General features: G+C 44.1%; 1 protein-coding gene across 1 annotated transcript; it reads right to left on the bottom strand.

Annotated features, from left to right (window-relative positions):
• Window positions 1–12,592: 12,592 nt before the first annotated feature.
• Window positions 12,593–109,438, bottom strand: rxfp1 (relaxin family peptide receptor 1). The gene is made up of 16 exons (XM_080186472.1): window positions 109,376–109,438; window positions 106,969–107,074; window positions 106,116–106,187; window positions 99,898–99,969; window positions 93,032–93,103; window positions 83,832–83,903; window positions 83,660–83,734; window positions 80,622–80,693; window positions 79,320–79,391; window positions 73,521–73,592; window positions 54,899–54,970; window positions 52,191–52,262; window positions 51,860–52,089; window positions 49,464–49,874; window positions 37,450–37,668; window positions 12,593–12,873 (listed from the first exon to the last, which is right to left on the bottom strand). Coding segments are annotated over exons 1-16 (1,971 nt in total). The 5' UTR covers window positions 109,377–109,438.
• Between the last annotated feature and the right edge of the window lie 16,115 nt (window positions 109,439–125,553).

Genomic DNA, 125,553 nt, shown 5'->3' with positions numbered 1-125,553 from the left:
TTGGCCAACACCCCCACCACCTCAACTCATTTGCAAGCTTTATCCACGTTATCTTGGCTACATCCAAGTCTTGATTTTCGCCCCTGAGCTCAGCTAAATTGGTTGCCCGTATCCTGAAACGCGCCAAGTACTGTTCACCCCTGGGAAGTGGGGGATGTTACGTAGAAGCTCTGGGTAGGCTGCAGATATGCTTATCCCAATCTAACGCCGGCATCTCTACATCATTTAAACTGCAGATCCCAGAATGCAATATAGGGAATGGTGCCTTTATACAGCCAGTCCGACTTCATAGCCGCGAATTCGTTTTTGCTCATCTCATCCCAGTTTAAAAACCAACGGCGTGTAAATGCAACAAGAGTTCAATTTTTTTTTGAATATATGAGATCCTGTTCGTGAGTGACAACAATTAAATCAAGTGCCAGGAGTACGAGATTTGCTGAGTGGGTGCTCAGTAATTACTTCAACCTAAATTACACATGTTTTAATGAACATCAAAAACGGAGACAATAGTAATCGGGCAGTATGTAAATGAGTTGTACTGGGTGCAGGCGCGGGTTGGGTCAGGCCGAGCGCGCGGTGTGACGGTTGGTTTGGGCGCGCGGTTTGACAGTTGGATTCGTGGCGAAGATGGAACGGGACGCGAGCGATCAGCAACTGGAGGAACTCGAGCTGCAGATCGACCAGGTCAGTGAGTGAATAGACTCCGATTCCAGTACCAGCGCACAAGGACCGCACATCCGCTCCCCAACTGCGGAGCCCTTACACCAAATCCCTCCGCACGATAGAGCCCTTGCTGCGACCCATTTTGAAGGCCCTTCCCGTGAAGCGCAGACCCTTTTCACTGTTACCCCGCTGCGAAGTCCTGACCCCCCCACCCCCGCTGAAGTCCTGACCCCCCTCCCCTCCCCCCCGCGACGTCCTGACCCCCCTCCCCTCCCCCCCGCGACGTCCTGACCCCCCTCCCCTCCCCCCCGCGACGTCCTGACTCCCCTTCCCCCCGCCGCGATGTCCTGACCCCCCCCCCCTCCCCCCCGCCGCGATGTCCTGACCCCCCCCCTTTCTCCACCCCCGCTGCGAGACCCGTCGAGCCCGACACTCCGTCCCCCGCCCCCCGGCGAGAAGCCCCTGAGCTCCACACTCCCCCGCATGACGACTTTTTTTGATGTTGATTCGTTATTGTCTCATGTATTAATATAATGAAAAGTATGTTTCTTGTGCGCTATACAGACAAAGCATACTGATCACAGAGAAGGAAACAAGAGAGTGCAGTGTGTGGTGTTACAGTCATAGTTAGTGTGTAGGGAAAGATCAAGTTGATGCAAGGGTAGTCCATTCAGAAGTCTCACAGCAGCAGGTTCTTCAGTCTGTTAGTATGTGACCTCAAGGCAAGGGCATGTGGGAGGCAGGGTAGCAGGGTGGTTAGCACTGCTGCTTCACAGCTCCAGGGACCTGGGTTCGATTCCAGGCTCAGGTTACTGTCTGTGTGGAGTTTGCACATTCTCCTCGAGTCTGTGTGGGTTTCCTCCGGGTCCTCCGGTTTCCTCCCACAGTCCAAAGATGTGCGGGTTAGGTTGATTGGCCATGCTAAAATTGCCCCTTGGTGTCCTGGGATGTGTAGGTTAGAGGGATTGGTGGGTATATGTGTAGGGATATGGGGATAGGGCCTGGGTGGGATTGTGGTCGGTGCAGACTCGAAGGGCCTGTTTCTGCACTGTAGGATTCTGTGTTCAAACTTTGTCCCCATGGAAGAAGGTGAAAGAGAGAATGTCTGGGGTGCGTGGAATCCATAATTATGCTGGCTGCTTTTCTGAGTCAGAGTTAATGGATGGGAGGCTGGCTTGCATGGTGGTTTGGGCAACATGCACAACCTTTTTAGTTTCCTGTGTCTTGGGCAGAGCAGGAGCCATACCAAGCTGTGATACAACCAGAAGGAATGCTTTCTATGGTGCATCTGTAAAAGGTGTTGAGAGTTGTTGCTGACAAGTCAATTTTCCTTATTCTTCTGAGAAAATAGAGGCATTGGTGGGCTTTCTTAACTACAGTGTTGGCATGGGGGGAACAGGACAGGTTGTTGCTGATCTGGACACCTAAAAATTTGAAGCTCTTGATCATTTCTACTTCGTCCCCGTTGATGTAGACAGGGGCATGTTCTGCTTTTCACTTCTTGAAGTTGATGACCAGCACCATCATTTTGTTGACGTAGAGAAAGATTATTGTCGTTGCATCAGTTCACCAGATTCACTATCTCATTCCTGTACTCTAGCTCGTCATTGTTTGAGATCTGATCCACTACAGTGCAAAATTGAAAATTGAGTTGGAGGGGAATTTTGCCAGTCATAGGTGTATAAGGAGTATACCAAGGGACTGAGAACACAGCCTTGTGGGGCACTGGTGTTGAGGATGATCGTGGTGGAGGTTTTGTTGCCTATCCTTACTGATTGTGGTTTGTGAGTTAGGAATTTCAGGATCCAGTCACAGAGGGAGGTGCCGAGGCCCAATCCACAGAGTTTGGAGATGAGTTTCATGGGAATAATGGTGTTAATGAATGCGATTACTGTCACTAGAGAGGTAGTCCTTGATAGACTAATGGGACTAATGGTGGACAAGCCCCCGGGACTGGATGGAATGCATCCGAGGGTTCTGAAGGAAATGGCAGAGGTGATAGTAGATGCCTTAGTGATTATTTACCAAACTTCGCTGGATTCCGGGCAAGTGCCGGAAGATTGGAAAACGGCTAATGTTACGCCGCTGTTTAAAAAAGGTAGCAGGCAAAAGGCAGGGAATTATAGGCCGGTTAGTTTAACATCCGTAGTTGGAAAAATACTTGAATCCGTCATCAAAGAAGAAATAGCGAGGCACCTAGAAAAGAATGGTTTGATAGAGCAGATGCAGCACAGATTCGTTAAGGGGAAGTCGTGTTTGATGAATTTATTGGATTTCTATGAGGATGTGACTAGTGTGGTAGATAGAGGGGAACCGGTGGATGTGGTGTTTCTCTATTTTCAAAAGGCGTTTGATAAGGTGCCGCACAAAAGGTTGCTTCAGAAGGTTAGGAGGCATGGAGTTGGGGATAAGGTGTTAGCATGGATAGAGGATTGGTTGCCTAATAGGAGGCCGAGAGTTGGTATTAATGGGTGCTATTCTGATTGGCGGTTGGTGACTAGTGGAGTGCCGCAGGGATCGGTGCTGGGGCCTCAGCTATTTACCATTTATATAGATGATCTAGAGGAGGGGGCTGAGTGTAGGGTAACGAAATTTGCTGATGACACAAAGACGAGTGGAAAAGCAAATTGTGTGGAGGGTGTGGAAAGTCTGCAGAGGGATCTGGATAGGCTGAGCGAGTGGGCGAGGACCTGGCAGATGGAATACAATGTTAGCAAGTGTGAGGTTATCCACTTTGGCAGAAATAATAGCAGGAGGGATTACTATTTAAAGGGCGAAAAGCTGCAGCATGCTATGGTGCAGAGGGACCTGGGGGTCCTTGTGCATGAGTCACAAAAACCCAGTCTGCAGGTGCAGCAGGTGATCAAGAAGGCGAATGGAATGCTGGCCTTTATAGCGAGAGGGATAGAATATAAAAGCAGGGAGGTCTTGCTGCAACTGTATAGGGCACTGGTGAGGCTGCAGCCGGAGTACTATATGCAGTTTTGGTTGTCGCACTTGCGCAAGAATATTTTGGCCTTGGAGGGAGTGCAGAGGAGGTTCACTACGCTGATACCGGAGATGAGGGGGTTGGCCTATGAGGAGAGACTAAATAGACTGGGTCTGCACTTGTTGGAGTTTAGAAGGATGAGGGGGGATCTTATAGAGACATATAAGATAACGAAAGGGATGGATGGGGTAGAGGTAGAGAGATTCTTCCCGCTCAGAAAGGACAGCAGGACTAGAGGGCACAGCCTCAAGATAAGTTGGGCGGCAGTTTAGAATGGAGTTAAGGAGGAACTTCTTCACTCAAAGGGTGATGAATCTCTGGAATTCTCTGCCCGTTGAAGTGGTGGAGGCTACCTCGCTAAATATATTTAAGTCACAGGTAGATAGGTTTTTGACAGACAAGGGAATTAAGGTTTATGGGGAGAAAGTGGGAAAATGGGTCCACTTCAGATCAGCCATGATCTTATTGAATGGCAGGGCAGGCTCGAAGGGCTAGATGGCCTACTCCTGCTCCTAGTTCTTATGTTAAAGACTGAACTGTAGTCAATAAATAGGAGTCTGACATAGGTGTCCTTGTTATCTAGATGTTCCAGGTTGAGTGTAGGGCCAGGGGGGTGGCATTTGCTGGGGACCTGTTGCGGCGATAGGGAAACTAGTGCATCCAGGTAATCTGCGAGCTGGAATTGATTTGTGCCTTGACTAGCCTGGTGGCATTTGCTGGGGACCTGTTGCGGCGATAGGGAAACTAGTGGATCCAGGTAATCTGCGAGCTGGAATTGATTTATGCCATGACTAGCCTTTCAAAACACTTCATAATGATGTCAGAGTCACTACCCGATTGTCATTAAGGCACACTGCTTGGTTTTTCTTAGCTACCGGCGTGATGGATAGCTACGAGGACCCCTGGCCCTGCTGTGAGGCCTTCAGCCCTGACACCCCCCCCTTCCACCCCACCCCTCTGTTTGCTGCGAGGCCCTGGCCCCAACACCCTTCTCCGCGTGAGGCCCCTGACCTCAGTAATCCCCCGCTGCGAGGCCTCCAGCCCTGACATTCCCCCAGCCCTGGATCCCAATTGCTCTCTGTCCACACTGTGAGGCCCCGCTTTCCAGTTCACATTAGCTAGATTTCCTTTCATATCCATATTCAGGTTTATTCAACCTTTATTCAGATTTAAGTTTAAAGTTTATTTTACTAATGTCACAAGTAGGCTTACTCTAGCAATGAAGTTACTGTAAAAATCCCCTCGTCGCCATACTCTGGCACCTGTCCGGGTACACTGAGGGAGAATTTAGCATGTATCTAACCAACACATCTTTCAGACTGGGAGGAAACTGGAGCATCGGGGAAACCCACACAGACACTGTGGAAACCCCACACGGACAATATCACAAAGCTGGGAATCGAACCTGGGTCCCTGGTGCTGTGAGGCAGCAGTGCTAACCACCGTGCCACCATGATGCCCAAAGCACTTGCCTTTGCCTCATTTCTTTCCCCTTCAAACCGAACATGAAATTCTGTTATGTTGTAATTGCATTGCCTATAGGTTCCTTTGCTATGAAGTTATTGATTCATCCTGTTTCATTACTAGATCCAGAATAGCCTGATCTCTGGTTGGCTCTAGAATGTACTGCTCTTAGCAATTGTCTCAACCTATTTTCCAGGCTGCCTTCGCTATTCTGATTCACCCAATCTTCATGTAGATTAAAGTCACCCATGGTTATTGTGATACCTTTAATACAGCCCCCATTTATTACTTCCTGTATACTTTGTCCTACTGTGTAACTACTGTTAGGAAATTTATCAACTACTCCCACAAGTGGTCTCTTACCTTTTCTATTTATTATCTTTACCCAAACTGATTCTACCTTTGAGCTATGAGTTTTCACTATGGTACAAATGACATCCATAATTAACAGAGCTATTCACAATCTTTTCCTACCATCCTATCTTTTTGCAAATGTTAAATACCTTCATTGTTCAGATCCCCCGGTCTTGGCCACCTTTTAACCATGTCTCTATGATGGCTAAAATAAAAACAAAACGCTATTGATGGTCTGAAGAAGACTTATATGGACTAAAAACATTAACTCTGACCCCTTGTGTTCGTCATTTTGTGGAGGAAGAAACACAGGTTCAAGGTGGAGGGGGACAAGGTTTAACACAGATGTCAGAGGGACGTATTTTACACAGAGGGTGGTGGGGGCCTGGAATACACTGCCAAGCAAGGTGGTAGAGGTGGACACGCTGGGATCGTTTAAGACTTATTTGAATAGTCACATGAACAGACTGGGAATGAAGGAGTACAAACGAATAGTCTAGTTGGAAGCATGAGCAGCACAGGGCTGAAGGGCCTGTTTCCTGTGCCGTATTGTTCTTTGTGTTTTTTCCAGCATTTCCTGTTTTTAACGTACATATTAGTCATACATATTTATTTCTATCTGCGCTAATAATTCATCTATTTTCATCAAATGCTATGTGGATTCAGGTTCAAAATGTTTAACTCTGTCTTTTTACCATTTTTGAAATCTCTGGTCTTACCTGCTGGTGCACTCTTAAGTTTGTACCCCTTGTACCTTACTATCATACTCTGGTTACCATTACTCAAATCACTTCCCTTCTCTATTACGTCGTTGTTTCCTTTTGATTAACTCAATTTCTGCTCGCATAATTAATCTCTTTCTCCCTCGGTTTGCTCCAGTGATTAGTTTAAGTCCCTTTGCCTAGTACGTTCAGCTTTTTAAGCTAACAGCGGAATTTTATTTTTGCCTACCAATCTTTGTCTTGTTTTGCTAATCTCTCTTTGTACTCCTATATCTTTTTATACACTGCTTGATTTTTTATTCTATTATTAGCCCTGGATTTCTCCTATTCCAAAAATCTTGTTTTGCAGCACCAGCTTTTCCTTGTTTAAATTTACCTAATTCCTACTACATCCAGTTATGGTTACTTTGAAGGAGGTGGTGTAGAGCAGAGATTGATAAAATAAATGAAGGGAATATAGATTGAGATTTTTAAAAAACTTTTGAAAAATATTTCTACTTTCCAGAACATTTGGCTTTGGAGCACGTGTAGTAACACTGCTTGATATGGCTGAACTAGATCTGGCTGTGGAAAAATGGGAGGAAATTGAGGGTACCTGACATCAGTCACAGTTGGGAAAGCTCTCCAATTGCAATCCTGTTTGTCCTAGACTGAAAAGGAAGAATTTAATAACTCCTCAGGGGCCTATTCCAAGATGGAGGAGGGGTGGGTTTGCCTGTGGCTTTCGATAGGATCTTCCATTCATAGGCACTCAGAGTCTGATTAAGGGACCTGGTATTGTGAAGAGGAGTCTGCAGAGAGCCACCCTGCTTCTCTGACGAACCCTGTTCTGTGACCCCCACCCACACTTACTGTTCTCCATCGATCTCACAATCCCTGGTACAGACCCAAGTAAGTAATGGGCAGCAGCCACTGCTCTCCAGTGGCAGTGCTGATAATGGACAACTGTTGGCTTCTGGCAAGATGTTTATGAAACAGATTGGAATATTGACATTTTCTAAATTTTAAGTTAAAGGGGCAGCTGGAGGCAATAAAGCACATTTTGATAATGTTGATATGAAGGGTGCAATTGAAAATGTAGTATATTGTTTTTCTTGGTTATTTGCTGGTTTTCATTGATCAAAATGTAGACCGTATTTTCAGAATGTTTGTGTTGTGCTGTTCAGATTGAAATAGAACAAAGACTAGAATATACTTAATAATATCTGCCATAGGTGTCATTGGATTTGCAACAGGGTTTACTGTGGGATTCATGTGAAAGTTGTTGACTTCTGTGGTAATGCAGTGAGCTTTCATTGTCGGTTTGGTTTCCTGAGATCCACAGTATCACGGATGCCAGTCTTTGGCAGTTCGATTCACTTTCCATGGCATCAAGGAATGCCTGAAGGCACTGGATATTGCAAAGGCAGTGTGTTCCTAGCCAAGCTACTGCACTTCAGCTACAACACTGGCAACTTCCCGACAATGTGGAAGATTGCTTGTCCACAGAAAGTATGAAAAATCCAACCCTGTTAATTACTTGGTTGTCTTGATTGTCAGCAATTGGTTGGGTGTTGTTGAGAATGCTATCAAACAGCAATCACACAGCAATGACCGCCTCACAACAGTTCAGTTTGTGTTCCACTGGGACCGCTCAGCTCCAGACTTCATGATAGCCTTGATCCATACATGGACTAAAGAGCTGAACCCAAGGGTGAAGTGAGAGTGACTGCCCTTGACATTAAGATAGCATTTGACCAAGTGTGACATGAAGGAGCCCTGACAAAATTGAGGTCAATGGGAATCAGGCCGTCCAGTGTTTGGAGTCATACCTACCACAAAGGAAGATTGTTGAAAGCTAATCATCTCAGTCCCAGGTCATTGATGTAGGAGTTCTTCAGGTTAGTGTCGTAGGCCCAAACATCTTCAGCTGCTTCAGTAGTGACCTTCCATCTTAAGGTCAGAAGTGGGATGTTTTGTTCAGTCTGTGTCCATGACCTGGTCAATATTCAGGCTTGGACTGATGAGTGGCAAGTGACATTCATGCCACACAAGGGCCAAGTAATGAGAATTTAACCCCTTTCCTCTTGACATTCAATAGCATTACTATTGCTGAATCCTCCAATTATCAGTATTGAACAAAAATTTAACTGCACCGCTATATAAATGCTTGAGCTGCAAGAGCAGGTCAGAAGCTGGCAATTCTGCTGTGAGTAATTCCCCTCCTGACTACCCAAAGCCTGTCCTTCATCTACAAGGCATAAATCAGGAGTTGGATGGAATGCTGTCCATTTGTCTGGATGAGTGTGGTTCCAACAACACTCAGGCTCAGCATCATTCAAGGCAAGGCAGTCTGTTCCATCCACCATCCTAAACATTCATTCCATTGACCACTAACATACAGTGGCAGCGATGTGTACTATATGCAAGAAGCACTGCAGCAAATCTCCTTTGACAGCACCTTCAAACCCCATAACCTCTACCACCTAGAATGATGAGGACAGCAGACACATGGTAACACCATCATCTACAAGTTCTCCTTCACTGTAACACTACATTCTGCACTCTCTCGTTTCCTTTTCTATGAATGGTGTGCTTTCTTTGTATAGCACACAAGAAATAATACTTTTCATGTATGCTAATAATAAAATCAAATCAGGCTGAAATAACATCCTGATTTTGAACTATGTATTTCCATTCCTTGACTGTTGTTGGATCAAGATCTTGGAAATCACTTCATATCAGTATTGTATCTACACCACATAGAATCATAGAATTCCTACAGTGCAGAAGGAGGCTGTTCGGCCCATTGAGTCTGCACGAATCACAGTTCCATTCAGGTCCTATTCCCGTCACCCCACATATTTACCCAACTAATCCCCCTGACTCTAGGGCCAATTTAGCATGGCCAATCAACCCAAGCTAACCTAACATGGACTGCAGTGTTTTATGAAGGTCACCACCTTCTTGAGATTAATTGGGATGTTCAGGATATTGTTGGCCACCATCCCATGAAAGCATTAAAAAAAAAGTAATATAAATGTGTCTATGGTGTGCACCACCTTTATTTCATAGTGGTCTATCAGATTTTACTGCCTTCAATTGATCCTGTACCACAGACCAATTTTATAAGTTGTTTGCAAAGAAGATATATCGCTTCCTATAACCATTCTAAATTCCTTTTACACAATTAATAAATTGGTGAAGTTGAAACTTGGTATGGTGTTGTGGAGAAAAAAAGTGGTTGAGTTGATCCTGTATCACAAATACATTGGTTTGGTGGCCTTTTATTACACCTGCCTTTTATATATGCTGCTTCGTTTTATTTCAGACTGCCATATACTTAACAAAAGTCTGGGAATTCACATCAGCTCTTTCAGCTCAAGTGGAAGACCTAACTGCAAAATGCTCAGAAAATGCTCAGTTCTTGAAAGCATGGAGAGATCTACTGCAAGAGGGATATGAATCCCTGAAGCCAAATAACTAATTGAAAAGACAGAAGGGAAGTTATTCCATGTTTTATGGAGGAAGAACTTAAACGCATACTGTTTAATTTGGAGCATTAAAAATCTGCTTTTAAGATCAAGGAAACAATGATAAGAATGGGAATCCAAAGAAGGAATGCATATTTATCAATCTAAAGACATATGTGTTAAGAAGAGTGTTGATGATGTATTTTTGAGCAGTGGGGGTACAAGATGCTTTATACTTCTGATCCTGGCTGGAAATCATAGAATCCTACAGAAGGAGGCCATTTGGCCCATTGGGTCTGCATCAACCACATTCCCACGCAGGTCCTATTCCCATAACTCCATGCTAACCCTAGCTAGTTCCCCTGACTTTACGGGGCAATTTAGCATAGCCAATCCACCTAATCCACATATCTTTCGACTGTGGGAGGAAACCAGAGCACCCCAAAGGAAACCCACGTAGATGGGGGAGAATATGAAGGCTCCACACAGACAATGACCCAAGCCAGCCTCCCCATTCAGTATGTTCAGTACATCTCCTGCCAAGTATTGGAGGAGACTTGAAGACTAGCTAAACTGCATACCAAAGTTTCTTTATATTTTGAATCAAAAATACAAAGGAAACATAAGCAAATAAAAGCTGACATTTGAACCAGGATAATTCTTTCAAACCTAATTAGTTATGGGCTTGAAATGATCTGCACTGCTTAATATTATGGTATGTTGACTCAAGAGTATGAAAAGTATGGGTAATTCTCCCAGCCTGCTGCGCTGCTTTAAGATGCTCTCTGGGCTGAAATGCTTGCTGAAAGATCATTCCTGCTACAGTTTTATTTGGGGCTTTTTAGTAAAGAAAGCCAGATGTTAGTTTTGTTTTAGGATTGCCAATAAAAATGAAATATTTCAAGCACACTACTATGCATATATATTTTTTATTTTTGATATTCAGGGTAAAATTGGTACAGGATATTTTTACATCAAATTGTTCTTGTATAATTGTGGATGTTATTTCTGTAACTTTTTATTTCCTTCATGTATAGCGATTGTGACTTGAATTAGATTTCATTGATACTGCATTTTGTGCAAGAAGACTTCTGTAAATTTTTTCCTCCAATTCTGTTTATCTAATTTTATCCTTAGTTGGCAATTGTGTTCAGTTTTCATGTTTGGAGGCTGTCTTGTCTGTTTTGATCTGTCATTCAACATTTTGAAAATAAAGTTATTTGATATATTTATATTCTACTAGCATCACCATGCAGTAAATTAATAAAATATAACTTTACCACAGTGTCTGTTTCAGTTTTGAGATATGAAAAATTATCGCTTTAACCTTTTCACATTCTTGGGAAAGATATTTCTCAGGATTCAAACATTTTGAAATATTTAACATTTTAAAATTTAAATGTGATCTTTTATGCAGTTTTTTGGCTACAAAGACTTATATATTTATTTACCTTGGTCCTTTTAATATTTTGGGATGTTTCTACTGGATTTCTTGGTGTTGAGGAGCTGCAGGGCTTCCTGTGCTTCTCCCTTTGCATTTGTTGACTTATTAGCATGTTATTTTTCGTGATGCACGCTGAAAAGGCACTGTTTTCCACCAACTGCAAGGTGCTCTAAAGACTAAAGCGGAGATCCGTGGACTGTTACAGTTTTTGGTAGGTCCCTCACACTAAATCGATACACACAATCACTTTTGTGTCTTCTACATTTTTCTTCCAATTTTCTGCCATCTTCTGTAGTTTGCAAGGTTTAGAATCAAATTGAGTGGGTACACCGCAACCTATTGCTCAGTACCTCTGTGATCAGTTTTCAAGTGAACTTAAGCTGACAGTGATAAGGTTACAGTAACTAAGCTTGATTATGCACACAACTGTACTTTTGAGGTGGAAAGAAGCAGGAGTCAAATATTTATCTCCTTGTTCCATGTGTTGAGGTAAAGTTCATACATGCCACAGCATTTGGGATTTGCTAACTCTGGATAGATGCTCAGGATGGAAACAATGCCACTGAATGCAGAAGCACTTTATTTTGTTTGAGCAGCTCACTGTAATTGTGTGCTAACACAACATCCAAAATGTTATGATTATATGTGTAATGCGCAGTGCTTTTTGCTAGTCTGAGCCCTGGAATCAAACAATATAACTAAACAGCCTAATATTGTTGAAAACTAAGGTAAAACAACTTAATTATGTACAATGGGTAAAGAACTATAACGGTTCAACTAAAAAACATGAGTGTTTATATGGTCTTGCCATGCTTACTATAAACTGACATTGAAAGCTAGATTTTTCCTCAATTAGTGCACGATCAAGAGGTCCAGAAAGACATTGTCTTTATGCTGCAACAGATGATAACTGAATTTCAAAAACATATAACCTTTACATATTGAAATATGCCAACTGAGCAACATCCAGAAAATGAATTGTAGAAAAGTGACCCAAACTGATTAATGAAGGACCTGTGGTGTCACTGGTCTTTTCTATGACCAAAACTAAGACACACTAAATATAAAGTTGTACTTCATAAAAATGGAGAGTTTATTTAAATAGTAAATGATCTATACATATGCATTAAAGAACTGTGCAAAGCCACTGAAAGTTTATTAAAACATGGTTCAAGTCATTTGTTAGGATTTCTGAGGTAAAAATTTGGTAAATGTGATGTATGGCAGGACACCAAAGGAGCTGTGTTTATTTTTACATTCAATATAAGATACACCGAATGCATGGTAAGGGTAAGTCAAAAATACCAAAAAGCAAAACATATCAAAATTTAAGCTTGCTCCAAAATAAATAAGTTGAAACTTTATTTTTGCTTCAATCTTGGCAATGCTTTCAGCCCCAGGTTTTCAGTTAAATGTGATCACTTTGTGATATGACAGTACCCACCTTGGGCTAAATTTTTGATACAAAATTGTATAAGAGCAGTTTCTATGCAAGTGTTCAGCTTCATGGTGATTCACGAGTCAGTGAAACTTCTGAAGGATGTTGTAAAAGTTCACTTTTTCCTACCGTTGGTATAGTCTCTTGCAATGGCCACATTTCCAAATGGATGAATGACGGTGTATAATTTTTCTGGTACAGCTTATTTACGAATCCTCTATTTTTATAGTTGTACCAATACTGTAGTATCATTTCCTTAAAAGGTCGAGTTGTTAGAGTGTAGAGGATTGGGTTTAATGCACTATTTATTGGTAATATGAATATGACCACCCATGAACTTATGGTACCTGTTTGGAAAATGCAAACAAATATGAGAATTCCAAGTGAAAACACATAAAATTACATTCAAATATGCTATGCCCACTGTTTCTTTTGTGGGCCTGATAGCATAAATCCATGTCTTCATCTTCATTTTGCATAACAATGTGGAACCTCTCACTTCCATCACACATAGCAAATTATTAGCAATTTTAAAAAAAAGTCCTTTAATCTTGTTATTGTTACAAGAATGATTCTAAACAGGATCAACTAATATTTTGAATATTTTTGTAAAGAGAGACGTTGCCGAAATATTTTTCTTACACTCGTCAGGGATGATCTTACCAAAAATTCTAAGTCCAGGAAGGGTGGGGAAATGGAAGAGTTTTTCATCCATTTTTTTGAACAAGTTCAAATCCAGAATTTTATGCACTTAGTGCATGAAAAAAATGGGCTAAACCATTCCTCCTCGCCTGTTAGGGAAGGGGTGGGGCTTAAATCGTTAGCCAGTTTGCTAACAGAGGACATAAGAAATAGGAGCAGGAGAAATAGGAGTAGGCCATCTAGCCCTTTGAGCCTGTGGCTGCACGTGCAATTGCAACCAGCAGGGGCTTGCCAAGTCTGAGAGGTCTGTCAGGCCTCTGTTGTGAACCCCCCCAACTATCATGGGGCCCTGCAGCTGATCACAGGCCCCACACCGTCCGGAAATATCATACCCCCTCCCACCCAGACTGATTATGCCTCCTCCCCCCTCCACTGATCTCCTGCAGAATGATAGCGAGGACCCCCCCCCCACCCTCTCATGATCTGAAGAAAGTCAGCAGGGTCCTCTCTCCCCCCCATTGCTCTCCTACAAAGTAGCAGTGAGGTTCCTCCTCCTCCTTACCTGATCAGCCAGCCTTAGCCTGGCCCCGTACCCATAACCCCCACCTTTTCAGGTCCCACCCCCTTGAGCTCTGCCCATTTAGTCCCTGCCCCCATAGGCTCTGCCCCTTCAGGTCTCACTGCCCAGTGGACTGTGTCAAGGTGCTCCTTGCACAATGCCAGAGCACCCTTGCCCTTGTCCTTCTCAGAGGGTCTTCAATGGCCTTTGATTCTACTGGCGAGGCCATCACGACTGGTGCCTGTTCACAGGGACCATATGTAATCCTCGCCAGAGAGAACCTCTCCCACTGAGGCCACAATGCCAGGTGAGCCGGGATGATTGTGTCCTGGGTTTGCTAATCACATGGAAATGAACCTTTACATATATATAAAAGCTTATTCAACTTCTCACTGGAAATAGGCAGGAGGCTGAATGCACCGGAGATCCGGTGCTATAAGATCACGAGAGGCGAGAAATTGAGCATGAACCTGATTTCTCAGCTCTCAAGCTATTTTATTGGCTTGCTCTGCCCATCGTGTCAATTGCAAGAATGCCAAATTTCAAAACATCACAACAATTTATATTACAGGAATAAAGGGCAAGTTAATTCTGACTGGCTGATGAAGCTCCTAGATAATGAGACCAATGGGATGAACGAGTACACTATCAAGGGCAGGAGTCTTAGCAGTGTTGAAGAGCAGAAGGATCTTGGGGTCCGGGTCCACAGGACTCTTAAATCAGCCTCGCAGGTGGAGGATGTGGTCAAGAAGGCATACGGTGTACTGGCCTTCATTAATCGAGGGATTGAGTTTAGGGGTCGGGAGGTAATGCTGCAACTTTATAAGTCCCTTGTCAGGCCCCACTTGGAGTACTGTGCGCAGTTCTGGTCGCCTCACTATAGGAAGGACGTAAAAGCTATTGAAAGGGTACAGAGGAGATTTACAAAGATGTTGCCTGGATTGGGAGGCATGCCTTCGTCCCTGGAGAGACGAAGGTCGAGAGGCGACCTGATAGAGGTTTATAAAATGTTGAGAGGAATAGATAGGGTGGATTCTCAGAGGCTATTTCCCCGGGTTGAAATGGTCGCTACGAGAGGACACAGATTTAAGGTGCAGGGAAGCAAGTACAGAGGTGATGTTAGGGGTAAGTTTTTCACTCAGAGGGTGGTGAGTGAATGGAATCGGCTGCCGTCAGTGGTGGTGGAGGCGAACTCGCTGGGGTCTTTTAAAAGACTTCTGGATGAGTATATGGGATTTAATGGGATTGGGGGTTATAGATAGGTCTATGGATTGGTAGGTATTGATGTGATCGGCGCAACTTGTGGGCCGAAGGGCCTGTTTGTGCTGTAGTGTTCTATGTTCTATAATTCAAAACATATGTTCATATTAGTTCCATTTTTATTAATTTCTTAGTTAATAGGTTTCCTTTTCAATGGTATAGTGGGTGCAATGTAGCAACTTGATAACCATGTTCCATTTATTTGTGAGAGACCATTAGAAACGAATTAATTTACATTGAAAGCGTGCGTGTGAAAAATCTGAATCTAATATCCTCCAACAAATAAGCCATTTAAAATGCATCTTATTCCCCCTCTATGGAACAATTATAAAGCAGGTACTAGTGCACAAACCTTTGAAGATGAGACGACAGGCCAACAAAGCAGCAAAGTTCATTCCTGGGATGGGCAAGACCAGCACTTATTCTACATCCTTAATTAACCTTGAAGAGATGTTGGTGAGCTGCCTTCTTGAACTGCAGCAGTCCTTGTGGTGTAGGTATACCCATAGTGCAAGCAAGTTCCAATATTTTGACTCATTAATTGTGAAGAATTGGTAATATGGTTCCAAGTCAGGATGGTGTGTGTTTCGGAGATTAACTTGCAGGTGGTGGTGTTCCCATGTGCCTGCTGCCCTTGTTCCAGACGAATGAGCTTGTGGTTTGAAAGAGTTGTCGGTGGAGCCTTTGTGAGTTGCTGTAATATGACTTGTGGGTGGTAAACACTGCTGGCACTGTGTGCTGGTGGTGAAGGGAGTGAATGATTAAGGCAGTAGATAGGATCAGATTAAATGGGCTGCTTTGTTGTGAATGGGATTGAGATTGAGTGTGATTGGAGGTGCATCCATCCAGACGAAGAGTCAGGTGATGAGTTATTGTAGGATTTCCAGTCTCTACCTGTTTTTGTAGACACTTAAATGCCTGTTTCAGTTTGAGTTTATGGTCAACAGATATTGATGGTGGGGAACCCGGAAGTGAAAATGCCATTGTATATCAAGCGGAGAGGCATAGATTCTCTTTTGTCGAAAATGTTCACACACAATAAACACAACTCTTTTGATGCACTGAATGTGACTTGCTGCTTATCAGCTCAAACCTGAATATTATCCAGGTCTTGCTGCATGGGGGCATGGATTGCCTCAGTATCTGAGGAGTTATGAATGGTATTGAACACTGCAATCATCAACATACCTCCCCACTGCTGACCTTACGTTGGAAGGAAGGTCCTTGATGAAGCAGCTTAGATGGTTGCACTTAGGACATTACCCTGAGGTGATATCATGGGACTGAACTGATTGGCCTCCAATTCCCACAATCATCTTTCTTTGTGCAAAGTATGATTCAACCAGTGAAAATTTTTCCTTCAATTACCATTGATGTCAATTTATGTAAGGTCTTCTTGATGCCACATTAAGTCAAATGTTGACTTGATGTCAAGGGCAGTCACTCTCACCTCAAGTCTGAATTCAGCTCTTTTGTCCATGTTTGAGCCGAATGACGTTTGGAATGGCATGGTCATAGCAGAACCCAAACTGAGCATGGATGAACAGGTCAATGCTAAGTAAGCACCACTTTGATAGCACTGTTAACAACAGCTTCTGTCATTTTGTGGTTGACTAGGATTAGGCTGGTGAGTGGTTATTGGCTGAATTTGGTTCATTCTGCTTTTTGTGGACAGGACATAGACAGGACAGGATGGGCAATACAACGGGATATAGATGGGCTGGTATATTGGGCAGATATATGGCAAATGGAGTTTAATCCTGATAAATGTGAGATGATGCATTTTGGCCAGAATAATGTAGGGGGGAGTTATATGATAAAGGGTAAACCTATAAAGAGTATAGAAACACAGTGGGACCTGGGGGTGCAAGTGCACAAGTCTTTGAAGGTGGCAGTACAAGTGGAGAAGGTTGTGAAGAAAGCTTATGGTATGTTAGCCTTTATAGGAAGGGGTATAGAGTATAAGAGCTGGAGTCTAATGTTGCAGTTGTATAGAACGTTGGTTAGGCCGCATTTGGAGTACTGGTCGCCTTACTACTGGAAGGACGCGGAGACCCTGGAGAGAGTGCAGAGGAGGTTTACCAGGATGTTGCCTGGTAATGGAAGGACTGAGTTATGAGGAAAGATTGAGCAAATAGGGGCTGTTTTCCCTTGAAAGACGGCGACTGAGGGGGGATCTAATAGAGGTATATAAGATTATGAAGGGTATAGATGGAGTAAACAGAGGTAAACTATTTCCTATGTTAGAAATGCACAGTACGAAGGGCCATGGGCTTAGGGTGAGGGGGGAGAGGTATGACATGGATATTAGAGGGAGGTTTTTCACACAGAGGGTAGTGGGGGTATGGAATGCTCTGCCAAGCAAGGTGATGGAGGCAGGCACGCTGGAGTTGTTTAAGAGTTACTTAGACAGGCACATGAGTGGGTTGGAGATGGAAGGATATAGGAGATTGTTTTAAATAAGGTTCAGTAGCATTGGGACGTCCCTGGTAATGTATAAGGATGTGGAATGATACTAATGTTTTTCTCTTTTAATTCACAGGTTTTAAGTCGGTCCGCCCTGTTGTCCAACGAGGGGCATACACGTGATGGGTCGTACAAGGGCTGCTCTTGGATGTTCGACAGTAGCCTAGTACTTCATGTCGTTAGTGTACACTTAAACTGGACCAGATGCTGGGCAACACGACAGCTCAGTGACTATCACTGTTTGCTGTGCAGACACATGGATTTGGGCCAACGTCTGTGGGAGTTTGCGCATTGTCCCCGTGCTTGTGTGGGTCTTCTCCGGGTGCTGCGGTTTCCTCCCATACCCCAAAGTTGTGCTATTAGGCTGTTTGGAGGTAATAAATTGTCCCTAAATTAGTTTTCCCTCTATGTGGAATGCCATAAGCATAGATAAGGGTCATGGGTGGAGTGGGGACTAGTAATGTTAAAATGGCGGCGTGGGCTCATTGGGCTGAAGGGCCTGTTTCCCAGGCTGTTTTTGTTCTTTGTTCTTTGACATGCCTGAACAATGTTCCACTTTCATGGGTAGTTGCACTGAAACAGCTTGGCTAGGGACATGGTTAGCTCAGGAGCACAAGTCTTTAGTACAGATGTTGTCAGGGTACATCACCTTTGCTTTATCTTGTGCCATCTTAAATCATGTGGAGCAATCAAATTGGCTGAAACCTGGCATCTGTGATGATGGGAACTTCAGGAAGAGGCTGATATAGATCATTTACTTGGTATTTCTAACTGAAAGTGGTTGTGAATGTTTCACCTTGTCTGACACGCTAGCCCTTGTCCTCATTGAGGATGGGGATGTTTGTGGCTTACTTGTCTGTTTAGTTGTTTAATTGTTCACTACCATTCACAACTAGATATGGCAGAATTCTGACCTAATCAGTTGGTGTGGGATCAGTTAGTTCTGCATATAGCATGCTGCTTCTGCTGTTTAACTTGTATGTATTCTGATGTTGTAGTGGTGTTGTAGCTTTTCTAGACTTGCACCTCATTAGGTATGGCAGCTGGTGATTTAGGCATGCTATATTATCTCCTTACTGAAACAGGATTGATCCCCTGCCTTGGTAGTAATGATAGAATGAGGGATCTGTATGACCATTAAGTTCGTTTGTGGTTGAATACAGTTCTGCTGCTGCTGATGTCTCACATGGCCTCATGGGTTCTCAGTTTTGAGCTGCAACCCCATTTATCCAATCCACTTAGTAGTAATCTCATGCAACACAATAGATTGTGTCTGCAGTGTTAAGATGGGACTTTGTTTCTACAAGTATTAAAGGTGGTCATTCTTGCTTTTACTGACATGGACCAATGTATCTGCAACATGTAGATTGTAAGGATAAAGTCAGGTAGGTTTTTCCCTCGTTGGTTCCTTCACCACTTCAGCAGGCTCTGTCTGGCAGTCAGGTCCTTCAGGATGTGGCCAATTCAGTCAATAGTGGTCCTTCTGAGCCATCCTTGGCTGAAATCCTCCACCCAGAGTATATTCTGTGTCCTTGGCACACTTGATGTTTCTTCCAATTGGTCTTCAATATGGAACAGCAATGACTCTTTTAGAACATAGAACCCTACGTTGCAGAAACAGGCCCTTCGGCCCATTGAGTCTGCACCAACCACAATCCCACCCAGGCCCTATCCCCCCATATCCCTACACATTTACTCGCTAATCCCTCTAACCTACACAACCCAGGACACTAGGGGGCAATTTTGGCATGGCCAATCAACCTAACCTGCACATCTTTGGACTTGATGTCCATAATTGTTGATCTTGTTTTACTTTTGAGCTTCTGGGGATTCTCTTGAATGTTTGCATAACAATGTGCATGTTATTGATGTTTTTCTCTTTTAATCCACAGGTGCTTCGGTCCGCCTTGTTGTCCAACAAGGGGCATACACGCGATGGGTCATATGAGGGCTGCTCTTGGATGTTTCGAGAGTAGCCTAGTGCTTCACATCGTTAGTGTACGCTTGAACTGGACCAGATGCTGGGCAACACGACAGCTCAGTGACTATCACTGTTTGCTGTGCAGATACATGGATTTGGGCCAGTGTCTGTGGGAGTTTGCACATTCTCCCTGTGCTTGCGTGGGTTTCCTCTGGGTGCTCCGGTTTCCTCTCACACCCCAAAGATGTACTCTTCGGCTGACTGGTGTAACAAATTGTCCCTAAATTAGTCTCCCCTCAGTTTGATTTCCAATGTGGAGTGCCATAAGCGCAAACAAGGGTCACGGGTGGAAGAAGGGACTCACAAAGTTGAAATGGCGGCACGGGCTCGTTGGACCGAAGGGCCTGTTTCCCGTGCTGTGTGTTGTGCTGTGTTGTGTTGACTCATCAGCTGAGAGAGGGCAGTAGGTGGTCATGAGCAGGAGGTTTCCTTGCCATGTTTGACCTGATGCCATTGAATGTTATAGGATCTGGAGTCAATGTTGAACATTCCAAGGCCCACGCTTCCCAACTATATATGACTTTATGGCCACTTCTAGCATGTACGTCCTGCCCAGGGGACAGAACTTACCCAACAATAATGTTGGAAGAGTCTGGGTCATTGGCTATAAGATCTGATTCGCTAAGTATCATCATGTTGGGTGTTAGAACATAGAACATTACAGCGCAGTACAGGCCCTTCGGCCCTCGATGTTGCGCCGACCAGTGGAACCAATGTAATGACCCTCTAACCTAAACTATTCCAATGTTATCCATATGCCTATCCGCTGACCATTTGAACGCCCTTAAAGTTGGCGAGTCCACAACTGCTGCAGGCAGGGCATTCCACGACCTTACTACCCTCTGAGTAAAGAACCTATCTCTGACATCCGTCCTATAATTACCACTTAATTTAAAGCTATGTCCCCTTGTGTTAGCCATCACCATCCGAGGTAAAAGGGTCTCACTGTCCACCTTATCCAATCCTTTGACCATCTTGTATGCCTCAATCAGGTCACCTCGTAACCTTCTTCTCTCCAATGAAAATAACCTCGAGTCCCTCAGCCTTTCCTCATAAGACCATCCCACCATACCAGGCAACATTCTGGTAAACCTCCTCTGCACCCTTTCCAATGCCTCCACATCTTTGTTATAATGCAGCAACCAGAACTGTACGCAATACTCCAAGTGCGGCCGCACCAGAGTTTTGTACAGTTGTAACATGACCTCACGGCTGCGAAATTCAACCCCTCTACCAATAAAAGCTAACACACCGTACACCTTCTTAACAACCTTATCAACCTGGGTGCCAACTTTCAGGGAGCTATGCACATGTACCCCGAGATCTCTCTGCTCGTCAACACTACTAAGAGTCCTTCCATTAGCCCTATATTCTGTACTCCTGTTATTCTTACCAAAGTGAATCACCTCACACTTTTCCGTATTAAACTCCATTTGCCACCTCTCGGCCCAGCTCTGCAGCTTATCTATGTCCCTCTGCAAACTGTAACATCTATCCTCACTGTCTACAACTCCTCCAACTTTGGTGTCGTCAGCAAATTTACTAATCCATCCTTCTACATCCTCATCTAGGTCATTTATAAAAATGACAAACAGCGGTGGCCCCAAAACAGATCCTTGAGGATCACTTGTAACTGAACTCCAGGTTGAATATTTCCCATCAACCACCACCCTCTGTCTTCTATCAGCTAGCCAATTCCTGATCCAAACTGCTAAATCACCCTCAGTCCCATGCATCTGCATTTTCTGCAATAGCCTACCATGGAGAACCTTATCAAACGCTTTGCTAAAATCCACATACACCACATCAACTGCCTTACCCTTATCCACCTCTTTGGTCACCTTTTCAAAAAACTTGATAAGGTTTGTGAGGCACAACCTACCCTTCACAAAACCGTGTTGACTATCCCTAATCAATTTATTTCCCTCTAGATGATTATAATTCCTATCCCTTATAATTCTTTCCAAAACTTTGCCCACAACAGAAGTAAGGCTCACTGGTTTATAATTCCCAGGATGGTCTCTACTCCCCTTCTTGAACAAGGGGACAACATTTGCTATCCTCCAGTCTTCCGGCACTATACCTGAAGCCAATGACGACATGAAGATCAAAGCCAAAGGCTCTGCAATCTCCTCCGTAGCCTCCCAGGGAATCCTAGGGTAAATCCCATCCAGCCCATGGGACTTATCTATTTTCACACTCTTAAGAATTGCCAACACCTCCTCCTTATGTACCACAATCCCGTCTAGTCTACTACCTGGTATTCTCCTTGACTACACTGACTTTTTCCTGAATACTGATGAAAAATACTCATTCAGTGCCTCTCCTATCTCTTCAGGTTCCACGCACAACTTCCCACTGCTGTCTCTGACTGGCCCTAATCTTGCCCTAACCAATCTTTTATTCTTGACATACCTGTAGAAAGCTTTAGGATTTTCCTTGATCCTATCCGCCAAAGTCTTCTCATGTCCTCTTCTAGCTCTTCTTAACTCTCTCTGTAGCTCCTTCCTGACTAATTTATAACTCTCCAGTGCCCTAACTGAGCCTTCATGTTTCATCTTTACATAAGCCTCCTTCTTCCTCTTCACCAGAGATTCAACTTCCTTAGTACACCACAGTTCCCTCGCTCGACCACTTCCTCCCTGCCTGACAGGTACATATTTATCAAGGACTCGCAGTAGCTGCTCCTTGAATAAGCTCCACATTTCAGATGTTCCCAGCCCTTGCAGTTTCCTACTCCACCCTATGTATCCTGAATCCTGCCTAAAAGCCTCATAATTACCTTTCCCCCAGCTATAACTTCTGCCCTTTGGTATATGCCTATCCCTTTCCATCACTAAGGTAAACGTAACTGAATTGTGGTCACTATCACCAAAGTGCTCACCTACCTTCAAGTCTAACACCTGGTCTGGTTCATTACCCAGTACCAAATCCAATGTAGCTTCACCTCTTGTTGGCCTATCTACATACTGTGTCATGAAACCTTCCTGCACACATTGGACAAAAACTGACCCCTCTAACGTGCTTGAACTATAGCTTTTCCAATTGATATTTGTAAAGTTAAAGTCCCCCATAACAACTACCCTGTTACTTTTGCACCTATCCAGGATCATCTTTGCAATCCCTTCCTCTACATCTCTGGAACTTTTTGGAGTTCCTATAAAAAACTCCCAACAGTGCGATCTCTCCTTTCCTGTTTCCCAATCTCAGCCCATACTACCTCAATAGACAGGTCCACATCAAATGTCCTTTCTGCCACCGTAATACTGTCCTTGACTAACAATGCCACGCCTCCCCCTCTTCTACCACCTTCTCTGCTCTGACTGAAACATCTGAACCCCGGAACCTGCAACAACCATTCCTGTCCCTGCTCTATCCATGTCTCTGTAATGGTAGGCAAACTATGGGATGGCTCTCCTATTTTTGGCACAAATCCCCAGATGTTAGTGAGGGGGACTTAGTAGGGTCAACACTCAATGTTGGGTGGTTTGTCCAGTTTTAATCTTATTCCGCATTTCTGTAGGGTTTGATATAAGTGAATAGTTTGATAGACTGTATCAGAGGGCAGGTATGACTCAACTACATTGCTGTTTGTCTGGAATATCATGTAATTTAGACCTGCTAAGGATGACAGATTTCCCTCCCTGAAAAACAATAGTGGACCAGGTGGTTTTTTAGGATAATCCAGTAGTTTCTTGATCATCATTACTGATATTAGCTTTATTATGTGTGGAGTTGTGAATGGAACTGAGGGCTGCAATTTATCAGTGAGCAATCCTGACTTTAAGATTGAGGGAAATTATTGATGAAGCAGCTGAAGAAAGTTGAACTGAAGATATTGTCTTGAGGAACGCCTGCAACAATATCTTATCACCTCCAGTAACCACAGCTATCTTCCTTTGTGCCAGGTTTCAATCAGAGGAGAGTTTCCCTTGATTCTCATTTGTTTCAATGTTGTTCTACATCCTTGATACTGCATTTGATCAAATACTGCCTTGATATTGACGACAGTCAATGTCATCTCTGGATTCCAACTCTTTTGTCCATGTTTGGACAAAGGTTGTAATGAGGTCTGGAGCCAAGTGGATTTGGTAGAATGCAGCCAGTTCTACACCCTGTTTTACTTTGAGCAGCTTATTGCTTCAATAATCATTTAAATATGTGTCACATAATAGCAGTGTTTTTATCACCTCTCATCACTTTGCTGATGGTTGAGACTAGACTAATGAGGCATTTTTTTGATGGGATTGGATTTGTGCTGCATTTTCTAGACAGATTATACCTGGGAAATTTTTCAGAATGTCGAGTAAATGTCAGTGTTGCAGTGGTACTGAAACAGCTTGGCTTGAGATGTGGCTATTTATGGAGGACATCGTCATTTCTACAGCAAGGTTGTTGCCAGGACCTATAACTTTTACTGTGTCCAGCGCCTTCTTGATATGTGGAGTGATGGAATTGGCTGAAGACCGGCTTATGGGCTGCTGAGGATCCCTGAAGGATGCTGATATGGATTATCAACTGAGTACTTCCGACTGAAGATGTTTGCAAATGCTTCAGCTTTTTTACTTGCACTGGTTTACTTACTGGGCTCTGTGCCATCACCGAGGATGGGGACATTTATGGAACCTCCTCCTCCAATAGTTGTTGCGTTTGGGGTTGTTCCAGAGTGCAAAGCCTTTGCTCTATTCAACACATTCAACTGTTTGATGATATCATGAATTGAATTGTAATAAAACTAGTGTTTGTCATGGTGTGGACCTCAAGGAGGCAAATATCGATCATCCACTTGGTACTTCTGGCTGAAGATGCTTCAACCTCATCTGGGCTCTACCATTATTTAGGATGGAAACTGTTTTATGAACCTCTGGTAGTTGTTTTATTTCCCACATCCAGGTTACAAGTGGCTATGGCACAACTGCAAGACTTTGATCTTGTGAGTTTGTTGTGGCATTGCTTATCTCTGTAGCACATTGTTCCCATTGTTTATTATGCATGTAGTCATGTGCTGGAGTTTCAATTGGTTGGCACCTCCTTTGTGGTGCTGAATCTGGCATGCTTTCCTACACTCATTTAACCAGGGTTAGACCCCTCCATAGCGTTATGGTAATATTCGGTGATATGTTTGCCCTTAAGGTTATAGATTATGGTGGAAAGGATGAAGATAGCAAGGGCACAGAATGTAAACACTGAGGACTGCAAGGCCACACTCTCCTTTTCCTATACCACCATGTTGCCATCTCTATTCTGATATTGGAACATGGCATATTAGGGACAGTGATTGTCTTCAGTCCCTAGAACAAATTCTATTCCCTCACCATTGAGTTCATCCCTCTTCTAAACAACTGTCTAAGATTGAACATTCACAACCATGCTGTTATATTTGACCTCAAGATGAAGTTCCTAACCAACATCTGCACCATTAATGATTAGCTATTTCCACCTTGCATGATAACATCCGACTTCCATTTTGCATCTGCTTATCTGCTGTTGAAACCCTCATACATACTTTTCTTATCTCTAGTCTTGATTATTCCAAACTCCTGGCTGATCTTCCATATCCTATCCCTCGAAAATTTGAGAAAATTCAAAATTCCGAACTCACGCTAAGCCCTGCTCATCCATTTCCTCTCCCAATCAAACAATGCCTTAATTTTAAAATCCCCCCATCATGGTTTCGCAATTCTATTTCTGCATACTCCTTCAGCCATATAATTACCCATGATTTCTGCACTATGCCAGTTACATACTTTAAGCATTTCTGATTTTAGTTGTTCCTCCACTGGTGGTCAGGCCTTCTATAGCATTCATTTTCATTACCTCTCCACCTCCTTTTATTTTTTCAGTGGGTGCGAGTGTCACTGCCAAGGTTGTTGTCCATTATTCATGGCCCATTGGTAATTGCCCAAGAGAAGCCTTTTTGAACGGCAGCACCCACAGTACTGTTAGGGAGGGAGTCCCAAGATTTTGACCCAGTGACAAATGATGGTATGGTGATATATTTCCAAATCGGGATGATCTGGAGGAGAACTTATAGGTGGTGATGTTTCCAAGAAGCTGCAGTCCTTATCCTTCTAGATAGAAGTTTCAGTTTGCAAGGTACTGTTGAAGGAGACTTGGCAAGGTCATAGAATCATAGAATCCCTACAGTGCAGAAGTAGGTCATTCGATCATCATGTCTCTATCGACTCTCCAACAGACATTTTACTCAGGTCCATCTGCCACCCTATCCCCGTGACCCCCCCTAATCCCACCCTAACCTGCACATCTTGGAATGCAAAGAGCAAATTGATCATGGTCAAACTACCGAACCTGCACATCTTTGGAGAGTGGAAGGAAACTGGAGCAGCCAGATGAAACTCATGCAGATATGGGGAGAATGCACAAACTCCACATGGACAGTCACCCAAGACTGGAATCAAACCCGGATCCCTGGTGCACTGCAGCAGCGTGCGAACCACTAATAATGGAGGGTGTGAAAGTTAAAGTGGTGGATGGGGAGAATATTAAGCAGGCTGCTTTTTCCTGGATGGTGGTGTGCTTCAAGCAAGTGGGGATTACTCCATTACATCTCTGATTTGTGCCATCAATGGAGATTCAGGAAATGAGTTACTCACCCAGCCTCTTACCTCCCCTCGTAGCCACAGTATTTATATGGTGGATCCAGTTGAGCTTCTGCTCAGCAGTAAACCCCAGGGTATTGATGGTATAGTATTCAATAATCGTAATGCCATTGAATGTCAGGAGGAGTTGCTTAGATTCTCTCTTGCTCTCAATTTCCTGACACTTTTTTGGCCCTGGAGGGAGTGCAGAGGAGGTTTACTAGGCTGATACCGGAGTTGAGGGGGTTGAGCTATGAGGAGAGGCTGAATAAACTAGGCTTGTACTCGCTAGAGTTTAGAATAATGAGGGGAGATCTCATTGAGACGTATAAGATGATGAATGGGATGGATAGGATAGAGATGGAGAGACTCTTCCCGCTCAAAAAAGACAGTAGGACTAGGGGGCACAGCCTCAAGATAAAGGGGAGGCGGTTTAGAACGGAGTTGAGGAGGAACTTCTTCACTCAAAGGGTGGTGAATCTCTGGAATTCTCTGCCCGTTGAAGTGGTGGAGGCTGCCTCGCTAAATATTTTTAAGAAGCGGGTTGATGGGTTTTTGATAAGAGAGGGGATTAAGGGTTATGGGGAGAGGGCGGGAAAGTGGAACTGAGCCACAACAGATCAGCCATGATCTTATTGAATGGCGGGGCAGGCTCGAAGGGCTAGATGGCCTACTCCTGCTCCTATTTCTTATGTTCTTATGGTACAAATGCTAATTGAGACTTATTAGTCTAAGCTTAAACATTGTTCAGTTCTTGCTGCATATGGATAAGGACCACATTAAGGTGTCATGGATGGTGCTGAAGTGAACATTCCATTTCCGATCTTATGAAGGAAGGAAGGTCATTGATGAGGCAGCTGAAAATGGTTGGGCTTAGGGACTCCTGTAACTATGTCCCAGGACTGAGACGATTGACTTCGATTAACCACAATCATCTTCTTTTATGTTTTATATATCTCCAACCAGTGGAGAGTTTTCCCCGTACCCCACTGACTTCAGTTTTGCTAGGGCTCCTCAATGCTACACTCAGTAAAATGGTGCTTTGATGTGAAGGATAGGCACTTTTAGAATCACAGAATCCCTACAGTGCAGAAGGAGGCCATTTGACCCATTGAGCCTGCACTGACAACACTCCCACTCAGGCCCTATCCCTGTAACTTCATGCACCTTTTAAAAGATGTATTTATTAGTGTCACAAGTTGGTTTACATTAACACTGCAATGAAGTTACTGTAAAAATTCCCTAGTTGCCACACTTTGTTCCGGTATACTGAAAGAAATGTTAGTATGGCCAATCAACCTAACCATCTTCTGTAGTGTGGGAAGAAATCAGAGCACTTCAAGGAAACCCATGCAGACATGGGGGGAACGTGCAAACTCCACACAGTCAATGAATCCTATACTGCAGAAGGAGGCCATTCAGCCCATCGAGTCTACTCCGACCACAATCTCACCCAGCCCCTATCCCCATAACCTCATGCATTTACCCTAGCCATTCCCCCAGACACTAAGGGACAATTTATCATGGCCAATCCACCTAACTTGCTCATCTTTGGACTGTGGGAGGAAATTGGAACAACCGGAGAAAACACACACAGACATGGGGAGAAAATGCAGACTCTGCACAGACAGTGACCCAAGCTGGGAATTGAACCCAGGTCCCTCGTGCTGTAAGGCAGTCGTGCTAATCACTGTGCCACTGTGCCGCCCAAACTTCACCAGAGATAGCATATGACTTTACACCTTGCAGAGGAACTGCTGACACGGTTTTTGTTGTCAGGCAAATCCAAAAAAAATGTCGAGAACAACACCAAGACCTGACCAAAGCAATTGACTCAGTCAATCATGAAGCTCTGTCAATTGTGCTCCAAAGATCTGGATCTCCAAGAAACTTTATCACAGTCTTGCAGCTGTTTCATGATGATATGACTGCAATTGTCTTGAGCGGGAGATCTGAAACAAACATCTTCAAAATTCAGACTGGTGTCAAGCAAAGCTTTGTAATAGCCCTCCATGCTATTTACAATCTACATTGACAATGGCTATTCACCTCATCAAAGATCAATTGCCCTCTGGGTGTGAGTATTAAATATTGGCTAAGTTATATACTAATACTGATTCTTGGCAGCTGCAGTAAGAACTGTGTTAATATATGCACGTCATCACAGGTCACTAGCATGGGAAACCGTCAGAGTGAAGAAGCAGCCTGCAGTTAACACATCCTGCAAATAAAGCCACATTAGTTTTTAACTCTCCATGCTTTCAAGCATCAATTCTCCAATATACAATGCAGAAGCTGGCGACAAGGACTTTGAATGCCATTTGCTAGCCACTCTGGAGGAAATGTTAACAAAAAAGTCAGAAAATAAGTCTTAGGAGAAAAGCTCTCACGTGTTCTCCAGACATAATGGGTGAGGTGGACATGAGTAACGATCCTCTGCAGAGCAATTATAAAGCTGGAGGTGTTTAAAAAAAGATCGCTGTTGGGTTGTGGCATGTTTAAATGGGAAAATCAAGGCAGCTTCTGCAAACACATTGCATTATGTGCATATGAGGAACCTCCATTAGGAAGAAAATGGTGGGTGTTTTTGGCACCACAGGACCCTTTGATGGAAATATGGAGCGATAGGGTTCCTATCTGAGTGTTTCAACTATTTTGTGCAAGAAAACAAAATAGCAGAAAATATTAGGCTGTCTATGTTCCTGAGCATGATGGGAGAAAAAGGCTCAATCTCCTCAGAAGTTTACTGTAACTGGGTAAGCCAGGTACTAAAAAATACAAACAATCATAGAGATTGTGCAAGCACACTATTCACTGAAACCTGTAGTGATTGTAGATCACTTCAAATTCCACAAAAGACATCAAGAAGCGGGGACACTAATTATGTATTTTGTAATTATATTAAAAAGATCTGCAGAGTACTGTAAGTTTGGTGATGTGTTGAACAATACTATTCGGGACAGATTTGTCTGTGGTCTGTGAAGTGAAGCAATACAGAAAGGTTTGAGACTGTGAAAGTGGTCATTCAAATTGCTGTTTTGATGGAGGTAGCTGGAAAAGAAGCTCAGCAACTGAGATTGTATACTCTGATACACAAACACTAGCTGAATTGATGCCTAAGAGTTTCAAAACTCTTACATGTCATCGATGTGTGGAGCTTTACTTGAAACTATACTCCACTAGAAGACTGGTGTTCTCCATACAATCAGGATGTCTTCTTTTGGAGCTCAAGAACGACCATTCCACCACCATTGAGGAGACAAGCATTAGACAAATTGCACAAGGGCCATTGAGGAATTGTGCACATGAAAGAAACAGTGAGATAATTCTGGTGGCCTGAATTGAAAAGAAAGCTAGAACATGTTTTACATGTGGAGGACATACAAAACCGTGGCACTACCGCCTCCATAGGAATAGCCAGAAGAGGCTTGGCAGTGAGTGCATGTGGGACTTTTTGAAGGACATATGTTCTTAGTAACGGTTGATGTTTATTCAAAGTGGCCAGAAATTGCCATAATGAAGTCAACTTCATCAGAAATGATGAAGATCGAGGGTATTGGATTCCCTGAGCAATTGGTAAGTGACAATGGACCTCAATTTGTCTCCCAAGAATTCAAAGGTTTCTTGAAAGAAAGTAGTATTCAAAGTTTATTTATTAATCATAAGTAAGGCTTACATTAACACTGCGATGAAATGATTGTGAAATTCCCCTAATCGCCACACTCCGGCGCCTGTTCGGATCAATGCACCTAATCAGCACGCCTTTCAGACTGTGGGAGGAAACCGGAGCACCCAGAGGAAACTCATGCAGACATGGGGAGAATGTGCAAACTCCACACAGTGATCCAAGCCAGGAATTAAACCCAGGTCCCTGGTGCTGTGAGGCAGCAGTGCTAATCACTGTGCCACCCCAAAATATTACAAAAATTGGGTCTGCACTATACCATCTTGCTATGAATGGACCAGCAGAACATTTCATTCAACATAAAATGAAACATAAATTGTGAATAACGAGGGAACAAAGTTTATGATCAAACATCTTAATCAATTCTTACTGATGCATAGGAATGCTATTCATTATATGACTAAAATTTCTCCTGCAGTATTAATGATGATGAGACAACTATATTTGGCATTTGACTCTGAAAATAAAATTAAATCATTCAACAGAAACAAGAAGGACAGATAAAATGGCAGAAAAACAAAGCAAAACATCTGTCTTCCACTAAGGACAAGGAGTTTTGGCTAGGAATTACTCCACAGGAGAGAAATAGATTCCTGTCACGATCTTGCATATACTGGATCTCTCTCATATACCATCCAAATCACAGATAATATCATCTGGAGGAGGCAGATGGACCAGCTATTGATGGGGAAAAATGGAACTTGCTGAAAATTTGGGTTCAACTGTATAAAGTGCTGACCTGAACCTTCCTAAAACTCTGACACTGACAAGACACTGTTGAGGAAAGTAGCACTTCACCTTCAGACCAGGTACAGAGTCAACCCCTAGTTACCACATTGATACTGGTCAAACCAATTATTGATGATATTCATTCAAAGACAAGAATGCCAGGGGTTACAACTAATACATAGAAGAAGATGCCAGCGGTTTGTTGTCAATCGTTCTGAGAGTGATGATCTCCAGAATGTCTGATTCATTGAGTATTGTTTATTGATTTTTGTTCACGCTGTACTTGTTTGAATTTGTTGGGGATGTTTAGTTTAAAGAGAGAGGAAATATTATGTATTAATATTGATTCTTGGTAGCTACACTAAACACTGTGTATTAATATATTCATATATTCACCAGAAGTAATGCCACAGTTTACTAGCATGAGAAGTTGCCAGAAGTGAAGAAGTAGCCCATAGTGAAGTCACCTTGTAAATAAAGCTATTAGTTTTTAACCCTCCATACCTTTTAGCATTAATTTTCCAATATATAGCAGCCCTGATGGAAAACTCATTCTTCAGTCGCATCTGTACCAAAACTAAACTGATCAGTTAGACTACATGATTTATAATTTGCAGATGACTACAGCTTTACTGCCCACTCTGCACCAGATTTGCCAAAAACTTTCAATCTCTTCAATACTGCATACAAGAACCACAGTCCATCCTTGAAGCTGCCAAAACAAAGCTCATTTCTTAACTCACACTTGGTCAGCCAAATATTCCACTTTCCATTTATACTGAAGGAGAAACTCTGAAATATGCTGAGCACTTCCCAGACCGTGCCAGCCATCTTTCTCAATAGGCCACCACTGATTTGGAAGTCCAACATCGGGTTAGCTGCACCATCTCAAGCTTCTACAAACAATGACAGCCTCTGCTGCATCCTCTGGATTCAATGACAAACAAATGTTTGCGTCCTTTTTGTAGCCAGTTCCACAAACATTGCAGAAGGCAAACCTGCAAAATCAACTGAGGTAGATTGGACACTGTGTCCAGATGACCAATAAACATCTCCCCAGCAGGTCTTGCTTTCCCAACTTTCAAAAGGTCAGCATTCTGGGGAGGATAAAGAAATCACTTCAAAGAGATGCTGAGACTCTCCTTGAAGTGTGGTATGATTGACTGAAGCTTGCGACCAACTGGTTATTAAAATGGTGTCAACTTGTCTATCAAATTGCATCATGAATTGAGTTACAATGTCTTAATGATGAGGCAGAGCAACAGCAGAAAAGGAAAAAAAAGTAAGCAAATCTTGTACTCTTGATTCCACTAACTTGTGCCCCATGTGTCCAAAGATATGTGGGTTGAGAACTGGCTTGTTCCATCACCCATTGTAGAAACTTGCAATCCTGAGGAGACGTCATCTCTGAGCTTAGGGGGAGCCGATGATAATGCCACTCAAGATAGTGAATGTACCTGTTAAGTAAGCCTTTGTAGTCTTCTACATGTTAACAGCATGTCTTGTAACCAAAAACATATATGCAGTGAAGGGTTTAGCCAAGGAGCTATCTTCATGTCTGCTTCTTAACATGTCTGACCCCAGGTTTGGGTCATGTGCCTTATTTTACTCTGTGGTGGTACTGTATCCAGTCCTACATCAATCCTGTATGTATCAAACCCTTATAGTATACCCCTGAGTATTTATCTCATGGATATGGAGTTACATTATTTACTTCAAGTCTTACACTGTGAGTCATTTGGTAGCACAGAACTTGGATATTGCTGAAAAAAAGAGATGTGTCGAAATTTTTTTGTCTTGCACTCATTTGGACACTTCACAGGAATACGTGTATATGGGGAAAACAATAATTTATACAGCATGAGAAGATAACACTCTTTTTTCATACCGCATAAATTGTTGATTTATCCTTACTCTCAATTGTTTCTTGTGAGGTGGGTGAAAATGGTATTTGCCTCCTTGGCACTGCTGTTTTTCTTCTTTCTCTGTGTGTACATTTCAAAGTCCTCTGAAGTTGAGGAAGGGTGTTCCTGTGGAGAAAAGAAAGTTTAGTGTTGTTGATGATGAGAGGCTAGTGTCCCAGCATTCCTTGTGGTTGTGGCATGCTGGCTGGAAGGTGCAGTGTATGCACAGTGCATGAAGAGTCGACCAACTGTATAATCATCGTGATTGGAGGTAGAGGCTTCTCAAATTATTCTTCATTCTCTGGTGCTGCTTCCACTCGAGGTGTGATGGTAATTTTGTGAGTAGAAGATTGGTCTGACCACTGGGGAGTTTTGGGAAACCTGTAACAAGAATGGACAAACTGGCTCCGCAAAGAGAGGAGTGAAATCTGAGTCTGAATACTTTTTAATGTTTGAGTTTTCAGGACTGTGCTAATTTGGCTGACTAATGGTAATGGTAGGCTTAACATCCTCTGCAGTCTGAAAGAGATCCAGGATGACATATGCTCCCTGCTCAGGAGATAAATAGTCTGGTTATGAATGATACACATCTGCTCAAAGATTTGTTTGCTGCCCCACGTCGTACTTTTCCTTGGCAAAGTATAGATCCATACCTTTCAAGATCACATTCTGTAAGTGCATTTCTATTATTGTTTTAGAAATACCTCACACTCTTTAGTGACAGCCTCTACCTTTGCTTATCATTTTATGTTCTTAACTTTCATCTTTTCATGTACCTTTTTGGAAATGTTCTGTTTTTCTAAGGTTCCTTCCAAGTGTGCAAATCCCTGGGTGGGATTTTCTGACCACATCAGCGACGAGATGGTGGGGCTGGAAAATCCCAGTGAGTTTTCTTCAGAACTGCAATCTCTTTCTGGTACTGAGAGGCTTCTTCCCAGGATAGTGAACATTCTGAAAACTGATTTGTCAGCTCTTTCAGTTACACTAAATTAATCTTGTCTCACTTTGTAATGTTCCCAAGGGATAACCCCAGACCTGAAAGATCCTTTAGATGATCTTTCAACATGTTTTCCCTTTTCTTGTGAAGTTCGTTGTCTTGAGTTTTCTTGTTAATTGCCAGCTTCATTGTGTTTGTTCTGCTGTTCTGCCATTCAGCTGTACAGGGTGTTCTTTATTCCATCAGGTTGCTGAAGGATAGAAGACTGCTTTTGAATTTGATCCTGAAGGACAATTAGCTGTTCCTTCAACTGTTAATTTTCTTGTTCAGCTTTTGTCTTCTCACTCTGCGAATCAATGTATAGTTTTGTCATTATTCTAGCTCTAATGCAGCTTTTTCTGAAGTAGCATTCAATATCTTTTCCAACTCCTCATGTTTTTCCAGGTCACGTATTGCTTTGTCAATGATTATTTCAAGGTAATAAGACCATAAATGTAGAAGCAGAAGTAGGCTATTCGGCCTTTGAGTCTGCTCCACCGTTCAATGAGATCATGACTGATCTGAAGTGATAATCCTCCACTCCACTTTCCTGCCTTACCACCATAACCGTTAATTCCCTTACTGATTAAAAATCTGTCTATCTCAGCCTTGAGCATATTTAATAACCTAGCTTCTAAAAGCATCTGCGGGAAAGAATTCCACAGATTCACTCCCCTCTGAGAGAAGAAATTCCTCCTCAAATCTGTCTTAAATGGACAAACCCTTACTCTAAGATAATGCCCTCTGCTCCTGGGCTCTTCATAAAGGGAAACAGCCTCTCAGTAGCTACCCTGTCAAGCCCCCTGAGAGTCCTATATGAGTCAATAAGCTGCCTCTCATTCTTCTAAACCCCCATGAGGACAGGATCAATGAACTCAACCTCTCCTCATAAGAAAAGCATTCCATACCCGGGATCAACTTAGCGAACCTTTACTGGACTATCTCCAATGCCAGTATATATTTCCTTAGATAAGGTGAACAATCCTCTTCACAGTATTTCAAGCGTGGTCTAAGTGGCGCCTTGTACAGTGTTAACAAGACGTCCCTATTCTTTTACTCCATTGAAATGCAATGAGTTCGGTGAGAGCTTTTCAGGCCTGTTGTCATGCCTGGTTGTACTTTGCATTGATTTTTTCAAACACAGCTTTGAGATTAACATTCTGTGATTGTACATCTGCTTTTTTTGATATGCCTGCAGCAGTGCGTTTTCCTTGTCATTTACTACCAACAGCGGAAGTTTTGGGAATGTGTCTTTGAAATGGAAGTAATTTGGGACCATTGCTTCAAGCTTCCAATACAGTTTTATTATTGGGGCTTCGAAAATGTTCTGTGCCTCTCTGGCGCCCTGTGCGCTTTGCTTGGTACTGTCTTTTGCCTTTTTATCATTTTATTGGGGGTTTCCATGTCTCTTTTTAAGTTCTGCACACTTCTCCATTTGAAGATTTAAACATTCCTGAGCCTCTTAATATTTCATCAAAACAGGCTCTGAAATCATTTAGTGAAAATACATCAGGATCAGGTTGTCAGCAAGTTCACCAAATGAGGATAAAAACATGTCTGGACTTCTGATTTCTTTCTTAGACCTGATGGTCTCCAGTAATTTAAGAGTTCAGTTTTCTAGCACACCTAATTTTCCATTAGGTTTATCTCTGGGATGAGCATAAACTAGTATGGTAAGTTGCATATATTACAGGCTGGGAACTCTTCGGCAATGGTACATGTATATTGTATAACACCCCTCCACTTCTTCCTAAATCTTTGGAGGATCAAACTATTTGCATGACAACAAAAGAAAATAACACTGTATCTGAATAAACCATACTACAATGTAATAAATTTACAAGTGTCTGAAATCTGTAGGTAGCTTGCTTAACCAACCAAACTTAGCTAAGGTGATCTGGGCTGGACACCATTGTATGTTCTCTGAATACTGGTTACAGGTGCTTTATTTGTGTTGCATATAACACTGTGCTCTGTTTGCAGGAGGATTACTTGGTATTTCTGGCGGTGATATTGTCCTGATTTGACATCCCTTTGATCACATTGTTATGTCATTTAGTGTTTGTACTTGATATGATCATATTTCTGGGCATACGCTGATGACTTCTGCTGGATTCCATGTGCCACCAGTTGGGTGTTATTCTGGAACTTTAAGTCCAAAGTTGAGGTTGTTAAATTTGTTACTCACATGTAGGTTGTGGGCATCTTTCACATTCCCCTGCTTTTCAATCAATGCATCACGTGCACCTGACTAGTGATGATTGTAGAAGATTATCCGCACTTGTCTGCTGAATAGTAATTCTACATGGTTCTGCAGTACTATGAATTTGAAAATTCAGAATTGGTATACAGCTTCAGTTCCAGTTATGCCACTCAGCCTATCAGCTGCTGATCTGCATTGATGATTTGGTCTTCTTCCAGTGTAAGCACAGGGTTTAGGGTGGTGTTGAATGAGATCTGTCATCCTCATCATTGTCTTGACGATGCCATGGCTGGTGACCAAGAGCAAGTCCCTCCCTGCACACCGGTGGACCAGGGATCACTGGGTTTATGGTACCTGGGGTGACCAGGATGGATTTTTGTAGTGACATTTGGGTGTAATGGATCCCAGCGATGGAATCTCCGAGCCATTGTACATGGTGAGTTTGGCAGTGTTTGGTTGACCATCACTTGCCACTTCTGTATGTTAATACATTTCAGTGTGCAAAGTGAAAGGATGTTTGCACCTTCACCAATATCTAATTTGGCATTTAAATTATGCTCTCCTACATGTGTGGGCGTATAATTCAAATGGTAACTAAGATTTCTGTTGGTACTACTGTGCGAATACATTCCCTGATGATCAATTCGTGTATCGATAGTCTAGTCATCCTGATCATCTAGCCATATAACTTGGCTAGATACTTCAGGGATCTTATCATGATGCTGTTTGCAACCCGATTTCTGGCAGCGTGTCTGAGGCTGTATTGCCTGATTAAGGGAATCCAATAACCTAAGTAAACAAATCGAACAGATAAATCTCATTTATGTCAGTAGAATATTGCTAAATGCCTCAACCTCCTGGACAGCTATTCCACAGTGGCCTTTGTCCCTTGGACTCCCTGGTGCTAAGTGGGGTCACCTCCTTCCTCCCTCTCAGAGATCATGATGCCTGGTTCCCATTTTTAAAAAGCAGTAGTGATTCACACCACCATGACGTCATGCCTGGTGGGAGCGAAGGTTCCATAAGGCCTGAAATGCAGCTTTAACCCTGCTAAATTGATGCTAAAGGTTCAAATTCATGCTAATCAGGTTCATGCCTTTCCTTGCCACAAACCTGATCATGTTTGAATTTAAAATTAGCAAGTCCATCTTAGGTAAGAAATTGAAACTATAAGAACTATGTTTTAATTCAGTAAATATTTAAAATTATGCAGCTAAGGGATCATGCAGTTGAATTATGAGGAAAGGAATGGTGCAGACCATAGAACCATAGGAAATTACAGCTCAGAAACAGGCCTTTTGGCCCTTCTTGTCTGTGCTGAACCATTTTTGCCTAGTCCCACTGACCTGCATTTGAACCATATCCCTCCACGCCCCTCTCATCCATGAACCCGTCCAAGTTTTTCTTAAATGTTAAAAGAGATCCCGCATTTACCACTTTATCCAGCAGCTCATTCCACACTCCCACCACTCTCTGCATGAAGAAGCCCCCCCCTAATATTCCCTTTAAACTTTTCTCCTTTCACCCTTAATCCACGCCCTCTGTTTTTTTTTCTCCCCCAGCCTCAGTGGAAAAAGCCTGCTTGCATTCACTCTATCTATACCCATCAAAATCTTATACACATGATGGGCTGTATGGCCTCCTGCACTGTAACAACTCTGTGATTTTTGTGATATCTTGGGTCAAATGTACTTGGTTGAAGGAATCACTTTCTGTAATTGTGGAACTTCATAACTTCCAGAAAAAGCGGCAAAGCTGTTTATTAGTGGCATATTCTGTAAGATAATCATGAGTGCTATGATTCACAAGTAAATTATCTTTCCCCATTTATAAAGTGCACTCTCTACTATCTGATATAAGGTCTGATGCTTAGGAGACATTGACACGCAGGCAGCTGAAAAAAAAATTAGAACACTTACCTGGTATTTCTACTTGATGTACAGATAGAATTTTTAATATGAAAATAGGTATCCAACAAAGAGCATCTGTGAAGACGATGAAAAAGAAACGCTTGGCAATGGTCACTTCCTTTTTCATGTGGTTGCTGATTTCTGTTGCCATTGTGCTAGTGTGATGAATATTGTAGAACATGCTTCCATAGGAAAATATGACCACTATGAAAGCAACAAGGTTGAGACCTGTAGAAACAAAATAAAGTTTTATATTTATATATTCAATAATAAATCAATTGCTGACAATTTTTTATAACTGCTTTTTTCAACCTTCAACTTCTTGATACGAAAGGTGTGATTTAGCTGGCCGTGTGCTCAAACCCTGTAGTGGCTGCTAAATCCCACGAGAAGACAAAAAAAGGATTTCCTAATGTGAATTTCCCAGGCCCTCCCCGATAACGTGATCAGGTTTGTGCCTAGGAAAGGCATGAATCTGATTAGCATGAACTTGAACCGCTAGCATCAACTTAGTAGGGTTAAAGCTGCATTTCAGGCCTCATGGAATCTTCCCACCCACCAGACATGATGTCATGGTGGTGTGAATCACTACTGCTTTTTAAAAATGGGAACCAGGCGTCATGATCTCTGAGAGGGAGGAAGGAGGTGACCCCACTTAGCATCAGGGAGTCCAAGGGACAAAGGCCACTGTGGAATAGCTGTCCAGGAGGTTGAGGCATGACAACAATGAGATCTCAGAATGATACAGCCTGAGTAAGAAAGGTGCCTATTAGCTATGCCTCCTCCTGAAGCAGACAGTAATTGTGCCCTCTAATATTCCTGAGACTAATCCTCGTGACACTAATTGGCCTTGAAGAGTTGACCCTGAGCAATGTCAGTTCCCCACAGTCCCAAACTCAAGGAATGGAATGAATTCTCAGGGTTCAGGTCTCAAAGCTTGGTGGCACAGGATCAAGAGGCAGTAGGGTCACTTCTCTGCCAGACCCCAACACCAACCAGTCAGGATCCAGCAGAATTTACTGTCCAGTTGACATTGGACAGTTAGGATGAGGGAGCACAGGAAGGCAAGCTCAGTTGGAAGGCTCCAGGCAAGTCTAATTTATGGAAAATGGGAGGGCAGCTGTGTGTGCAATTGCTGCCATTGAGCCTCTGGGACAGGATGGCCAATGGGTCAGCTGAGATAATGCTGATCAACATAAGTGAAAGCAAGCAGGCTCTCTCTATCGCTCTCTCATGCCTAGCAGGATTCCGATCGCTATTGGGATGGTGCCAGTGGAGCTGGCCATTTTTATCACAGAGCTGGAGGAGCACAGACTCCAGTAGCAACATGCAGCAGCTCCAAGGAATGATTCTCCAAAATAAGTCTGGATCAGGGCAGGATCAGGGGTCGGAGGCTGCACCAGTTGTGCAAGGGGGCACAAAAGCACCAAAGAAAACCAAGAGTTTACTGGACTTACAAAGTCATACATTTACAGCATGGAAACAGGCCCTTCAACTCAAGTTGTCCATGCCGCCATTTTTTTTAACGACTAAGCAAGTCCCAACTGCCCGCGTTTGGCCCTTATCCCTCGATAGCCATCTTATTCATGTAGCTGTCTAAATGCTTTTTAAAAGACAAAATTGTACCCGCCTCTACTAGTACCTCAGCCACTCATCACCCTCTGTGTGAAAAAATTGCACCTCTGGACCCTTTTGTATCTCTCCCCTTTCACCTTAAACCTATACTTGCTAGTTTTAGACTTCCCTACCTTTGGGAAAAGATATTGAATATCTAGTTGATCTATGCCCCTCATTATTTTATAGATTGCTATAAGATCACCCCTCAGCCTCCTATGCTCCAGAGAAAAAAGTCCCAGTTTATCCAGCCTCTCCTTATAATTCAAACCATCAAGTCCCGGTAGCATCCTAGTAAATCTTTTCTGCACTCTTTCTAGTTTGATATCCTTTCTGTAATAGGGTGACCAGAGCTGTACACAGTATTCCAAGTGTGGCCTTACCAATGTCTTGTACAACTTCAACAAGAATCCCAACTCCTATATTCAATGTTGTAACCAATGAAACCAAGCATGCCGAATACCTTCTTCACCAGCCTGTGACTCTACTTTCAATGAGCCATGAACATGTACTCCGAGATCTGTTGGTTCTACAATTCTCCCCAACGCCCTATCATTGACTAAGTCCTGCCCTGGTTCGATCTACCAATGTGCATCGCCTTGCATTTATCTAAATTAAACTCCATCTTCCATTTGTCAGCCCACAGGCCCAAATGATCAAGATCTTGTTGCAATCCGAGATAACCTTCTTCACTGTCCACTATGCCACCAATCTTGGTGTCATCTGCAAACTTACTAACCATGCCTCCTAAATTCTCATTCAAATCATTAATATAGGTGACAAATAACAGTGGACCCAGCATCGATCCCTGAGACACACTACTGGCCACAGGCCTTTACAACCACCTCTGTCTGTCATCAATTTTGTATCCATTTGGCTACCTCACTCTGAATCCCATGAGATTTAATCTTATGCAACAACCTTCCATGCGGTAGGTTTTCAAAGGCCTTGCTAAAACCTATGTAGACACCCATCACCTGTACTGCCCTCATCTAGCTTCTTGGTTACCCCTTCAAAAAACTCAATCAAATTTGTGAGACACGATTTTCCACTCACAAAACCATGCTGACTGTCCCATGAGTTTCTTTCATGGAGCTGCCAAAGACTCTGCTTCATGGAGGAGAATGCACAGCACCTGTGTCATATCGTTGCAGATTTGGCACCATGTGGTGGTGGAGGACCCTATGGGCTATTAGTATTATAGTAAGAACTTTAACCTGGTGTTGTGAGACTTTTTACTGGGTTTACCCCAGTCCAACGCCAGCATCTCCACATCATAACTATTACTATCATGGCATCTCTGATCTTCTATGCCACAGGGTTCTTCTAGGGCTTCATGCGGGACCTCTGCCCATAAATGCATGCACATGGTCAAGATATTTGGGTACATAGCAGGTCTGCCACAGGTGCAAGGGGTGCTAGACTGCACCCATGTTGCTCTCTGCAGCTTGTGGCACAAGAAAGTACCGTAGAATTACAGAATCCCTACAGTACAGAAGGAGGCCATTCGGTCCATTGAGTCTGTACCGACCACAATCCCACCCAGGCCCTAATCCCGTAACCCCACACATTTACCCTGCTAATCCCCCGACACTACAGTCAATTTATCATGGCCAATCAACCTAACCCACACACCTTTGGACTGAGGGAGGAAACTGGAGCACCTGAAGGAAATCCATGCATCCATGGGGAGAATGTGCGTATTCCATGCAGACAGTGACTTGAGGCCAGAATTGAACCCGGATCCCTGGTGCAGTGAGGCAGCATTGCTAAGCATTGTGCCACCATGCCGCCTAGGAGACCTCAACATTGGACAGGTCCCTTCCTCAATTGGAAGGGCTTTCACTTCCTCGATGTCATGCTGGTGTGCAACCACCAAATGCATCTCATGCATGTGTGTGCCCATTTTCCAGGAAGTATGTATCTCAGCTACGTCCTCAGCCTGGAATCTTTAAAGGACATCTCGAACTTCAGGATGGCTCCTTGGGGACAAGGGTAATGCCCTCAGGTTCTGATTGATGACACCACGTAGAGGCCATAGACCGCTGCAGAGAGCAGGTATAATGAGGTATTGTATCTGGTCTCTGCGTGATCTGAACTATCATCCAGCAGTGCATCGGCTTGTTGTAGATGTGGTTCCACTGCCTTGACTGGTCTGGTAGCGCTCCAGTACAACCATCAGAGGGTCTTCCACATTGTGGTGGTCTACTGTGCCATACACAAGGTAGTCAAGGAGGCATCCTGCATGCTTGTCTTCATCGGAAGGGGCAAAATCTTGAACATTTTGAAGAGTTCAAAAATTGTCAAGTCATTGGCAAGTCATGTTGCAGCTTTATAGAACCTTAATTAGGTTGCATTTGGAATAGTGTTTCGTTGTGATTGTCACTACCAGAAGGATGTGGAGACTTTGGAGAAGGTACACAGAAGATGTACCAGGATGTTGCCTGCAATGGACAGCATTAACTATGAGGAGAGGCTGGAGAAACTTGGTTTGTTCTCACTGGAATGATGGGTGTGTCTTGACAAATACATGGATAGGATGGGAATAGAGGGCAATGGTCCCCGGAAAGGTAAGGGGTTTTGTTCAGTCGGGCAGCATGGTCGGTGAAGCCTTGGAGGGCCGAAGGTTACTGTGCAGTAATTTTCTTCGTTCTTTGTAGTAGTGCTTAACTTCATCTGTGACCATTCTGTGTCTTTATAATTTTTAGCCTTGTGAATCCTCCAACAACATCTAGGTGTGTCCCCAGGATGACATCAGAAGTAAAGGTGGCCTGCTGCCTTCCCTGAGATGCCCTATGTGGGACATACCCTCTGGAAAATCAGGACCTAGAGGGCCCTAACCTACTTTTGGGTGGCAATGGTGTTGCCCCATCACCTATTCTGTCTGCTGTGCCTGTGTTGTGCCAGTTTCAGGAAAGGGGATTCAGATTGGCTGCCCACTCTCAGGGTTTCCTGCAAAGAAGGTCATGGATGTGCACCAATACTTCCTCCTCTCTCTGGACCCTCATGGGCCCCTGGGTTACACCCTGGGACAGAGGGTCAGCTGGAGTGAGCTCCAGAAATGTTAACGTCATCTGGTGCTGCCAGTTGTGGAGGCCCATTATCAACTGCCCCATGGTGTTGAAGACTTCAACCATGGTTCTCAGGCATTAAGCCATGTTTCGGGGTTCTTCAGTCATGGATCTGAACTCTAACCCCAGGCTTTCCATTGTGGACATCAGCCTTGCAGCGTTGGCCAGGATTCCACATACCGATGGCAACATCTCCTGCAATTGAAGGCTTTGGGACTCCTCCATTTGGCCTTTCGGTCTCAGGAGTGTCACTGATACCCCCTCCTGGTATTCCTGGGTCTGCCTTTGCATTTCAAGCAGCTGAGGGATGAATGTGTCCAGAGGCACGGCACTTGGCTGGGGCACAGCTGTGTCCTGGGATCCAGCAGACCTCCGACTGTCCGATCCCTGGGATGTTCCTGTCGCCATCCAATGTGTATCTGAAGCTGTGTGGTGCTCATCAGATAGTGACTCAGAAGCCTGTCTGCTAAGGTATGTATCTCCGTGCTGATGGATGGTGCGGGTGATAGCCACGAGGCTTTTTCATTATCCTTCTCTGACAGCTCCTCTGAGACCATGTCGAGGGTGGGGGTAGGACACAGTTGGGCCGGACTGTTCGGGTGATAGTTCCTGCAAGGAAAAGGACATGGTTTTAGTGCATGACCAGGTCATTGGTCTGAGATACATACAACTCACTTGAGATTTGTCATCAAGATGAAGGTGCAGTGGCTCTCACTTCTCTCTTGCAGGTCAAACTTGCTCTCAGCGCAGGCCCGTTCCTGTTCCTGCCCTGCCCACCACCCATTTTCTCTCGCTCACGGCAGCTGTGGGGAACTTCTCCTGCAGGAACACAAATGGAGATAATGTGAGCTAGCTGCCTGTCGGGTCAGATGTCAATGATATCTGGTATGTGTGGGCAGTGCGCGTAAGCAGGGAGGGGTTCTGAAGAGAGTCAGATGCTGGGTCCTGATAGGTGGCGGCGTATGGGATCGAGGTTGCACTCTGACGGCAAGATGGCGTGCAGAAAGGAAACAGGGAGCACTTACCCAGGCAAATCAGAGTAGGTCATTCATTCTCTTCCTGCATCGCACCCCCGTCCCTTGGTCAGGCTGCTGGCACTGATCAGTGCTGCCACTGTCTCACAGGCAAGATTCATTATCCTGCTGGACGGTCTCCTGGCAGCCTGGCAGTACACTGTTGCCTGCCTCTCCTCCACAGCATCCAGCATTTGGGCGAGAACCCCCTCCGTGAATCGAGGAGCTGGTTTCTTCATTGCAGTTCTCCTACCTTGAATGAGATCAAGTGCTTTGGAGCTGTTTAAATGCAGTGCCCCCTTGACTAAAGCACGCAGATGACTCCCAGGGGCGCAGGGTGGGAATCAGATACTTCACGCCTCTATTATTCATATAGAATCCCTACAGTGCAGAAGAGGCCATTCGGCCCATCGAGTCTGCACTGACTCTGGCAGAACATCTTATCCAGACCTTCTCCCTGCTATTTCTCCAAACATTTACCATGGCTAATCCCCCTAACCTATACATCTTGGTACACTAAGGGGCAATTTAGAAAGGACAATCCACCTTGTGGGCAATTTAGCAAGAAGCTTCAAAAACCACTGTTATGCCAGATCAGCTGACTGATGTCATGTTCTGTATATTCTCAATGGATGTTAACTACACTCATAATTACATCCACCTACACATGTGGGACAAAACTAGAGCACCAGGAGGAAACCCACACAGACACAGGGACAACGTGCAAATTCCACACGGACAGTGACCCGAGGCAGGAATTAAACCTGGGTCCCTAGCACTGTGAGGCAGCAGTGCAAAGCACTGTGCCACCATGTTGCCCATGAGGAAATTCTTTTCTTTAGGAGTGCCTAAAAATTGCAGTCTGGATCCTGTCGCTGGGGCCAGTGGGAATCACACTGGTTTTCTCACCAAGGTTAATACTTTGCCATTTTTTGGAAGAATTCCACCTTATATTCAACATTACAAGCCTGGGTGGAGCCAGATGTGCAAATGTTCATCATCCTGCTAATCTTCACAACTTTTGACAATACAGTCCTTGCTCTACTCTGAAAGTGGAGTTGTTTGCTGCAGGGGTGCTCTAGCTGGGGGGGATGCTGTGGGTGGGTGCTCTGTGGTGGGGGGGGGGAGTGCTCTGTGGGGGGGAGGGGGTGCTCTGTTGTGGGGAGGGGTGCTGTATGGGGTGCTGTGGGGGTGTGCTCTGAGGGGGAGGGGGAAGAGGGGCACCCCCCCCAGCAAGAGCACCCCCTCACCCTCCCCAGCAAGAGCACCCCCCTCACCTCCCTCCCTCCACCAACCCCCCCACCTCCCCCCCCACCACAAGCTAGAGCACCCTCTCACCTCCCCACGCAAAGCTGACTGGGAAGGGCCAAATGGCTTCCCTCTGTACTCCCTCTCCTCTCTAGGGTGGCACGAGAGCACAGTGGTTAGCACTGCTGCTTCACAGCTCCAGGGACCTGGGTTCAATTCCTGGCTTGGGTCACTGTCTGTGTGGAGTTTGCACATTCTCCTCGTGTCTGTGTGGGTTTCCTCCGGGTGCTCCGGTTTCCTCCCACAGTCCAAAGATGTGCAGGTTAGGTTGATTGGCCATGCTAAAATTGCCCCTTAGTGAGATGTGTAGGTTAGTGGGTAAAATATGTAGGGTCTGGGTGGGATTGTGGTCGGTGCTGACTTGGTGGGCCGAATGGCCCCTTTCTGTACTGTATGATTTCTATGAATTTGGTACATTTTATCAAGAACTTAGAGGAGCACAGACATAAGAACATTAGAAATAGGAGCAGGAGTAGGCCATCCAGTCCTTCGAGCCTGCCCCGCCATTCAATAAGATCATGGCTGATCTGTCGTGGCTCAGTTCCACATTCCCGCCCTCTCCCCATAACCCTTAATCCCCTCTCTTATCAAAAACCCATCAACCCGCGTCTTAAAAATATTTAGTGAGGTAGCCTCCACCACTTCAATGGGCAGAGAATTCTAACGAGTACAAGCCTAGTTTATTCAGCCTCTCCTCATAGCTCAACCCCCTCAACTCCGGCATCAGCCTAGTAAACCTCCTCTGCACTCCCTCCAAGGCCAAAATATCCTTGTGTAAGTACGGCGCCCAAAATTGCACACAGTACTCCAGCTGTGGCCTCACCAATGCCCTATATAGCCGCAGCAAGACCTCCCTACTTTTATATTCAATCCCCCTCGCTATGAAGGCCAGCATCCCATTAGCCGTCCTGACCACCTGCTGCACCTGCAAGCTGGGTTTTTGCGACTCATGCACAAGGACCCCGAGGTCCCTCTGCACTGTCGCCTGCTGCAGTTTTTCGCCACGTAAGTAATAATCCTTCCTACCATTATTCCTACCAAAGTGGACCACCTCGCACTTGCCAACATTAAATTCCATTTGCCAGTTCCTGGCCCATTCGCCCAGCCTATCTAGATCCTTCTGTAGACTCTCCACACCCTCCGCGCAATTTGCCATTCCACCAATCTTGGTGTCATCAGCAAATTTTGACACTATACACTCGGTTCCCTCCTCCAGATCATCTATATAAATGGTAAATAGCTGAGGCCCCAGCACCGACCCCTGGGGCACTCCACTAGTCACCAACCACCAATCCGAATAGCACCCATTGACCCCCACTCTCTGCCTCCTATTTGACATTTCACATATTATTCATTATTGATGTTTAAGTTTGAGAATTGCTTCCTGAACCCATGTATTGATCTGGCCTCCAACTAAGAGCCCTTTTCCCTTCTCTTCCCTAGCAGTTGATGCCATCCTGTTTGGTCTTTGACCATTTTCCCAATCATGCTCTATTCCAAGATGAAGGCTTACCAGTGCATCCATGGAAGCAACTGATTTGTTGAAGCCTTAAAGTCAACAAAATGTTTTTAGTTCCTGTAGGCTTTTGATACTTGAAACAACTGTGCAAAGCACCAAAACATTCACAGAAGACATCTATCTGCAACTAATCTGCAGGTAGTTGATGATTTCTTTAAAACACTGGTGCAGTGTTCTTCCTGCTGATTAATACATGTTCTGTTGTGCAAGTTGGCTAGAACATTGAGCTTTAAAAACCACTGTTAGGCCAGATCAGCTGTGCATGCTGATTGATGTCATGATCTGCCTGATCTGCATATTTTCAATGGATGTTAACTGCACTCATGCTAACATCTATATCAAAATGATTTCTGGTGTGCTTTATATCAGAAGCATGTACGTGTGCCTCAAAGGTAATTTTGGAACCTTATCGGCACTCGCAAAACTTTATTTGTCACCCCAAAACTCTGGGATGCCTGTTATCATCACATTCAGAATGTGGGTGTGCAATTCAGCAATAGACCTGCAATTAAAAAAACGCCTCCACATAGAACATAGAACACTACAGCACAAACAGGCCCTTCGGCCCACAAGTTGCGCTGATCATATCCCGACCTATCAGGCCTATCTATAACTCTCAATCCCATTAAATCCCATGTACTCATCCAGAAGTCGCTTGAAAGACCCCAATGAGTTCACCTCCACCACCACCGATTCCACTCACCCACCACCCTCTGAGTGAAAAACTTACCCCTGACATCTCCTCTGTACCTAATCCCCAGCACCTTAAACTTGCGCCCTCCCTCATAGCGAACATTTCAGCCCTGAGAAATAGCCTCCAAGAACCCACCCTATCTATACCTCTCAACATCTTATAAACCTCTATCAGGTCACCTCTCATCCTTCGTTTCTCAGGGAGAAAAGATCGAGCTCCCTCAACCTATCCTCATAAGGCATGCCTCCCAATCCAGGCAACATCCTTGTAAATCTCCTCTGCACCCTTTCAATAGCTTCCACATCTTTCTTGTAATGAGGTGACCAGAACTGCGCACAGTACTCCAAATGGGGTCTGACAAGGGTCTGATAAAGTTGCAGCATTACCTCCCGACTCCTAAACTCAATCCCTCGATTAATGAAGGCTAGTACACCATACGCCTTCTTGACCACATCCTCCACCTGCGAGGCTGATTTAAGAGTCCTATGGACCCGGACTCCAAGGTCCTTCTGATGCTCTACACTGCTAAGAGTCCTACCTTGATATTATACTCCTTCATCCCATTGGACCTGCCAAAATGGACCACTACACATTTATCCATGTTGAAGTCCATCTGCCACTTCTCCGCCCAGTCTTGCATCCTATCTATGTCTCGCTAGAACTTCTGACATCCCTCCAGACTATCCACAACACCACCAACCTTCGTGTCATCGGCAAACTTACCAACCCATCCCTCCACTTCCTCATCCAGGTCATTTATGAAAATTACATCTGGAAGTGTTTCAGGTCTAGCCAGCGAAATACCATCCATTTCACACTGAATAAGGACTTGAGGAATTCATGCCTCCTGTGAGCAGGTGTAAGTTTCTTTGCTAAGCTAATAAACTGATTTTGGGGGTAGTCAATGCTATTATGTAGGTAATCACGGCAGCCAATTTGTACACAAGAAGGTCCAAAAACGCCACTTAACAAATGAAGTGTCATGTAATGGCTAGGATAAGTTGAGAATTTTCCTGTACTTTTTCAAAAAGTGTCATGGAATAATTCACAGGGCTAAAGTGATCAGTCACATTTCATAAACTGATTTCAAAATATACATGAACTTTCTTATGCTTATAAATGTGTGAAAACCTCCAATTTTTCACAGTTCATTGATGGGATCTGTTGGACTATTTATAGGAAAATACTAGAACAATCTAAATTGTAGAACAATGAAGTAAACAGGATTTGTTATCGCTATCTTCTAGCTAGAGACATGACTACATCAAACACTGTGCTGTTCTGGTCTGCAAATGACCTTGTACTATAAGGTAATGATCTGCCACTATTAGAAACCTTGTTTAATTTTCTGATTATCAAATTGCCTTTGTGGTTTTCAGAACACACTTTTGTTATTTGGCTTAAATATTCTGCAAGGGTGATTCTTTACTGATGCTGAGTGTGTAATGTTAATGGAGGAATCATATAGAACATCATACATCTATTATATTTACTGTTTCCAATATACTAAGGCACGGTAATTGCGTTTTAGTTTCAATTCTATGTAGAAATGGGCATTAGAAGTCTTAAATTACATATCACACCACAAGGGCTGCATTGAGGATTTAACCCCTGTGATCTCCTTATACTGCCGGATTTTATTCTCAGCTGGATTGTTGGTGGAGCAGAGTGGAGTTCAGTAGCATGGGGGGGGAAACTGGAGGCTAAATCAATCCAGTCTGCTGTTTTAAATCTAGCTGTTGGTTAAGGAGCAGCAAAGGCATAAGAAAGGGCTACCTTCATGTTATTAAATGCTTGGATCAGGAGGAAAACATGGAAACAGATAAACAAAATGGGAAGGAGCAAGTTATAAAAGTTAAAAATAAGGCCGTGTCTTGTATAAATAAAACATCTTTGGCACTCATTAGAAAAAAAAATTGAACTTGGGGGACTTACACTGGCCAGAATTCTCTGGGCCTCCCCAGAAATGTAAAGGTGAGGATAGCTCTCGGGGAAGGGGGACATGGCCAGGCTGTGGCCTAGCAATGCCCCTTGGCACAAGTTGGCACTACTAGGTTGGTACTATACCCCTGCCAACCTGACAGTGCCAGCCTGTGCCAAGGGGCAGGCCCCACTGGGGGCCTCACTGGGGGAGGGGATGAAGACTTATTTAGATTTGGTCATGCACCTGGAGTAGATGGAGGAGCTGGGGATGTTGTGGGTGGGTGGGTGGGGGGGGGGGGGGGGTGGAGGTGTTGGGTGCCAGCTCTAATTGGGGGTGAGGGGCCAAAGATTAGGGTGTGGAAGAGGCCAATGATCAAGGGGAAAAGGTGGGGGGAAGAGACAATGGGTAGAGAGAGAAGTGCCAATGCTGATCAGGGGTGAGGGAGGGAAATCCCTGAGACTTCTGTGGTGGGCTGGGGGAGAAGTTTACTTAGGTTTTGTTATCAACACATTGAGGCCCTGCCCCCTGCTTGATGGCGTGAAACATGCCCCTTGATTGTTTTTTTAGGTGGAGTGTCATAAGATCTTGAAAGAAAATGTCAGGTGGCTTTCAATGGATACCAACCAGGATTGGAAATCTGAACTGAGTTTTTCCTCATGAGCCAAGTAATGCTAAGATTTTGGCTCTACAGTCCTCCCTTTCCCTCCCTGCTGCCCACCACTGCAGTGACTCAAAATTCTGCCCTTTCTGTTAGGTACACCTTTACCCATCTGGCGATCAATGAAACTATGGATTTTGTCTTATACAAAAGACAATTTGCCAATGACATTTATATTGAAAATCATAAGAGTTTGGTAGAACAAATAAACTTCAGACTTACCAAGAAAAATGACAGCTGAATATGCCTGTGCTCCATCAGTCTCTTGCTGTTCTGAAAGCAGTGGAAAGCACACCCCATTTCTTCCATAGTAATTCTTAAAGAAGTCGCTATTCATCAGGGGAATGAATGCAATGACAAACCCCACAAACCAAATAAATATCAAAATAGAAACCGTCCTGCACTTTCCTGGCTTCAAGTTGCTGAATGGATAAACAATGCAGAGATACTTTTCCAAAGTCAGGAAAGACAAAAGTAATACAGACACTTCTGTTGACAGCATTGCTAAAGACCCAGTTATCCGACATTGCATGCTGTCCATCCACATCTGAGCGTGCCTGTTGTATTCTCCACGGTATCTAAGGTCATATGATCCAATCACCAAAAGGTATATTCCCATCAGGCAGTCTGCACCTACAAGGATCATAAACAAACATCTATTAGTCAAGTCCACAAAAAGACATGAATGTCAGCTGTGACAACAGAGTGTCAGCTATAGCTCAGTTGGTAGTACTCTTGCCCTGAGTCAGTCGGATGTGGGCTCACAGCCCAGGAATTGAGCACAAAAATCTAGGTTGACCCTCTAGTGTGGTACTGCGAAAGTGTGGCACCATCAGAGGTGCCATCTTTCAGATGAGATGTTAAACTGAGGTTCCACCTGCTGTCTCAGGAGAATGTAAAAGATCACATAGCATTATTACAAAGGACAGCAGGGAAGTTATCTCTGATTTCCTGGCCAAAATGCATCTCTTAATCAGTATCTCTAAAACCAAATTATCTGCTTCTGCTGTGGGAGCTTGCTGTGTGCAAATTGGCTGCTGCATTTTCTATGTCACAACAATGAAAACATTTCAAGGGTATTTCATTGGCTATAAGGGGTTTTGAGATGTCCCGAAGTTATAATTCCATTTACATGTAGGTCTTTTTTTTGTCAATTTTATATATAGTGCGATAGGCAGCTTTTGTGATATTGTCCTAGCAAAAAAATGATGGTTAGCTCTGAAACTTGGAAATGCACTTCTCAGAGCTTTGGAGATTAAAGTTTATCTTAGAGACCATGTCTGGGTCCCCACTTTCACTTGCAGGAGGCTAGTACACATGAGAAATGGCTTAAATGGCTGAAGGTGACTGCTCATTTCTCTGCAGGTGGCTGGTCTTAGGTTCTTCTGTCTTCTGCCATACTTATAGCAGAAGATTGATGGAACCTGTGTGGAATTTCAAGCTTTATATAACTGTTCATATTAAATAGTTGTTATCCTCTCCCCAGTGGAGGAGAGTGGGAGTTAAGGATCCAAGTGAATCTTCTGTGGCAGTGCTGATAACCTGATACCTGAGCCAGGCAGGTTCACAATACTCTGACTGATCAGCTTGTTTGACCAATGCCATCTCGAGGATACCCCAATATTATAGAATCAAAGAATGGTTACAGCACAGAAGGAGGCCATTGTGCTTTTTCTCTGAAGGAGCAATCCACCCAGTACTACTTCTTGGCTTTCTCCCTGTATCCCTGCACTTCCTTCCTTTTTTAGATTGCGTTCCAGATCCTAGCCATTTGCTGCATAAAACAGTTTTGCCCCATGTTACCATTGCTTCTTTTGCGATTTAACTTAAATCCAAGTGCTCTGGTTTTCGACATTTCCACCGATGAGAACAGTTTCTCCCTAGTTACTCTGTCCAGGCCCCTCGTGATCTTGAATGCCTCTATCAGATCTTCTCTTACTATTCTTTCCCCCAAGGGAACTGGAACAGGATGAGATTTACACTGTTGTTTGGTGGAACGGAGAGAGGGAGTGAAGCAGTAGAATCTAGATAGAGGGCCAGTGATAGGTGGAGGCTGAGGAGAAATTGACAAAGATGTCATGGACGAAAAGACAAGGGAATGTAAATGGCGATGGTCATAGCTAAGTAGGGTGCCAATAGTGGCACATCAAGAGACCAAAATATGTAAATGGCAGAACAAAGTGTGATAAAGGACAACCTGGAATAGGTAACCGGTGCCCTAGCTCCTAGCCATTGTTTTTTTGTCCATGGCATCTTTGTCAATGTCTCTCTCGCCTCTCCCTATTGCTAGCTCTCTATCCAGGCTCTAAGGTCCTTTGCAGATTTGAACAGTTGATTTCACCTACTCTGTCATGGAGTAATGGGACTGAATTCAGTTTAATTCTATCAGTGCATCAGAAGGAGAGTCATTGCTGTTGAGTTCCTTTGCACCTTCTGTTGGACAGCAACACAGTGACACGGGAACTGGCCTGTGGAAGTCACCTGACTGCCCTTTTGATTGCATGTAACAGGACACCAGAAAGGGAAGGAGATTGATGGAATTAAAAAACGTATATTATATGTTATTATATATTATACCTAAAGAAAAACAAAAGCTGTTCCTATGAGTGTGTACTTACAGCAAAGAGACATTATAGACAAGGTATGAAGCTTGTTCTCAGATCTGATGTAAGATCTCATGCATATGACAAAGATGTTTCCAAAACATGTAATGGCGGAAACCACCCAAACGAAGACTCGGAGGAGAACATTCGCTAGCAGGTTCTCAAAGGACGATATTCCATCTGTGTTGGGTTTGCAGCTGCGAACATGTGGAGCATAACCACAGAACTGGAATTTCTTAAAATATCTGAAATAAAGATTGATTGGTTAGCGCTCTTGTATTAAAGGCATGAATTTCATCAGGAGATCTTTGTAAAATTCTCTACAGTATGGATGCACAACACTTACATATGGGATAGATTTGTAAGCGGTTGGAATATCCTGTTCCGTAGAGCCCGAAGATCCATTCCATCCATACTGCTGTAACAATAAAAAATATCAATATCCAGACATACAAATTGAATAAGCATAGGTACAATTTGCTGGAGTTATTTAAATCAATCAACAGTAGCATATAGTTTCTACCCTTCTGTGTTCATTAAGGATATGGAAATGTTTAACCCATTTTCATGTTCAAAATCAAGGTCAAACGCAGGCTGGTTTCATTGTTGATTACATGCAGGGCAAATCTCTCTTCATTCTGCTCTAATCTTTGAAGAGGAGCCCATTACTACACGTTTACTGACTGAAATTTCCAATTGAACACCAATTTTGTAGCCGTGTTGTGCTACGAACTGGCACCTGAAGAATTGGGTTGAAAGTGGCCAAACTCATCTTTCTTATGGCTCTCAAAACTGGCTAAGAAAAATGACTCTCTACATAAAATGTAAAATACAGTTGCCAGAATCACTGGAGGCCTGTGGACTTAGAACTTGTGTTGTGCCACAATGTTAAGACCGTTATTTTCTTAAATTCCTTCATTTTAATATTGGGTAAGTTACTTAACTTCAGTAATACACTGTCCTGATGATACACTAGGAATCCCAGTGATGTTTTCCTGTCTTTTGACAAAGTCATCACAATCCCCATATATATTTCCTGGTGTGACATTGAGCCATTAAGACCAGATAAGCCCTGGATTAAATCTTTGCTCTGCGCAAGTGTAGTTGATCTCACTGTGGGGTGTTGTATAGAGTGTTACAATTAGTCTCTGTGTTTCTGGGTTATGGTCTGACCTGGTGTTGTGAGACTTCTTACTGTGTTTCTGGGTTAGACAGGTCAAAAAAAAGTGTGCCTTGTTCCTGATCATTATCACATAACCTCTACTGGAATACGTCAATGTCTTTGGTGATTTCAGGTTCAGGTATAAACAGCAGCCAGTTGCAGTCTGAAATCAGATGTGAAGAATCAGAACTTGGACGAAGTACTAAAATGCAAGTTGGCATTTATCGAAACATGCCCCAACTGTGAGTCTCCAGATGCACACAGCAATAATTGGAGAAAAAAAGGACAGCTTCAACAATATCTTTTTAATATCAACAATATTATTTTAGATCTTTTTAATTCTTTCTCTGAAACATGGGCTGCCATTCTCCCATCAAGACCCGTAACTTTTCTGGCGGGACGAGGTGAGAGATGCGCGTTGCCGGCCTTGAACCGGGATTTGCGTGTGCGCCGTGAATGCATGTGCATCTCCCAGAGCCGGCGAGCAGTCGCCGATTAGACCACGCTTGAAACTGGTGGGAAGGCAGGTAAGTCATTTAAAACTTTTTGAAATGTATTTTAAATCTGTTTGTCAGTTCGTTATTGGGAACTTTCTGGTCCTGATTGAATCACCCCACCCTGCCAGGAGTACTTCATTTTGGCAGGGTTTACAGTAGCTCCCCACGTTTGGGGAACTAGTGGTAGACCCTGCTGGAATTAAGAGGGGGGGCAGTTAGACCCCCCCCCCCCCCCACCATGGGGTCGGGCGCTGGGGGGTGGTGCCCACTAGGCATGGGCACCCTGGCAATGCCAGCCTGTGTCCCCAGCACTGCCCAGGAAGCAAAGTGCCCATGTCCAGGGGGCATCTTGGCACTACCCATCGGGCAATGCCTAGGGGGCAGGGCCTTTTGTGGGTGGGGCCTAGTGGGTCCAGCTGCTACTCTGCATTGATCTGGGATGGCAGCAACTGGGATGGGCTGGGGGTGGGGGGGGGGGGCGGAATTGGTCTGACAGGGAAGAGAGGGCCTGCCACTGGGAGGGGGGTGTGTGGTCTGACCCCAGAGGGGGGATCAGTGAGGGTTTAGGTCTACCAGAATGAGGGGGTTGGGGGGAATCGCCACTGCTGGGGGATGGGCTGTGTACTGGGGTGCTCCAGGATGGGGGTGGGTCAAAGCTGGCCTAGGAATTTTTGTGGGGGCCGCGATCAGGTTGTGGGCGGGTAGGGGACTGAAGGGGCTGCACTGCAGGGGTCCTGGGCTGGTCAGCAAATGGGAAGTCTGACAGATCGGAGCCACTGTGCATGCGCAGAGGTCCAGAATTGTTAGTCTCCGGCGTGAATAGGCCCCCCCCCCCCGCCCCCCCCCTCCCCCCCCCAGGTTTTTAATGATATTCACGACTGAGACCTCTGTAGTACAGAGTGGGGAGATTCAGTCGGGATTTAGAATAGTTTTGCCGTGAATTCAGCACTTATGGGAGAATCATGTTTCCTGGTAAATTTAGGTATTGTGTAGAAATTTGGGAAATTTATCTTTATCAATTGACTTTAAGCTGACATAATGTTGATTATCACAAATAGAAGCCTCAAGTTGCCTCTGCAAGAAATAGAAATGAATACAAAGTAGCTCTTTAGGCTGAATGTGTGACCATTGTGGAACAGAGTGCTTCAAGATTTCTTGATGGGGCATCCTGAAATTCTGTGTGTATCTACTAATTCTCCGCCATCACTCTGGCTACACACTGCTGGCAATTTCTCTGGTGGTTCTACAAGGCTCATGTTGGAGAAATGCCTGGAGATATCTGATCAGCAGAAAACTAAAACAAATTAGAAACAATTACAATTGTTGATAGCAAAATTTACAATTCTAAATTGAATATCAAAATATCCACATTGCAAAGGCCTTGGATGAACTTACAGTGACTTTAGTTTCTCTAGATGATCAAATTGATCTGCATGTATTTGCTTCATGGCGTTGAAAGAAATGTTTCTGCAATGACAGCAAATGGAAACCAGTTATATTTTTTAGGGCTGTATTTTTATGTGCAAAGCACATCTTTATATGTTACTGCATGGAAATGCTTCCATGAAAACAGTTTCTCTTGTGATTTAATTTCCCTCTAGTCAAAAGAGAAGAAAACATTGACAGGGATGTTTGGTTGTATATATAAACTCTTTGAAAATCTACACACTATATAATTGATATACTTTACGAATGTATACTTCTGGTACAGATTGTCATCTGTTAGCTGTGCATTTCTGGACTTTCCCTACAATTTCCTGTCCTTTTTTTTAAACTGGCCTTTATATGTATGACATACACATGCATGCATTTATCAACTTGAAAGAACTATCTTGTCATATTACTTAGTTGTGACTTGATACAGGCTCTTTTAAGTGGTTTCGCTGTACAATGAAGACAAGCAATATCCAAGTAAAAACAATGGATTGTGCCTGTGCCTGTTTTAACTTCAGATCAGATCTACTTACATATACATTCATTTTAATTTGATTTGATTTTTTATTGTCACGTGTATTAACATACAGTGAAAATTATTGTTTCTTGCGTGCTGTACATACAAAACATACTGTTCATAAAGAAGGAAATGAGAGAATGCAGAATGTAGTATTACAATCATGCCTAGGGTGCAGAGAAAGACCAACTTAATGCAAGATAAGTCCATCCAAAAGTCTGAAAAGGGAAGAAGCTGTGCTTGAGTTGGTTGGTGCATGACCTCAGATTTTTGTATCTTTTTCCCAAAGGAAGAAGATAGAAGAGAGAATGTCTGCGGTGCATGCAGTCCTTAATTATGCTGGCTGCTTTTCTGAGGCAGCGGGAAGTGTAAACAGAGTCAATGGATGGGAGGCTGGTTTGCATGATGGATTGGACTACATTCAGACGTTTTGTGAACTAGGCGCAGGAGTTGGCCATTTGCCCCCTCGAATGGTATTCAGTAAGATCATGGCTGATCTGATTGTGGCCTCAACCCCCATTTTGCCAACCTTCAATCATCTTTGACTCCCTTATTAGTCAAGGATCTGTCTACTTCTGCCTTAAAAATATTCATTGACTCTGCCTCCGCCGCTCTCTGGGGAGAAGAGTTCCAAAGATTCATGACTCAATGAGAAAAAAAAATCTCACCTCCATTTTAAATGGGAAACCCCTTATTTTTAAACCGTGTCCCCTTGTTCTAGTCTCACGCTGAACGGGAACATTCTCTTGGCATTCACCCTATCAATTCCACTCAGGATCTTAAATGTTTTGATAAGGTTACCTCTGAATCTTCTAAACTCCAGTGGATACATGTTCAGTCTTTCCTGTAAGGTAACTCCCCCATCCCAGGCGTAGGTCTTTTCTAATCCTATTTTCCTGCTTTCATCATATAACTTTCAATATTTTCTACCAAACACTAATCTATTAACTCTCAACAGTTTCAATGATCACTCACAGTAATGCATTTAGGGGTACTTTACCATCTTTACCAATACTTTTGACTGAAATTATCAACCACATTCTTATCCAGCCACCGTGTGAAGGAATATCCTTATGCTAAAATTGAAACATATGCTACAATGCTAGAATGGCACCTTAGTCCCAGAAGTAGGTTAAAGTTGATATTTTTATGTGTGTACAAATTAATATAATAGTTTTACTTTGATACAGAAGCTAAATACTGCAGATGCTGGAAATCTGAAATAAAAACAGAAAACCCTGGAACCAGTCAGTAGAATAGGCTGCATCTGTGGCGAGAGATACAAAGTTAATGGCCCTGATTTCCAGTCCAGAAGCAGGTGGTGCCTCTGGGGAGAACTGGTCAGTCTTAATTAAATAAGTGTTCCTAGATTCCCGACTGAACTCGACCAGCTCCAATACCTAGCCGCACGGTGAGAGTTCATTAGCAGGATGACATAATGAGTAAAGTTTTATAGTACCTCACTGGCAGGTTTGCAAATGCAGGGACCTATAAATTTCTCTGTGCAGTTTTCTTGCCAGCCCCCGATCTGTCCACAATTTTACATAGGGTTAGCAAAGCTTGCCCATCCTAATTCCAATTAAGGGACAATATTATTAATGATCCAAGCCTGACCTCAATTTTAAGGCTGGCATGGGGATGTAAGGGACGGGGAGGAAGCCTGCTCGGGCATTGGGCAGGAAGCAGGTGGCTTCTCTTTCAAGTGCCCTATTTCCACTTTGGGTATATCCCCTAAGTCTCCCTCATCCTGTCCCCATGAATGCTCCCTCTCCACTGGCCACTCCATCAAAACCCCTACCTCCTTCTCCCTGCCTGAGCCTCAGTTTGCAGCCCATTGTGTGACCTCCCCTCTCTCCCTGAACTTACCAGGTCCTGGACTCTGGGACTTAGAATCCGGAGACTGCTTGTAGTCCAAGTCTCAACTGTTGCTGTCACTCTGATGGATCAGCAGTTCTCTGAGGTGGGACTTCTGCCCTGGTGATGGACAGAAGCCCCATCTCTAGACAATTGATGCATTATGTAGCGGCAGGGCTGCATTTCTGTCAATTCTCCACTATTTGAAATGTCTAATGTGTCCTACATTATTACAGTGACTGCCCTTCAAAAGTACCTTGTTGGCCATAAAACCCTTTGAGATGCCTGGTAGCCGTGAAAAATGCGTTAAGTGCAAATCTTTCCATAATCAGAATAAATCGTTACATTTAAACAGTTTCCACTGCCTTCTTGTGGCTGTTCTGCTTACCTGATCAAAAGAGCAGATTAAGACAGAATAAATGTCTGGCTTCATTTTAACTGCTGTCTGCTCAGCTTCATATGTTTTCTCCCAGGCTATTGGTGGAGATGGGTTAAAATTAGAGTCAACATTAATTCAGGCCGATGACATTAACTCTGATTCTCTCTCCGTGGATACTGCCTGACCTGCTGAGTGTTCCCAGCATTTTCAACTTCCCTTTCATGAGCCTGAAGTTCTTTTCCATCATTATAAATAAAATGACATAAGCGATAGAGGTTTTAGAGTTTTACTGAATCATCTTTAATTGAAATTGTGCTGAACTTTCCTGTGGGAAATTAAATAATAGAGTGGAATGTATGAAAAAGCAGCTTCAGAGTGGTTTGTTGGTGGAGCTTGCCATATAGGTTCAATGAATCAGAACAACATTGTTCTCAAGTCAGTGGCATATTCAAAATGTAAAGTAAAAATATTAAATGAAGTAAAAATACCTTTTACAATTTTCCCCTGTAGTTTCACTAACTTTTAGTGACTTTAAAGACAAAGACTCCTAGTAGGCCTGTGTCAATACCCTTCATAGTAAGAAGTCTACAACACCAGGTTAAAGTCTAACAGGTTTATTTGGTAGCAAAAGCCACTAGCTTTTGGAGCACTGCTCCTTTGTCAGGTATGTGTGAGTTCTGTTCACAAACAGGGCATATAAAGACACAAACTCAATTTACAAAATAAATATTTTGTATATGCCTTTGTTATCTCTAGACTTGACTATTCATTGGGATATTGACATTCCTGGCTAGTCTCCCACATTCTACCCTCTTTAAACTTGGGGTCATCCAAACTCTGCTGTCTGTGTCTTAACTCTCATCAAATCCCATTCATCTATTGCCTCTGTTGTTGGTGACCCAGTCACTTACCATCTTGATTTTGAAATTCTCATCTTTGGTTTTACATTCTTACATGGCCTGCCCCCTCCCTATCTCTCTAGTCTCCCCCACCCGCAAGCCTCTCTGAGATATCTGCCCTCATCTAATTATAGCTCTTGAGCATCCTCGATTTTAATCATTGGTGACTGCGCCTTCAGCTGCCTGATTCTAAGCTCTGGAATTTTATTCCTATACTCAGCTTCTCTACCTCACTTTCCTCTTTTAAGGCATTGCTTAAAAGCTATGTCTTTGACCAAGCTTTCGGTCATCTCTCCTAGCATCTTATGTGGCTCCTTTCTTTGCTAATGCTCCTGTGAAGTGCATTGTGATGCTTTAGTATGTGAATGGGGCAATATAAATATTACTTGTCATTGCTAGAATAAACTTCTGAATTATTGATGGAAAAGGAATTCAGTCATGTCCATATTTTGTTAGGAAATAATTTTACAAAATCAAATCTGTAGGTGTATTTTTGTTCAGCAGGAATGTGGATCTGGAATCCATGCATTCAATGTCCTCTCTCCAATTTTCCATTCAACTATTTATCCAAATTTCCCATCTACACAACTGGAATTTCAAAGTATTTATAGCTTATGTTAGATTTTCGTCATCATCACAGTGCAGTTATGGTGCAGAATTTATAAGGAGGACTTACTCTTATAACACCTTTCACAATGACTTGGGAAGTAGGAAATGTGACAGCCAATTTGCATACAGCAAGCTCCCACAAATAGCAATATGATAACGGCTGGTAAAATGTTTTAGTCAGGTTAATTATAAGAACATAAGAAGTAGGAGCAGGAGTAGGCCATCTAGCCCTTTGAGCCTGCCCCACCATTCAATAAGATCATGGCTGATCTGAAGTGAATCAGTTCCACTTTCCCGCTTTCTCCCCATAACCCTTAATTCCCTTGTCTATCAGAAATCTATCTACCCATGACTTAAATATATTCAACGATCTGATTAGGCATACACAACATGACTTTGTTAGAGGGAGGTCTTGCCTTACGAATCTGGTAGAATTCTTTGAGGAGGTGACAAAAACGGTTGACGATGGGAGAGCCGTTGATGTCATCTATATGGATTTCAGTAAGGCGTTTGACAAAGTCCCTCATGGTAGGCTGGTAGAAAAAGTTAAGGCGCATGGGATACAAGGACAGGTAGCTAGGTGGATTGAGAACTGACTGGGCAATAGGAGACAGAGGGTAGTTGTTGAGGGGACCTTTTCGGGCTGGAGGCCAGTGACCAGTGGTGCGCCGCAGGGCTCAGTACTGGGACCTCTCCTCTTTGTAGTATACATAAACAACTTGGAAGAGAGCGTACGTGGTGTGATCAGCAAGTTTGCGGATGACACCAAGATGGCAGGATTGGCGGATACTGAGGTGGAATGTCAGGTGATACAGCAGGATATAGATAGGTTGGTACATTGGGCAGATAGGTGGCAGATGGAATTTAATCCTGACAAATGCGAGGTGATGCATTTTGGAAGGAATAATGCAGAGAGGAGCTAAGTGATAAAAGGTAGGCCGATTAGGAGTATAGAAATACAGAGGGACCTGGGAGTGCAGGTTCACAAGTCTATGAAGGTTGCGGCACAAGTGGAGAAGGTTGTGAGGAAAGCTTATGGAATGCTAGCTTTTATAGGAAGGGGTATAGAGTATAGGAGCTGCCGTCTAATGCTTCAGTTGTACAGAACGTTGGTTAGACCGCATTTGGAGTACTGCGTCCAGTTCTGGTCACCTTACTACCGGAAGGACGTGGAGACTCTGGAGAGGGTGCAGAGGAGGTTTACCAGGATGTTGCCTGGCATGGAAGGACTGAGTTACGAGGAAAGGTTGGAGGAACTGGGGCTTTTCCCCTTGGAAAGACGGATGAAGGGAGACATGATAGAGGTATATAAGATACTGAAGGGAATAGATAGAGTCAATAGTGAGAGGCTGCTCCCTAGACTGGGTACAATTATGAGAGGTCTTGATCTAAGGGTGAGGGGGGAGAAGTATAATTTGGATATGAGAAGAAGGTTCTTCACACAGAGGGTCGTGGGGGTATGGAACGCGCTACCGAGTAGGGTGGTGGAGGCAGGAACGTTGGACTTGTTTAAGGTTTACTTAGATAGACACATGAGCGAAACGGGGATGGAGGGTTATAGGAGGGGGTATTAAATAGGGTCAGAGCCTCGGGAGACACCGGAAATGCAGACTTACATGTTAACGTTTTTGTTTTTTTATTCCGCAGGTGGAGGTCCACCTTGTTGTCAAACAAGGGGCATGCACACGGTGGGTCGTGCGTGGGCTGCTCTTGGAGGTTCCGGGAGTGGCCTCGTACTTCGTGTCGGTGTGTGTGCTTGATCCTGGACCGGTAGAAGGGCGCCGCAACAGCTCGGTGACTAGCACTGCTAGCTGTGCAGATGCATGGATTTGGGCCTGTGTCTGTGGGAGTTTGCGCATTCTCCCTGTGGTTGCGTGGGTTTCCTCCGGGTGCTCCGGTTTCCTCCCACACCCCAAAGATGTGCTCTTAGGCTGATTGGTATACCAAATTGACACTATTCTCCCCTGAATCTGGCTAAGTTAGGGGTTCCACTCGCAGACACGCAGGGCAGATTAGGTGTAGGAGGATGCGGCGGTGCGGGCTCGTTGGGCCGAAGGGCCTGTTTCCCGTGCTGGGTTGTTCTTTGTTCTTCTTTGAGGCAGCCTCCACCACTCCAATGGGCAGAGAATTCCAGAGATTCACCACCCTTTGAGTGAAGAAGTTCCTCCTCAACTCTGTTCTAAACTGCGCCCCCCCCCTTATTTTGAGGCTGTGTCCTCTAGTTCTGTTTTCCTTTCTAAGTGGGAAGAATCTCCCTACCTCTACCCTATCCATCCCCTTCATTATCTTATACATCTCTATAAGATCCCCCCTCAGCCTTCTAAACTCTAACGAGTACAGACCCAGTCTATTCAATCTCTCTTCATAAGCTAACCCCCTCATCTCCGGTATCAGCCTGGTGAACATTCTCTGTACTCCCTCCAAGGCCAATACACCCTATTAGCCTTGAGGCTATTGAGGGATCAAATATTGGTCTGGACATCAGCGATTATTTTTCTGCCCTTTGAAGAAGTGCCATGGGATCTTCTGAATCTAACTGCTGATCTGTCACATGTGATTCAGCTGTCTTCTTTGAATACATAGAACATAGAACATAGAACACTACAGCGCAGAACAGGCCCTTCAGCCCACGATGTTGCGCCGACCAGTTAATAAACAATGACCCTCTAACCTAAACCAAACCCTTTCCATCCATAAACCTATCCACGGATCTCTTAAACGCCCCCTAACTAGGCGCATCCACAACTGCAGCAGGCAGGGCATTCCAATCCCTCACCACCCTCTGGGTAAAGAACCTACCCCTGACATCCGTCCTATAACTACCCCCCCTTAATTTAAAGCTATGCCCCCTTGTGCTAGCTTTCTCCATCCAAGGAAAAAGGCTATCACTGTCCACCCTATCCAAACCTCTGATCATCTTATATGTTTCAATAAGGTCCCCTCGCAGCCGCCTTCTTTCTAATGAAAACAACCTCAAATCCCTCAGTCTCTCCTCATAGGACCTCCCCTCCATACCAGGCAACATCCTGGTAAACCTCCTCTGCACCCTCTCCAAAGCCTCCACATCCTTCCTATAATGTGGGGACCAGAACTGCACACAACACTCCAAGTGCGGACGCACCAGAGTTTTGTACAGTTGCAACATGACGCTGCGGCTCTTAAATTCAATCCCCCTACCAATAAACGCCAAGACACCGTATGCCTTCCTAACAACCCTATCTACTTGATTCCCAACTTTCAGGGATCTATGTACACATACACCTAGATCCCTCTGTTCATCCACACTATTCAGAGTCCTACCGTTAGCCCTATACTCGACACATCTGTTATTCCTGCCAAAGTGAATTACCTCACACTTTTCCGCATTAAAGGACCAGAACTCACAAATGATGGATCCCACCTAGCCAGGTTCTACTCTCGGTTTGCCAACTTGTGCTGCACATATTGCAGGAGATGTCAGCAGAAGTGCCATTACGGAAAGTGAGAATTAAATTTGTTTACTGGCCCAATTTCTTTTCCACCCCAGCATTGCACCCCACTTCCCTTGGCCACTGTCCCAGATTTCAGTTTTTGACATTTATTTCACTTTCAGGTTTCTTCTTTCTCTCCCATGCAACAAGCATCATGGGGACTTTTAATTATTTAATCATAGTTTTCAAAATGAATTGTGTTCAACATCCCAAGACTAGGAAAAAAAAACAGGCAGAAATGTTCCCTTCCTGTCAGGGAACACTTCAGCAGTCAAGGGCATTCTGATTTTGGGTACACGCCCTCCAAGGTGGCCTTCAAGACATCCGACAACGCAGAATCGCCCAGCAGAAACTAATAGCCAAGTTCTGCACACAAGGATGGCCTCATCCGGGATCTTAGGTTTATGTCACACTGTCTGTAACCCCACAACTTGTCTGGGCTTGCAAAATCTAACAGTCCTGGCTGGAGACAATTCACACATCTTTAACCTGTACTTAACCCTCTCTCCACTCGTATTGTCTGTACCTGTAAAGATTTGATTACTCGTTAAGACTCACATTCCAACCATGATCTTGTAATTGAATTTGTGTCTATATGCGCTCTGTTTGTGAAACAAATCCTACACTCACCTGATAAAGAGTGATGCTCCAAAAGCTCGTGCTACCAAATAAACCTGGACTTTAACCTAATGTTGTGAGATATCTTACTGTGTCTACCGCAGTCGAACGCTGGCATCCCCACATCATAGAAAAAAAACACTTCCACCTGAGTTAATAGTGCATCAAATTTCACAAAAACTGGAACTAACGTGATGCTCAACTTTGTAATTACCTCAGATGACCCTTCCAATTCTGTCAGATAAATCATTAAACTAATGCCTTGAATGGGGAGACAGATCTTAGCTTGGATACAGATACTCTGTCTATCAATCTCACTTGCAATAGGTCTACTCAAACAAAGATGTTTTTGAAAGGTTGGGGGCTAGTGGAGAATTTGGCAGAGTGTTGGTTCCGGCAAGAAAAACGGCTTAACACTCTGATTTTATTTCCAGATCTTATCACACTGTCAAAAAAAACAGCTTGGTGGGTTTCATGCTGACGTCTTGGGGAGAGGGGGTGGGGGTAAATTCACCGGCAAAGTTGGACTACACTGAGATCGGGACACCATGTTTAAAGGATGCCCCGAACAGAGCATGAATGATCCACTCCCCCAGCCCACCACGGAGGTTTCAAGACCATCCCCCCACCCCCCCACCTCAATCAGAGTCGGCACTTCTCCCACCCAATAACCCACTCCCTTCAGAAATAGTACTTCTCCTTCTATCAGAGCTGGCAAGATTCGTGACTTCCAGCTCTTGCTGGATAGTGAGCCCCTGCCGCCAGTCCCGTGGATGGCAAAAACAGGCTCAAGATCCCGTCCTTTGATATTTATTTGTTTTAGTCTCGTGCCCATACTTAGAGCACAAACTACCAGAGCTGTAAACTCTAACCTAACACCCTTTGCAATGCCCAGCTGTTTTCTGGACATGAGCCAAGTCCAGAATGCAATAGCGACTCCAAGTTGTAGTTCTGCCCTGTCATTGGCTCTGTCTCTGTTGCTGAGCTCACTTGGTCACATTTACTGATCTGAGATTTTCTACACACTGAATTTGGTGAATTATATTATTTCAGAAATGTGTGTCATTCTCAAGGTAACGCAGGAAAACAATCTTATCAACCCACATGTATGTTAATGGTATTAATATATTCATTCTTTTCCTAACATCAGTTGCAAGGAAGGATAAAAGTGACCCTTTTGCCTATTAAAATCTTCTGGATTGCTTTTAAAAGCTACCTAGAGATTGATGCAGATTCCTGAACACTCCTGACCATCCTGGGAGTGTTGGCAACCCTACACAAGATCATTTTACCCCAGGTCCAGCTCCCACCATACCCACATAACCCCACCCGTTTACCATGGCCTATCCACCTAACCTGCAGATCTTTGGACTGTGGGATGAAACTGGAGCACCTTGGAGGAAACCTATGTAGATACGGGGAGAATGTGCAAACTCCACACAGTCACCCAAGGTTGGAATTGAACCTGGGTCCCTGGCGCTATGAGGCAGCAGTGCTAACCAACGTGCCACCATGCTGCACTCAATGTATCATGTAGTCCAATAAACAGGCCTTCCACAACAAAGAAAAATGAGAAGGAACATTGGCTAGGTTGAGGGAGGGGCAGTGGCACAATGGTTTAAAGTCGGGAAGGAGTTACTTGCATTGAGAGTCCTCAATATTGACCCTAGAATGTATGAAGTCTTGAGGCATCAATCAAATATGTTCAAGGAAACCTCCTGATTATCATTTACCATCCCCCATTCGCTGATGAATAATTACTCCTCCATGTTGAACACCACTTGGAAGAAACACTGAGGGCAATGTACTCTGGGTGGGGGCTTTCAATGCCCATCATGAAGGGTGGCTTGGTAGTACCACCACAGATCGAGCTGACTGGGTACTACAGGGCATAGCTACTACAGTGGGTTTGCAGTAGGTGGTGAGGCAACCAAAAAGAGGGAAAAACATACTTCACCTCATTTTCACTAACCTGCCTGCTGAAGACGCATTTGTCTATGACAGTATTGGTAGGAGTGACTACTGCGCAGTCCTTGTGGAGAAAAAGTCTCGTCTTCACATTGAGGATACCTTCTTGTGATAAATAGGATAAACACAGTAAGAAGTCTCACAACATCAGGTAAAAGTCCAACTGGTTTATTTGGTAGCAAAGTCACTAGCTTTTGGAGTGCTGTTCCTTTGTCAGGTGAGTGGGATTTCAGTTTACCAACAGGGCATATAAAAACACAAATTCACTTTACAAAATAATGCTGGAATGCAAGTCTTTACAGGTAATCAAGTCTTAACGGTACAGACAATGTGAGCGGAGAGAGGATTAAGCACAGGTTAAAGAGATGTGTATTATCTCCAGACAGGAGAGTTAGTGAGATTTTGCAAGGCCAGACAAGTTGTGGGGGTTACAGACAGTGTGACATGAACTGAAGATCCCAGTTGAGGCTGTCCTCATATGCACGGAACTTGGCTATCAGTTTCTGCTCAGCGACTCTGCACTGTCACGAAGGCTGCCTTGGAGAACGCTTGCCCGAAGATTAGAGGCTGAATGCCAGTGACCGCTGAACTGATGCCCAACAGGAAGAGAACACTCCTGTCTGGTGATTGTCGAGCGGTGTTCATTCATCCATTGTTGTAGCGTCTGCATGGTCTCCCCAATGTACCATGCCTTGGGACATCCTTTCCTGCAGTGTATCAGATGGACAACATTGGCCGAGTTGCAAGTGTATGTACTGTGTACCTGGTGGATGGTGTTCTCACGTGAGATGATGGCATCCATGCTGATGATCTGGCACATCTTGCAGAGTTTGCTGTGGCAGGGTTGTGTGGTGTTGTGGTCACTATTCTCTTAAAGGCTGGGTAGTTTGCTGTGGACAATGGTCTGTTTGAGATTGTGAAGTTGTTTGAAGACAAGAAGTGGGGGTGTGGGGATGGCCCTGGCGAGATGTTCATCTTCATCAATGTTATGTTGAAGACTGCAGAGAAGATGTTGTAGCTTCTCCGCTCTGGGGAAGTACTGGATGACGAAGGGTACTCTGTCCACCGTGTCCCGTGTTTGTCTTCTGAGGAGGTCGGTGCGGTTTTTCGCTGTGGCGTGTCGGAACTGCCAATTGATGAGTCATGTGCCATATACTGTCCTTATGAGGGCATCTTTCAGCATTTGGAGGTGTCTGTTGTGATCTTCCTCATCTGAACAGATTCTGAGTATACGGAGGGCTTGTCTGTAGGGGATGGCTTCTTTAACATGTTTAGAGTGGAAGCTGGGGAAGTGGAGCATCGTGAGGTTATCGGTGGGTTTGTGGTACAGTGAAGTGCTAAAGTGACCGTCCTTGATGGAGATGTGTGTCCAAGAATGCAATCGATTCTGGAGAGCAGTCCATGGTGAGTCTGATGGTGGGGTGGAACTTGTTGATGTCATCATATAGCTGCTTCAGTGATTGTTCACCACAAGTCCAAAGGAAGAAAAGGTTATTGATGTAACTAGTGTATAGCATCGGTTGAAGCTCCTGTGCAGAGAAGAGGTCTTGTTTGAACCTGTCATGAAGATGTTGGCATATTGTGATGTAAATTGGATCTCCATGGCTGTTCCATGTGTCTGGATGAAGCCATGGGGACAAAAATAGTACCTCAATATGCCAACATCTTCATGCGCAGGTTTGAGCAAGACCTCTTCACCACACAGGACCTTCCACTGATGCTATGCACTAGGTACATCAATGACATTGTCTTCCTTTGGACTCATGGTGAACAATCACTGAAGCAATTATATGATGACGTCGACAAGTTCCATCCCACCATCAGATTCACCATGGACAATTCTCCGGAATTGGCTGCATTCTTGGACGCACGCATCTCCATTAAGGACGGTCACCTCAACACTTCACTGTACCGCAAGCCCACCGATAACGTCATGATGCTCCACTTCCCCAGCTTCCACTCTAAACAAGTTAAAGAAGCCATCTCCTATAGACAAGCCCTCCATATATACAGGATCTGCTCAGATGAGGAGGATGGCAACAGTCACCTCCAGGCACTGAAAGATGTCCTCATCAGAACAGGATATGACGCTCAACTCATCGATCGACAGTTCCGACGTGCCACAGCGAAAAACCGCACCAACCTCCTCAGAAGACAAACACGAGACACGGTGGACAGAGTATCCTTCATCAACCAGTACTTCCCTGGAGCAGAGAAGCTATGACATCTTCTCTGGAGCCTTCAACATGTCATTGATGAATACGAACATCTTGCCAAGGCCATCCCCACACCCCCACTTCTTACCTTCAAACAATCGCACAACCTCAAACAGATCATTGTCTGCAGCAAACTACCCAGCCTTCAGGAGAACATTGACCATGACACCACACAACCCCTGCCACAGCAACCTCTGCAAGACCTGCCGGATTGACACTGATGCCACCATGTCACGTGAGAACACCATTCATCATGTACACGATACATACACTTTCAACTCGGCCAATGTTGTCTACCTGATACGCTGCAGGAAAGGATGTCCCGAGGCTTGGTGCACTGGGGAGACCATGCAGATGCTACGACAACGTATGAATGAACACCGGTCAACAATCATCAGGCAAGAGTGTTCTCTTCCTGTTGTACTGCTTCAGCGGTCACGAGCATTCAGCCTCTGATTTTCTGGTAAGCGTTCTCCAAGGCAGTCTTCATGACACATTTCAGTGTAGAGTTGCTGAGCAGAGGCTGATAGCCAAGTTCTGCACACATGAGGACGGCCTCAACTGGGATCTTGGGTCCATGTCACACTACTTGTAAGCCCCACGACTTGCCTGGGTTTGCAAAATCCCACTATCTGTCCTGGCTGGAGACAATATACATCTCTTTAACCTGTGCTTAACCCTCGCTCCACTCTTTAAGACTTAATTACCTGTAAAGACTCACATTCCAACCATTATTTTGTAAATTGAGTTTGTGTCTTTACATACCCTGTTTGTGAACAGAATTTCCACTTACCTGACGAAGGGGAAGCACTCCGAAAGCAAGTGGCTTTTGCTACCAAATAAACCTGTTGGACTTTAACCTCGTGTTGTGAGACTTCTCACTGTGTTTACCCCAGTCCAATGCCAGCATCTTCACATTATAAATAAGATAGACTTTGAACAGATCTAGCAACTCAAGACTGGGCATCCGTGAGGCATTGTGCACCACTAGCAGTAGCAGAATTGTACTCAGCTACAATCTGTAACCTCATGGCCCACAGTATCACCGGCACTACCATTACCACCAAGATGGAGATCAAACCTGGTTGAATGGAGAGTGCAGGAGGGCATGTCAAGAGCAATACTAGGCATACCTAAAAATGAGGTGTCAGCCTGGTGAAGCTACATGACTACATGTGTGCCAAACAACATAATCAACAGGTAACAGACAGAGCTAAGCAATCCCACAATCAACAGATCAAATCTAAGCTCTGCAGTTTTGCCATATTAACTGGTTAAACAGTTAAACAACTCACTGGAGGAGGATCCAGAAATATCTCCATCACCAATGATGGAGCAGCCCAGGATCTCAGTGAAGCATTCGCAGCAATCTTCAGCCAGAGGTACTGAGTGGATGATCCACCTCAGTCTCCTCCAGAAGTCCCCAACATCACAGATGACTGTAATCAGCCAATTTGATTAACTCCATGTGATATCAAGAAGGCATTGGATAGAAAAGGCTATGATCTGGGACAATATTTCAGCAAAAGCCCTGAAAACATGTGCTTCAGAGCTTGCTGTGCTCCTAGCCAAGCTGTTCCAGTACAGCTACCAAACTGGCATCTACCCAGCAATGTGGAAAATTGCCCAAACTTGTCCTGCACACAAGAAACAGGTTATATCTGACCCAGAAAATTACTGCCCCATTAGTCTACTCTTGAACATCAGTAAAGTAATGGAAGGGGTCATCAACAGCATTTTCAATCAGCACTTAGTCAGCAATAGCCTGCCCATTGATGGTCAGTTTGTGCTCTGCCAAGATCAGTCAGCTCCTGACCTCATTACAGCATTGGTTCAAACATGGGCAATAGAGCCAAACTCCAGAGGTGAGGTAAGAATGATTGCCCTGAACATCAAGGCAGCATTCGACCGAGTGTGGCATCAAGGAACCTTAGCAAAACTGGAGTCAATGGGAATCAGGGGCAAATTCTCCACTGGTTGGAGTCACAGCTGGTGCAAAGAAAGATGGTTGTGGTGGTTGGAAGTCAACCATCTCAGCTCCGAGACATCACTGCAGGAGTTCCTCAGGGTATCACAGAATCATAAAATCCTACAGTGCAGAAGAAGGCCAATTGGCACATTGAGTCTGCACCAACCACAATTCCACCCAGGCCCAATCTCCATGATGCCACACCTTTACCTTAGCTAGTCCTCCTGACACTTAAGGGCAATTTAGAATGGCCAATCCACCTAATCCACACATCTTTGGACTGTGGGAGGAAACCAGAGCATCCAGAAGAAACCCAAGCAGACATGGGGAGTATGTGCAAACTGCACACAGACAGTGATCCAAGCTGGGAATCGAATCTGTGTCCCTGGCGCTATGAAGCAGCAGTGCTAATCACTGTGCCACAGTGCCACGCTCAAGTGGGTCTACGTAGTCTCCTAGACCCATTCAACTTCAGGTGCTTCATCAGTTACATTTCTTCCATCATAAGGTCAGAAGAGGGGATGTTTCTCGATAACAGCACAATGTTCAGCATTCAGATACTGATAGCATCCATGTCCAAATGCAGCAAGATGTGGAAGCAAGACGTGGACAAAGCCAGGCATTGGCTGATAATTGGCAAGGAACATTCACACCACACAAATGCCAAACAATGACTAGCTCCAATAAGAGAGGATCTAACCATCATCCCTTGACATTCAATTGTATTATCATCACTGAATTCAGACTATCAACATCCGAGGCTTACCATTGACCAGAAACAGCCATATAAATGATGTCAGTCTTCTTACTAGCCATATAAATACAGTGGCTATAAAAGCATGTCAAAGGCTAGGAATCTTGCATAGAATGACTCACCTCCTGGCACCCAAATCACTTGCACACCATCTACAGACACTAACCAGTAGTGTGATGGAATACTTCCCACTTGCCTGGATAAATTCAGTTCCAACAACACTCAAGAAACTTGACACCATCGTGGACAAATAGCCTACTTGATTGCTACTCCTTTCACATACATTTAATCCCTCCGCCATCAACAAACAGTAGCAGCAGTCTGTACCATCTAAATGATTCACTTCAGAAACTCACTAAGGTTCCTTAGACAGCACTTCCAAAGCACACAACCACTTCCGTCTAGAAGAACAAGGACAGCAGATATCTGGTAACACCAACACCTGGAGGTTATCCTCCAAGTCACTCACCTTCTTGACCTGGAAGTATAATGTTGGACCTTCACTGTCGTTGGACAAAATCCTAGAACTCGCTCCCTAACAGCACAATGGGTGTACGTACACATCTGGGACTTTAATAATTCAGGAATGCAACCCACCACTACCTTCCCAAGGGCAACTAGGGATCGGCAATAAATGCTGGTCAAGCTAGCAAGGCCTACATCCCATAAGTGAACTAAATAAAAAAATTTAGAAAAAAAGTGTAGTGTCAGAAATCTGGAGGTTGGTAAATGTAATTCCTGTATTTAAGAAATGGGTGGAATTAGCTCAAGGAACTATAGATTGGTCAGTGTAACATCATTGGAGAAATAATAATGGAAACCCTACTAAAGTAGAGAATAGAAGAACATCTGGAAATAATAAATATAATAATGAATAATCAGCATGGATTCCAATAGGGAAAATCTTGCTTGACCAACCATGGTTTTTTGAGGAGATAATAGAGTGTAGACAATGGTAATGCAGTAAATGTAAAGTATGTAGACTTCCAAAAGGTTGTTGATGAAGGCTGGAATTCTCTGGTCTTGTACGTCCTACACTGCTGTCTCAGCCAAATCTCCATTCATTGTAGAGACAACAGAGAATCCCAGCCATGGGCAAGATTGGAGAATTCTGATCAAGGTGATCCACAATACACTAATGAATAAGATCAGAGAATGCATTATTCGCTGACATTCAAAGATAAAGCAGAGAGGTGGAGTAGAGAATTTGGCGCGGTGGATGGTGGGACGTGGCATTCCATGAGGATCAGTGCTGGGGTCACTGCGGTTCATAATTTAAATAAATAATTCGGACTTTGGAATTAAAACACAATTTCTACATTTGCAGATTGCTGGAGGGGGTGGATAGTCAATTTTCAGGAGGACAGCAACAAATGAACAGAACTGTTGTGGCTCAGAAGGAGGCCAATTTGGTGAAGAGGTGAAGGAGGCATTCGGCATGCTTGGTTTCATTGGTCAGAACGTTGAGTTGGGATGTCTTGTTGAAGTTGAAGAATTCTGCCATCTGTACCTGATCTGGCTTAGATTTATATGAACGATTCCAAAAATGTATGGGTATACATAATCAGGAAAAGATTGAAAGGCTGTCTCTTTTCTCTCGAAAGAAGCATCTGAGGGCAGATTTAATGGAGGTTTTTAAAATTGTGAAATGTATTGATAGAGTGGATACAACAAGAATGGACTCCAGACCTACAGTAATGTGGTTGACTCTTCACTGCCCTCTGAAATGGCCTAGCAGGCCTCTTAGTTCTACGGCAGTTAGGGATGGGCAATAAATGCTGGCCTTGTCAGCAACGCCCACATTCCATGAAAGAATAAAGAAGAAAGGCGTTGTATATTTAAATACAAAATTAGTCAGATATGATTAGACTTCCTCAAGTTCGACATTGACTGCAATAAAACTGCAACAAGTCCTTGTGAAATTTCTAATATTGTTATCTGGAAACTGCATAAATATACATAAAATATAGGGGGTGATTCTCCCATCCCACTGCACTGATTTTTAAATGCAACAGGCCAGGAGATTTAAGCAGCACCCAATATGCAGCATTCACACTGGGCATCTGGCCCTGAGATGCAGGGGACAATTTGAACGTAATTTAGTTTGTAAATTCAGGACTGATGTCTCCAGACCCACTCGCCTCTCCCCCACCACCAGGAGTGGTTCACTCCAGCAGGGTTTACAGGAGCTTCCCACCAAATGGGACTGGTGGCCCAACTCTGCGGGGGTGAAGGAGGCAATCAGGGCCCTCCTGAGCGTTGGACGGCGGGGGAAATGATGCACCCTGGGCGTTGGCATCTAAGCAGTGCCTGTCTGGGCCCCTTGGCACTGCCCAAGGCTCAAAGTACCAATGCCCATGGGGCACCTTGGCACTACCCATTGGGCGTAATGGGGTGATTGGTATGGATTGGGGAGGTCCCACTGCCACTCTGCACTGGGATCGCGAGCAGAGGGAGGGAGGGAGCCAGCGAGGCTGCCCATTGTGGTTGAGGGAGCAGTCAGCCTGCTAGGGGGTTTGGCACTGCAGAGAGGGGGTGGAGGGTGTCGGTACTGGAGGATCAGCAGTCGAGGCTGAGCCCAGGCACGTTCGTAGGGCTCGAGCCGTAGGAGGCCGGAAGGGCAGCATTGCGGAGCTGGCTATCGATTGAGCTGGCCAGCAATTGGAAGGCCCACATACAAGAGCCACTGTGCATGCACCGATCTCAGTGCTGACAGATCAGCACATGTGCAGTAGCTCACTCAGTGCTATGCTACTCGGCCTCTCCAGCAGGAATAGGCCCTGCCCCTGGATTTGTTTATGTGATTCACGCTGGTGCACTCAGCACAGAGTGTGGGAGATTCTTCTCTAAACTCCCTCTGAAAAAAACAGCATGATTTACTTCAGTTTTCATGTGAATTTGACACAATTTTTTTTGAGACAATCACCCCCATAATCTTTTGGTATAATACAATTTAAATGTGTCTTGGACCCACATAGTGTTAGCAAAGTTGATCATCTCCACTCTTACATAACATGAAAACTTTGTCAATATTTGGAACTGATAAGCGGAGTATAGCTGAGTTCAGTTATTCTGAGCTGAGAGGAGTAATCTCAGTCTACAACGCTATGTTACTTTTCTCAGGTTTGGCAGATTTCCATTGTATACTAGTAGTCTTTGTATCATCAGTGTTCCATTTTAATATTGATGAATTCTTATCTGGAAACACAGATTGTACAAAACAGTTATTTATATTACTAAAAAAGAAAAGTCAGAAATAACATAATTCTAAGTTTTAGCATGCAAGGGGAAATAGGTTAGCAATATAAATATCGTTAATAATGAAATTACAATTGTAGGAGTCCTCGAAGTTGCTTAAAAAGATTGTGTGGCAATTCTTGAATCCTGTTTGAAGACAAGTCCCTGCAAAAACAGACAGAAAGGGTATATCAGTTCCAACAAGACATGTCAGTAAGAAATCTGGAGTATTCATGGATAACATCAGTTGTGAATTCAATCTGCTTTCCACGAACACAAGTACGATTTTCACTTGTCGTAAATCTAATTACACCAATTTTCATCACATTCCTGCGGTAAAGCTCAAATCTAAGGGCTGAAAAGTTGGCCTGCCCTGTTTATGGGCTCTGGGTGGGAATTTTTGCCCTGCCCATGCTGGTTCTGATGGAGGTAGGCAGCATACAGATTTACCGCCATGATCATAGCATAGGGCCGAATGCCCCCCATGCTGCTGGCTGCCTCTGCACTCAGCAGGGGGGTGAACAGTTAACAGCATGTGGTTCAGCCAACTTTCTGTTCTTAAAGGCCGCATGTCTTTCTTATAGGGGAGTTACAGTGTATACATGTAATGTAATTCAAAACACGGAAAACAGATTACCACAGTAGAGAGAGGGTTCCATGGATATGGATATAGTACTGGAGGCATTAGTAATAGAGCAGAGACATAGGCTTCTGTAGGGGCCTTAAAGAACCATCTGAGAAGATTGTGGCAGCAGGAGGTCAGTTCCTGACTTTTGGCCTTGGGGACCTGGCAGTAGTGCAGCAAGGAGTAATGTGAATGGTCAGTGAATGCTTCACATCTCTTATCCACCACACCATCAACCTGCCATGCTGCTCAACATCCCACATTCCCAGAATACACACGTCACCACTCTTTGGCACTGACAACTCAATTATAACAACCAGATAATCTATTTCACTTTCACACACCCACCCATTCACTGCCTCCACATTCCTCTTGCAGACACACCACCCAAATACAGTGCTAGTCAATCACTGACACTCTGTCCTCTCTCATGCAGGACAACATTGTACATAACAGAAGGGAGCAGACCAGGCAGAGACACACTGCCTGTATGTCCTCTGTAGGGTACAGGAGATAGTGCTCAGCATCTTAGGGCTGGCCGTAACAGTTTGTGGCATCCTGCTTTGCTGAGAACATTGGGGGTGATGGCATGTTCCTGCTTTAACACCTTTTCAGTCCTAGGACATCCTCATCTTGAGATCTGGTGTGATGAACAAGCTACTGAAGGTATGAACATGGATCGCTTGCTTCCAGCCCCAATATCAACCTTCCCCTTCTGAAATCCTGCTTTCAGATATCCAAGAATTTCTGCCTGTTTAGCCACAGCAGCCCAAGGACAAAGAGAGCAACGAAACAGCACTAACGAACACACTCACACCCACAACACTGACACTTCATATACTTTGCAGGCTAATATCAGATTAGGATCATTAAATAGTGAGTCATCCAAGCATAAGTGGGTTGCCTGTCACATAGCCTTGTGACACTATTGAGGATATATTGGAATCTGGCTCTAAGTTGGCTGGGCATTGTGCAAAGATTTCACATCCCTAATTGCACCACCTCCCTATGCAATTAATCCAGAGACACTGCAATTGTAGCCCTGTTCTGTTTGTAATTTGTGTGGATCGGTCACCTCAAGTGCATTGGCCATGCTAAATCCTCCCTCAGTGTACCCGAACAGGCACTGGATTGTGGCGCCTAGGGGATTTCCACGCTAACTTCATTGCAGTGTTAATGTAAGCCTATTTGTGACACTAATGAAAACTTTAGCTATTCTTCTGCCTTCCCTATGCGTTTGCAGCAAAACTCCTTGTCAAAACCTGGAAAGTCAACAGAACACCTCGAAATAGTCCTTTGCATTCTTCAGAATTACCTTACTTGCAAAATATTTGGCTGGCCTTTAAACAAAACTACAGGCCCATCTTGCAGCTTAACACGTCTTCATTGCAGATTGACAAGAAAATTCCTTCAATGGACCTGGGTGGTCCAAGTTAAGAAGCCTAACATCATATCAGTCTTTGCCAGGACTGCATTTCTTCACCACATTCTTTTGGTACACACAAGTGATGTACACATGAATGGCCTCCACAAGAGGATGCATAGCTTATGTAGCGCTCCCTCGATGTTGCTACTGGAACTAAATTTATGCCCCAAGTATTCCTTTAATGCTCACGTAAAAGATTTTCCCCCCTCTCCGGTTTTCTAATAAGCATTCCCAAGTAGACAAGGAGGTGACTTGGTCAAATACTTCTGTCCAATCAATTTCATAACCACTTGGGGCAGCATGGTGGCACAGTGATTAGGACTGCTGCCTCACAGTGCTAGGGACCCGGGTTCGATTCCCAGCTGTGAGGAGTCTGCACATTCTCCTTGTGTCTGCACAGGTTTCGTCTGGGTACTTCAGTTTCCTCGCACAGTCTGAAAGGTGTGCTGCTTAGGTGCATTAGCCATGCTAAATTCTCCCTTAGTGTACCCGAACAGGCACCAGAGTTGGCAACAGGGGATTTTCACAAAAACTTCATTGCAATGTTAATATAAGCCCACTTGTGACATTAATAAATAAACTTTAAACATTAGAATGGATTGAAAGATCTGGTATAAAGAACAAGTATTTTGCTTCTATGTAACATTTCCCCATGATGTTGGGAATAAGCTATAGAAAGCTAAAAATATTGTACAACCAGTGACAATGTAGATTAATGTCTCATTCCTCCATTCCATTTGCATTCTCTTTTTTGCAGAACTTGTCTTTAATGAATATATTCAATTAAATGATATGATGTAATCCATTGACTGAGAACTTTATGTAATTTCACATTTATATGGTCTACAATTTTTATGAGTAGTAATAATTAAAATTTAAATCTTCAGATTGCTAATGGATCCTGAAGATTTCTAGGTTTCTGTAGTGAGTTTGATCTTTTAAATTAAAGACATTTTAGTTTGCTTCCTTTGCAACTTTTTCCCACTGTCTCAATCTTCCCCTATTTTTATTTAAATTTTGTTTGTTTACTGATAAACAATTTTGCTGCAGGATAAGTTTAAACATTATTCCCTCTGGCAGTGAAGTTAACTAAGTAAACATACACTGCTGGAGACAAGGTTCTCACCGGCAGCATGATTTTACACAATTATCTAATTTTCTAAAGAAAAACACACTCTCTCATTTTTTAAATATTTACATTTTTAACACTTTTCACTTGTCCTCGAAGTCCTAACTTAATCAGTTTTGGATTTCAATTAACTGAGAATTATAAACAATTAACCTTGACTCGAGCTAACAAAGATGATCTCAGATTTATCAACAGTGAGTGTTGAGGGAATGTAAAATTATTCACAGCATAATGGTTATCCTTTGTACCCATAGGGCAAATAGATGAGAAATTTTCATAAGTTTAAAATATTTTCAAATTGTGACATAAGTAAAGACTGGTAGTGATCACAACACCCTCAGTGACTAAAATCGTGTGAGACTGTGACAATTATCCCTGGGTCTAAGGCTGGAATTTTCCTGGTAGCAGGCAAGTCCCAACATCAAGGCTGAGGTGGAATGGCTGGGAAGTGGGAGTGTGAGATTGCTGGGAATGTCCAGTCAACAGGCATGGCAGCCAGTCATTTAATAGGTGTGGTTGGGAGGAAGTAGTGGCTCAGACAAGGCAAGGCAGCTAAAAGTCTGGGACAGGGAGAAATTGTGACATGGCAGAAGGTAGAGCAAGGGTGGTGCCCAGGTTCTCTGATACCTCCCTGGAGGTGCTCCTCTTGGTGGCATGAGCTTGGAGGGAAGTCCTGTTCGCTTAGGGTAGGAAGAGACTGGCACCCCGTGTCTGTTGGGGTTTCTGCAGATGCTCCGGTTTCCTCCCACAGTCCAAAGATGTGCAGGTTAGGTGTATTAGCCATGCTAAATTGCCTTTAGATTGCCTTTAAATTGCCAATATGTGCAGGTTAGGGGGGATTAGCCATGGTAAATACACAGCTTAAGAAGACTCGCAACAGCAGGTTAAAGTCCAACAGGTTTATTTGGTAGCAAAAGCCACTAGCTTTCGGAGCGCAGTGCCTTTGTCAGGTAAGTGGGAGTTCTGTTCACAAACAGATCTACATACAAAGCGTTATAGGGATTGAGTAGTGGGATGGGACCTGGTTAAGATGTAGTTTCGGAGAGTCAGTGCACACCCAAATGACCTCCTTTTGCATTGTAGGGATTCTGTGATTCTATGGCTCGTAGTACCAGACTGACATGGATAGGGATAGCAGAAGGACATGAGCAGCCATGAGGTGGGCACATGGATTCAGTGTTGAAAGAGGAACAGCGACCGAATGCATTCTGGCAAGCTGAGTGCAGAGCATAATATTAAGCTTACAGGCTTAGAATATGATGAAACTGGAGAAGGAAGTCTCACTCAGCCAGCAACAATGCCTAAAGGAGTAGCATTTGCTTTTGCTTCCATGTTAGCCTCTCCTTGGAGGACACAAGTCAGTGGAATTGACACCTGCACTGCCAGTACTCAAAGGCCACATTCAAATTATATTCAAATGTAAATCCCCGTGGCACCATGATGGACAGGGGGTATGTAAAATAGGGCAGGTGTCCATCCATTCTGAGCTTCATAACATGATAGGTGGGTGGGCACTGAAATTGGCAGCCTGCCTGCCATATTTAAATAAAAATTAGGCTCAACTGAGTTTGTTAACAAGCCAGTGAGAGGCAGAGGTTCCACTCTTCAACAATTTACCTCACCCAGTGTATTATGGCTGTGGAGTGCGCTGGCAGCGAGTGAATCCAGTTGACTTGACTTCTGGGGCAGGGTGCGAGCCCCTGAAAGGCAAACCCCATGTTCCTCTGCAGTGGCATTCATAGAATCATATAATTCCTACAGTACAGAAGGAGGCCATTATGGCCCATCGAGTCTGCATCGAACAACAATCCTACAACAACCCCACATATTTACCCTGCTAATCCCCCTGACACTGAAGGTCAATTTAGCATGGTCAATCCACCTTACCCATACGTCTTTGGAGAATTCTTTTCAGGCCATTCAGAGCTATGAAATCCTTGGAAGGACATTTAGAGGTCTCAGCTCCTGCTCATCATTTGCACGCACCACTATTCCGGGCCTCTCTCCAGTTAGCAGCAGGAATTACAGTGAAGTGTAAGTGTTCCTCTTTGCCCCCCCCAAAATAATATCGGGCCACTGCCTTCCTAGGCTCTCTCCTTGTATACATAACCCTCCACACCCCGCTTCCTCCACCTGAACACAAGCTCGGTAGTCCAAAGAGTTCTTAGTATCGGCTGACCAGAATCTGGGCAGCTCTCTCTAGATTCCTGTTCCAGGCAGTTTGCCATCTTTATGATATTGAAACCTGGCTGTTAAAATACTCCATGACACTCGTAGCATCTCCTGCAGAACAGGCATGTGCTTTCCACCGCCCAAAATGATAATTTCCCCTTTGGTATTTCACGTGGCACAGCATTATAGTTCCCCACCTCTTTTTCATCTACTTACAGGAGTGCTTTTCTTCATGCAGCTAACTTGGACTGGATGAAAACGCAATTAATACCATAGACTTTCTCAAGATCACTTTGAATGCTCTGGAGAAATGTCTGAAGGAAAGCAAGACAGACAGTTTTCCCTTGCCCTTAAAATAGACTGCCTTATTGTCACGATGTTAAAACTCACTGTTTTAACTGAGAACTGACAAAATATGTCCAGATCTTGCCATGAGATGTAGATCTTCAGAGTTAAGCCATTAAATTTTATTTTCATTAAATTTTCATTAAATTTTATAAATTTAATACATATTTCCTTCCAGTTCTTGAAAAAACTTACAGTTCTGCTAGCCTTTGTAAAGATGTAAAAGCACCTTCCTGTATAGAGTTGATTTTATTCCTGCGAAGTACCCTGAAAAGAATGCAATTGTTAAATGGGTGAATGTACTGATATGTTTCTTATTTACTGCTTCTGTTACCGGGCCAAGTTATTTCATACTGTAATTGTTCTTGTGAATTCACAATTACCGAAATGGAGAAACAGAAAATGGTAAAAATGCTGCTCAATCCACAGCTAAAAAAATAAAAAAATGATGAATGTTTGAACCAACCTTCCATTTCTGCTGAAGACCTGTATCCAGTTGGGTAATCTATCTTTACCGGCATTTTGTATTTTTATTTTAGATTTACACCTTTTTTTATCGCTTTACATTTTAAAGTTTTGCTGACATTAAAAAAATCCATCAGTTACAACAATGAATTCAGATCTTTGATGAAAGTGATTAAAATGGAGATTGTACAAGGCGAGCTTCGAGCAGGAGACAAAAATGTCTAACTCTCGATTTGTTTCCGGCAAAATCGCAGTACTGTACTTTTGTGACAAGATAGATTAGAATTCAGAAGGAAAATTAAATGCCAATAAAGAGATTTAATGCTGAGATATTGATTAAAATACATCAAAACATATCATAGTCTTCTTTTTAAAGTAATACTGTAAAAAGATTTTAAAATGCTGTGGTACCAATATAAGAGATTAATATTGTTGTAATATATCTTTCAGGGATTTAACATGAGACCACTAGAAGGGAAGTGTGTCATGTAACTCAGTCTTGGGTTAACTGTTGCTTTGAATTGGGGCATCTTAAAGCTTTATTGCTATGTATAACTGTCTTGGGTGCCTGGTTTTAATAAACAAACAAACCTATGATGAGTTTACCCAATCCTGTATGAATGATTGGCGCCTAGTGTATTTTACAGTGAATATATCCATGGTATTATGCCAGTATAATAACATGACAAATATATCAGCAGCCTTTGACAGAGTTTAACCAACATTTTATTGAGGGATCAAGAAATGTAGGGGAAGATGCTAAAGTTTGGTTTTACTCCCCAAAATTCAGCTCATTCTGATGGAAGTAATGTATAACTGGGACAAAGAATAACTGGAGAAGGGCTGATAGCCCCTGCAAAGGAATGGGAGTTTGAAAGTTTGCTTTTGAAATTAACAGTTTACCATCTTGCATTGATTTTAATATTACAGAACTAATTTCAGAAAGTAAAGCTAAATTTGAAGGGGTGAAAGTTGAGTGGGGAACTATGAATTAATCTGCAATGTGGCAAGCTGTGTGACCAATGTACTTACAGTACAGTTAGTTGAGTGCAAAACGTAAAAGTGCCATTCTTCACAGATTCAATCTGATTGCCTTCAAAATCCCTAGAAGAGAGATTATGTAATACTTTATACAAATGAACTGAATTTAGAAAACTTTATTATACAATCCTTAAGCATGCTGCATATTTTCTTTGAAGCTTTAGAAGTCAACTTAATGAATCAAAAGCAGCAATAATTTGTAACGTTTAATCCCAGTTTTGTTCAAGAAACATGGATAGAAATGTATTTTGTGGTTTAGTCATAAGCTTATAAACCCATTTGCCTGAGAGCTGAACATGTGAACACTTTAAACCACAAACCTAGAGAAAGTAGTGACGTTCAAATGATTCAAAGCTCCTAAAATTTCAGGAACCCAACTGGGAAATGTAAAGCTGAAACCAACAACAGTAGTGACATTGTGACCTAGTATTCAATCCAACACACAAAGCAATGGGTTCTAGCTAGCCAATGATAATTGGAAGTTGACAATAATTGTTCTATTCCAGAGAGCCAATTAGAGAAGGGTAACACTGGTGCCAACTTCTAGATGCTTGTCCATTTATTTACAAAGTTGCACTTTTGCAGTAGCAAGATCTCTGAAGGGATGAGGTTTTGAAAGGTCATGTAACCCAACTGGCCAATCAGGCTGAACAGTATGAATCCTGGGGCTGATCCCGGGCTTTTCTGACAAATTCAATCCTGGAGCTGTACAAGTTGGGAGCACATCCTAGCACTCTGTAAATAGCTATGGTTATTCTAATAAATAGTTTGTTGTTCAAACCTGGTGGTAGACAATCACAGACATTATATTGGCGATGAGGATGGCGCCTTCTAATTGTCACGGAAGAGAAGAAACAGGCCTCATATTCAAATAATTCAAGTCAGCCAGTCTACAACCAGTGCTTCACCAAAATTCTTCTTAATGCAAATTAGAGCTGTTTCATCCAAACTCCAAAGCTTCGAGTCAACATGTTGATCGTCAGCAGTGCTTTTTCCAGGCAAACAAAATAGTGGGGGAGGAGAAGAGAAAGATTATCCTACTTACAGTTTGGAGCCCAAACTTACAACTTAATTGAGTCTGACATTTCCAGATGCCCGATACAAAGGGGACAATCTTATTGGCTCGTTCCGCCAGTCGACCAACGTGGCAAACTCTCAAGAGAGGCAGCAAAACTGGGTTTGCACCCACCCCTCGCAATACCACCGGCACTGTGGAGCTGGCGTGATCAGCTGATTTAAATATTCATGAGTTTATTTTAATACGATTATTGAGTCCGGGACAGTATTGTCTGAACTCGCTTGCCTTAATGGCCTCACTGGAGGAGGCCCTCGCCAGTGAAGATCATGCATGGTTCCCCCACCAATGGGGAGCATGTATGGCGGCCTTGCTGGTGGGACTGGAAGACATTGAGGCCCCCAGGTGTTCTATGGGTAGTGCCAGCCTGGGAACCTGCCAGCATCAGTCTGCAATGCCTACTGGACACTGAGCAGTGCCAAGGAGGGGGGACTGAGGCGGGCCCAGAAGGGGGTGGGGCCTAAGGGGATGCAGGGGAACTGCACACCCTGCAATCGGGGAATAACGGCGGGGAGGGGTATCAGATCAGCAATTGGCTGGGGAGGCCAGCGATGGAATGGGGAAAGGTACAGATTGCTCACTTGTACAGAGAACATAAAAAGATTGTGTCTGAGAGCTCGCCAAAAAAATGGGCACGATTCTGTCCCACTTTCACGCCTGTTTGGCACTGAGATTATTTTTAGTAAGATAGCCCCCAAAGACTTTTACAGAATTCGTAGATCTTGTGAAAGGGCATTATCGTCCAAAGCCTTTGGTAATTATGCAAAAGTATAAATTGAATTTGATTACAAGAGCTCCTCTAGAAGCGAAAGTAGCTTTTGTGGCTAGCCTAAAGAAAATAGCAACACACTGTGAATATGGGCCCACCCTTAATGACATGTTAAGAAATCTAGTGTGTGGGGTGAATACAGAAGAAGCTATTGGCTGAGTCAGGGATAACTCTGAAGAAGGTGCTGGAGGTTGCTCTAGATATGGAAAGTGGAAAAAGAAGCATTGTCGGGCAGGGAAGTCCACAATCTAGAAAGAAACTGCTTGTGTCAGTGGCTCCAAGATCGAGAGCAGAGTTTGATGAACAGAGAAATGCAGAAAGCAAGAGAATGCAGAGATGTAAAAGATACTGTAAGAAGTCTCACAACGCCAGGTTATAGTCCAACAAGTATATTTGGTATCACAAGCTTTTGGAGTGTCGCCCCCTCTTCAGGTGACTCACCTGATGAAGAAGCAGTGCTCCGAAAGCTCATAATACCAAATAAACCTGCTGGACTGGTATTGTGAGACTTCTTACTGTGCCCACCCCCCGTCCAACGCCAGCATCTCCACATCATAAAAGATTCAGTCGGCAGCCCAGGAGTAGTAAAGGGTGCTAAAGATGTTGGGGGGAGTCACTTCCAGAGGAAGTGCCAATTTAAAGAAGCTGTGTGTTTTGTCTATGGTAGAAAAAGTTCGCAAGGCATAAACAGGAACAAGCAGGGCCAGCACAGTTCAAGCCGCCCCCCCCCCCCCCCCCCCCCGTATTCCTGCCCATTGGGCACTTTGATTTTTTTATGCATTAAAAATAATTCCCTTTGCCTGCTGTTGGGAAGCTCAATCTGCCTTCAAACCATTGCGGTCTTAATTCCCTACTTTCATCCCGACATTGGGAAGCTGACATTTCAACTCCCATGCAACAAAGTGCACTCTCCCACTGAAATTTCCCACTACCAGTACCTGTACAAGATTCTTACAGCCCTCAATATGTTATTAAAAGAGCACTTTATTACATTGGTACGAAGAACACGCTCATGATCTTCTGACCAAGACTGAAGTGAGGAACATTACATAAGACAGAGTAACTTCTTCTGTGGTGCACACACTATTTTTGATTCTTCTACCTTCTTTTAACTGATAGCTAAACAGAGTCACTAAACAGGTTGAGACTTCAATGCAATTTTGAATTAAAACTGAGGTTACTTACAGCCAGTTTAATTTGGGCATCTCTTGACAGATCGGTTTACTAGGCAGCTGATGGAAGGAATTGTTCAGCAGTGCTCTAGAAAAATAGAGCCATCAACAATCAGTTCACATCAATAAACGATGGACCGTTATTTAAGTTGCTTGACGCTGTATAACTTAACACCAGAACTTACAGGAGAACGACTGACTTCAGTCCCATGAAAGTTTTCGGAGTAATCTTTTGGATCCGATTGTTTTCAAGAATTCTGAAAGAATGAATTCAATAGAAGTTACTTCTGCACAACTAAAGGGACTTTTGAAAAATATATACACATGAACTAGATTTTATTAATTAAAGGACTAAGTCTGAAATAGTATGAATGGGACAAACTATAACCAGCTAGGAGCCAACATTTAAGTTTTGGGTATGAACCATACTGAGATGCCTTCTGTACCCTCTCTTATTTGCCTCCCTAGTCCGACTGCATTTCAACAAACAAGAATTGATTGATGACATTTTTTTTAAACAGCCTACATTCCAAGCAAATCAGGTTCTTAATCACCAATCGATCATGCACTTTAGAATGAACAGTCCTTGCAGCTTGCAATATGTTATAAACATGCACAGTGCACAATGATATCATTAAACACTTGATCTGGACAATTGGGTATTTGTATTCTTGTAAGTGCCTCTTAAATATGTAACCATGGTGACCAACCGCCCTGGATTTTCCAGATTGTCTCAGAATTTGCATTCCTATCCCCTGTCCTTTGTGTGGGCTTCCAGGGACACCATTAATCCCAGATTCCTCTTAGCAGCAACTGAGGAGATTTTTGGTGTCCTACGTGCACATTGTGATGTTGTGAATAGTCTATAGCCCACACTGAGCCAAAAGAAGCAGAAGCACTGTCTGGTACTCCGCTCTCTGAAAGTTATCCAGCTTCAGCAGCTGGGTGGTTGGGGTTGTGAGGTCCACTTGGGTTACTAACCCTTCAGGATTGGCTTGGTGTCTCGAGGAATTGGTGAGCAATCTCCAGGACAAAGCTCTGTGCCAATCAGGACAGTAAAAATATTAATTTTTCGTCATTTGCTTTGACCATTTCCCTTCACCAGATATTGAAATTGGGGGCAAATTGCTGTTTGGCTGACAGTCCAGCATAATCTAATTGGGTAATGAATCTTTTTGCTTCCATTCGGTGCAGTGTGTCGCAAAGATGAACGTGTTAGCCAATTATTGGATGGAGCTTGGGGGGAAGTCATGCAATGAAACGTCCAAGGTGGGTATGGGGATGACCTGTTGGGAGGATAACTGGAGGTGAGGGAGTCCAGCAGCAGGTCTGGCAGCTGGGTGGTCCAGTGGGGAAAGGCTCGTGGTTAGTCTTTAAATATCCCAGCAGATTAATCTGCAGCTCCAAGAGGAGAAGCTGTTCCCCTCTCTCATAGCCATCACTGAATGAGCCCATGGCTAGAGTAACAGAATGTAGACCTGAACACATATCTGGCAGATACTGAGTATTCTCTGGATCGGCTCTCTGTGGCAAGCATCAGCTTTTTCATGGAGGCAGCCAAGCATTCACATGCTGCAGCAATGATAACTTTCAGAACTTGGGCAGGCTCCTCTACCTTTTGCTCAAGGTTTTGCATAGCCTCAGTTTCCCTAATTCTGACCCTGTCTGTCCCTACCGCCCAGAGAGATTTCTTATGGTTATATCCAGAGGCATGTCATCAGTTTAGGGCTCAGTACGAGCATAAGGACATAATAAATAGGAGCAGGCATAGACCATCTAGCCCCTCGAGCCTGCCCCGCCATTCAATAAGATCATGGCTGATCTGAAGTGGGTCAGTTCCACTTTCCCGCTTTCTCCCCATAACCCTTAATTCCCCTGTCTATCAAAAACCTATCTACCCGTGACTTAAATATATTCAACGAGGTAACCTCCACCACTTCAATGGGCAAAGAATTCCAGAGATTCACCACCCTCTGACAGAAGAAGTTCCTCCTCAACTCTGTTCTAACCTGACCCCCCTTTATTTTGAGGCTGTGCCCTCTAGTTCTGGTTTCCTTTCTAAGCGGGAAGAATCTCTCTACCTCTACCCTATCTAGCCCCTTCATTATCATATATGTCTCTATAAGATCCCCCCTCAGCCTTCTAAACTCCAATGAGTACAGGCCCAATCTACTCAATCTCTCCTTATAAGCTAACCCCCTCATCTCCGGTATCAGCCTGGTGAACCTTCTCTGTACTCCCCTCCGAGGCCAATATATCCTTTTGCAAATAAGGGGACCAAAACTGCACACAGTACTCTAGCTGCGGCCTCACCAGTACCCTGTACAGTTGCAGCAAGACCACCCTACTTTTATATTCAATCCCCCTCGCTATAAAGGCCAACACTCCTTTCACCTTCTTGATCACCTGCTGCACCTGCAGACTGAGTTTTTGTGATTCTTGCACAAGGACCCCCAGGTCCCTCTGCATAGTAGCATGCTGCAACTTTTCACCATTTAAATAATATTCCATCCTACTATTATTTCTTCCAAAGTTGATTACCTCACATTTGCTAACGTTATACTCCATCTGCCAGGTCCTCGCCCACTCACTCAGCCCACCCAAATCTCTCTGCAGGCTTTCCGTGTCCTCCACTCAATTCGCTTTTCCACTCATCTTCGTGTCATCAGCAAACTTTGTTACCCTACACTCAGCTCCCTCCTCCTGATCGTCTATGTATATGGTAAACAGTTGAAGCCCCAGCACCGATCCCTGGAGACAGTATGAATCCCGTCTCCAGCAGTCCTCCAACAGGCAGGGATCTCAGCTGTCACATCTTCAGTAACTGCAAGGACACGTCTGTGATATGCTCACTAGATTGTTACCCCGAGCCTCATTGCCAATGCCTACCCACCAAGCTCAATGTCCCTGTGCTAGTGGAGGGTGCAGGCAAATGATATGACGATGCACCCTCTGAATATTCTGTCTCATCTTCAGAGGTGAAGATGGAGGTGGGGGAATACTGCCTCTTCTTATTGCCCCTACTACAAGGGCCTGGAGTGAAGAACATAAAGGATTTGTTCACAGTTCTGCACAATCCTTTTTCACATCAATGTATCGGATGTGACCTCAGTTGTTTGTCCTCTCCCTCATGTCAAAAATCTGGACCAAAGTATCCAGGTAACTCTCCCCCTTTTTCATACCCCCCAATACCTGCAGCTTAGACTCCAGCTCAAAAACCTGAGCCAAAGTTCCTCAAGCTGAAGATGCTCTCGACAGGTACAGCTTTCTGGAATCACAATGCTTGCCACAAACTCCTATATTTTGCAGTTGCTGCACACCATATCTATCCAATCTTTTTTTATTTGTTTCTTTTATTTAAATCAAATATTTTAGTTGCACGAATTAATATATGTAGTTTATTACTAATTTAGCAAAGCCATAGTTTCCTAGCTCCATGACAAAATAAAAAAGCTATACTTATTAGTGCCGCAACATTAAGGGGAGAACCTTCTGTACATGCTCAGTTGCAATCTTAGAGCTCGATTTTACCATCACGTTGTGCCCATTTTCGGGCATGAAAACTTGGTAAAATTGCATGTGAGGAGACTAGTCCATACCCACCTCCGCGCCAGTTTTCTGTTTACCAAGGCCCGAAAATGGCCACGTTCAGGACCTTGCAATTTGCATGCATTTAAATTGACTTAATGGGCTGCACATCTAACCTTACCGGGAATTCCCCTTTACCACTGTGTTCACCCATCCAGAATCGGCACAAAACAGGCATACTTCGGGCGCTCCAGTTAGCGAGGAGGTAAGTGCTGAGCTTCTGACAGCTCTCTGCTTGAGATTGGTTGGGAGGAAGGAGGGCAGTGTCTGCTGTCACTCTGCCTGTGATCAACAAGGGGAATGGGGGAGTCCGCTGCCACTCTGCCTGTGGTCATTGGGCGGGGCGGGGCGGGGGTGGTCTGCTGCCACTCTGCCTGTGATCATTGAGGGGGACAGGGGGGTCCGCTGCCACTCTGGCTGTGATCATTGAGGGGGACAGGGGGGTCCGCTGCCACTCTGCCTGTGATCAGTGAGGGGTAAAGGGGGGGTCCGCTGCCACTCTGCCTGTGATCAGTGAGGGGGACAGGGGGGTCCGCTGCCACTCTGCCTGTAATCAGTGAGGGGTAAAGGGGGAGTCCGCTGCCACTCTGCCTGTGATCAGTGAGGGGTAAAGGGGGGTCCGCTGCCACTCTGCCTGTGATCAGTGAGGGGGACAGGGGGGTCCGCTGCCACTCTGCCTGTAATCAGTGAGGGGTAAAGGGGGAGTCCGCTGCCACTCTGCCTGTGATCAGCGAGGGGTAAAGGGGGAGTCCGCTGCCACTCTGCCTGTGATCAGTGAGGGGTAAAGGGGGGGTCTGCTGCCACTCTGCCTGTGATCAGTGAGGGGTAAAGGGGGAGTCCGCTGCCACTCTGCCTGTGATCAGTGAGGGGGACAGGGGGGCCCGCTGCCACTCTGCCTGTAATCAGTGAGGGGGGAAACCACTGCCACTCTGCCTGTGATCATTGAGGGGGACAGGGGGGTCCGCTGCCACTCTGTCTGTGATCAGTGAGGGGGGAAACCACTGCCACTCTATCTGAGATCTTTGGTGGGAGGGAAGGAGCCCGCAATCATTCTGGGTGGCAGAGGGGATGTGGGGAATAAAGGGGTCAATAATGTTGAGGGGGTGGGAGCAGTATGGCAGGAGATTCATTCCTTTTTGTGCGAATGTGCAGTTGGAAGCACTGATCGGACTTGCAGGATTTTGGGCATGTTAAACCCCACCCACAGATTTGTGCAGCATGATTTGGAATTGCTGATATTTTTTCAGGCAGAGTCCTATGGGGGTGCCTGAGAATGGGTCTAACAATCTAATCTAAAGCACTCTCAGTTTCAAGTCCGCCCAGCACTTAGAATCAAAATGGTAAAATAGGACCCTCAATGTCAGAGAGTCAGCTGGCAGCATTAAAATGAGCAAGTTACCTTAACGCAGACTAACAATAAAGTTCAAGTTACCCATTTTTAGGTCTGTGCAATCCTTAACCTATTGAAGGTTATTACGTCTACTCTACTTATGATTTATCAATGGTTATCTCTGTAAAACATGGTTGAATTAGTGATGAAGATATGTAATCAGGAAATTTCAGTAATTGAGATTCTCAACTTCCAATATGAAGCATTGACTGTAATATTTAACTGAAAGGCACTTGCTGCCAAAAAAAAAATCAGGAAAAAAAAATCAGTATCCAATATAGGGCTTGAGAAATGACCCTGGAGTTGAGTCTTGTTATCTACATGGTGAACTATCCAGGCAATGAAGCAGTTCGCCAAACCTCCATTCTGTCAGTGAATAGTCTTGGCTGACAAGGGCTCATGTGGCAAGTCTTTCTATGCTACCAAGGCAATGGTCTCTCTATAAAGTCTTGAGGTTAATGGAGACTGTTGAATAGTTCAATAAATCGCCTCGAGTTATTACACTATGTACAACAGGTTTAACAGCACAACTACACAGGTCTACTCCAAACAGTGCCCTGACTCTAAGTAAAGCCCTTCAATTCCAGGAAAACTCACCTTCGCTCTTGATTGGCCCAGTTTTACATGCTCCTGCTCTATTGGCCCTGACCTGGTCATGCAGCCCATGAAGGATCGCTCTTTAAAGGGGCCACGCATTATTGTAGTCAGAGAGCAATGTCTCCATGCTAGTCATGCATGAATGGGAGGAATACCCACCCACTGTCACCTGGAAGGAGTGGGATGGGGATGACTGTCTTGACAGAAGACAAATACAGGGCCTACCACTTGTTCAGAGATGGTGGCAAACCTGAGAAGAATATACTAGATTGATTCCTGCAATTCATTCACAGATCCACTAAGCTCCAAGATATCTTCTACTGGCTCTTGTCCAGATAATGAGGAAAAGAACCTGTTGCAGAAAGAAGCTATGGAGTCTCAGGAAGGTCTGAATGCTGGTGACCAAGGACTAGTTTGACAGGTAAGCATTGGTCCAACCATGGGTAGATCACAGGCTGTGCGGCTATCTGCAGTGAGCAAAGGGCAATGCCAGAACTGCCTTTGTATGTCCTGGGATGTGGTTGAACACATTTGCCAGTTTCTCCACGGTGACTTGCAGCTGCTTGGGTTTGAAGCAATTCAGTAGGGGTGACACTAAAGTTCACTGCTGTCTTAAACTTCTTTGCCACTTGCTCCTTCCAGTGCTCCACTGCGGATCTGTGTGTCATCTCCCAGTCAGTGACAGACAAGTGAATCTGAGGGTTGAGAGCTGCTCTCTGCAGGAAAACATGGCAATTTGTCCACTTCCCACAGATCCTGAAAGCCAGGCTGCCAAGGTCTATTGACTGCACACATGGCCTTGATTGTTCCCTGGCAATAGCTAGTCGCATTCATCACTGTGAAAGGTTTTCATTCTCCGACTATGTGACTCAAACATGATTGCAGAAGGCAAATGCTGCAGGTTTGTGCTTGGTTCCCAGAGAGCTCTCACAATGCTTCCAATTTGATCTACTCCCCAGGTCCTCGATGATTGCAGGGCAATTTGGGGCAACCCCAGAAGACCTGGCTTCTATGATACCATTCTGCTGTTCTCAGGGTGCTGCTGAAGAGAGCAATTATGGTGCACATCCTTGAACAGACTTCAATAGCTGAGGTTCAGATGTTTGCACTGCATAGGTGGGGCTTTCCAGCACTCACCAGAGAGTGTCCTGGAGCATCATTGTCTACTGCACGCTGCAAACAATTAAGGAGAGATTGTTTTAACTGAGAAAGACATGGAAGAGTGAGATTTTTCCTCAGATGATGAGGATGGTGAATGGGATGATACTGATGAGGACCAGGATGTCATGGAGGAACATGCAAAGGCCATCGGAAGGGTACACATAGCAGAGAAGCTGTGGCAATCTGATAGTTCAGTAAGAAGTCTCACAACACCAGGTTAAAGTTGGAATTTGTGTTTACCTCAGTCCAACGCCAGCATCTCCACAATCTGATAGTTAATAGATTCCAGACAGAGTAAGCTGCTGAGACATTTCCTTTATTGTTTCATTTTCTATCTTCTGCTGGTGGGCAGGCCCCAGTTCTTTTTTGAAAATAGACACTGTACTTCAAACTTACAGACCTTGATTTTTGATTGCTGGATAAAATTGCCCCACTTAACGTTCACCCTGCTGGTGGTTTGATCCTTTGCATGCACCAAACTTTGCTGACACAGGGAAGCCTGGTACTAAATGTGTGCACATTAGAACCTATTCTCCTGCGAGCTCAGGCACCTGCAAGTAGAAATGAGGTTTTTCCCAAGCTCTCACAACGTCTGTATGTGTGGCAACTTGGAAACAAAATCAAATCTAACCTTGCAGTGATGTACTCATGTCACACTCAACCTGCTCCCAATGGGGTAGACCCAGCAGAATTAGAACCATACAGTGCAGAAAATAGGCCATTCCACCCATCAAGTCTGCACTGACAGCGATCTCACCCAGGTCCTATCCTTGTAACTCCACGTAATCTCCCTGACAATAAAGGGGCAATCCCACCCATACATGTTCCCTGTAACCCCAAGTATTATTACCCACTAATTCCCCTAACCTACACATCTTGGGACACTAAGGGGTAATTTAGCATGGCCAATCCACCTAACCTGCACACTTTGGAGTGTGGGAGGAAACTGGAGCATCTGGAGGAAACCCATATAGACATGGGGAGAATGTGCAACTCCAAACAGACCTGAGGCCGGAATTGAACCAGGGTCCCTGGCACTGTGAGGCAGCAGTGCTAACCACTGTGTCATTGTGTCGCCCCTTTCAGAGAGAACCAGATCAATAGGCCCATTGAGAAGAGCAGCACAAAAACATCATTTAGCCTCTAGCGATCACCTCCCCCCTGAACCCTGATCAGAGAAGATTGGGACACTCAGCTCCCTCTCTACCACAGTATTCTGTTTTCCCTCTCCATTTAAGCAATATTTTTTCTTCTATTATTCTTACCTCACATTTTCCCACATTATACTCTATCTGCCCAATTTTCACCTTAACTCTATCCCTCTTCAGACTTTTTGGGATGAATTTCACAGCCCCCTGCTGGTACATTTCTAGGCAGGTGAGACTTGTAAAATAAGTGGCCTGCTCATCACTTTCCTGTCCACACCCAACCTGTCTCCCATATTATGATAGGTGTGTCAGAGGTCAGGCAGTCCTTGGGCCAATTGAGACCCTTAGGTGGCCAATTAATAGCCACCTAAGGGCCTCATTCGACCTCTACCATTATAATATGTGCAGTAGAGAAAGGCAGAAGCAAGGGGAGCAGCCTGACAGCTTTCACACTCACACTGCTGACGAACAGGAGGAGGGTTTAAGTACCTCCTTTTGAAGAGCTCCCCCAAAGACTGTATCCCCTTTAAAACCCCACCAACCTCTAAAACAGGGCTTTCCTATGCTCCTCACCCACTTCGTTGGAGTTTACCAGACAGGTCTGTCCAAAGTTCTCACATTTACCCAAAATCTGGGTTCCATGACACTTCTTCTCAGGGATTGCTGTCAATCCAGTATCGGTCACTACACAATTCTAGCAAAACTGGGTCTACAGAGCTTCTGGCTGACTAGATTGACAGGCAGCTCTCCAGGGCAGGACTTCCTTCCAAGTGGGGCAAAAATACTACACCAAATAAATTAAGGCCATTCCCAGCGTAACGTCGCTGCAGGGCAGTCAGGTTTCAGTTGAGCAGGCTGCCCACTGGCCTTTTGTTGGGAGCACAAGGAATATGTCTCCTGTAAAATCCAACTCTTTGTTTCCTCCTTCCAACTTAATTTCCCACCAATCATTGCACTGTCAGTAAAGTGACTACAATAATGCAACCCCTTAATCCAAGTCATTCATTAAGCAGTAGGAGTGTCTGGACTGATCCCTGTCGCACTCTGCCAGTTAGAATTTGCCAAGCTGAAAATTGCACATTTATCTCGATGCTCTCTCTGTCTCTCTTCCATTAGCTTGATATTTATTGTCAACGGGAAATACCAGAAGATGCTGCCGCTGGTGAATAGCATGCCACTTTCTGCTGTGAGAAATGTACTGAGGAAGGGTCAGAAAATCCCTCTTACAAATGACTTGTCTAAAATTTTTGCCATTTCCTTCTTTTCCATTGCAAATTCCCCAATCTCACCCTTGAAAAGGCCAATGTTTTCGTCAGCTACTCTCTTCCTTTTTATGCGTCAACAGAAACTATTTCAGTCTGGTTTTATATTTCCCCCCTTTATATTTTTTTCTTCAACCCTCACTAGTTTCTATGAATCTTGGGACACTAAGTGCAAAGGGGAGGAAAACCACCTTTGTAAAGTTTTCATCAATATTCAGGAGACAAGTATAAGAACCTACAGCCATTGGACTTGCTGGAGATCTTCAAAGACTCTGGCCGGCAGGAACATTATATGATTGTTGCTTAAGTATCTGCAAAGGGAAAAAGAAAGAAATAAGCTGATGTTAATGACATCATTAAGTATTATTATAATTATAACCTTTAACTGTTCTCACCTGCAGGTAACGTAAAATGCATTTACATTGATGGCCTATGAACACATACCAATGTCATGGCTATTATTACTCTATTGATCATGAGGTGGGAATTGCGGACACAGCTTACCTTCAAGACAGCTATTCATCCCATGGTAATTATCCTGGCCACTGAGAACCTCAGATTGTCACATTCTACAGTCAGTTTAATTAAAACAGATCAGGTTTCTACAAATGAGACTCAGTTATTCTAGTTCACTGGATAAGTGACTTTGTTTCAAATTGTGAAGTGTATCAAGTTCACTGACAAAGTGTCTGACTGGAGATGTGTGCTGGAGTCCCAAAGAGAACTAAAATAAAGCATGTTGATGTTCCTTGTCATGATCAATGATATGGTTACCAATAGACAACGGCATTCTCTATTTCAACTATATCGACGATCAGACAGTTATTGAAAAACAAACAGGTTTAGGGAGGTTTGGTGTTCGGTGGGAGGGGGAGGGTTACGTGGTCATTGCAGGGGGTCGGGTGGTCAGTGAGGTTGGTGGTCAGCCATGGAGGTGGGGGGTGTCAGTGGTGTTGGTGGTCTGTGGGAATGGGAGCAGATAGTCAGTGTTGGGGTGGTCAGTGGTGGGGGGTGGAGAGGGTAGATAGACACGTTGTGTGTGTAGTTGGAGGGTGGGGAGGGTAAGGGTGCACCTGGGGGTCTGAAGAAGTTAATTTTGGGAATGTGGGTGTAGTCAGGGGTGGGGTTGGTAGTTAGTCAGGGATATGTGGAGGCTAGTCGAGGATAAGGTGTAGTTGGGGGGTGGGGTCAGAGTTGGGGTGTGGGGGTACTCTTGGGGTCCCGTGGGTGTTTGAGATGGATCAGTACTATATCCAAAAACTTAAAAGTGATTTAAATACTTCTAACTATTTCTGGGTAACTATTTGGACAGATGGAACTATTTGAATTTTGCAACTTGAATTTAAGTTTTGGGTGGTTTCCATTTTTAAAAATTTGGACTTCCGGACCAAATGACATGCGATTCCTTTATGGGGATTTGAGCACATGTTTGGATGTTGCTTTAACATCCAAAGTACTTCACAGTCTGTAGAATTATAGAATCCTTACAGTGCAGAAGGAGGCTATTCAGCCCATTGAGCCTGCGTCAACTAGAATCCCACACAGATCCCAGCCCCGTAGCCTCAAGTATTTACCCGCTAACCCCCTGACACTAAGGGGCAATTTAGCATGGCCAATGAAAGTAACCCACACATCTTTGGAATTTGGTAGGAAACCAGAGCACCCAGAAGAAACCCATGCAGACACTGGGAAAATGTGCAAACTCCACACAGTGATCTGAGGCTGGAATCGAACCTGGGTCTCTGGTGTTGTGAGGCAGCAATGCTAACCATTGTGCTACTGTGATGCCCTATTTTTGAAGTGTAGTTACCATTGCTATGTGAATAAATATAACATGTAGCAAAGTTCCACAAATAGCAAATGATTGATTAATCAGATTATCTGGTGTTGGTAATGGTTGAAATTTAGCCAAACACAAGAATTATCTACTCTTTGTAAACACTACCCTGGGAGCAGGCTGATAAAGCTTTGATTTAAAATCTCATTTGAAAGACAACACCTCTGACCAGTGCAACACTTCACCAGTAAAGTACTGAAGGGTCTGTCAAGATTATGTGCAGAAGTCTGTCAGTGAGATTTGAGCTCACAACCTTCTGACTTAGAGGTGAGATTGTTACGCTAGTTTGGATAGTAACCTGGAGATGGGAGCAAGTGGGAGTGGGGCTGACTCTGAGGTTGCCAAACCTGGAAGAATGGGTTTGCCACATTGACACCAAAGTCGGAGGTGTGGTAGATTGTGAGGAAGGGTGTCGAAGTTTGCAGGGTGACTTGGACAGGTTGCAGAGCTGGGCCGCGAGGTGGCGGATGGAGTTTAATGCGGAGAAGTGTGAGGTAATCCATTTCGGTAGGAATAACAGATGTGTTGAGTATAGGGCTAACGGGAGGACTTTGAATAGAGTGGAGGAGCAGAGGGATCTAGGTGTATGTGTACATAGATCCCTGAAAGTTGGGAATCAAGTAGATATGGTTGTTAAGAAGGCGTACGGTGTCTTGGCGTTTATTGGTAGGGGGATTGAATTTAGGAGTCGCAGCGTCATGTTGCAACTGTACACAACTCTGGTGCGGCTGCACTTGGAGTACTGTGTGCAGTTCTGGTCCCCACATTACAGGAAGGATGTGGAGGCTTTGGAGAGGGTGCAGAGGAGGTTTACCAGGATGTTGCCTGGTATGCAGGGGAGGTCCTATGAGGAGAGACTGAGGGATTTGGGGTTGTTTTCACTGGAAAGAAGGCGGCTAAGAGGGGATCTTATAGAAACATATAAGATGATTAGAGGTTTAGATAGGGTGGATGGTGATAGCCTGTTTCCTCGGATGGAGAAAGCTAGCACGAGGGGGCATGGCTTTAAATTAAGGGGGGGTAGTTATAGGACGGATGTCAGGGGCAGGTTCTTTATCCAGAGGGTGGTGAGGGACTGGAATGCCCTGCCTGCTGCAGTTGTAAATGCGCCTAGTTTGGGGGCGTTTAAGAGATTGGTGGATAGGTTTATGGACGAAAAGGGATTGGTTTAGATTAGTGGGTCAATGTTTTTTTTTAAAAATAAGACTGGTCGGCGCAGCATTGTGGGCCGAAGGGCCTGTTCCGCGCTGTAATGTTCTATGTTCTATTGATGCAGTTACATATCTGCTCAACTATACCCTCACCTTCACCTTTGATGCAGAGTTACTGCTACACTTGAAGCACAATCCTATTCACAATTCTAGAACCATCTCGGAATGCAAAGTTAACCTCTGGCATCTCCCCTATATTGCAAACCATCTCCCGAATAACTCTGCCTGTCTCTTTTACCCTCACCTTCAATAGTGCATGCAAGAGGTATAGACATCTTTGTCACGAAGATTGAGACTATCCACTCAGTTGCTTCTGTCATCTGCTTCCCTTTGACTATCTCATCAGGTCAAATTTCTTCTTTAAAGTATCGCTTTGCCATTGCCATGAGATTGCATCTTTGTCTGGTTGCCCTCCTAACTACCCTCACAGTCTCTCTGAATTTGTGGTGTTCATGGGATTCTCATCCTCTCTCTTGCTCCAAGATGCCAAAAACTTCTGACCACCTAATCTCCTCTTAGAGTACCACGCTAGCTGATATTGTTAATGCTTTTCTCCATTCTCTAAATCTATCATCATCACCTCCCTGTCTCCACCCTTGACCTCACGATCCTTGCAAGCTACCATTCCATCTCCTAGTAGGTATTGTTAGTTGTTCTTTCCTAGAACGCCATGTTCAAATCCCTTCAGTGTTCTCTCGCTGCTGCAGTATGAAATGGTTCTTGTCAAAGTTACAAAGCACATCCTATGTGACTGTGAATGGTAAGCTATCCCCCCTCGCCCTTCTTGACTTCCCTCTAGCCTTTGACACAGCTGATGACACCATCCTCTTCCAACATTTCTTTATCGTGGAGATGGGAAGAACTATAATCTCCTGTTTTCATTCTTATCTAATTACAGGCAGAATATCACTTGCAATGGCTTCTCTTCCCATTCCTGTACTGTTCACAGAATAGAATGTCTAATGTGCAAAAGGAGGCCATTCAGCCCATCAAGTTTCCAATTACTTGGCATCTTAGCCAGGCCCCCATTATCTCCACTCCCACCCCGTCACCCCACCTGTCACCAGATCCCCATAACCCATAATCCAATTAACGTACACAACTTGGGACACCAAGAGGCAAGAGGTAGCAGGTAATTGGAAAGGTACTTAGCAGATCCAGGACAGGATTTTGTGTGTAGAGTTTGCACGTTTTCCCTGTGTCTGTGTGGATTTCCTCCGGATGCTCCGGTTTCCTCCAACACTCTAAACATGTGCAGGTTAGGTTGGCTGGCCGTGCTAAATTATCCGTTAGTGTCAAGGGATTAATGGGGAAAATACATCAGGTACAGGGATTGGGCCTGGTGGGATTGTTGCCGATGCAGGCTCGATGGTCACGTACTATAGGGATTCTACGATTCTATGACACCATAATTTGACTGTATCAATATATCAGGGATATGGGCAAAAAAGCCCATTGAGTCTGTATTGACCATAATCCCACCCAAATCCTACTCTTGTAACTTTCATTTACCTGCTAACCCCCTGACACTAGGGTCAATTTAGCATGGCCAATCAACCTAACCCGCGTATCTTTGGAAACCCAAGCACCCAAAGGATACCCATGCGCTCATGGGGAGAATGTGCAAATTCTACATAGACAGTGACCCAAGGCCAGAATTGAACCCAGGTCCCTTGCACTATGAGGCAGCAGTGCTAACCACTGTGCCACCATGCCGCCCATGTTTTTGGATGAGAGTGGCAATGGAGGTAAAGTCTCAAAATGGCTTTGAAAGTCAAGATCCCCATTTGCATTAAGTTTACATAGTATACATACACTGTAACGTTACATAGTAGTCTGCTATGAGATCTTGGTAAAAGCCTTCTGAGAGTCTAAATAAACCATATCCACTGTACTAGTTACAGCCTCAAAGAATTCTAATAGATTCATCAAGCATGATTTTCCTTTAGTAAATCCATGCTGACTTTGTCTAATTATACTATGCTTTCCAGCTGCTGATTTATGAAATCCTTGACAATGGACACCAGCAATTTCCCAGTACTGATGTTAGGCTCACGAGTCAATAATTCCCAGTTTTCTCTCTACATCTCTATTTGAATAGCAGGCTTACATTAGCTACCCTCCAATCTATAGAAGACAGTCCAGAGACAAAGAATTGTGAAAAATGATGACCAATGGATCTACTATCTCCAGGCCACTTCTTTAAGTACTTTGGGATGAAGATTATCAGGCCCAAGAGATTTATCCACCTTCAATCCCATCACTTTCCCCAAAACTGTTTCTCTACTAATACTGATTTCCTTCAGTTCCTCACTAAAACTTGTTTCTCTCAGAACTTCTGATATATTACTAATGTCTTCCTTTGTGAAGATAGAAACAAAGTAAGAATTCAGTTCCTCAGCCATTTCTTTATTTCCCTGTTTTGTTGTCCCGTTTCTGGCTGTAAAGGGCCTATAATCGTTTTTCTCAATCTTTTTCTCTTTACATACCTATAAAACTTTTACAGTCAATTTTTATGTTCCTTGCTAGCTTATTTTCATACTTTACTTTCCCGTTCTTAATCACTTCTATCACTCTCCCACTCTTAATTTACTCTTCAGTATTGAAAGATCATCACAGTTTGAACTAACTATTGCAACATACTTTGTGCAAGAAGGTCTACACAGTACAATGAAATGCCTCAAGATAATGAAGGTAATTTTAAAAGTAATTCTCTGTAAACTGCTATCTGCAGTGCTGCTTCACAGGTGAAATGAGATCTATGTCTCATACCCTAATGTATATCTAATAATCAAAAATTATTATTAGATATACATTAGGGTATGAGACATAGATTTCATTTCACCTATGAAGCAACACTGCAGATAGCAGTTTGCAGAGAATTGCTTTCAAAATTATCATCAGGTGGTCCACTTTGGTAGGAATAATGGTAGGAATAACTATTACTTACGTGGCGAAAAACTGCAGCAGGCGACGGTGCAGAGGGACCTCGGGGTCCTTGTGCATGAGTCGCAAAAACCCAGCCTGCAGGTGCAGCAGGTGGTCAGGAAGGCGAATGGGATGCTGGCCTTCATAGCGAGGGGGATTGAATATAAAAGTAGGGAGGTCTTGCTGCAGCTGTATAGGGCATTGGTGAGGCCGCAGCTGGAGTACTGTGTGCAGTTTTGGTCGCCGCACTTATGCAAGGATATTTTGGCCTTGGAGGGAGTGCAGAGGAGGTTTACTAGGCTGATACCGGAGTTGAGGGGGTTGAGCTATGAGGAGAGGCTGAATAAACTAGGCTTGTACTCGTTAGAGTTTAGAAGAATGAGGGGAGATCTCATTGAGACGTATAAGATGATGAATGGGATGGATAGGATAGAGGTGGAGAGACTCTTCCCGCTCAGAAAGGACAGTAGGACTAGGGGGCACAGCCTCAAGATAAAGGGGGGGCGGTTTAGAATGGAGTTGAGGAGGAACTTCTTCACTCAAAGGGTGGTGAATCTCTGGAATTCTCTGCCCGTTGAAGTGGTGGAGGCTGCCTCGCTAAATATTTTTAAGACGCGGGTTGATGGGTTTTTGATAAGCGAGGGGATTAAGGGTTATGGGGAGAGGGCGGGAATGTGGAACTGAACCATGACAGATCAGCCATGATCTTATTGAATGGCAGGCTCGAAGGGCTAGATGGCCTACTCCTGCTCCTATTTCTTATGTTCTTATCAATCCAAACAATACAGAATCATTGGTGTTAAATGCAAAGTCCTACGGTTCTGTTGGGAAAAGAATCAGTTCAATCATTTTTTTGTAGTTGGACTGAAAATCTAAGACAAATAAAACATGAGAAATTGGTTAAAGAACTGTTTACCAATAGCCGCATGGTTAAAGCAACTGAACCCAGAAAATACACAGGCCAATGATTCAAGCAATTACACTACTGTGTGCCTGCTGGTAACTTCTGGGTTTGAACCTGTAAACAGTGGATCTTCTGTCAGAATGATGGTGGATGATTAGTAAAGCACCTGTGGAAATTCAATCGCTTAACCTCTAGGTGAAGGAAATTTGGATCGAGGATACTCACAGTTTAATGAGATTGTGTAGTCCCTTAAATGCTCGTTCAGAAACTGTCGTGATTTCATTGTAGTTTAAGTTTCTAAAACAAAATGCAATGAAGTTAATTTAAAATGTGAAATAGTATTCACGTCAACATGATAGGAATTAGATGACATGGGATTTCAAATTGATGCTAAACGCCACAAGGTTGAGGTTTAAACACTAACAGAGTCATCACAATCAATTGTACTTGTGGATTCATTAAATATATTTATTTTGCAAAGCCATTTGTATTTTTCCTCGTTCTTTTGCTTGACCACATAGTCCTGCTTAGAGAATAGGTATCTTGCTCCCTAACCTTCATCAATGATGCCATGTAGTCATTTGCCAGAAGGTGGATGAGTTTGAGTTAGGTTTAACCCTTTATGGTTCCCTCCCTCTCTTGCTGTGAAAGTAGCCAGTGTCAATTTTGTGCTTTCCTTTCAGAAGGAGGCTGTATCAATCTCCTCTTATATGAAGTAACATATTGCTTGTGAACTCTGTGTACCAATACCCTCAAAGCACTCCATTTCTTTCAACAGCAAATTCTGATTCAACAGATAATATTGTAGCAGACACCTACCAGCAGGCTGTGATGATGGGGGAGTGTACTTGGCTGGAACTGATCAGAACTTAGGTGCCATATGTGGGAGTTCTTGGAGACAACATGTCTCCCAAAGGCCCACATCTGCATCAAGTGTTTAGAGCTGCAGCGTTTGAGGGCCCGGATCAGGCAATTAGAGCTGCGTTTAGAGGATGCGTTTCTGGTCAGGGAGAATGAGGTGATAATGGCTATGAACCATGGTCAAGTGGAGGTCCCAGAGCCTGGGGGACGGGACGGGTGGGTAACTGTTAGGAAGGGGAAGAAGAAGAAGAAGAATAGTCCTGGTCCAAAGACTTACCCCAGTGGCCCCCCCAAAGGGCATCAACAGGGGTACAAAAGGTAAGACAGGAGGACCAGAATGCCTCAGAGGGAAGGAAGGGGGCTGGCAATGAGATAGTGGTGGGGGATGGGAGGGTTAAAAGAATTGATAGGCGGTTCTGTGGGCAAAAGCGTGACTCCAGGATGGTAGTCTGCCTCCCTGGAGCAGGGGTACAGGATGTGTCGGAGAGGGTAGAGGGAATCTTGAATGGTGAAGGGAACCAGGCTGAAGTAATTATACACATAGAAGAGAAGGACGTAGGAAGGCAGAGCAGGGGGGATGTACGTAGGCAATTAAGGGAGTTGGGGGCCAAGCTGAAGAGCAGGGCCTCCAGGGTGGCATTCTCTGGGCTACTGCCTAGTAACAGCATGGCTAGGAATAATGAGATCATGCAGCTGAATGCGTGGCTGAGGGATTGGAAATCTAATGCTACGTGTGTTGATGTTTTGTCTCTTTTACTCCGCAGGTGCGTCGGTTCACCTTGTTGTCTAACGAGGGGCATGCACACGGTGGGTCGTGCGTGGGCTGCTCTTGGATGTTTCGAGAGTGGCCTAGTACTTCGCGTTGTTTGTGTATGCTTAAAACTGGACCAGCAGATGGGCACCACAACAGCTCAGTGACTATCACTGCTAGCTGTGCAGATACATGGATTTGGGCCAGTGTCTGTGGGAGTTTGTGCATTCTCCCTGCGTGGGTTTCCTCCGGGTGCTCCGGTTTCCTCCCACACCCCAAAGATGTGCTCTTAGGCTGATTGGTGTAACAAATTGTCCCTAAACTATTCTCCCCTGAATCTGGTTTCCAATGGGGGTACCATAAGCATAGACATGGGTCAAGGGAGGTGTGGGAAAAATACATTGTTAAGATGGCGGCGCGGGCTCGTTGGGCCGAAGGGACTGTTTCCCGTGCTGTGTTGTTCTTCGTGTTGTTCCCTTTGTGCAGGGAACAGTGTCTTTGGCAGGGGTAGGGAGTGCAGAGCCAGTTGCCATGAGGAACAGGTTGAAGAAGAAGCTGGGATCCATTGAACAGCCAATTTCAGTGTGATAGGAGTATGAGACATGAAAGGGAAGTTTTTGTTGGCGTGTTGGAAGACTGGCAGTGTAGGATGGTCGACACAACATAGGAACCCCTCTCCTTGAGTTTGAGAAGTCCTGAGGTAAGGCAGATACAGGTGACAATCTCTGGGGAAAAGAAATAAGAGACATTCTCTCAGAGAAGTTGATGGGGCTGGGGAAGGGAGGTGGCACTGTTGACTGGATTGATGGGGGTCTGGGGAGAGAAGTTGATAAAGGACTGTGCCCATCACAACAGTCTACTTGTGAAGTTCCTAGTCAGCCATACTTTTTCTGCTCCTCCTCCCCTCAAGTTTGCTCAGACCTCTCCTCCCCTTTGGACCTGCTGATCACTCTATCTCTTTGGGCCAGACCACTCTCACCATCAGGCCTGGGTGGGTCCCCCTGCTCCTCAGACCTGCCGAGAGCCACACCCCTCTCAAGCTTGCCCAGACTTCCTCCTTCCTGTTGGACCTACCCAGATTTCTCCATTCCCACTTGGGCATGTTCAGAGTCCACTACCCACTCGGGGGCCCCCCCTGACTAATCCTACCGTTCAGGCCTTCTAATCCTCTGCAGGCCTTCCGGGCACCCACTCCTCCTCAATGTCTCTGGGTCTGTGATGGAACTGCTCTGTGTGGACCTGATCTCCCAGACTTGGGCCTGAGTGGTTCCTACTGCCACAACTGCTGGATCACACCACCCCTCCCAGTTGCCAGATCACTGCTGGAAACCCCAATCTTAAACACCCTCAGGGAGGGGAGAGCTGGCCAGTGCTATGCTCTTGTGGCTAAGTGTTTATGCATAGTGCTGGCCGCTCTGGACAGTGTGAATGTGCAGACAATAAAGATATTCAGGTAGTGGCAAGAGAAGATTCTGGGCCGTCACCTCAGTCACTTAGTGGAGGACAAGTGGTGTTCCTGGCCTAGGATGCAGGGTGGGAAGCCCAAATTCCAGGATAATCCTATAAAATTCAAGATAGCTGGTCACCCTGAGAATATACACTTTCAAGGTAAGTAACAATATGAACTCCACTACCATCGCCTCTGCTGAATACAGGGCTTCTCTGCTCCTTCTGCTGTACAACCAACCAAGCTATGGGTGGTTTATCTCATGAGGAAAGGTTGAACCGGCTAGGTTTGTATCCACCGGAGTGTAGGAGTGCAAGAAGCAACTTGATTGAGGAATCTTAACAGGGTGGATGTGGAGAGGATGCTTCCTCTTGTGGGAGAACCTAGAACCCGGGGTTGTCATGAATCATGTAGATGCTATCGGAGAGGGCATCTCAACTTGAAATACCAGTTCATGGAATGGTGTGAGGAATCACGTGAAAACCCCTAGTGATAATAGACAACCCAGTTCCCATGTACTAATTACTAAAGACAATTTATTAAACTAAAGAAGACAATACACATGACTAGGACTATAATATTCTAAGGCAATTAAATATATGAGCTATTGAATACACACACAGTTCATAAAGAAATTACTCCATGTTCCAAAATAGATATTTGCCATCATTAAACTTTGTAAGACTTTCCTATTCTCAAACAACATTCAATTTAAGTAACTCTAAGCCAAATCAAGCTTGTAGTTACCACACAATACAAGGCAGATAATACAGTCTGGGAAATGTCTTTTCCTGATCCAGTAAAGATAATTAAACTGCCTTTATGAAGGTTCCTGCACTATCTTGACTTGAAGACTTCTTGGACATTAAATTGGCCTCACAGGGCACGATTTACCATCAAGTTGCACCCGTTTTCAGACGCACAAAGTCAGGTGTGAGGTGAGGAGCTCTGTGGCTGGTCCCCATTCACCAACGGCTGAAAATGGCTGCAATTGGGACCGTGCCCAAAACAGGCATGACATTAATTTAAATGCATTTGCATGCATTTAAATTGACTTAATGGGCTGGACGGCTAAACTTCCCAGCACTTCCCCTTTACCACCGAGTTCGCCTGCCCAGATTCGGTGGGAAACAGACATGGTTCCCAAAGGTCCAATTTGGGCGTTCCAGCTTCTGAGGAGTTAAGGTCAGAACTTCTGGTGGCTTTCTGACTCCGATCGGTGGTGGGGTGGAGGTGGGGGTGGTGGGGTGTGGGGGGGGGGGGGCGGGGGGGGGTTGCTGGTGTTGTGGGTCAGATGGCTTCTAGAGGGGTGGAGCAGGGAGACAGGTTAGATCATTCTCTGGTTGGTGGGGGAGTAATGTCAAATGTGGGTCAAATGGCTCTTGGGCTGGGGGGGGAGTGGTAGCTAGATGGCTCTCTGGTGGGTAGGAGGCAGATTACAAAGGTGGGCAACCTACAGCCTGAGGAACACTTGAGGCTATGAGGGGTCTGAGTGGGGCCCATGAGAGATTTTGTTGACTGTTGTTCACTCACATAGTTGCCACATCCACTGATTCCCATCCACATTGTTTTTTTTCCTACTCATATGACTGAAATGATACACAGGTAAAGCAAGGCCAAATGAAGTGAGCTACATGCTGACTGCAAACAACATTGACTCTAAGAACCATGCGCTCTCTCTGTGTTCAAATATTTATTTTGTTTTTACCATTTGCAGTTGATGACAGTTCTATTAATATATGAATAATTAAGTATTTTCTACAACTCGTAATGAAATATTTGGCGTGTATTCAATCTTATTGATGGTGTCATGATAAGTGAACAAGCCCAATTTTAATTTTGTGCTCCACTCACTAGCCTTGATTACCCATCACAATCCTCGAGGGAGGAAGGAATTTTCCTTCACGGAGTTTCTACTTGTAGGAAGCTGGACTGATGTGGGAAAAGATTGGAAACGTCCAATAGTGCTTCAGCCGATGGCTGGATCAAGGACACGCAGGTAGTCATTGCATTTAGGGGTCTCAATGAGAGTGAGCAGCAGATGACATTCCTGTCTTGTGCAGGAAAATCCATAGGGAAATACTGAGAAGAGGTATGAATGGTCAAACAATCCTGTGGCGGAACTTCAAGATCCTGACAAGGGTGTTTGTGGACAGCAGCCATCTGCTGAAGGAGAGGGTCTACTCTCTATTCCTGCAGTTTGTGAAGTTGTTTGATTTAATCGTTCTCCTGGATCCCTCTTGTAAGCCAAACAGAAATATGCAGCTGAAAAATTGTCTAGTTGAAGTGGTGAGAGTTGAAAATGCCCAGATGAAGGTGAGGAGACAGTGACAAGCCCCAATTATCTTTCTTTGACATAGGTGAACACACCATTAGGGCCATGGGGAGCACTGGAGAGTGTCAAAGAACAAAGAAAAGTACAGCACAGGAACAGGTCCCTCAGTCCTCCAAGCCTGTGCTGATCATGATGCCCTAATTAAACTAAAAAAATCTCCAGCCCTTACTCGGTCCATTTCCCTCTATTCCCTTCCTTTTCATATACTTATCCAGATACCTCTTAAACCTCTTAATGTAGAAAAGTCCTGCAATCAGGAACAAGATTTAACGGTATAATAAATAATGAAAAAAGGTGAACAACTGCAATAGCCCTGAAAAAGCAAGTTTACACATGTGAATTAATGCTGGAGATTTTCTTGTTTTTCTCTTTAATGCCTCTGTCTTAATTCTATATATATGTCCCAATCTTTATTTTGCTTTCTGTACTATAATTTATATTTGCTCTTTTTTCATTTCCTGTTTTAAGATCTCTCATTAAGGGTTCCTCAATCTAACTAACTGAAGAGCTTCCTTGCTGCTGGCCTTGTACAGATGCTTTGTAGAGGGTACTGAGCTGAATCAGACCCCGGTTACAGCTCTGCTGACCAGCCAATAGGAAAGTCTATGGGCAGCCAAACACGAGGGCGGCACGGTAGCACAGTGGTTAGCACTGCTGCTTCCATGTTCCAGGAACCTGGGTTTGATTCCCGGCTGGGGTCACTGTCTGTTTGGAATTTGCACATTCTCCTCATGTCTGCGTGGGTTTCCTCGCACAGTCCAAAGATGTGCCGGATAGGTTGATTGGCTATGCTAAAAATTGCCCCTTAGTGTCCTGAGATGTGTAAGTTAGAGGGATTAGTGGGTAAACTATGTAGGGATATGGGGGTAGGGCCTGAGTGGGATTGTGGTCAGTGCAGACTCAATGGGCCGAAGGTCCTTTTTCTGCACTGTATGATTCTATGTGAACAGCGAAAGGTGTTCGTTCACTGCTCCCAGCAAAGTCAGGACCAATGACTCCCAATAGCAAACACAGCCAAAACATAGTTTCAAGCAGTAATTCACACTTACAGTTCTTGAAGATCTTGATAGTTGCTGAAACCATCAGAGTGAAGTTTTCTTATCTTATTAATCTGCAGTTTTCTGAATCAGTTAAAGAGGAAGAGACAGCAATGAATTGAAGAAACATTGGGTGGAATATCCCAGTCTCGTTAAGCAGAGGGAAGCTCTGCAGCCAGAAGAGCTTAATTTGGTGAGGGGCCAAAAATTAGTTTCCTGAAGTTGGGATGAACTTTAGCAATTAAATTCCTGGGATTTTAAAGGCGGGTCAAGGGTGGGACAAGCTTCCCATGACCAATGTTGGGATGCCCCTTTGCATGTATTAGCAAGTCATGTATTCTCATTACCAGGCCACCTTGCCAGAATTAAGTTCCCCCTCCAAATTAAGTTTCTGCCAGTGAAAAATTACGATGTTTACATTCAGTACTTTTCCATGATTAACAGTGCGTTGCTGCTTCATCATCCTCTTCAGTATCTGTAAATGTCTGCCTATGTTTAAGACCAGCTGATGGCAGTGTCAGTTGTATGGAGCATGACCAAGGAACAGTTAGTGGGGAAGGGTGGAGCAGTGGCTGGGCAAAGATGAAGGGAAATTTCTACAGGTGCCGTTTAAATGTGGCACCTGGACCTTGGATCACATGAGGTAATTTAGGGACGGTGACCTCCTACCCACCCCATGCACAGATCCAGCTCCTCTTGGATGTATATATAATGAGCTGAACAGAGCAGGATCGTGCATGGTCAGTCACCCGATCCCACACTGGAATCACTGCAGCCTCTGCACCAGCCATCCAACTTAGACATCAGAGTGTCAGATTCCAGTCATTTTTTCTCCCTCACAAGATCTGGATGATTGTGTACTTACAGTGATAATACATTGGAAGAAACCAAAGGGATGGAATGCAGTCCAGCTTGTTGGCAATTGAGTTCCAGACCTTGGCATCGACATTTCTCGGAGAAATTCGCAAGCACTGCACAAAAAGAGATGTTACTGTACATTATTCACATGTGACTAATTGGATTTATTAAAAGCACATGCAATGCTCTTAAATCAAGAAGCGCTGGTGAGAGATGCAAGAAAGAAATCATTACCATATACCTTGTAAACAGGATTTTAAAAATAATTGAAGCTTTTTTCTTTCCCTGTTTTTTTTAAACTTCCACTCCTGGAGGTGCTGAATCATTCTGGGATGTGGTTTCATTTCTCTGGTTGGTTGGTTGGTATGTAATAGATTGAGATACTGAAGGCCAAAAATATCGTGATTAGTTTAAGAGTTTCTAATTTATTTTTCTGTCCATCCAATGTTAATCCAATGCCCATCTGATATTCACTGGAGAGGGTTGCTTCCAGAAATAGTGGGATTTCTGCACACCTGTCTGATGCCACCTTTACTGACAATCACTTTCCTAGTTTGGGGGCAATTACATGATGTGGATATGCCGGCGTTGGACTGGGGTAAACACAGTAAAAAGTCTGACAACACCAGGTTTCAGTCCAACCGATTTATTTGATAGTAAATTTACTTTCAAATAAATCAGTTGGACTGAAACCTGGTGTTGTCAGACTTTTTACGGCAATTACATGGTCAGGGTGGGGAGGAGCACACCAGTGAAATTGAGCATAACATTTGAGTGGAACAGTTCTGGAAAAGAGAAGTTACAATTAATGGTGGCCAGCACTAGATACCCCAACCTTCTCTCTGTTGCATACTGAAGTAGGGAAAGGGTGAATTTCATTTTGTACCTGAAGAAGAGAACGGGTTAATGGGTTTTGTACCTAGAATATGTCACAAACAGAACCCTCCATCATGACAGTTCTTCTCAAGCTTATACTGTTCCTGGCATTAATATAAGTTATTTGTTCATGTGTTACACGCTTTAACCCTCATTTTTATAAAGATAGTTTAATGTGGCTGTTATTTTGTAGGCTTTGCAAATCTTACCTATTTGTGTTAGTTGGACATTGTTACACACATGGTAGTTTACAATATCGGCTTTTGACAGCTGCTGATGGCAGATCGCGATACCGGCTTTTAACAGGAAGAGTCCTGTGGGACAGCCGCGATCGCACAAGTAACTTCAAAGACGAGGATACCGGTACTGCTGCAGAAGGGTTTTGAATCGTGACCAGATTAAGCCTGTGTCATGACTACAGCTGCCAGCTGGACAGTAATCTCTGGTCAACTCTGAAGCTAAATCGTGACCAGGGAAGGAAGACCTGGAGGTCCGGCTGGAATTGGAACTTTGAATCATGATTACTGCTGGAGCTCATAATGTTTAAATGCCCACTTGTGTTTGTGTTCTATGAGAAGTCTGGCAGTTCATTGTTACCAGTTCTCCCAAAGCTCTGGAATAAACGCCAGACCTTTGAAATGAAAACCACTGTATTTTGACTAACTCTCTCAGGGATATTATTTTACCTACAACATTACTCAGTACTGTCATCGCAATATTGTCCTTTCTATGGGTTGATGGTACTATACAGGAAATCAGGGAAACCAGCTGGATTCTCAAGCACTGTTTACTGCCAACATTTAATCCTAGTGGGGTGGTCAAATAGTTAAGATCCTTGTTTGGCGGGGGGGGCGGGGGGAGAAGGTTTAGGGTTGTGATTTGATGTTGGACCTTGGCACAAACCCATGCAGCCATGCGATGAGTAGTGGCTGAAGTCACAACAATATGGTGTACTAGTAGAGCGCCGATGGTTATCTATAGTTCCACGAACTCTGGGACAGCGGCCAGTGGAATTTTAGAGATACAGAATTGAGATACATTTTTGGTTCTTCTCTGAAGTACTTCTGGATTTATTCTGGGCTTTGCTGCACTTTATAGTCTATAGACCTATTTAAGTAGTTCTCCAGGCTGGCATTTTTCAATCCATAGTTTGGAGACTGTTAGGTACACTGTATTACATATATTAGTGTGCTACATTTGATGATATTGATAACACATGGTCACTGTTGCCTTCCACTCACTCATTCCCTTGCTCAATCATTGCTTAACCATTATAATGTTCTCCCATCAAAATCTTTTCTTCTTTGCAGATCTGACAGCATCTATGGAGAGTAGAGCCAACGTTTCGAGTCTAGATGACCCTTCGTCAGAGCTTTGTCAGATTCCAGTATCTGCAGTATTTCGCGTTTATCTTTTTTTCACGTTATAGAATAAATTAAACTTCTTTCTTTCCTCAGGTAGAAAATAACAACTGAGCAAAAATGAAGATGGTGTTGTAAAGGTTTGAGCAAACTCACAAAATAACTTTTGAAACTTACTGCAGTTGGTAAATTCAGTTTCTTGTTTTGAAATTCTTCCATAGTATAGATCGAAAATCTCAGACCATCCATTGTTGTCATCTACAATTGAAAAATGATTTTTAAATGTATTATTCAGAATAGATGCAGGGGTATATGCTCACACATTGATGCAATATGACCATATCCTGAAAACTGGTGGATGAAGATATCCTTAAGTATGTTTTAAAGAGTGCCAAGAAACTTGGACCATTGTAGTGGGAACATGAAGTCATTGTAGATACAGGTGCAAATGCAGTAACATTATTTCATTCATCTGATAAAATGAAACCACGACAGTCAAATTTTTATTCATTCATAGGACATGGGTGTCGCTGGCAGGCCAGCATTTACTGCTTATCCCTCGTTGCCCTTGGAGAGTCGACAGCTCAGTGACTATCGCTGATTGCTGTGCAGACATGTGGATTTGGGCCGGTGTCTGTGGGAGTTTGCGCATTCTCCCCGTGCTTGCGTGGGTTTTCTCCGGGTGCTCCGGTTTCCTCCCACACCCCAAAGATGTGCTGTTAGGCTGACTGGCAGGAATAAATTGTCCCTAAATCAGTTTTCCCTCAATCTGGATGGCCATAAAACATTAGATAGGGGTCATGGGTAGAGAGGTGGTGTTGAGATGGCAGCGCGGGCTCGTTGGGCCGAAGGGCCTGTTTCCTAGGCTGATTTTGTTCTTTGTTCTTTGAGTCAACCACATTGCTGTGGCTCTGGAGTCACATGTAGGCCAGACCAGGTAAGGAAGGCAGATTTCCTTCCCTAAAGGACATTAGTGAACCAGATAGGTTATTCCCACAATTGATAAAGGTTTCACGGTCATCATTAAACTCTTACTTCCAGATTTTTTTTATTGAACTCAAATTCCACCGTTTGCCATGGTAGGATTCAAACCAGGGTCCCCAGCACATTAGCTGAGTTTCTGGATTAATAGTTTAGTGATAATACCATTAGGTCATCGTCTCCCCCAGCAAATGTAGAATTTTAGTTTTGGGACCAGATTCCAAGCTATTGAGCAATGCACACCCCAAACCAAAGGTCTGAGGCCAACCCAAAATTGGACCTCTGTCCAGACTGATATCAAACGTAGGCATTCTTGTTCCACCTCCATGGACAGTTCACACATTTGAAGATCAGACTACTTGTCTTGCCAGCAGCGGCCTCATAGTAAGTCCTGGTAAGAAAGTTGCAGTGGCTAATAGGTGGGAAGTTGAAGCTGAGAGTGGTGACTGAGGAGTCGGAGAAAACAGCCCTACTTCTCTTGGCTTTACAAGGTTGTTGGAAAAACATGCATTGAAAAAAAATCTTACTTTCAGTTGGTGATTGCAGTCACAACTCAAGAATCCTGAACATGTAGGATTGATACCTGCCCTGCTCAACACTGCCCAATTTCTGTGAGGGGGCTTAAAACAGAAGCTAAACCCTTCATCCATATATTTAAGAGACCTGTAATATTAAAGGAGGTGTAGGAATTGAGAGAGCTCGAGATGTATGTTTATAAGTCCTTGCTGACAGTACAAGCTGAGAAGTGTTAGAAAAGGATATGGGTTCCAGAGGATTTTTTAAAAGTGAAACTTATAAATACTGATATTTAAAGAGATGTGAGTGCACTCATACAAGAAACACAGGTACACCAAGGCAATTAGGAAGGCAAATAGAATACTGGCCCTTTATTGTACAGGATTAAAGAAATTTTGAGACAATCTACAGGGCCTTAGTGAGACCACACCTGGAATACCGTGTGCAGTTTTGATCTCCACATTTAAGTAAGAGTGTAAATACATTGGAGGCAAAAGTTGATTAAATTGGTTCTTGGGATAGGGAGCTATGATGAAAGGCTGCGTAAAAAGGGCTAGTATTTCCCTGAAGTTTAGAAGAAACATACAGGATTCTGTAGGGATTTGAAAGGATGGACACTAAATCATTTCTGCCGGGTGAGGAATCTACAATACAGAGGCGCCATCTCAGGATAAGGGGCTGATGGTTTAGGACTGAGACAAGAAATTTATTCATCAAACTGTTGTGAATGTTTGGAATTCTCTATCCCATAGGATGGTGGATGCTTCACATATGCTTGAATATATTTAAGGCTGGGTTAGGCAGACTTTTCTTTCCTCAGGGAATTAAGGGATATGAGGAGCAGCTTTGAAACAGGAGTCAAAGTCTGAGATCAGCCATGATCGACCTAAATGGCAGAGCAGGCACGATGAGCCAGATGGTCCCCTCCTGTTCCTATTTATTGTGTTCTTGGCTTTACAAACAGAGGCATAAGTTACAAAGTTATGTTGAAAATGTATAAATCACTGGTGAGGCCCAATCTGGAATACTGAGTCCAAGTCTGGGTACTTCACTTTAGGCAGGATGTCAACAGCTTAGAGAGGCTGCAGGGGAGATTTTCTAGGTATTAGGGATGAGGGACTTCACTATGTGGAGAAACTGGAAAAGGTTTTTTATTATTTATGCACAGGATGTGGGTGGCACTGGCAAGGCCAGACTTTATTGTCTATATCTGTTTGCTCTCGAGATGGCAGTGGCTAGATCTTCTTGAATACAACTGCGTGTCAGGCTAGGCCATTCCAGAGGCAGCTAATCAACCACATTGCTGTAGCTCTGGAGTCACATATCGAAGACATCTGGTGAGGGGGGAGATTTCTTTCCCTTAAAAGCGTCCTTTTGCTTCTGGCACAGTCCATGTGAGCATCATTAACCTGAGCCTCAGGCAGGACACCATCTCGATGTCTCACAGCCGCACCGGCTGATGTCATACCTGAAAGTCTAATTTGGGCGAGGTCCAGACAACAAATTTAAAACAATGAAAGAGCATTGAATTTACAAGCTGGGCTCTGCATTAGCATTATTCAAAAGGCCAGGCACCCAGCAATGCAGCTGGGTAATTTTGAAGAACATGTACTATTACAAAGTATCTTGAAGTAATTTGGAAGTTCATGAGGCGTGGGCAGGACACTGAAGTTAAGGCCACAAGCAGACAGTCATGATCTTATTGAATGGCAGAATCTCAATGGACCAAATGGCCTACACCAGCTCCTATATCTTGCCTTCTTATGAGTATTTTTGGATGTTTTTGGTGAGACCTTGGATTTTCTGTGGAGCGTAGCTGCATCATCAACGGGGTGGCCGAGGAATGGGTCTCTTACACTATCAAAAGTCTGGGGGCTGAAGTGACAGAGCCTCTGGGTTTGCAACATAATAGGGAAATGGAGCAGATGCTGCGGAGAGGGAGAACTCTGCGCCGTTCCCGCTGACAGGTTGGAGCAGCTACCCATTACTCTCAGCATTTTGAAATGCTAGCTGATCTGTGCCCTTTTGTACATTATTGTGTTCCTCATCTGAGTCTTCTGCAGCAAGACTCCTCTGCGACTCCATCTTCGAGATCTTGGGTGCAGGTCACACTATTTGTAAACCCCACCATACTGCCAGGGTTTGCAAAATCCTATGACTGTCCTGGCTTGAGACAATTCACGCCTCTATAACCTGTGATTATCCCTCTCTCCGCTCATACTGTTGGTCTCTGTAAAGACTTGATTATCTATAAAGACACACATTCCAACCACTCCTATCTGTAATTGCCTATATATGCCGTTTTTGTGTGAACCTCCACTCATCTGATGAAGGAGCAGCACTCTGAAAACTTGTGATTCCAGATAAACATGTTGGACTTGAACCTGGTGTTGTGAGACTTCTTACTCCGTCACTTTCAGGTTGTAATAATTCTTCCTTGTCCCCTTGGTGTGCTTGCAGCCCACTTGTGCCTGGTGACGCACCCAATTCTATACGAGCTTTCACATTAAGTGCAATGCCAGTGTCTGAGTTGGTGGCTGCAAGTGTCAGATCAAGTGATAGGGCCTCTTCAATGGTGCTATGCTATTATTAGAACATAGAACATTACAGCGCAGAACAGGCCCTTCGGCCCACGATGTTGCGCCGACCAGTTACAAAAACAATGACCCACTAGCCTATACCAATCCCTTTTCGTCCATAAACCTATCCACAGATCTCTTAAACGCCCCCAAACTAGGCGCATTTACAACTGCAGCAGGCAGGGCATTCCAATCCCTCACCACCCGCTGGGTAAAGAACCTACCCCTGACATCCGTCCTGTAGCTACCCCCCCTTAATTTAAAGCTATGCCCCCTCGAGCTAGCTTTCTCCATCCGAGGAAAAAGGCTATCACTATCCACCCTATCTAAACCTCTAATCATCTTATATATTTCAATAAGATCCCCTCTTAGCCGCCTTCTTTCCAACGAAAACAACCCTAAATCCCTCAGTCTCTCCTCATAGGACCTCCCCACCATACCAGGCAACATCCTAGTAAACCTCCTCTGCACCCTCTCCAAAGCCTCCACATCCTTCTTGTAATGTGGGGACCAGAACTGCACACAGTACTCCAAGTGCGGCTGCACCAGAGTTGTGTACAGTTGCAACATGACGCTGCGACTCCTAAATTCAATCCCCCTACCAGTAAACGCCAAGACACCGTACACCTTCTTGACAACCTTATCTACTTGATTCCCAACTTTCAGGGATCTATGTACACATACACCTAGATCCCTCTGTTCATCCACACTATTCGAAGTCCTCCCGTTAGCCCTATACTCGACACATCTGTTGCTCCTACCAAAGTGAATTACCTCACACTTCTCCGCATTAAATTCCATCCGCCACCTCTCGGCCCAGCTCTGCAACCTGTCTAAGTCTTCCTGCAGACTATGACACCCTTCCTCACAATCTACCACACCTCCGACTTTGGTGTCATCAGCAAATTTACTAATCCACCCAACTATACCCTCATCCAGATCATTAATAAAGTTTACAAACAGCAGTGGCCCCAAAACAGATCCCTGAGGCACACCACTCGTAACTGAACTCCATGATGAATATTTACCATCAACCACCACCCTCTGTCTCCTATCTGATAGCCAATTCCTGATCCAACTTCCTAGATTACCCACAATCCCATACATCTGCATTTTCTGCAGAAGCCCACCATGGTGAACCTTATTCTCTCTTCCTCTTTGGGCTGCTGTGGATGAGCAGGGGAAATCTTTTGAAACCAGGAGCTCAGATGGTATGAGGGGAGGGGGGAGTTGAGGTGGAAAGCAGAAGGTCTGTGATGGCACCACTTGGTTTGTTCATCAAGCCAGATGAAAGGAAGAGGGTGAGATGGGAGTTGAGAAAGGGCACAGGCCTCAATGTTTTCAGTGACACAGAAAACAACAAAACCCTGTTGCAACTGGCCCCATTATTTTGGGAACCATCTCCTCTTTAGCACTCAGGTGTCATCATCCCGGCTGCTGCTTTCTTCCCTTCTACTGTACGCCATGTGTCATACAGGAGACGAGGCAGAATGTCAGCGAATGAATCGTACTGTGTTGGGGAACGTGCTTGCTGAAGCTGCGAAGTTGGAAGTATGTGGAGATAGTGAGAGGTGGATGTGAAGCTTGAAGCACAGGTAAATGTGAAATGAGCTAGAGTATTTCAGTGATAGGCTTGAGTCCTGAGTGCCAGGGCATGATGCTGTATGCAAGATGAGGATGTGGTGCCATGAGCAGTGCGAGTTGGTGTAGAACATGTAAGATTGCATCATATCCTTTAAAAAAGTACCTGGATGAGCACTTGGCACATCATTACATTTAAAGCTGTGGACCAAGTACTGGGAGATGGGAATTGGTGGGAGTTCAGCTGTTTCTCGTCTGTCGGTGCAGATTCGATGGGGCGAAGGGCCTCTTCTGCAGTGTCTGATTCTATGATCCATGCAATGACCATTTCCAACAAGAGAAGATCTGACCATCTCCCCAAGACATTCAATGGCATTACCACTGCTGGATCCTCCACTATCAACATCCTGGGGGTTATCACTGAACTGAACCTGCCAGAGAAATACTAGATCAGAAGCTGGGGAGTGTAACTCACCTCCTGGCTCCTCAAGTCTGTCAACCAACCACAAATCACAAGCCAAGAATGTGATGGAATACGCTCCACTTGCTGGGATGACTGAGGCTCATACACCTCTCAATAAGCTCAACACCATTCAAGGCAAAGCAGCCCGCTTGATTGGCACCCCATCCAACACCATAAACATGTACCCTGTATCACCAATGCACAATGGCAGTCCCAAACTCTGACATTCTGCACTCTGTTGAAGGAGAAGGTCACCCACGACAAGTGAGAGAAGCAGATGATGCGTGAAAGACCAGCACATCTACATCCGCTTAGAATCCCTGAACAAATGGTCCTCAAGATCATAGGCACCAGTGTAATGGAGCCAAAGACACCAGCTGCCAAGGCCATCCTGATGACAGTAAGTTGTTGTCTTACGCATTTTTTCACTAACACCTCACCTGAAAGGTGACATAAAATGGAAACTGCCAATGGAGCAACCATTGCACCCTCCCCTCACTCTTACCCATCTCCCATGCTTCTGTACTTCCCGATAGTCAGAAACCACCAGCTGTTTAGCCCCAGCGGCTTCATGCAGAAGGGCGAATGGAAGAAGGAAGCTCTTAGTAAGAAGCACAATCACTCAATCTATCACTCACAGCCACCAGCGCAAACTCAGCACTGCACAAACGTTAGAGGTCAGTTTCGAGTCAAGATCACTGAGCATGAATGGGCTGTGGCCAGGACAGCATGTGTGTTAGCACCATGGAGAGCGATGACACACACCAGCACTACGGCAGGGGATTCAGATGAGGGTGAACATAATAAGAAATAGGAGCAGGAGTAGGCCATCCAGCCCCTCGAGCCTGCCCCGCCATTCAATAAGATCATGGCTGATCTGTCGCTGCTCAGTTCCACCTTCCCGCCCTCTCCCCATAACCCTTAATCCCCTCTCTTATCAAAAACCCATCAACCCGCGTCTTAAATTATAGGAAAAAACTGATGACAATGTGCATCAAGAAGCTTGGTACTTGGCATGCCTGCTAGATAGCCTTCAACTATAATATAGTTTGGCTCCACTATGGTACAGGGCATAGAAACATAGAACAGTATAGCACAATACAGGCCCTTCGGCCCTCGATGTGCTGAGCTAATGTCCAAACCCAAGATCAGCTATCCCACTCCCTATCATTCTGGTGTGCTCCATGTGCCTATCCAATAACTGCTTGAAAGTTCCTAAAGTATCCGACTCCACTATCACAGCAGGCAGTGCATTCCACACCCCAACCATTCTCTGAGTAAAAACCTACTTCGGACATCCCTCCTATATCTCCCACCATGAACCTTATAGTTATGCCCCCTAGTAACAGCTACAACCACCCGAGGAAATAATCTCTGCACATCCACTCTATCTACCCCCCTCATCATCTTATAAACCTCTATTAAGTCGCCTCTCATCCTCTTCTGCTCTAAAGAGAAAATCCCCAGCTCCTTCAGCCTTTCCTCATAAGTCCTACCCTCCAAACCAGGCAGCATCCTGGTAAATCTCCTCTGCACTTTCTCCAATGCTTCCACATCCTTCTTATAATGAGGTGACCAGAACTGAACACAATATTCCAAATGAGGTCTCACCAAGGTCTGGTATAGTTGCAGCATAACCCCACAGCTCTTAAACTCAAACCCCCTGTTAATAAACGCTAACACACTATAAGCCTTCTTCATGGCTCTATCCACTTGAGTGGCAACCTTTTGAGCTCTGTGGATATGAACCCCACATTCCTCCACATTTTTCAGAACCCTGCCATCGACCCTGTAACCTGCATTCAAGTTTGTCCTACCAAAATAAATCACCTTGCACTTACCAGGGTTAAACTCCATCTGCCACTTTTCTGCCCAGCTCTGCATCCTATCAATGTTTCTTTACAGTCTACAAGAACCCTCCACCTCATCTACTACTCCACCAATCTTGGTGTCATCAGCAAATTTACTAACCCACCCTTCAGCCCCCTCTTCCAAGTCATATTACAAATAGAGGACCCAGCACTGACCCCTGTGGTACACCGCTGGTAACTGGCCTCCAGTCTGAAAATTTTCCCTCCAGCACCACCCTCTGTCTTCTATGAGACAGCCAGTTACTTATCCAATCGGCCACATTTCCTTCTATCCCATGAGCCTACCATGGGGAACGTTATCAAATGCCTTACTAAAATCCATGTATACGACATCAACTGCTCTACCTTCGTCTACACACTTAGTTACCTCCTCAAAGAATTCAATCAAATTTGTGAGGCAGGACTTACCCTTCACAAAACTGTGCTAACTATCCCAGATTAAGCTGCATCTTTCCAAATGGTCATAAACCCTATCTCTCAGGACCCTTTCCATTAACTTACTGACCACTGAAGTAAGACTAACTGGCCTATAATTACCAGGGTCATTCCTATTTCTTTTCTTGAAGAGACGAACAACATTTGCCACTCTCCAGTCCTCTGGCACAATCCCCATGGACAGTGAGGACCCAAAGATCAAAGCTAAAGGCTCCACAATCCCGTCCCTTGCCTCCCAAGTTATCTTAGGATGTATCCCATCTGGTCCAGGGGACTTATCCACTCAGGTTTTTCAAAATTAACTGAGAGTTCATCATTTCTACTGTGGAAGTGATGGGTACCTGCATGACACCACTGCCAGACTGACACCTCTGCTATCCACGGTCAGAGTTTCCATTACCCAGGCAAGATTCTGATGCCAGTGCTCAACAGGGCACATGGGCACTCATAGCTGTCACAGCAATCTGTGATCTGGCATAATATGGCACCATGGAACTTAAATTTACTGTCCTTTCTCAGGATGACAGCATTCTTTCTTCCACCATTGTCATTTGGTCAGTGTCCTTGCTGTCATCTCTCAGTTAGCCAGTCCATCCTGAAATGATGTAGTTTGAAGCTGGATGCTCAAGGCCCAAATCTGGTTGAGGGCATCTTTTAAGGTCAATTAAATTTCTCTCAATGTAAATGGGCAGTTAACCACCAGTTACACTGCAGTCACTGCGATAGCACTGCATAGGAGCAGTAGGTCAGGCAAAGGCATTTACTAGACAGGCTCTAGGTGGAGGCACAAGGGTAAATGGTTCAGTTTCTTCATGTTTTTAATGTGTTGCTGGATAAAATTGTTGAGTGAAGGCTTTTGTCATTGGACCCTATTGAGTGATGTCAGCCAATGGTACTTTGTGTTGGGGTCTCTGAAAACAATTACTCTAAGGGTTCCAAGATGGGGAAGTGGACATGTGTCTCCTCCCTTCTTCATTTTCTTCTTCTTTCTCCTCCTTCTTGTCCCACTCTTCTTCTTTTGTCTGAGATGTCCTACGATTCATAGGAGATGGTGGTTGGATCTCGTAATTGCAAGATTGTGGAGGATGCAGCATATCAAGCAAACGTGTAAACTCCCTTGAGTGTATACTGCAGAAATTCATCTCAAGCAATCTAACAGTGAAAGCTCTGCTTTAGAAGCCCCGATAGCTTGCTCCATGGTTTTACAGGTGGATCAATAGCTCCCATTGAAAGGCCTCTGAATCTGCATGGTGCGATGGCAGAAATAGGTCATGAACCTCATGGGCGCTCGAGGTATCTCTTGTTTCTGAGCAGCCATTCTGTTGTCTACCTTTGTGGCTGGAAGACAGTGTGAATTGTTGCAGGATAAAAGGATCATGGTTTCTGCTAGGATAGCCGGTGTTCACTGAGATGAACTTGACGCAGTTGCACATAAATTGCATCCTGACTGAATGGTAACCCTTGTGACTGCAATATTGCTTCATCTTGGCATAAGCAGCCCATAGAGACATGGGTATGCAGTTGATGGCATTATTAGCAAGCCCGCTATGCTGGCAAAAGCCCCATATCTTCGCATCCTGATCTTTCTTCCTCGGGGGGGAACAGACTGAATTCCTCTCTCCTCCTATAGAGACATATAAGATGATGAAGGGGCTAGATAGGGTAGAGGCACAGAGATTCTTTCCACTTAGAAAGGAAACAAGAACTAGAGGACACATCCTCAAAATAAGGGGGAGCCAGTTTAGAACAGAGTTGAGGAGGAACTTTTTCTCTCAAAGGGTAGTGAATCTCTGGAATTCTCTGCCCATTGAAGTGGTGGAGGCTATCTCACTGAATATGTTTAAGTCACGGGTAGGTAGATTTCTGATCAGTAGGGGAATTAAGGGTTATGGGGAGCAGGTGGATAAGTAGAACTGATCCACTTTCAGATCAGCCATGATCTTACTGAATGGCGGGGCAGGCTTGAGGGGCTAGATGGCCTACTCCTGCTCCTATTTCTTATGTTTTTATGTTCTGTGCCCTAGTGTATGCTTTTCTAGTTGACAAATTGCTAATGTTGCTAATGCTAATATTTCTAATGTTGCCAGTTGTTGCCTGGTAGAAGCCGGTTGTGAAGAAAGAAAGGTTGATGGTAAATTTCACAGAAAGCGTGGTCCATCCTCACCCTTGTTTAAGGTTCCATGGTTGTGAAGGAGGTGGCAGAAGTTCATCACTATCTCCATGGTGAAGGATAAGGAAACCTTTTGAGGCTCTACTCCTGCCTCATCCCAAATGTTGATCTGGTGCTGCTGAAAGTCTCTCTTGGGATAGGAGTTTCAAAGGAGAGCTCTCCTTCTCTCCTCAAAGAGATACCTGTTGCTCTCTCTCACTCTGCCTCCTCCTCTGTCTGTTCTGCTCATGATACACATGTTGCAAGTGGAACTGCAACAAGTGCTCCCATACTGTCTAGAAGGACAAGGAAAGCAGGCACGTGGAAAACCACCAAATCCCTTCAAGCCACACACCATCCTGACTTGGAACTATATCACTATTCCTTCACTGTCATTGGGTCAAAAAACCTGGAACTTCCTCCGTAACAGCACAGAGGGTGTACTTACACCAAAGCAGTGGTTCCAAAATGCAGCTCACCATTTCCTTATGAAGGGCAATTAGAGATGGGCAATTAATGATGGCCTTGCCTGTGACAACCATATCCCAAAAAGAATAAAAATATTCTATGCCCAGACGCTATGGATGGGATTTTCTGGCTGTGTTCGCCCCAAAATCCGGAAAATCCTGCTGGAGTTCAACAGATCTTGACATGGTCTGTGTTCCGCCCGCATACCCAGTTCCTGTGGTGGGTGGGATGGGAAAACTCACATCTATAATTCTCCGTGACCAGCAGGAATGTTCAAACTCCTCTAGCAACTTACCACACTGCTTCCACAAACACAACCTGAGCACAACTAAGTTAAAAGCACCTCAGTTTAGTGATAGAGAAAAGTGGACTCAGTTTAGTGACTGGGCTAGTAATCTAGAGGCTGAAGCCCAGGGAGCTGGTGAAATTTTAAACTGAATAAATAAATCTGGAACTAAAACAATCTAGTCTCAGTAATGGTGACCATGAAACTATCAGATTGTCCTGAAGGTTAATCTGGTTCACTGATATCTTTTAGGGAAGGAAATCTGCTGTCCTTAACTACATGTGAATCCAGACAGCAATGTGGCTGTATTTAAACTGCCTTTTGAAAGGGCTTAGCATGCCAGTTGTGTTAAACCACGACAGGCATGTCAAAAGGAATAAAACTGGAGGGATAACTTGGCATTGAACATAACATTGCAAGCAACAAAGGCAAATTCTGTCCAGTTGACCTTTTGAAGACCTCATCACTAACAACTGGGGCTTGTGCCAAAATTAGGAGGGCAGTACCAGAGACTAGTCCTAGCTACAGACTGACATAGTCATGCTCACTGAATCATAACTTAGAACCAATGTCCCGGACTCCTCCATCACCACTACTGGGTAAGCCTTGTTATTCTGGGAATCCTCAACATTGACTCCAGAAGTCTCATGGCATTTGGTCAAATATAGGCAAGGAAATTTCACCAAACGCCCTCTCTCAATTGATGAATCAGCACTCTTCCAAGTTTAACACCACTCGGAAGAAATGCAGAATTGCAAAGGTAAAGAATGTACGCTAGGTAGGAGACTTGAGTGCCCATAACCAAAAGAAGTCTGGTAGTACTACTAGTGACTGGATTGACCATGTCCTGAAGGACATACCTATCAGACTGGGCTGTGACTGAGGGAGCCAAAAAAAAAGGAAAAAAGAACAACTTGATTTTGTCTTCACCAATTTACCAGATGGAAAGGAGGAGGAAGTGATGTCTTAGTGGTATTATCACTTGACAGAGGCAGCTGGTGGAATTTGAATTCCATAAAGAAAATCTGGAATTAAGAATCTACTGATCATTATGAAACCATTGTTGATTGTCGGGAAAAACCCATCTGGTTCACTAATGTCCTTTAGGAAAGGAAACCTGGTCAGGCCCACATTCCAGAGCCACAGCAATGTAGTTGACTCTCAACTGCCCCCTGAACTGGCCTGGCAAGCCACTCAATGGTATTAATCGTTAAAAATCTCAACAAAGCTTTAATGGTATTGTGGGTCAATCCACAGCATGTGGACTTTCAACAAGGCAGCTCACCACCAACTTCACAAGGGCAACTTGGGATAGGCAATAAATGCTGGTCAGCGTTGCCCATGTCCCTCAAATGAATAGAAAAAAGCAGATATCCAATCATCTTTAGCTGCTTCATAAATGACCTCCACCATAAGGTCAGAAGAGGGGAAATTCACTGCTGATTGTACAATATTCAGTCTCATTCTTGACTCCTCAGATAATAAAGCAATCCATGTCAATATGCAACAAAAGTTGGACAACATTCAGGTTTTGAGCTGAATGTTGACAAATGCCAGACAATGACCATCTCCAGCAAGAGATAAACTATCATCTTTGACATTCATAAGCATTACTTTCTCGGAATCCCCCATTATCAACGGCCTGGGAATTACCATTGACCCAAAACTGAACTGGACCAGACAAACACAGAGGAAGTTAAGAAATTTAGAATCTTGCAGTGAGTAACTCATCTCCTGACTCCTCAAAGCCTGCGTACCATCTACTAGGCAAGAGTCAGGAGTGTGATGGAAGATTCTCCACTTGCCTGGATAAGTCAGTCCCAACAACACACTGAAGTTCAACGTCATCCAGGGCAAAGCAACCTGCTTGATCAGCATCCCATTCATCACCTTAAACATATGCTCCCTCCACCACTGACACAATGGTAGCCACATACAACATGCACTTCAGCAACTTGCCAAGACTCTCTGGACAGTAACTTTCAAACCCCCTGATCTCTACCACCTTGAAGGACAAGTACAACTGGTGCATGGGAACAGCATCATCAACAGGTTCCCCTCCAAAATCACAGACTATCTTGACTTGGAACTATATTGCTGGGTCAAAATCCTGGAACATTCTCTTTCCCAGCACTGTACAAGAAACGGACTGCAATACCACTACCGTCTCAAGCTCAATGACACCTAGGCAATAAATATTGGCCTAGCCAGTGATGCTCAAATTGCATGAGCAAATACAAAAAAAAGCTCCAACTTGTGAATACCCTTTAAATAGTCCCAGAACAAGGGTCCCCTGGACCTGCGGGGTGCTGAATGGGCTCAAATAAGTGAGTTTGCATAATTATTAGGTTGCCGCCTGCTTTGGGTGGGAACCTTTTAGGGGCTGATGGAGAAGTTCGGGTTAATCCCAATTGCCTTTACCCCCATCAGGGATCCTGATCTTTGGCCAACTGTGCCATTCTGTGTGGCACTGGGATTCCTATGGGTTGTCTTACGAGACTGGAGAATCCAGAACAATACGTGTCAATAAGGTTGCCTCTCATTCTTCTAAACACTAATGAGTACAGGCTCAACCTATTCAACCTCTCCTTATAAGAAAATTCCTCCATATACTGAATCAACCGAGTGAAGCTTCTTTGGACTGCCTCCAATGTCAGTATATCTTTCCTTAGATAAGGGGACCAAATCTGTTCACAGTATTCCAGGTATGATCTAACTAATACCTTGTATAGTTTTAGCAGGGCCCCCTATTTTTATACTTCATTCCACTTGAAATAAAGGTTAATGTATCATTTGCCTTTCCTATTACCTGCTGAACTTGCACGCTAGCTTTCTGTAATTTATGCATGAGGACCCAAATCCTTCTGGTGTAACTTTCTCCATTCAAATAATATTTAACTCCTTTATTGTTCCTACCAAAGTGCATAACTTCACATTTTTTCTACATTATGTTTCAACTAGCACATTTTTGTTCATTCACTGAAAGCATGGTGGTGGCAGGTTCAATTGAGGCATTCAAGAGAACATTAGATGATTATTTGAATATAAACAGGGGCATGAGGAAAAGACAGGGCAATGGCACTAAGCCGTGATGTTTGGAGAGCTGGTGCAGACACAATGGGCTGAATGACCTATTTTGTGCACCATAATAATTCTGTGATATGTCTTTAAATCAATGGGTTTTGTTGCTTGGCTGGAAGTTTCACACGCCTGTATGTTTTAGTTTAGGTGGGAGAGAATAGAAACTCTCCAATGGATTTTAGATTGTGGAGAACATCAAACATAGCTAACAAAGAGTAATGCGCTGATTATTTCGGTACAGGGAGATTCATGGGAATATTGATTTTAAAGGAGTGAGAAATATTTTATTTGATCTTCTCTGCCTCCACTCTGCTGAAATCAGGAAATAGTTGCCAAACAATTTTTTTCTGCAGATCATGGGTCATGTTTCTTTGTAAAATGAATGCCTTTTTGCAGTAATTATTTTCTTTTTGAGAGCTGCAACAATCTGAATACGCAAGTACTAAACACCTATGACAGAATAATGGGATAAAAGTGAGGAAAACCACATTGAAAAATGAATTACGTTTAACCAGGTATAATGTTAAATACATCTGACAGATTTTTATTTGTTGAGTATGAGTATTCACAATGCAAATCTATATAAAGAAATGTCAGTTGAGAAGGACTACATGCTTTCAGCACAGCTCATCTTATTTGATATGCATTGATCTAAATTCACTCTGCCTGACTTTTCCTTTATGTGGTCTACTCTGGTGATTATGTGTGTACCACAGAGACATGAAATATTACATTCAGGGGCATGTATTCAGCTTGGAGCATTTGATCAAATGAGCATATAATCTGAAGTGATTTCAGCCATCTTATTCGTACTGAGCCAGGGGCAAGCTAACCCTCAGTATCATAGAATCACAGAATCCCTAGAGCGCAGAAGGAGGCCATTTGGCCCATCAAGTCTATAACAACTCTCCAAAATAGCATCTTAACCAGGCCCACCCTCCCTGCTCTATCCCCATAATCAATTACCATGGTCGATCCACCTAATCTACACTTCTTTGGACTGTGAGAGGACACCAGAGCATCCGGAAGAAATCCATGCAGACATGGGGAGAATGTGCAAAAGCCACCCAATCACCTAAGGCCGGAATTGAACCAGGTTCCCTGGTGCCATGAGGCAGCAATACTAACCACTATTCCACCATGCCAGCCCAGTAGATACAGGCGTCACATTGATATGATAGGTAAATCTGACTTTGTACAGAAATGAATTTGGTTCTGGTGTTGTATACAGGAAGGTAGCCTGATGAAAATTAAAATATGATTCAGATCAATTGAATAGGCGAAAGGTTACAACAGAACAAGCATTAAAGTGGATCTATTTCTGCTTCTTCATTTCTGAAATAGCCTCTGGGTCTGGGTGAAAGGAGAACATATCTGATGATGAATGCAGTGAAGGCTGCATTTAGTCATTTCATCTGCAACCAAAGCTGATCATTGGGAACAACATTTTCTTTTGTCCTGAAGAATGTAATTAATGATATACATACCACAATTTTCTTCATCTGCTTCATTCCCGCAGTCATCCACACTATTGCAGTGGAGGAGCTGAGGCAAGCATTTTGACGTGTTTCCACAAGGAAAGTATCCGAGAGAACATCCAGTACGTTCTCGATGCAGCTCCAAGATGTTAAAAGCAACTGCAAACATGATAAGAAAACAAACAGTCTACTTAATAAAATAACTTGGATCATTAATTTCCTTCTTACATTAAGGTTGTAAGTCGGGAATGGGAACAATGAGACAAAGGCAAACATGAGGAGAGCATCGACCATTGCTGTTAAGGTGTGGGGGGAGCTGGGAATGGATACATTTTCATGGTGCTTCATCTGATTCCCTATTGGAGCATAAGCAGAGGACAGAAACCCTTGAAAAATGGCATACATCAAATCATATTGATCCAGAAAACCCTTGTGATAATTCATTCCCCACAAGCTTAGGGCATTAG

The sequence above is a fragment of the Carcharhinus amblyrhynchos genome, chromosome 1 (genome assembly GCF_965287045.1).
Source record: "Carcharhinus amblyrhynchos chromosome 1, sCarAmb.v2.hapA, whole genome shotgun sequence".
NCBI lineage: Eukaryota > Metazoa > Chordata > Chondrichthyes > Carcharhiniformes > Carcharhinidae > Carcharhinus > Carcharhinus amblyrhynchos.
The sequence above is the reverse complement of the archived record's forward strand: the minus strand, read 5'-3'. Positions and strand labels throughout refer to the sequence as shown.

Coding starts and splice junctions, on each gene's coding strand:
- rxfp1 (XM_080186472.1), bottom strand. Junction 79,392..80,621: donor TGCACTCAACTAACTGTACT/GTAAGTACATTG, acceptor CATTCTTTTCAG/GGTACTTCGCAGGAATAAAA. Junction 49,875..51,859: donor GTCTATAATGTCTCTTTGCT/GTAAGTACACAC, acceptor TGATCCTTGTAG/GTGCAGACTGCCTGATGGGA.